The 144,179-nt window shown below is 38.0% G+C and overlaps 1 protein-coding gene across 4 annotated transcripts; it reads right to left on the reverse strand.

The window, feature by feature from the left end:
- Positions 1-31,400: 31,400 nt before the first annotated feature.
- On the reverse strand, positions 31,401-85,578 carry LOC131150170 (uncharacterized). Of its 4 annotated transcripts, XM_058100756.1 has the most exons (23): positions 85,307-85,572; positions 80,610-80,896; positions 75,248-75,343; positions 75,058-75,134; positions 74,900-74,977; positions 73,023-73,154; positions 72,609-72,659; positions 72,263-72,403; positions 72,042-72,161; positions 71,699-71,776; positions 70,534-70,626; positions 70,338-70,460; positions 63,232-63,315; positions 62,208-62,306; positions 61,859-62,065; positions 61,021-61,096; positions 60,216-60,319; positions 59,871-60,130; positions 59,686-59,772; positions 33,493-33,723; positions 32,512-32,590; positions 32,253-32,316; positions 31,401-31,884 (listed from the first exon to the last, which is right to left on the reverse strand). In XM_058100756.1, exons 3-23 carry the CDS (start codon positions 75,336-75,338, stop codon positions 31,766-31,768), a joined length of 2,394 nt encoding a protein of 797 aa, XP_057956739.1. In that variant the 5' UTR covers positions 75,339-75,343; positions 80,610-80,896; positions 85,307-85,572; the 3' UTR covers positions 31,401-31,765. The 4 variants fall into 4 exon arrangements, with proteins under 4 accessions (XP_057956739.1, XP_057956740.1, XP_057956737.1 ...); XM_058100757.1 differs by lacking the exon at positions 80,610-80,896; XM_058100754.1 differs by having other exon boundaries at positions 31,401-32,316.
- Between the last annotated feature and the right edge of the window lie 58,601 nt (positions 85,579-144,179).

The raw sequence follows: 144,179 nt of genomic DNA on the forward strand, positions 1-144,179 counted from the left end.
TGAATTGAATTATGTAACAAAAAATTTTGTGTTAAATTTATATATTAAAAAATTAGCATACAATGCTGCGCATAACATGGATTAATTTAATTATTAGTAGACAGACAGTTAAAGTAATTATGATAAATCATTTTAATTAATTAGTTTTGTAAATAGCAAATAATTTATATTAAAAAAATAGATGGAATAACAGGCAACTAGTGACAACTGTGCCGTCGGCGGTGTTAAGTTCGATTTACAGTTAAAGGGACGCCGCGTCCACTATGATCGCCGTCGAGCTTTCCTCGTAATCCAGCTTCGCAGAGAGAGAGAGAGAGAGAGAGAGAGAGACACCGATGCACTGCATATGGGGAAAGTCGAAGAACAGCATCTGCCGGAGCAGCAGATTCAGGGGATGCTACCGAGGTCGTCCTCGGGAGTCCTCTGCGAGAGATGTCCGACGGGTCTCAATAGAATTATAAAGGAATTCAATTTCAAATGCGTTGCTATTTGGTTCTTGGATTAGCAGTCTTCCTCTCTGCAGCCTTCTTTATCCTTCCTGGCCAGGCAAAACCTTCTGGGTTCGAGGCAAAAGACGATATCAAGCTCAGTGTTCTCTCCCTCCCTCCCTCTTTCTTCCCCTCTCTCTTTCTGTCATGTTTTAATGCGCATTGTGTTCCATAATAAGCATTTCCTGATGTTTTGGGCAAATGATACTTATTCTTTTAGCTTGTCGTTCTGTAATTTGATTTTGTAACTTGGAAACGAGCATGCCATTTTGAATTTGTTATATGTGATTTCTCTCTCTGTTTTTTTTTCTCTTTTTTATTTTTTTGCGAGGAGGTGGGGCGCTCTTTTGTTCTATTATTTATCTTTGACAATTTCAGTGGTGTGGCTGCGATCAACGCCCGGTAAGAACGGAGGTAGTATATGCAAAATTAGAATTACTGAGGGAATTAAATACAAGTTTTAAAAAAACTGAACAAGGATATTTTGGCATAGCCAAATTTATGATGCTCCTTGTTAGCATCGTGGATTTATGGTATGCGGTGTCAATAATGGGTTTTCTGGTTGATGGCCAGAGCTACTAATGTGCGGTTTGATTATAATTAATTGGGGTTGTGCAGCTGAAGGTTGTTTTGGGTATTTGCATTTTCTAAAATCTGGGTGTATGAGTCAGTAGGCAGATGTCGCTGGGCGTTCCAATGGTCTTTTAAATCAATACTTGTTTTCCTAATACTCAACTTCTCATTGCTAGAGGTTTCATTACTATCAATAACATCCTTGATTCTTTTAAATTGAACTAATGCAATAAGAATTCAATGATGGTAGTTGTGCATTTGTTAATTAAGCAAGGAAATTTATGGGTGTTTGGATGTGAATGGAAAACGTGGTAAATAACTGAGTTGTGCTGTTGTACCTATTTCTTGCGAAAATTTCTCTCTAAATATTTTGGCATTTTTTTTCCTTACTAAAATAGGTTGTAAATTTGATGGATTTTCAATGGCATGGAACATCGGTAGGGTAGAATGTGTGGTAGAGAGGTATGGTAAAGAGTGTTAAGGCTCAATTAAAATTTGAAATGGGGATATGTAACTGCATACAGCAGCAGGATCAAACTGATGCATTTCAATTAGCAAAAAAGCATCAAAGAAAAATAACTTCATTTCCCATAGTATGAGTACCATGATTGCATTCTCAGTCCAACTGCTTCTTTATTATGGAGCTATACTATGCATCAAATATCAAAGGGAAGCATTTCGTTCATGCACCTGCTGAAGCAGCCAAAGCTTCTTTGGTTTTTGTTTTAATGCCTGATGTTGCTTGATATTTATTGTCCTTTTTTGTTTCTTTTTTTTTTTTTTTCGTTTTTGTTTTTGTTTAGACTTGATACACAATGTTGGCCCAAATCCTAACAGCTTAAGCCTTTGGGTGAAGTGATTGCTTAACATGATATCATAGAATTGGTTGTGTGGGGATCTTGGGTTCAATTCTTGTTGCTGGAATCTATCATTTATTTGATAAAATTATCTTTTCCCCTGTAATGGGTGTTGTTCGTTGTTCATTTTCCTCCCCACGTGCAACTGGGCATGCATATGCAGGGGAATGTCAAGGCTTGATATGGATTCTTGGTCGACAACCTAACAGCCTAGCAGCTTAATCTTTTTCATAAAGTAGTTACTTAGTAGCGGTCCCAGCTTCTGTTCAGGCATATTTCAAGCTGCAAAAGCCAGCTTCACAGCTTGTTCCTCACATTGGAAGATTAGAGTATGATATATTTGAAGAAATAGGCTTCCTAGAAACAAAGGTTGCTGTTCTATCCATGCACCAAGTGACTCTAACCGTACTGATGTGGTATTTGGTGTTCTTTCTGATCCAATGAATGCCTCAATAAATCCAGTTTCGTTAAGTGTGCTGAGATCATCTTTAATAGATCTATTCTTTCAGCAGTTTAATCTGACGTTGACAACGTCAATTTTTGGGCAACCATCTTCATTTGAGATTTTGAAATTTCCAGGGGGAGTCACTGTAATCCCTGAGCCATATGCTTCCATTTGGCAGATACCACAGATCCTTTTTTACTTTACTCTCAACAATTCTTTAGTTGATATACAGAAAAGTTTCAGTGTGTTAAAGGAACAGCTGAAGCTAGGGTTGTGTTTGAACTCCTATGAGGTATTATTACTGTTTTTTCTTTTCGAATGAGTTTTCTTGCACAAATTTTTCATGGTTTCAATGGCTGCATTTGGACTAAGTGTTAAAATCCCAAGTATCTTTGTGAATAATGAATAAATTAGGAAGGTGGATAAACGTAGGAGATTTTATTTTATTGTATTTTTTTTTCTGTAGGGAGATTATTTCCTTATTTAGATTAGTTGATTGTATTATAAAAGATTGGGATGTACATATGTGAATTGTAGAATTATTCATATGGAATTCTGCTTACATGGTCTTAGAGCTAGGGTTTCTAAACCTTAGCTAACTATGGCAGACGACATCGTCAACAGCAGAGGGTCGAGTTCCTCTGAAACTCTCGATGGCAACTCTGACTTCATCTCAACCGTGAGTTTGCAAGGGCTAGACAACACGGCCTTTCCACTCTCGGTGGAGAAATTGAACGGAAAAAATCTCCGTGAATGGGCTCAGTCCATTAAACTAGTGATCGAAGGAAAAGGGAGGTTAGGATACCTTACTGGCGAACGGAAGAAGCCCGCCACAACTGACATCGCAGCTCTGCAAAAATGGAAAGCCGAGAATTCCATGGTGACGATGTGGCTCATAAATTCGATGAAGCCCTCAATTGGCAAGATATACTCGTTCCTTCCGATGGTGAAGGATGTCTGGGACGCAGTTCGCGAGACATACTCTGACGCCGAAAGTTACTCCCAAATCTTTGAGATTAAGACCCGACTGTGGCTGCTGCGGCAAGGAGAAAGGGACGTCACCGAGTACTTCATGGAGATGACCACCCTCTGGTAGGAGCTTGACCTCAGCGTCGATGAAGAGTGGGAGTGCTCCAAAGACAGCATACGGTACAAGAGATGACTTGAGAATGAGAGGGTGTTCGAGCTTTTGGCAGGTCTCAATCGCCACCTGGATGATGTACGAGGGAGGATCCTTGGCCGGCGTCCCCTACCTTCGACTTAGGAGGTCTTCGCAAAGGTGTGGCGTGAGGAAAGTCGTCGCAAGGTGATGTTGAAGACGCACAGCGCACCTGAAATTTCAGCCCTAACCTGAAAAGACATGGGGCTTGAAGTTTCGGCCCTAATGTCAAAACATCCTGCGGGCTCGGGCTCCGGTTCTGGACAAAGGCCACAAAAAGGAAAAATTTGGTGCGAACATTGTCGAAAGTCAGGACATTCAAAAGACACCTGCCGGGAGATTCATGGAAAACTTGCAGATTGGAAGCCGAGACAATATCAAAAAAATCGTGGGTATCGGGCTACTGCTGATTGTTCAACTGAAAAACCACAAGGTGAAAAAGCCAATAATATTTCAAGTAGTGCGTTCATCCCTAAGCAGTTGGATCAACTGTATAAAATGATTTCCTCAATTCAAACATCGGGTCAGTCTTCCACTAGTTCTCTGGCTCACCGAGGTAATTATTTGTCAGCCTTAAATACTATATCTTGCATCACCATGGATAATTGACTCGGGTGCATTGGATCATATGACTGGTTCTTATCAATTGTTTTCATCCTGTTCACCATATGCTGGAAATCTGAGAGTCAAAATTGCAGATGGTTCTCTCTCACCAGTCGTCGGTAAAGGAAGTATTCACATATTTGACTCTGTAACTTTAAAATCTTTCCTCCATGTTCCCAAGTTATCTTGCAATTTGTTATCTATCAGCCAGTTAACGAAGACTCCAATTGCTCTGCTAAATTTGTTACATCTCATTGTGTTTTTCAGGACTTGTCATTGGGGAAGACTATTGACACTGCTAAGGCGTATAAATGACTCTTCTTCAAGAAATGTGAAAACAAGAAAGTTGAGATCTACAGACGCAGATTGGGCAAGATCAGTGGAAGATAGAAGGTCCACCACAGGTTATTGCATATTCGTCTGGGGAAATCTGGTAACTTGGAGAAGCAAAAAACAGAATGCAGTGGGTAAACGTAGGAAATTCCCGGTGGAATTTCCTATCAAACTCTATTGTGACAACAAGGAAGCTATCAGTATCTCTCTCAATCCAGTTCAACATGACAGGACTAAACATGTGGAAGTGGACAAACACTTTATCAAAGAAAAAATTGAAGAAGGAACTATCTGTATGACTTATGTACCTACCAAGGAACAAACTACAAATATCTTCACTAAAGGGTTGGGACGACAGAACTTTGATGATCTTATTAGTAAGTTGGAGATGATTAATATCTATGATCCAACTTGAGGGGGAGTGTTAAAATTCCAAGTATCTTTGTGAATAATGAATAAATTAGGAAGGTGGATAAACGTAGGAGATTTTATTTTATTGTATTTTATTCTGTAGGGAGATTATTTCCTTATTTAGATTAGTTGATTGTATTATAAAAGATTGGGATATACATATGTGAATTGTAGAATTATTCATATAGAATTCTGCTTACTCTAAGACTCACAAAATTGAAATTTGGACCTCTCTTTTAGAAGTTTGGGGCTGATTTCCTAGTGAGGTTTAGGATTAGTAATGAAACTAATTCAATACTCTAGTAGAGAATCCTACAAGGATCCAAAGATAGAGTAGACCCTATTGAAATAGGAGAATAAGAAATATATTTGTGATTGAAACCATGGTAACAGCCTGTAAAGTAAATTTGAGGTGTGTGATCAGGTCTAAAGCACCCATTGATGCCTTACCATTTATATTAAATTTAATGACAGTCGCTTAACTTCCTATTTTCCATGTAGAATGTGTATGTGCAGGTAACAAACAAGGGTGGCTCAACAAGAAATCCCCCAGTTATAGTTTAGGCTTTGGTTACATCAGATCTAGGGAGCCTTCTGCCATAGAAATTGAAACAGTTGGCCCAAATAATAAGAGGATCCCCTCCTGCAAAGAATCTTGGCCTTGATAACTCAGTTTTTGGTAAAGTTAAGGAAATAAGTTTGTCTTCTTACCTAAATCTTACACTTCATTCAACTCCAGCTCCTTCTCTAGTAAACTCTCCTTTTTAGTCTCCAAGTCCCTCCCCTTGTTTTAATTGCAAAGCTGCATCCCCATCTGATAATAATTTCAAGGATGCACCAAGTCCTGAAAGAGGACCTGATAATTCTTTGCCTCTATTTTCAACTTCTCCTGAACCTTCAGTGGTAACCACCCATCCTCCTCAGCCTTGTCCTTGTGGTGGTTTTAGAATTCCTCCAAGGTCCTCACCGGGGTTTCATTCTGAATCACCTGTTCCTTCTGCTATTTCACCTTCTACCCCTAGTCCTTACTCACCTATATTGGGCCCTAGATCACAATTATCCCCAATCTATCACCTTCTCCTGTGGTATCCTATGGCTCTGGTCCAGGACACAAGAGGGGAAGAAGGAAGGGCTCAAGATTTCAACTTTCGCCATCGTGTAAGTTATTGTGGCCAATTTATGCTATTCTTTTTTCTTGTTTCCTTTGTCATATTATATTGTGCATGGCATGATGCATTGATATGTGTCCCTACTTTATTTCACTCTTTTCATTGCAAGTGAAGGCAAGAATGAGTAGCAAATTATTTGTTGAATGATAAGTAACCTAATCCATGTCAAGGTGGTGTACATTCCTATCAAATCCACAGAGTTGGAAAGCAACAGAATAAGTGTTTTCAATTCATAGACCCGACTTTTTAATTTTTGGAGTTGCCATGAATTATACTTACCCTTTATGTTTTTCATAAAAAAGTGTCAAGATTTTTCTAGTTTTGAGGTGAGTGAAGGAAGCACTCCCTTTCAACCACAAAGCCATAGCCAAAGCCATATTTGTTTGTTATTATTATTGTTGTTGTTGTTACTGCGTTGTTGTAGTTGATAATAAAAGAAACTCTATTAGCCTAAAATAGAAGAAGAAATCCTCAAGAAAAAGATGAAAACAACAAGAGAAAAACAAAGGAAACTAATTGAAAAATTAGATAAAAAAGACCCTTCTTAAAGAATTTCCATCATAATCCACTGAACAATGCAGATTTGGTAATTCTTGCTGACCTTTTTTTCATGTTGCCTTTATCCCCATCCCAAGGAACCTCATTGCCTCCAGGATCAGACAGCCACAGGCCCATCTTATCCAGAAAATATTGAGCTTCTAAGCTTTTCCCATTTATCCCTCCACAAGAGTAGGCAAAATCTGGACCTTAACTGGTGCTCTTTACCCTGTTTCCGTGCTCTGTTATAGGAATTATGAAACGGCTTCCCATCTCTTTTTGCATTGTGATTTTGCATGGAGGATATGGAACAAACTGTATGGTATTATGGAAGAGAGTTGGGTTTGCCCCTATTCAGTGGAAGACGTGTTAGTCATCTCATTCGCTGGCTTTGGAAGAAGAAGGGCTAGGGCAGCTCTGTGGAAGTGTGGTAAGTTTGCAGTGTCATGGGGTTTATGGCTGGAACACGATGCATGGATTTTTCTGGGAAGAAGTTATTTTGGTCACTGATGTGGGAAAAAGATTCAATATATGGTTTCTTTATGGTATTTCGGGTTTGGAATTTTTAGGGAAGTTAGTTTTTAGGATTTAAATAGTGATTGGAGGAACTGATTGGCTTGATTTTTGTTCTAGTTTTTTCTGGTTTGAACCCGATTTTCTTCCGGAGATATCGTCTTCTCCCTCCTTGTAAATTCTTTTCCTATTAATGAAAATTCTTTTGCTATTAAAAAAAAAATGCTGCTCTTTATCCATTCCATCATCCTCAAATATAGGAACACTCTCTAAACCTTCGATCAGAGATGGAGGTGCACACAACAAATCCCTGACCCCAAGTAAATCTGACGAGTCAGAAGCATGGCAATATTCTTCCTGAAACTCATCCAGAAGCAAGCCACCATCATGATCAAATTGACTAGTGTCATTACTGTTACTATCCAACACATTGCCTCATTTCTTTTCGTTCCCTTTGCTGACCCTTTTGTCTGTTTCCCCTCTCTGACCACTCAAATAATCCACAATATCCTAGTTTCCTTCAGCATTTCATCTTACAAGTTTTTTGTTCTCCCAACAGAATCACCTTGGTTGGATTCAAAAGCTTTTCCTGCATCCACACCTGCTTGCCTAGTCTGCCGGTGAGCATAAACCTCATTCCATCATTTTACGAGTCCTTCCCTTACAAGAAGCCTTATTCCCCCTACATCACCACCATCTTACTCTATAGCTTCCCCACAAGCAACCCACACACACCCTGAACTACCATTTGCTTACAGATATTTACAGATCTTGTCTCTACAACATCCCTGTCCCACTAAAGTTGCAGATGCATCAGCCAGCCTCCCACCCTCGCCTGAACAATTTGCTATACTAAGCTTGAAACTTCCCTGCAGTATGCACCATGTTCTTAACCCTAATCTGCAAAGAAGATGTACTCTGCTTCTTCTTCCCTAGCTGCGAAACAGACGTACTGGGGCTGGAATAACGTATGATTCTGAGGTGGATCCCTGACCTCTGCACAGGACCCCATTCTCTTTTCTGGACCTACTCTATAGCCCTACTTTCCTCTTGAGTAAGTTAGAATATTAGACCTGATTCTGACGCCCATTAGATTCTAAGCAGACCAGGCTCAGTTCTTTCCAAATTGCATGATGGGCCTCGGCAATATTGGCTTATATTACATCTCCTTTCCAGTAGGTCTTTGACAGTTCCCAACTGGGCTGACTCTTTGGCCTTCTGCAAATAAAAAATGATGCTAGAACTGGCATTAGCCGTCTTTTTCAATAAAAGACTAAAAGATCCTCATCTAATACTATTGTGAAGGTAGATCCATTTCAACTCTGACTTACCTCATGCAAAACTCCTCTGCGCTGCACTGATTGTCTTCTTTAGCTAACCCTTGTAAGTTCTCATGTCCTTTGCTGGTATATGCTTCATTGCTTCACCATACTTCGACCAAAAACGGGCATTTTCAGACATTAAGACTTCCTTCCACGGTCGATCTCCTTGATGCACTACAGAACCAGTGCCCTTCACCAAAAGAGAATCTTCCTTATCTGTTCCACCCTGGATCGAAGTTAATTTGCGAAGTTCCTCCATCCACCACTACATACCCTCCTAGAATAAAATAGACTTGCGGTTCCATCTAACCTATTTCCAAAAACTTACCCATCTTCATTAACCTAATGGCTGCCCAGTAATTGACCCTATAGTTTTATGAGTGAATCTCCCTAGTCAACCAAACAATTAGGACAAATCATTTGCAATCCATTTCACTACCCTAACCCAGCGATTACATACTAAGCTAAATTTGTTATTTGTGTTGCTTATTTAACAAATATTAAGTACTTCTCATATTGGGAAATGTATGCATGCATGCAAACATAATGTAGAATATTTAAGTGTGTTAACTCTCAGCAGTGACTCTAGCCCTAGGCAATTTTCAAATCCATTGTTTGCACTCTCTCTTATGCTTCTACTCTTGCTTTGTGAATTTGTTACGTTGGGTATGTTCTTGGCCATTGACTATTCTTTTGAAGCACCACTAGATTGTGTTTACCAATTGATAACAAGCTTTGTAAAAGAAATGTGACTCCAAGTGCACAAGGATCCCATGCCATATCAAGAGCTGGTGTCAAGTGCCAAGATTGTTTAGGTGCTTGCCTAAGACCACTTGTCTTGTGCTCATTAATGCTCATTAGTAGTAAGGTTTGTTCTATATTGTGTGGCGCCCTTGGAGAAAAGGGGAGTTTAACTCCTTGCGCATAATGATGTTTTGTTGTGCTAGAGTAGGATTGCATAGAAAGCTCTTTTGGGGAGGTGAATGTTCATCAATCATTGTAAAATTCACTAGCTACTATAGATGTGTTCATCCTATTTGTCTCCCTTCCTAAACACATATTGCTTATAGAGGTGTCAAATGAATGCATTGCTTTGTGGCCAACTATTTTCACACCTTTGTGAAAGGACTGTGCAACACGAGCTAAAGCACTCTTGTTTAACTAGCCAGCCTATCATTTACCACAATTCATCCACGAAACACTTTCATTAGCATTCAATCAGATAGCAGCGGAAGTAGTGCAATTATGAAAGCAGTGGCAAGCAAGCAGTAAACATTAAAGCAACGCAATTCATTAACAACATCTTTGTTGACATTATGTGTTTAGCAAAGGAGGCAAGTAGGCTAAACACGTTGACAATAGTTAGTGAGTTTTAAAAGACTAATGAACACTCACCCACCCCTAAAGAGCTTTACATGCAAAATTCATCTTGGCACTAGGAAACATCACAGTGACCGAGGAGTCATACTGCCTTATTTAGCATACAATGAAACAAATACTAGAAAATAACCCTACACTAGTACTTACATGATGGAAACCCATCTCAAGCACACGAGACAAGCGGTCACAGGCAAGCGCCCTAAACAAGCTTAGCCTGTGACACTCCCCCACTTATGCGGTTGACATCCTCGTAGTCTTTGGCGCTAGGTACACTTCAACTTTGTCCACGAACGGTTGCATATCTTCCGCAGAAATCCAGCTGATTTCTTTATCACCATGACCTTTCCACTTTACTAGGAACTCATGCCGCTTCTTCCTTGAGGATATGAATTCTATGTCTGCAAGGATATCTTCAACTTCACGTTTGTTAGGTTGCACTATCTTCAACTTTGCTCTGTTTGACTGACTTCTACTCAGATTGTTGGTGTCGGCGTAGAATGACTTGAGGCAGCTGACGTGAAACACATGATGCACTTTCATCCAGTTCAAGTGTTGTGGTCTCCCCCCCTAATCTGCCTACTTCTTTATCTGCTTAGAAGCTTTCTCTAGATAGGTTTGGGCAATCTCTGCATTCTATCTCCATTCTCTGGTGAAGATGTACGCCCCGGGACTCTTTCCTCTGTATGGTTCGCCCTGGGCTCTTATAGTTTGTTGAGCTCCTTTGGGCATTAAAACAAAACATGACCTCATCAAGTAGTTGCAAGTACTCTTTTAGTAGCTCTCTGAATCTCTCCGTCTATCCATCTGTTTGTCGATGATAACTCGAAGAGATGTCAAGATGTGAACCGAGGATTCTGAAAAGTTCTCTGAAGAAGTTTTCAGTGAATATTGAGTCTTGGTCACAAACAATGTTTTGGGGAACACCCCAATATCTCACTACATTCGTAAAGAATAATTGTGTCATCTCCTCTGCTGAACAGTACTTTGGTGCGGCTATGAACATACCATACTTTGAAAACCTATCTATAACCACAAGTATAGACCCTACATCTCCCACTCTGGGCAGGTTGGTGATGAAGTCCAGTGAGACACTTTCCCACAGTTTGGATGGTATTGGAAGGGGATTTCGCAGCCTTGCAATCTTCCTCTGCTTCACCTTGTCTTGTTGGCAAGTGAGACAAGTTCGGGTATATTTAACCACATCATCACGCTTGTACGGCCAATAATACCTCTACTCCAGTAGTTCTATCATTGGAGTCATTCTCCACAAATACCCTTCTATGAACTTCCTATAATAGTTGGTAAGGCCAAGAAAGGATCGCAACTCCTTCACTGTCGTGGGGATCTTCCATTCTTGAATCACCCTTACCTTCTCCATACCCCTTTGGATATGACCTTGCTCAACCACATGACAAAGGAATTTTTTGCTCCACTGAGTAAAAGAGGACTTCTCTTTCTTCACATACAGACTGTTTCCCCTCAAACTGTCGAACACCTTCCGTAGATGCTCTTCATGTTTCCTCTAAAACAACACCGATGCTCCTAACGGTGCTTTGGAAGGGCGAACATATCCCGCTTTCAACTCATCAAGTTGTTTCCTCTACTTTGCTAGCTCTGGAGGCGCCATCTGACATGACCTTGTAGTAGGTGGTTTCACTCCTGGCAACACCTCGATCCCCATGCTCCACAATCTGTTGTGGAGGCAAGTTATGAGGTAGCTTATCCGACATCACCACCTTGTACTCATCAAACACGGCTTGGATGGACGTAGGCACCAGCTCTTCGTCTACTTCTTCATTTACCACCACCGTGGCTAGATGTGTTTGCTCATCCTTTCTTAATTTTCCTTGAGTTTCATGGTTGAAAGGGACTTCCCATCATCTCCTTTCGTTGCAATGACTTGCACCATGCATGGGTGATCTCCTATCAGACATGGGGAACCAGTAGAAGGCCGCATTGCCTTCGTCCCCTTCAAGAATTCCATTCACAAAATGACTGGAAAGTCATCCAATGGCACCGCTGTGAAATTCACATGACCTTCCCACTGTCCAAGCTTCACATTCACTTGCTTGGCTACTCCCAGAGTAGGCTGGGCTACAAAATTTATCGCTTTCATGCTTCTTGTATCCTTCTCTAAGGATAAGTTGAGTCTCCATGCATCTGGTTGTGAAATAAAATTATGAGTAGCCCTGGTATCCACCATAGTGCAGGTACTCTTCCCATTGATCCTCAAGTCCACAAACATCAATCCTTATGCTTGTGTAACTTTTGGAGCTTTCGCCTGCTTTTCTAATGCGCTCACCTAGCGCATTGCATCCACCCTCGGGGTATCCTCTTCTTCCCCATTGCTTTTTGCCACTTGTCCTGAAGTGGAAGCTTGTAAGGCATTGAGGGATCCCTTGTGTGGGCACTCCATAACTCTATGAGGACCTCCACACAAGTAGTATGAAATTTTACTCTTCCCCTTTCCACTGGGTGTGTTGAACCTCCGAGACGATGAAGCTTCCTTTGAAGTTGATGCCTTATAGTTAGCTCCCCCACTCTTGGGTTTGCCTTTCTTGAAAGACTTTATACTGTTTCCCTCTCCACCAAACTCTTTGGACGAAGTGGTGTTATCACCAGTGTAGTCAATCAAGCATTTTGCGGCAGCTTGCGCGGTAGACAAGTCTTGAACTCTTTGCTTATGAAGTTCAGTTCTTGCCCACGGTTTCAATCCCTCAAGAAAATAGAATAGCTTATCCTTTTTTGATATGTCTCGGATATCCAACATCAAAGCAGAAAATTGTTTCACGTATTCCCTGATTGACCCACTATGCTTGAGGTCTCTCAGCTTTTTCCTAACATTATACTCAACGTTCTCAGGAAAGAATATGACCTTGAGCTCCCTCTTCAAGTCTGCCAAACTATCCACTGCACAACGTCCATTTTCAATCTTATTGTACTTGGTACACCACCACAGTTTGGCGTCACCACCCAAGTACATGGCCCCAGTATCCACTTTCACCTATTTTGTGGCCATCCTCATAGCGCAAAAGTACTGCTCCATATCAAACAAAAAGTTCTCCAACTCCTTGGCATCATGGGCACCCCCATACGTCCTGGGTTCTGGTACCTTGGTTTTGCTAACTCCCGGAGTGTTGGAGTTCCCCATAGCAAGAGCCATAAAATTCATCTTTGCATCCAGATCAGCTATTCGCGATTGCAAAGTTTCCACTGTATGGCAAAAGTCCTGTGACATTTCACCTGTCAAACTTGCTTGATGCTTTTGTGATCCCATCACTTCACCCAACAAGTTCCCTCAAGCGGCCACATTATTGGTTGTTGTCTCAGCCTGTGCTTCTAGCACGCTGATTCTCTCAGCATTAGTTGGTGCCATGGTCACTTACCAAAGCTTTCCCAATCCCACAACGAAGGTAACTAAATTCATATTTCAACTGAGCTCTGATACCAGGTGTCACGGGCTGGCTATTTTCACACCTTTGTGAAAGGACCATGCGGTGCTAACTAAAGCACTCTTGCTTAACTAGCCAGCCTATCGTTTACCACAATTCATCAACGAAACACTTTCACTAGCATCCAATCGGATAGCAGCGGAAGTAGTAAGCAATTATGAAAGCAGTGACAAACAAGTAGTAAACATTGAAGCAACACAATTCATTAACAACACCTCCGTTGACATTATGTGTTTAACGAGGGAGGCAAGTAGGCTAAACATGTTGACAATAGCTAGTGAGTTTTACAAGACTGATGAACACTCACCCTCCCCTAAAGAGTCTTACATGTAAAATTCATCTTAGCACTAGGAAACATCAAAGTGACCCAGGACTCAAACTGCCTTATTTGGCATACAATAAAACAAATACTAGAAAATAACACTACACTAGTAGTTACATGATGGAAACCCATCTCAATCACACGAGACAAGTGGTCACAGGCAAGCATAATGCCCTGAACAAGCTTAGCTCATGACACTTTGCTAGTTACAACGACCCTTGTGTTTACTACTTGCTTGCTCATTGCTTACCATGTACTTATTCCATACTTATGAAAGTGTTCACTGTTGACTCTTGGCCATCTGGTTAAGCTTTTGTGCTGAAACAAGTGTCGTGCAACCCTTCACACAGCGTGAAGTGTTCAACCTTGGCAAAAGTGAGAAGATTTTTCATAAATTGAAGACATTCAAATGTAACACTCTTATCATTGTTTTTTAGCAGCTTCTAAAATGTAACATCAAGTGCACAAGAAGGCTCCTACGCTATATTGGGTCTAGGGACAACATGATATGCATGACTTTACCTCCACATTGAGTGACTATTTCCATGACTAGAACCTATGACTTTCATGCTTGGGGTGTAAAACCATTGGGTTTAGGTTGAAAATTATAAATTGCATTGCCTTGGTTGCAAATGCTCTTAGTGCAAGTTAGTTGAAGCCAACCAGTTTGTGCCTTTTAGTTGGGTAAGCTGTATGCAATATAATTGAAGTTTGTGCCTTTTAGTTGGGTATGTTGTAAATGCAAATTGAAAATGTGATCATTATCACTTTGATTTTTCAATGCACTTCAAGTGGAGAACATCTAAGGGGCCGTTTGGTGTCATTGTCAAAAATTAGAGAAATGAAGACCAGAATCGAAAACCAAAAACCAAAAATAAAAATTAAAAATTAGAAACCAAAAACTTGTTTGGTTAACCTTTACAAAACTAATACAAATTAAAAACTAAATTAAAAAATGCTCATTCTCATCTTTAAATCAAATAATATTATAAAAATATGTTTAAAATAATAAAATTACAAATAATACATATTAAAAATTACTATGATAAAAAGAAAATTTATTATAATTATTTTACTTAATTGCTTTACTTTCAAAATTTATTGTACAATGAAAATTTTATTGGACAGTATAATTAAAAAAAGTAAAAGTATTTTGTAATTGGCTTTATTATTATTTTTTGAAATTTATGTATATTTTTATTTTAATTATATTTAAATTCATGTGATCATTTAATTTTGTCTTTAATTTAAAAGTGTATAAAATGAATAATTTAATCTAAAGAAACTCTTTTTAGATATTAAAATTTTTGGCAATAGGTTGCCAAAATAATTGAAAATCATAAAATCTAGTTTTTTGTTTTTTGTTAAATAGCAAAAACCGGGCAACAAAAACAAAAAGCTGATGAAATAAACAAAATGCGTTTTTATAACCTGTTTCTTCATTGTGTAAAAATAGAAACTGAAAACAGAAAACAGTAACGATACCAAACAGACCCTAAGCTAATCAAGGTGGTCAACATTGTCCCAAGTTTTGCCCATGCGAAACCAAAGAATATGGAATCTTTTTAGGAATTTCACATGATTACCCCAAGCAATTAGCGACAGGTGCCATCTGACACTAATGTGGTAATTTCTTTTTTTTTTTTTTTCCAAAAATTGAATCTATAATTGATTTGAATTGTAGAATTTGTTCTGATGTAACTCTTAGGTTCTTAAAAATGCATGTTGAGATTAAAAGCTTTGATATAATAATAAAGCCGCCATCCCATACTCCAAAATGAACATAGAAAGTAGTTTGTGGGGTGCAATTATGTTTGCTCTGAAACCAAATTGATGTAGGATGGAAGATAAGTAGAAAATAGAGGGAAAGAAAAAAAGAAAAAAAAAAGAGAATGGGAAGAAGAAAGGAAGAAGAATAATAAAGAGGAAGGAAGCATTGTGCATTAGGCAAAAGATTCAAATGCCTAGTCGCTCCACAACATAACAATAAGTGCCGAAGTACATATACATTTATATTTACATGGTTCAAGGCATCCTCAAGCAAGGGAGGATAGGATTTCCACATGAATCAAAGAGAGATCCAACCTTGTATTCTCAATTAGACCATTAGAAGGGTCACAAAGACAAACCAAAACACTCGTAATTCATTCATTGTGCGTAAGAGAGAGAGATATTGTATACTTAATTGGACTATTGGAGGCGTTGCAAGGGGATGCGATATTAATAAAATAAAGATAATTTTGATGTTAAAAAGAAATTAAGGACCATTTAGTCAACTTTATGATAATTTAAGGTTAATGGAATGAGTGTTGGGGGGGGGGGGGGGGGAGGGGGTATAATACTTCTCCATGCATAATCTAACAGACCAAAACACATAATTCATTAAAATTGGTAGCTAATTAGGTGATTTAACTATACTCTTGATGAGAAAAGTTTTTAGCCACTATTACAAAGAGAACTATTTTTTGGCTACTATGTAAAGGTCATGACTAGAGCGGGATGAAATATATCAACAAGTATTTGAGTAGATAAAATTTGAGTAGACAAAGTAATACCTTAACAATTCTTTAGTCTTGATATGCTTAGGGTCTTGCCATCCACTCATATTCTTCAACTTTCGATGGGTTATGTACCCACTTAATTTATTAGATGAGCAAGAAGTTTAATGACTATGGGTGCTTTATTTTTGCATTAGAAATGAGGTTGTGCTTTGGCTTGCAAAGCTTACAAAGTGTGGTAGTAAATGTTGTACTACACTATACCACACTACCTAGCTCATCTCGAGGTTGGACCCACTTAATTTATTAGATGAGCAAGAAGTTTAATGACTATGGGTGCTTTGTTTTTGCATTAGAAATGAGGTTGTGCTTTGGCTTGCAAAGCTTACAAAGTGTGGCAGTAAATGTTGTACCACACTACCTAGCTCGTCTTGAGGTTGGACCCATTAAATAAATCTTCAAGAATTCTTAACTACCATAGAGAGTATTGAAATGCCAAGTCTTTAGTTAGAATATAATGTGGTATACATGACCAAAGAAGCAATCAAAGGCCATGTGATTGATTTTAAGTACTCTAAGTATTGAGCTTGGACAAGACAAAGGGCATTCTTAAGGGCATTGAGCCCATATAGGACTTATGTTAGGTATAAGCCTAGAAGGCTAGAGAAAATTCCTGAGGGTATTGAATTGACATATGACGAAGGGCTTTAAGCCCAATATAATCCTTGAACTCATATGATAAATATTCACCTTTTAATTACTAAATTAAAGACTGTCATTTGTGCCATCATCATACAACCCCGAGATTAATGGCTAGTCAGGGGGTGGTTGTCTCTAATCTTTAGTAGATGATATATAAATATATATATATATATATATATATATATATGTATGTATATGTATATATATATATATATATATTAGGTTATCATAGAAAGTGTTTTTTGAATGTTCTCACAATTCTCCAACTTTTTGAGTAGGTTTTGGTTTAAAAATAAATTTGGGAAGGAGTGGATTTGCTACTATTAATTTTAGTTCTCTATATCTTTGGAATTAGCCTCCTTAGCTGGGTTTGATGTTTTAGAGTGGCCCATAACTTATTTAGGGTTTCTTGGGGGGTAATTCTAGGTCTGTTGGGTTTTGGGATCCCGTGGTGAAGCCATGGAGAGTGCGTCTATGCTTTTGGATAAGAGAAAGGGTGCTTTGTTTTTTCTAGGTGGCCATACCTGAATGCCTTTCTAGTATCCTTCTTTATTAATTTATTATTGCTGGTCAGGTTTGCTAGTAAAATTGAGAAACCAAAGAGAGATTTTCTTTGGTCAGGGCCAAGGGAGGAGTAGGGATCATTTGGTTAATTCAGAGATTGTGTGTAGGTCTAAGGTGGAGGGGGTTTGGGTTCATGAAAAATTGGTGTCTAAGAACACTGCCTTATTGGGCAAATGGTTGTCACAGTTTCCATTTGAGGAGAACTACATTTGGCATAAAGTTATAAAAAGTAAACTTACCTTTGAATCAAATCGTTTGGAAGGAAAAAGTTCCTTTTAAGATTCAGGCTTCCTGTTGAACCCTGACTCTTATCAAAATTAATACAAATTACTTGTTACAAGTAAGGAGGCCCTGTAAAGCCTTCAACCCAGATATTTATGTTGTGCCATGAGGTCAACGAGACTAATGTGCACCTTTTTCTTCATTGTTGGGTCTGAGACATCTTTGAATGCTTTTTTTTTTTTTTTTCATTTTTGGATGAAGTGTGGGCGGCTCTGCATGATGTTTATGGTTTCGAGCTATTGAGATTTTGGAGTTTTGGGAAAAAGTAGAAGAGGGAGGGTTTTTGGACCCGTGCAGAGTATGAGGCCTTTTGAAGGCATTCTTTCTAGATATTTTTATCTTATGTTTGGATAGCTTATAATCTGCATCTTATCCTATTCTTTTTCTTATACTTCTTGGCTATGTTGTTCTTTCTCTTGGAGGATTGGGAATAAGTTATTTTGTTTGTTTAGGGAAATTTGGTTTTGTCCAGCTCTGGTGGAGTATTTCCTTTTTAGGCTTTGGGAATAGTAAGATGGTTTTTGTTGACTTGTGGAATCATTGCAGTTTTATGGAGATTGGATGGAGAGGAACGCTCCATTTTTTTTGGGTTGCTATAGGGCGGATTCAATATGGGGCTTCTTTCTAGTCCTTTGCAACAAGCTGTTTTGAAGGGTTGTCCTTTTTGGATCTTCATTGAGATTGGAAGGCAATCTTACTTTGAACAAAGTTTCGTATTTTATGTTTTTTTCCCCTATGGGAAGAATTCTTTTTTTTTTTCTCTTTGTACATTCTTTCCTCTTTAATAAAATCTCTTCTTTTTCAATTAAAAAAAGGGTGCTGCACTCAAAGGTCATAGGTTGAACTCATGGAACAGGCTCTCCAATGTGAAGGGCATGCGCTCGATTCCCAATATGGCATTTACTTCGATTAAGGGGTAAACCGGTAAACCCAAAGATATGATGACAAGTTATGTTTTTCCTATGTGGGTTGAACCTATCTATTGGAAATTGACGATTATTGCACTATTCATGACTAATGCAGAATAATTTATTGCTCATTCCTTAATAAGAACTCATTTTGAGCTCCAATCACAAGTGGACTCTCTAAATTCAAATTTTTTTTGAATATTTTTGAGCCAAAGAGTGGCCTTCTTGGAGTTCTTTGAGCTTTAAGGCACATTCTCATAATAATGCTGGGGGATTGAGCATGTTTTTAAATTTTCATGAAATTGTGAAAATTTACATTATAAATCGCAGATTTGCAATAAATTCCACCTTACCAAATCTCTTTTGAAATTTCCACAAATCATTTCCTTGGTCAAAAGAGGCCATCTTCAATTTGAAGGCCTATCATTGGAGTCACATGATGAGCTATCATCCACACATCTTTAGTGTTGGAATATATTTATTGGTCCTTGAGTAATGTCTGAATTGCAGTCAATAAACAAAGTGATCAGAACCTAAATTCATTCCAGGGGTATCAACCAATGCTCATGGAAGTCTATGGTACACTTGCAGATCAGCTGAATATAATTTGGAGTGTAAGCTTGTGGATTATGCATGTTTGATGTTCCATGGAGAAGAAAATGGAAAATTCTTTGAGAACCTCGTTGGCTCATTACCATCAAAGAGACCCATTGAAGTCTAACAGTAATGAAAAGTAAATCATATTGCAATTACCCATTGATAATAGGTTGTAATCCTCGTCCTATATATTGGTGGTGGCAAGTGGCACTTATGTATCCAAAACATCCTCTAAGATCTTGCTGCAAAAAAGAGGATATCTCCAAAGTGCAAGCCATTATGATAGCTTGCGGTACGTTTGTGATTTCAAATTTGGCAAGTGGCCAAATACCGAAGAAGGGGTCATGTTTCAATGATCATCCAAGTGCAATAAGATCCAAAAAAATACCTAAGCCAAAGATAAGATTCTTGTGGAAAATAGCATGCAAATCTTAGATTTATTTTGAGGATGATCAAGAAAGGATACATAGGATGGATATGGAGAATTATGAGGGTCTTGACAGGATTGTGGGAACACTATGGTAGATAACATTACCTATTTTGGTGAGGAAATAGGGGAGACAATTGTCTTTGCTCTTGATGTGCTTGACGTCAAATTTCCATCAGGTTAACCAGGTTGACTATTTTAAGAATTGAGACTCGGAGAGCATCTTCTTTTTGAACTATACAATCTTTGGAAAATCAGATGTCCATCTCAATAATTTGCAATTTCTTTATCCCTCGTTTTTTTTTTCGGTGAAAATCTCTTTATATTTGGAGTGGTAATGAAATTCATTATCCTTGAAGGCCACACTTTTGTATGTTTCTTCCTAGAGTTATCTTCTTTACGTAACACTGCTTAGATTCCCTATATAGAGTAAGGAATTTTGAGAGAGTACGGAATTTTTGCTAGTTTCTTGAGAGCTCTAACTAATTTTGAGCACTGCTGGCTCCAAGGTGATTCATTTTTACTCATTTATACTAATGGAAGATTCTGCATTTTGTCAAGTCATTGATGAAATCTGCCATATAAATGACAATTCCAAGGAACTGTTGAACTTGCTTGACTGAAAGATTTCCATGTGAGAATTCATCAAGTTGTTTGGCAATGGAAGGTTGGTGATTGTACTTACCCCATGTGAAATATGTATCCCTAAGAAATAAATTTTTTGTTTCCAATAATCATCTCTTCTTAGAGCATAATTCCATATTTTGCATCAGGGGAGAAAATTTGGACACCAATGATGAATGTCTGTCAATATTTGGGTAAAACAGTGTGATGTCCTCAATCTTGAGCAAGACATTTAATAATATTGGCTCAAGTATCCTGATGATAGTACAGGGCTGTCTTTAACCCAGTTGACTTGACATTCCAGGAAAGTGCCGACTTGGAGTGCAGAGTCCTGTTCTCATTTTATTTTATTTTTATTTTTCTGCAACAACACCGGCCGAAATCTTACTTCTAGATCAAACTTTGAGAAAAATTGAGCCTGAGGCAGTTTCGTACTCCCATAACAGATTGAGCAGCCAATTAATGTTGCAAATTCCTCATACTCAAGTATTAATCCTTCTTTCTAAAATTGCTCTAGCTCTTGAAAAGCAGGCTGGTAGTGAGCTGGTTTCATCCCTTTATGGCTAGCTTTTGTGGGATTCTCATCCTCATTCCTCTTGAGGAGTAGGTTTTAGGATTCATGAATTATTCTGAGTTGGTCCGCAAATGTGATTACTTAGTGAGGACACAGGATTGGAGTCAGTGAAAGAACAAAGTCTAAGGAGAGTTGTTTTAGAATAGAATTGGTTAGGAAAGATAACATTGTTTTTGTGTCTTTGGGTTGGGAGGAGGGTCATGAAAGTGGCTGTTTGGGCATGGCTTCATTTTAAGAAATGGAAAGATAAGTGTATACTTCTATCTTTCTAGCAATGGGAATGGATTGGGAATGGGGAATGTGTAGGGGCAGCTTAGTATAGAATCTTCAATTCTTTGTTTTTATTTTTCATTTTTTATGAATAAAAGGCAAAAAAGGAGCACAGTTATCAACAGAGCACCAAGAAGTGCCATGCCATGCATAGAAGCTCTTTGACAAGACACAAAATATACAGGATCTACAGTTCTCAGCGCATTTAGTTATGCTTATTAACCCAAATAAGTTAAAAGTATGAGGCCCCTTATCTTTGAGCCCCACAAGTGGGATCTCTCCTCTCTGTTCAAAGGCTCTCCTAACTTCCCTCCACACAACCCAAAAAATGGTGAGGGGAATCATACTCTTCGTATACTAGCATATGCACCCTTAAGCCCACCACTCTTTCTATAAAGGTTTGCTGTCACCAGGATATGAGTCCTAAGCTGTATTTTCCTCTTTGCGTAAGTTATCAATGGTCAAAAACCTTTCAAGATTGCTTCTCAAGCCAAAAAAAGGAAGGCCACCTTGATTAGTGCTGAATTTTTTTCTGGCTAGGCTCTGCCATACATATTGGTTTGTAAGCAAATTATCTAGAACTGTTTGTTTTAGTATTGAGGAACTTATTAAAAATATCCAAAATGAGATAACATGGTGTATGTTGTTTGCAGGTAATATTGTTTTGATTGATGAAAGAGCGGAGTAGAATTTAAGTTAGAACTTTAGGGGAACAACTTAAGATTCTAGAGGATAAATAGAAATAAGACGGAATATATGAAATGTTGTTTCAGCCATGAAAGGAGGAATATTAAAGACAAGATTAAACTAGATAATCAATAAATCAACAACGCTAATAGATTTCGATATCCTAGATTTTTATGCAATTAGAGGGAGAAATTAAAGAGGATGATGTACAGAGAGTCAAAGCAGGATGTGTAAAATGGAGGAGTGCGTCAAGTTTATTGTCTAATCATAGAATACCATTAAAATAAAAAGGAAAGTTCTATACGAAAGCTATAAGATTAGTCATGCTTTATGGATTAGAATGCTGGACAATTAAGAAACAAAGTTCTATACGACAACTATAAGATTAGTCATGCTTTACGGATTAGAATGCTAGACAATTAAGAAACAACACATCAAAAAGTAAAAGTAGTGGAAATGTGCATGCTAAGGTGGATGAGGGGTATAACATTAAAAGGATAAATCAAGGAATGAACGTATTTGAAATAAGTTAGTCATAGCATTGGTAGAAGATTAGATAAGGGAGGGGAGATATAGATGGTTTGGGCATTTAAAATATAGTCCAATTAGTGCACTAGTGAGAAGGAGTGAGCTAGTTATTGTAAATGGCAGTGTTTAAAAAGGCATTCTCAAGCCTTAATACGTTTTCAAGCAAAAACGCCCCAAGGCGTATTTTAAAATGCGTAACTCCCCAAATGTGTACACCTTCTATAGTTAGACGTACGCCTTAGCCAAAAAATTGCTCATTTCATGCCTCAGAGTTCAAGGTGTATGCATATTGATCACCCCATCAACCTTCTGTTGGGCTTTTGTGGAGCCTAGCTGCGTTCGATCTTGATGATGACCCGACTTTTCTTTAATGAGAGATTTCTATCCTAAGGCTTAGTTCATGGAGCGAAGGATTGGGCCGTAAAGCCGTACTCGTGGGGGTTGCCCCCAGGAAAATTTTTTGGGCCCGTTTTGTAACCCATTTGGGACCCTGTGCGCAACATATAAAATGATTGTTTTTGGGTGATTAGGTCAAGCGATCACACTTTGTGAGAGAGTGAGAGGGAGAGTATTATATCGCCGCACTCTCTGTATTTTTCTTCCTAATAATAGTGAAATCCCTGCAACTTCATGGACGTAGACAAAATTGTCGAACCATGTAAATTCTGTCTTGTGCGTGTGATTGATTTTTCTTTGGCGTGTATTCTTTCTCTATTTTGTTTCTCACAGGTTTTGGGAATTTGTTGTTAATTCCCAACAACTGGTATCAGAGCCTAGGGTTAGGTTCGAGTGGGAGCAATGGTAGAGGAAGCAAGAAAGGCGTCTGGAATAGAAAAGTTCGATGACACAGACTTTCGATTCTGGAGGATGCAGATCGAGGATTATCTCTATGGGAAGAAGTTACATCTGCCGCTTTTAGGAGAAAAACCTGCTACTATGAAGGACGATGAATGGACTCTCCTTGAAAGACAGGTACTGGGAGTTATAAGATTAACTCTGTCTAGGTTTGTTGCACACAACGTTGTGAAGGAGAAGACTACAACAGATTTGATGAAAGTTTTGTTTGGTATGTATGAAAATCCATTTGCAAATAACAAGGTACATCTGATGAACAAATTGTTTAATTTGAAGATGGCAGAGAATGCATTAGTAGCATAACATCTGAATGAGTTTAATAATCTCACGAATCAATTATTGTTTGTAGAAATTGATTTTGATGATGAGATTTGTGCACTAATTGTTTTGGTTTTGTTGCCAAATAGTTGGGAGGCAATGAGGAGGGCAGTAAGCAACTCTACTGGAAAAGAAAAACTGAAGTACAATGATATACAAGATTTACTTCTGGCTGAGGAGATTTGCAGAAGAGATGCGGGTGAAACCTCAAGATCTTGTTCTGCCCTAAACCTTGAGACAAGAGGCAGAGGTAATGACCGAAATTCAGATCGGGGCAGATCAAAATCCAGAAATTATAATCGGAACAAAAGTAAATCTAGATCTAGCCAAAAAGGACAATGCTAGAACTGTGGGAAAACAGATCACTTTAGGAGACAATGCAAAAGTCTTAAGAAGAAGAATAAGGATGATTCTGCTAATGCTGTAACAAAAGAGGTACATGATGCATTACTTCTTGCAATAGACAGTCCACTTGATGATTGGGTTTTGGACTCAGGAGCTTCGTTTCATACCACTTACACACCATGAAATCATACAGAATTATGTAGTAGGAGATTTTGGTAAGATGTATTTGGCTGATGGTACAACCTTGAATGTTGTGGGTATGGGAAACGTTCGGATGTCGTTGCCCAATGGGTCTATTTGGTTACTGGAGAAGGTGCGACATATTCCTGACCTGAGAAGGAATTTGATTTCTGTTGGACAACTTGATGATGAAGGGCATGCAATGTTGTTTGCTGGTGGCACTTGGAAGGTTACAAAGGGATCCAGAGTATTGGCTCGTGGAAAGAAATCTGGTACTCTATACATAACCTCAAGTCCAAGAGACACAATTGCAGTTGCTGAAGCAAGTACTAATACAAGATTATGGCACCGCAGACTTTGTCACATGAGTGAGAAAGGGATGAAGATGCTGCTGTTAAATGGGAGACTACCAGAATTGAAGTCTGTTGATTTTGACTTGTGTGAAAGCTGAATCTTAGGAAAGCAGAAAAGGGTGAGTTTCTTGAAAACTGGCAGGACACCGAAGGCTGAAAAATTGGAGTTAGTGCACACGGATTTGTGGGGGCCTTCTCTCGTTGCATCTCTTGGAAGTTCAAGGTACTACGTTACTTTCATTGATGACTCAACCAGAAAGGTATGAGTTTATTTTCTGAAAAATAAATATGATGTATTTGAAACTTTTAAGAAATGGAAGACTATGGTTGAGACAGAGACAGGTTTGAAAGTAAAGTGTTTGAGGTCGGACAATGGAGGAGAGTACATAGATGGAGGGTTCAAAGAGTATTGTGCTGCACATGGAATCAGAATGGAAAAAACCATTCGTGGGACACCACAGCAAAATGGTGTGGCTGAGCACATGAACAGAACTCTCAATGAGCATGCTAGAAGTATGAGGTTGCATGCTGGACTACCAAAAACTTTCTGGGCTGATGCTGTTAGTACTATAGCTTACCTGATAAACCGAGGACCTTTAGTTCCCATGGAGTTCAGACTTCCTGAAGAGGTGTGGAGCGATAAAGAGGTAAAATTTTCTCACTTAAAAGTTTTTGGTTGTGTTTCTTATGTTCATATTGATTTTGATGCTTGTAATAAACTTGATGCAAAGTCCAAAATATGTTATTTCATTGGCTATGGTGATGAGAAATTTGGCTATCGGTTTTGGGATGAACAAAATAAGAAAATCATCAGAAGTAGAAATGTGATATTTAACGAACAGGTTATGTACAAGGATAGGTCAACTGTAGCGTCAGATATCACAAAGATAGATCAGAAGAAATTTGAGTTTGTTAACTTAGATGAGTTGACTGAAAGTACTGTCCAGGAAAGGGGTGAAGAGGATAAGGAGAATGTAGAATCACAGGTAAATCAGAGTACACTTGTAGCTGCGGTCCGTATATCTTCTAGGACCATTAGACCTCCACAACATTATTCACCTGCTCTAAATCTGATGGTGGTGAGCCAGAGTGTTATGATGAAGCCTTGCAAAATGAAAATTCAAGCAAGTGGGAGTTAGCCATGAAGGATGAGATGGATTCCTTGTTGGGGAATCAGACATGGGAACTGACTGAATTTCAAGTAGGGAAGAAGACTTTGCACAACAAGTGGGTATACAGAATAAAGAATGAACATGATGGTAGCAAGCGCTACAAAGTCAGATTAGTTGTCAAGGGGTTCCAGCAGAAGAAGGGCATTGACTTCACAGGAATATTTTCTCCAGTTGTGAAGATGTCAACAATTAGACTGGTACTGGGAATGGTGGCTGCAGAAAATCTACATTTTGAGCAGTTAGATGTGAAAATGGCATTCCTTCATTTTGACTTGGAGGAAGACATCTACATAATTCAGCCGGAAGGGTTCATTGTCTAGGGACAAGAGAATTTAGTCTGCAAACTAAGAAAGAGCTTGTATGGTCTAAAACAAGCTCCAAGACAGTGGTATAAGAAATTTGACAGTTTTATGCATAAAATTGGTTTCAAGAGATGTGAAGCTAATCACTATTGTTATGTTAAGTTCTTTGACAATTCTTACATCATCTTACTATTATATGTAGATGATATGCTCATTGTAGGGTCTAGCATTGAGGATATTAATAATTTGAAGACGTCATTGTCAAAACAGTTTGCAATGAAGGATTTGGGAGCTGCAAAGCAAATCCTTGGAATGTGAATCATTAGAGAAAAGGCTAATGGTACTTTGAAGCTTTCACAATCAGAGTATGTGAAGAAAATTCTCAGTAGGTTCAACATGAATGAAGCTAAACCAGTGAGCACACCCTTGGGTAGTCATTTCAAACTAAGCAAGGAACAATCACCGAAGACAGAAGAATAAAGGGACCATATGAGCAAGGTGCCCTATGCCTTAGCTATTGGCAGCTTGATGTATGCTATGGTGTATACAAGGCCAAACATTGCACATATAGTGGGAGTTGTGAGCAAATTCATGGGTAGGCCAGGAAAGCAGCATTGGGAGGCAGTCAAGTAAATTCTGAGATATCTAAGGGGTTCATCAGATACATGTCTTTGCTTCACAGGTGCAAGTTTGAAACTGCAGGGTTATGTAGACGCTAATTTTGCTGGTGATAATGATAGTAGAAAGAGTACTACTGGGTTTGTATTTATTCTGGGTGGTACAGCTATATCTTGGACTTCAAATCTATAAAAGATTGTTACTTTGTCTACTACAGAAGTTGAGTATGTTGCAGCAACTGAAGCTAGAAAAGAGATGATTTGGCTACACGGTTTCTTAGACGAATTGGGTAAGAAGCAGAAGATGTGCATTCTACATAGTGACAGTCAGAGTGCAATTTTTCTTGCTAAAAATTCGGCTTTTCATTCAAAGTCGAAGCATATACAGACAAAATACCACTTTATCCGTTACCTCGTTGAAGATAAGTTGGTAATACTTGAGAAGATCAATGGATCTAAGAACCCGACATACATGTTGACTAAGGGTGTCACTATTGAGAAGCTGAAGCTATGTGCAGCTTCAGTTGGTCTTCTAGCTTAAGGACAGGAGGATGAGTTGCAGGGATGAGGGATTGTTCATTTGGAGGATTGCGGTTGATATTGGTGATTGAACTAGTCTCCAAGTGGGAGATTTGTTGGGCTTTTGTGGAGCCTAATTACGTTCGATCTTGATGATGACCCGACTTTTCTTTAATGAGAGATTTCTATCATAAGGTTTAGTCCATGGAGCGAAGGATTGGGCTGTAAAGCCATACTCGTGGGGGTTGCCCCCGGGAAAATTTTTTGAGCCCATTTTGTAGCCTATTCATAACCCTGTGCGCAGCATATAAAATGATGTTTTTGGGTGATTAGGTCAAGCGGTCACATTTCGCGAGAGAGCGAGAGAGAGTATTGTTTCGCCGCACTCTCTGTATTTTTCTTCCTGATAATAGTAAAATCCCTGCAACTCCGTGGACGTAGGCAAAATTGCCGAACCACGTAAATACTATCTTGTGCGTGTGATTGATTTTTCTTTGGCGTATATTCTTTCTCTATTTTGTTTCTCAGAGGTTTTGGGAATTTGTTGTTAATTCCCAACACCTTCTTTCTAAAATATAAAAATGTTTTTAAAAAATAAAGGAAAGACAAATTAGCACACAAATGACCTTCGTTCGTGCAAGATCTAGTCCCTTTTGGTGCCCCTCGATGATGGAATCCCGTCAACAAAGCATCTCCCTCGACAAAGCAACACCCTCGACGAAGTTGTGTCAATCTTTCTCCCGCAAGATGACTCCAATGCTGTCATCTCTTTTTCCGACCACAATTCCCAATCTTCTCTCTCTTCAACGGGCTGATTGGTGTCTTTGAGTCTCTCTCTTCTCTCATGTATCAATAGTTTCTCTCTCTCACATAAAATTGAGTCTTTGTCTCTCGTCAAGTGGTCTCCCTCCTAGTTTGGTAGTCTACAGAGTAAAAATGACCTATTCCACATCCTTTTTTGTCCTTGTTTTATTTCTACTAGGTGTGAATGCCACATGGCTCTTTGATTATAGCCCATGCCATGGGCATGTGGCTAGTTAATGTATTTTAGACTTAGATTTTTTTTTTTCTCAGGCCATTTTTTAGTGTTAAAATTTAGACAGCAAAATTTATAACCTATTTTAATAAATGTCATATTAATTTTGATATATAAAATTTATTTTTATATATTTAAAATAAAAAAATAAATTCCCAAAAGGCTAACACCTCAATGCCTGAAGGCTTACGCCTCACCTCATTAGGGGTAAAACGCCTCGCCTTATGCCTTTGCCTCTTAAAACACTAGTAAATGGTACTAAAAAAGGAAGAAGCAGACTTAAAATAACCTGAAATAAGGTGGTGGGGAATGATAGCTCTTAAGTTAGTTGAAGAAAATGCCTTCGATTGCGTGAATTGGCGGAAAAGGATTCATATAGCTAACCCCACATAGTGGGACTTAAGGCTTCTTCTTGTTGTGAATCTACTTTTGAAAATATATGAATGTGATAAAGCAAACCCTGGGGAATGGGGGTTTGTGTAGGCAGTTCTGCACATACTATTGAAGGGAAACAGTTATAATGCTTTATGTGCAGAATTTTGGTCCTTTTTATATATGGGAGTGGGATGCATGGATGGCTGTTGTGAGTGTGCTTGTGCGCGTGCATTGTGCTCTGCTATTTTAGAATTTTCCATTCATCGTGGAGATAACATGTCCAGTCCCTTCATGTCAGTTGATAGGAATGAAAAGATTGCAACTAACCTTCTGTGGGGGTGTGTGCAACCTGTCAGGGCATGGCTGAGTAAGTTTGTGTGGTTCCTCCGATTATGAGCAGATCACATCCCCACCCACCCTGCTCCCTTCCTATCCTACTACATTGACTGGAAATAGATGCCTATTTCAGTGTGTGTTCTTGTGGATGGCTGATTCCGGCCTCCACAGGAGACCTTCAAGACCGACTAATCTAGAGCATGTAATGTGAAGCAAATCTTGTCTAAGCAAAGTGAAGAAAAAGAAAACAAAAAGTCGAAAGAGAGAAAAAGGAAAGAAAAGAAACGAAAATTTGGCTCCTCTGTAGGATGCAAACTCACTCTTATCTTATGCTGTGAAAACTGACATCAAGTACCTAGGGTAAGTTATTTAGACACAGATTTGTTGGAGATGTGGTTACTGGCTTCATCTGTATTTTGTTAGCTTCTTTACATAAATTGATGAGAGTTACTTAAGGAGAAAAATTATAGCAGATGGAGTGGATTTTTACTAGTTGAATTTATTTTTAGTGTTGTATTGGGTGACCTTATTTACATACTCTGTGCTTTTGCTCCTTTTCCAGCAGGTAGTTCCTACAACAAGACCAGGTTATTAGTTTTGTCGGCACTCGTAATATTCTTAACCCTTTGTTGGTGATGATGATATTTCATTTCCTCATCAAACACATACAGGTTTTGCTGGAAGCAAAACACTGCTGCCTGCTTATTCAGTTTCATTCTGGCTAGAGTTAAAGACTAAAGTGAAAATGTCAATGAGTCTTTTTTATTTTTGTATTTTTTTTTTCAGGCGGCTCATATGTGTACATGAGTGGAAGAGGAATTGCAGGTCAAAGCCATAAAGGTGGCAGGCCTATCATATGTGTTCTATGTGATGTTTCAAGAAATGAGGGATGTTCTTCCCGAAGGGAATTACTCCTTCGCAAAATGTTACTATTTCAAAATTGTGCACTGCCTTGTAGATTGCTAGAATATTGTCCTTTATAGGGATCCAAGTGTAAAAAATGTTGTATTCTTTTTGACCATCTGCAATGTAGGGTACATCAAACTAATCAAAGGCTGTAATGCAGAAATGAGCCTATGTCCATTTAAAATTTTTGGAGGACTACTCATTTTTTAATCAAAGCAGCATGCTTGTTTCAGAGCTGTTAGTTGTCTGATGACTGGTGAGACTTTCTACTTGGGAGTCTAATTTCATGCAACTGAGGACCTCATATGATGTGACCTGTCCAAAAGCATAGCAGTATGTTTTCCAAATAAAATTGGTAATTGTTAAAAATTGTATCAATGCTGAACAGTTATTTCTAAAAAAATTATTTTAAAAATTACCATATAAACTTTTTGGGACACTTGAGATACTATGAAAAGTGGGAAAAATGTTAAAAAAAAAAAAAAAAAATACTCTATGAGAGAAAAATCAGGTGGTACATGTTTAGCATGCACGAATTGGATTGAATGAAATCAAATTTAGTGTAGCCAAAAAGAAAAAAACCAAGTTAAATCTGTTTCCCCTCTGCGAGATGAAATGGAGTTGGATAGGACAAAATTGAATTGATCTTTTAATTTTACATGTTTTTTATTCAAATTTTTTGTTTTATTTCATTCTCACTCTTTCCCTTTACAAACCAAATTTAATTATATCTAATTGTCTTAGGTCATTCTTCTATTTCCAAAAATGGATTTGTAATTACATCAAAATGCAAGCAATGGGATTGAAAAGTATAATTTACCTTGGTAGGAGTTGAGCCATAACCACTCTGGAAAGGACGGAATCTTAAAAGCAGTCTTCCCAATCTCTAAAATGATGTCACTTAACCAACTTTATACAAGTTCATCTGACGCCATTTTAGTGGACAAGGTGGTTGCATGCATAAGAGTTTATTAAGTCACTATTCCCTCAATAGTAAATAAGAAAATTTACACATTCTCTTTACCAAAAAACAAGAGGCAAATAGACCTTGCAGTCTATCTTGATATACTTGGGACCAAAAATATTAACCTGGATTTGGTAAAAAGACAATAACCTCTCATAAGGTTAAAAAATTCCACAAACCTCTCTTCAGATTTCTCAAAAAGATACAAACTTCCCTTCATAGTTTACAAAAATATCTTCTAAATTGTGTAAATGTACAAAAAAAAAAATTAAATGTCAAGAAAGGTTTATGACATTTTTGAAATCTCGGAGAAAATATATAAAATTATTGAAACTTAAAGAGAGATCTATGTCTTTTTACCGGGAGATGATATCTTTTACCCAAACAATGTCAATAATAATCATTGAATGTAAGTGAACCTTTACATATTTTTTAAATCCATTGAAAACTTAAAAAATATTAAGAAAAAAAGAGAAAAATATGAGGGTACCTAATTTTTTAAAATGTTTAGTAATCAAGGAGAACAATTGAATTTAAATCAATGAGCAAAATTTTAAATTACATGTCACCAACTTGAATTATTTTCTTAATTTTTAATTATATTTAAACAAAATTTCATTTAGTAATATTTTAGATAGAGAAAATATATAATAGAAACAAAGTTGTGCTATATACGAGAGAGAGAGAGAGAGAGAGAGAGAGAGAGAGTGTGCACCCAGCATATTACTAATGAAACTGGTTAGATGATAAATGCCAACCCCCAGGTTTTCTTCCAAAGATAGAAATTTACTTCGGAGGCAATTTCACAATGTACCACTGATGCTGCGCAGGAGTTTCTGGGTTTCTCCCCTTGGTATTGAATGCAAGATACAAAAACCAACCCACCACACCAGGGAGTAAAAATGCAATATAATGGATAGTTCAAAATTAAGAAATATTCTTGCAAAAATGTTCTCTCCCCGCTAAACTGATGATACAAGTCATCAATTCAAAATTTCAGTTCACAAATACATAACATTTCATAAAAGGTGCAGGACACAGCATACCCTCTCGGGCTAAAATTCCGGAAGTTGTCAAGCGGATACTATACACCCATGTTGCTCAACTGCATGCGTCTTACAGTCTCACCAGTTACCCAAAAAAAAGAAAAAAAAAAAAAACTTATCAGAACCAGAGCTTCATTCCCATCGATTCAAAACAGAGATTCTCCTGTGTTTCCAGGACCAAACCAAGCAACTCAGCAGCAGCCCCCGCTTCATCAATCATGCATCAAAAATCGGATATATATGTTCTGGCCATTTGGGATATGTGCGCTTGTACAAGCTCATGCATACTGTGTCATGCTGCTGGAGTACCCCATTGAGGATACATTTCATTACCCCTGCACGAGAAACAGAGGAGGTTAGTCATTATTGACCATCCCCCAAATCCAAAATACATGTGAAAACCACCAAAATTTCAAGCACATTATCTAACCAATTCAAATTTTTCAATGAGCATTTTTCGAGAAGACAGTAAAGTATACAGGGGCCATTTTTATCCAAGCACAGAACACTGTGCACAAGAAGCTGAAAAAGCGCGCAAACTTGAATGCATGAATATCCAATAACACACTGCAAAGAAAGTGGTGGGTGACAAAAAACAGGAATTTTTGAAAAAAATATTCGTACTTATTCTTTTGCCCTTCATTTTGTTTTTTTATATGAAATAAGCAACCTATTTGCTTTTCAAAATTTATGAGCATCGTACCATGTGTGCCAACTGGTTCCTTGATGCGACCACGTCGACCACATTTTGTCCAGACTTCCACAGGCTGCAAACACACCCACATCTAGAATTCAGATTGTGATCAATGCAGCATGATTCTTTGAATAAATAAATTCAAAAATAAATGAATGAATGAATATATTTATATAGTTAAGCAGCATAAGTGCAGCACAATTTAATTCTAAATGCAGGCATGCATTCACGTGTGGCTATGGGGGCTGAAATATCAGCTCAATCTCACCTTGAACCATACCACATCCTCTGGGTTATGAAACATATATCTTACTGAGGCTTTCAATTTTGAAACACGTTGCGGGTATCTGCACCATAATATCATTTATGGTTAAAAAGCCTCTAGGCAGTTATGCAACATAAAATATAGAGATAAGTAAGTCTGTAACATTAAAAATCCTAAACAAATTAGAAATTTGACTTTGGAATGAGGAAAAATAGTTGAGAATTATTAATTGTACCTTTTTACCAAACTAATGCAAAAGAATCATACTTTATAGCAAGGGTGGAGGGAAACAAAGGCGACCCCATCCATATTCTAATACATTTTCCATGAATGTAACAGGAAATAAAGAAGAGAAGTATACCAGACAAATCTTAAAAGTCAAAAGAAATCTAATTAAATCAATAATTACCAAATATGTTAATAAAGCTTCAAGGAAGCTTTTCCAATAATTCATCGACAAATGACTATGAAGATCAAAACACAAACCCAACCCAATTCAAAACAGGTAGGGTACAGTTATGTTTTTAAAAACCTAAAGCCATGATTGAACTGATTAGCATTCACTATCTAATTATTTACTTGAATAATGTAAAAGGACTCATCTCAAATAACTAAATATGTACTCATTTCAATATTTTATTAATTAATAAAAACATTAATTTCAAAACCTAGTTGTAAAGAGGTTGAATATGAGGTATGTGCTCACAATCAAATCATAAAATGGTTAGATACATTTCAATTTCTCAGACCAACATATCAAATCCAAGTCTTGCATGGATCCACATTAAACAAGGATCGGCTGGTTGGCAGGAACATTACACACTAAACCCTCATCAAAAAACATATTTGATGTTTGGTTTAAAGTTTTTTTTTGCATGAATTTGTCAATTATGTTGCTTGTTAGGCCATTCCAACATTGGTAGTGCATTGGGTGATCATGTGTGCTTGAGAGAGGATGATAGGAATAACAGAACTTAATCATACCCAGTTAAAACAATCTTCTTCAGAATTATTCTGTCTGGATCAATACATCTCAACGAGCCAACAGCAGCAACAGCAGGTGTTGCAGCCCCCTCTACACTCTTCAAGACTATTAAAGGAAGAGGTGGAAAAGAAATTGGAGCGTAAATTGATGCTACTGAAAAACGACCTGCATGAAGAAATCTCTCCATCTTGTGCTTGTCTGAATTGATATTGTCGGAAGAAAATATTGGCCTGCAAAGAAATGAAATAGTAAGTAACCTCAGGACTTAAAAAATGATAAAAGAAAGTTCATTGACAGTGAAAGGAGATACAAATTGCAGGATACTAAAAGGAAAGAAATGACAAAGAAAATGATTCAAACAAAATATAAAAAGCATCAGCCCAACAAAGCCATCGAACCCTTTGGGAGTCCCTGAATAAGATTCCTTAACCAACCAGATAATATGCCAATAAAGAAGCAAGAATACTTGCTCGATCACCAAGCAACTGGCACAGAAAGAAACTGACAAGTAAAAATTTGAGCATTTTTCTCTGACAACACATGCACCAAATCACTGCAAAAACTAACTAGTACCTTAACCTTTTAGCATCCTTTCCCATTATAAAACCCCCAAAAGAAGTAAGCAGAAAAACTAACCAAAAGTCTGGACACAACATTCTCCAAAATGAGCAAACAACCTATTCCACAAAATGCAAACTGAATGGTTACAAGAACAAAATGCAACACGACCCAATGTCCATAACCTACTTCTCCTCTTGCAACAGGGGAAAAAGAGAAAACATATAACCAAAATAAGCTCCTCAGCATCTCCATAATTAAGATAGCTGCAAAAATGAAAATTCCAAGAGATCAAGACCAGGCCTGCCCTAAGTTTTGTTTTTTGGGAAGAGTTGTATGCAGTGTTTGGTTTTTGTTCTCCTAGGTGGTGGGGAGTGATTTTAATGTAAAAGGATTTCCAGGCGAAAATAAAAGAAAGGGGGGGGGGGGGGGGGGGGGGGGGGGCGTAGGTGTACCTCAAGCATGCAGAATTTTAATAGATTCATCAGGGATTGTGGGTTGTGAAATCCCTGCGGAAAATGCTGTTTTCTCTTGGTCAGTGGGTGGAAGTATATCGATGGCTAGGTATCTAGATTCTAGACAGATTCTTTTTTAGTAGCAAATGGGAGGATGATTCTCCTACTCTTTCCCAAACCTCTTTATCTAGACTAGTGTTGGACCACCACTTTTGTTAGCATCTAGCAAGAGGGGTCCTACCACCTTCAGGTTTGAGATATGCAGTTAGATCATAGTCTTCTCATTCTTTGATTAAAAATTCTTGGGAGAGGTCTTTGTTAGAGGTTGGGAGGGTTTTAAGACCGAAAAAACCATAGTTGTTAAATCAATTGATTCATCTATTATCAAGAAGAAGGGAAACGAGTTCAATTGTATGGAGAACCAAACAAATACCTAAATCAAAGAACTGATTCTCAAGCTAAATCGATGAATCTTCTCAAATTGCACGATTCATGTGATTCAACCCTATCGACACATGCCCAGCTTTGACTTCTCTAAAACCCAATTAAAACCCCTTTTAACTTTTTTTTTTTTCCATGATTTACTTGCTCGTGCCATTTACATGATTTTTGTCCCAAAAGAGAGGATAAAAAAAGTCCCTTGGCCTTACCTTCAGCACCTAGATGTATTTTGATGTTGAATGGATGGACTGACAAAATAAAGGCATCTCACAAAATTTCTTCCTAGTAGCATTGTTTTTCTTAAATCAATATATACCTCAAGCATGGTGAAGGATGCTTATAAGTTGTATTAATTACTTGACTGATTAGTGAAAGAGATTGGAGGAAAAATGTGGTTGAAGTGAGGACAAATAGTGCTTGAGCTTATGTAGGTGCTGGTGGTTGTTTATGGAGAAGAGAAAGCATATATTTTGGTCTCTATGTGCAACCCATTGCATTGACTTAATATTGCATGACATTGGAGATTTGCCCATCTTCAAATTCAAAAGGCTAAGGAGGTGTGTCTTCATTTACCAACACATATGGGTGTTTAACCTGTTCAATGAGTTCTCAAGAAAGAAAGAATTAAAGAGAGCCATGGTCACAAGGCTTGCTACACTTTTTTTAGTTTGAAGAGTTTTTTATGAAAACAAGCTTCCTCTTCAAGCCATGTTTGCACCAGAGGGATGGACCAAGTGTCACTATTGCTTTAGAGTTTGGAAGCTAGGACACGTTATTATGTGATGATAACTTTTGGAAAACAATAAAGTATTGTTTCAAGTGTGAGAGCTCACTTGTCGAAGTTTTGAGGCCTATTGATGGTGATGCCAAACCGGCAATGGAATATATATATATGAAGCCATGGATAGACCAAAGAAACAAATTGTCCAAAATTTTAAATATCAAAAGACCAAGTATGATCATATTTAGAACATCACTGATATGAGATGGGATTTGCAACCTCATAGGCCACTTCATGTGGCAGAATATATACTTAACCAGAGGTAAGTTGCATTGTCTAAAAACTAAATAAACTTGGCAACATATTATATGAGCCCATCAAGCGTTCATTTATCTTTATTATTTATTTTGTTTGTAGGTTTCAATTTAGTGATGGCTTTAATGCAGACATAGAAGTCAAAGTTGGTCTATACAACACAATTGAAAAAATGTATCCAGATGTTCAAACAAGGATCAAGATTGATTAACAATTGGAGAAGTTCAAAAATGCTGAAGAAATGTTTGGTTTAAGCATTGCTACTCTAACAAGAGACAAGAAACAACACAGTATCCAATTTTTGTTAATCTTATCAATTTTTAGTTTTCTTTTAGTTGATAAGCATACATATGATATGACATTTGTTCATTCTTTTTTATCATATATATAGCTTTATGGTGGGAGAGTTATGGAAAGGAGTGCAAGGAGCTTCAAAGGCTTGCAAGATGAGTCGTTGGTCTTATATGTAGTGCCATGGGATGTGAGAAGAATTGGAGCACATTTGACCATGTCCACTCCAAAAAAATCAGGAATTAGTTGAAACAGCAAAGATTGAAAACTCTTCTTTGTCAAGTACAACATGCAACTAGAGCTAAGGCAAGCAAGAAGGCAACAAAGTGGTGAGACGTGTGAATCATTTGTTTATCAGAAATGGAAGGCCCTTATCTACTAGAAGACATTTAATGCATTAATATCAATGAATGCTTTAAAGATAATGGAGAGTTGGGCATAGCAAGGAAGAGAGGTATGAGTCATATAACTAAGACTTTACATTTGCCACTCCCTAACTAATCAATTTACAAATAAAGTTTTAAAATAGTTGTCACATTTTAATAATTTTATAATGTCATATGATTATGTGGGATCAAGGAACTTGAGATTTGATCATAGAGGAAAATGCAAAAATGTTAAAGAAGATGAAGTTGAGATGACCGATGATGATGAGGAGATAAAGAAAAAGAGGAACGAGAATAGATGATTTTCGTAGATGACTAGAGGAATGGGAGGATGATGAATGATGATGCACATTAAACATAGTAGTCTATAAAGAGCTTAGGGTTCAGTTTATTCTATTTGTAAATATGAGAGGGCATATAGATATCTTTTTGTATCACACGACATGTGCCATAGTTATGTAAAAATCTAGTTTCACTTGATACTTGATAGAGGTGGAATAGAAGATCATGGTATATCATTTGTATATGGCTAGTTTTTCCTTTTATATGAATATATGTGTTGAAGATCTGCCGCATATGGAAAGCTACCATTCTCGGCAACTCTAAAAATAGAGTCTGCAGAGAATCACAATTAGTGTGTCCTAAATTAGACTTGCCTTATTAGATATAATTTCCTAGAATTAATTGTATAGAGTGTGAGTTGATTTCTTTCTATTTATAGGCATCTGACTTTATGAATAAACGCAGCAGTATGTAATGACATTCTATACAACAAAATACAAAAAGTCATTTGTTAGTTTTTTCTACTTGGTATCAGAGCCTAAGATTCTTAACACCCTAGCCTCACAGTCCCTAAGAAACCCTAGCTGCACATCCCATCCCCAGGAAAACCCTAGCCGCCATCAGCATCTGAAGCACACAGACTTGGGCCAAGAAAGAGGTTCAGCTGCCACCCTATCAGGTTGAGACAGAAGTCCAGCCACGAGTTTCAGCTGCCACCCTCTTAGGCTGAGAAAGAAGTTCAGCTGCCACCTGCCACTCCCTTCTCAAGCAAAATCCTAGCTGCCGCACGTCCCTACCCACCTGCAACTAGAAACCTCACAAATCACCATGTATGTTGACAGTAAACATCTCGTGTCAGCTATGCAATTCAACAGCCAGCATGATCAATCCAACCTCCCAATGGTGTTTGAGAAGCTGAATTCCACCAATTATCTCAATTGAGCACAATCAGTCAAGATGACCATCAGAGCGAAGAGCAAGTTGTGATATCTAGATGGCTCTAAGAAGCGGCCAGAAGAAGATGAAGTTGCAGCAGAGAGATGGGAAAATGAGAACTCAGTTGTTGGCTTGGCTGATCAACACTATGCAGCCAAACATTGGGCATAACTATCTATTCATGGAGAAGGCAAGTGATCTATGGGCAGCTGTGAAAGAGGAATTTTCAAGTGGAGGTAATGATGGTTCAATGTATGAGTTGAAGAATCAGATCCAAGACACTAAACAAGGTGATTCCGATGTTAACTCCTATTTCAGTAATCTAAAGGGATTATGGATTGAATTGGATTATTATCAAAATTTAGAACTTGAGAATACTCATGAGCCAATTAGAGTTACTCACCTTATGGAGAAGGGTAGGACGTATAAATTCTTGTCTGGTTTACGATCTGAATTTGACAATGAGTGCTCCATGGTGATTAGTAGAACTCCTTTTCGTTCCCTTAGTGAAGCTTTCTCGATGGTACGAAGTGAGAGAGCAGAAGAAAGGCCATGACTAAGGATTCCTGGATCGGAGTGGGGAATCTGTGGCTATGGTAGTCAATAGAGATCATAGACCTCCAAATAAGAGGAAGAAAGGGAACGACAAGGACAATCTTTGGTGTGACTGATGCCATAAATGGAGGCATAGTATTGACCAGTGTTTTAAAAGCATTCGTAAAGCACTCCTTGAGGCGTTTTGGGCTTAAAACACCCTAAGGCGTAATTGGAAAGGCGAAAAGCCTAAAATGCGTACGCCTTAGGTGAAAAAACTCGCATTTTATGCCTCAAGTTGGAAGGCGTACGTATTTCTAGATGGCCTGATTTAAAACATAATTAAAAAAAAAAAAAGAACCAAAATCTATCCTCTAAAGTCTAAAACCCCTCGACGAAGCTTCTTCCTCCCTCTCTCGACGAAGCTTTCAGAGACGATTCCTCCAGCTCCTTCTCCCTCTCCGGCTATTCCTCCAGCTCCTTCCTCTCCGACGACTCGACGTAGCTCTCTGACAATTCCTCCAGCTCCTTCTCCCTCTCTGACGACTCGACTTAGGTCTTCGACAATTCCTCCAGCTCCTTCTCCCTCTCCAACAACTCAACGTAGCTCTCCGACAATTCCTCCATCTCCTTCTCCCTTTCTGACGACTTGAAGAAGCTTCCATAGCTCTTATGATTCCTCCATCTCCTTCTCCCTCTCCGACGAATCCACAACTACTTTCGACGATTCCTCCAAGCTTCTCGTGACTCTTCGATGAATCGAGGATCCCTTCCAAGCTTTGATCTGCCTCCGATGACTCCTTTGAGCCTCTCGTTTCTCTGCAGCAACCCCCTATACAACCTCTTTCCTTCAAGATTTTCATCCGAGTCTGAGGTCTTTGTTTCATATTTCAATTTTCAGTTCCTACTGCAACTACTGATTGTTCCTGTTCAATAAACAAAAACATGTCCGAAGGTGATTCAGACATGATACTTGGGTGAAAATTTTGAATTTTCAGTCTCTCTCTCTAGTTATGGCTAAGCACAACATGCATTGTTTGAGTTTGTTAACAAAAATTGGCCTATATGACGCTTAAGAATTATGTCTTTTATTTTTTTCCCCATTATTCTAAAATTTTTCTCATTTTTATACTATCTATAAATTTATTTTATTTATTATTTATTTTAAAAAATTACAGTCCCAAGATGCTTACGCCTCAACACCTTGAGGCTTACGCCTCGCCTATCGGAGGGTAAAACGCCTCGCCTTTTAAAACACTGCTATTGACACTTGTTGGGAGATACATGGAAGGCCAGGAGCTCATAGAGATAAAGGTAAAAGGTGAGTAAAGCACATATGGCTGAAGATGCTCAACAACAGGAGAAGATTGAGTCAGCTTTTACCAACAAGCAGCTTGCAGAACTAATAAAGTTACTAGAAATTCATGTTGAGACTGCTAACTCCACGGGGGGTGGTAAAACTTCCTATGCTCTCTCTACTACTTCAAATAATTGTAACATGTGGATTGTTGATTCAAGTGCTTCAGACCATATGACATGAAATAGCTCTGTTTTTATCTCACATAAACCTAGCTCTAGTAACCATAAAGTTGAAATTGCTAATGGTTCAGCATCAGTAGTTGCAGGAAAAGGAACATCTTGGAGGGAAACCGACATTACCTAATGTTCTGCATGTGCCTCGACTATCAGCAAACCTAATCTCTGTTCAAAAGTTATGTAGGCAACTTAACTGTTTAGTGTGTTTTTCGGAATCTGGTAGTTTTCTTCAGGATCTGACCTCAATGCAGAAGAATGGTCTGGGTGAGGAAGAAAATGGGTTGTGCCTGGTGAAGATGCACAACGGGTACCAACGGCAGATACAATCCACAAGTTTTCATGGAATGCAACGTCCAGGTGATCCTCCTGAAGCTTGGTTGTTGCATATGAGACTTGGTCATCCATCTTTTCTTGTTCTTAGTAAAATGTTTCCTAGCCTAATAAAGCCCTCTGATGCATCTTTTTTCATTGTTCTACTTGTGAATTAGCTAAACATCATAGAGTGTCTTATCCTTCAAGTACTAATAAAGCATCTACTCCTTTTTCAGTTATTCATTAGATGTGTGGGGAACTTGTCACATATCTTCTGTCTTTGGTCATCATTGGTTTGTAACATTCATAGATGAGCACACTAGACATATGTGGGTGTATATAATGCATGACAAATCTGAGGTTTTTTCCCTGTTTGTTATTTTTTACAACATGATCCAAAATCTCTTTGACACAAAAATCAGAATAATTGAGTGACAAAGGTAGAGAATATGTCAATAATGATTTCAAAACATTCTTTACCGAAAAAGGCATTATTCACCATATGTCTTGTGCAAACACCTCTCCTTAGAATGATCTAGCAAAAAGAAAAAACCGGTACCTTCTAGATGTCACTCGCAACTTACTCTTTAATCATAATGTTCCTAAGCATTTTTGGGTGATGCGCTCTTAGTTGCTACCTTTCTTATTAACATGATACCTTCTAGAGTTTTAGACTTTGAATCTCCATCGGACAAACTCAAAGCTATTTACCCCACGGTTAAATTCTATTATGATCTCCTACTACGTGTTTTCAGGTGCATTGCCTTTGTTCAGAATGTGTCAAGCAATATTAGTTAGAACCTTGTGCAACAAAGTGTATTTTCCTTGGGTACTTGATGTTTCACAAAGGGTACAGGTGTTATTGTCCACAGACTCGCAAGCTGTTTATTAGTAGAGATGTCACCTTCCACGAGTTGGTCCCATTTTACCTCCCTACTACTAAGGCAGGGAGAGAATAGGGTCAATCCCGAGCAGTTTTGTAGTCCTAATCAAGGTCTAGATCAAGTCTCTATGCCAATTTCTATGCCTACTGACGTGCAAGAATATGAAACTATCACTGAACACCCTAACCTGGGGCCTGAACAGCTTGACCACCCTGTCCTGCAGCCTGATCTCCTGCAACCTGAACCCACAGATAGGCTGCAGAAGACGACTCTTCTATATTGCCAAAAACAGCAGAGGTTTTGACATACCAAAAAGACACTACCGATACCAGACAAAGAACCAGACACAGCTAAACCCATTCATTCCTCACAAGATCCCTTGGATGCAATAGAGAAAAGTATATCTATAGGTACAAACTTGGGTTTAGATTTCACATTGAACTTGATATGCCTATTGCTATTAGGAAGGGGGTTCGAACATGCAATAAAGATCCACTGCCAAATTATGTATCCTATCATAGACTTGGACCAGTGTTTAAAGTTTTCACTACCAGCCTAAAAAGTATTTCCATTCCAAAGAATGTCATAGAGGCACTTCAATAACACAATTGGCGGAAAGCAATATTTGAAGACTCAGGAGCATTTGAAAAGAATTAGACGTCGAAGTTGTGCACACCACCAAGAGGAAAAAGGGCAGTTGGTTGCAGATGGGTATTTGCGGTAAAGTATAAACCAGATGGAAGTGTTGAAAGGTTCAAAGCACGCCTAGTAGCTAAAGGATATACTCAAACTCCCAAGTGTTGATTACTATGAAACTTTTTCTCCAATGGCTAAAATTAATATAGCTAGAATCTTACTGTCTCTAGCAGAAAATATGGATTGGGAACTGAAACAGTATGATGTTAAGAATGCATTTCATGGAGAACTTGAGGAAGAGGTCTACATGGATTTCCACCAGGTCTTGTTAATGGATAGCAAAAGCTTTGTTGTCCACACTTCTTTCCTTATTTCAGCCACAATTATTTCCTTATTTCTCCATCCATTATTTTGTACAGTTAGCATATATTATTTGATAGACATGTATAGAGCTGGAATCATGCGGGAACTTATTTGCTTTCCATTGACAGATTATAGTTTACATGTATAGGGCTGGAATCATGCGGGAACTTATCTGCTTTCCATGTATAACATTCTTGTAAAGTCTATACATAATATATAGAACTCAAGGCCAGACAATTTCTGCCATTCACACAATACTTTGACATGGTATCAGAGCTGACTACTAACTTTTCTTTTCCTTCGAATTTTTTTGTCTTCTCGGTTTCAGAGGTGTCTCTCGTGCCTTTCACTGATGTTTGTGTTGACCAGTGCTGCACCCAACAATTTTTTTTCGGTATTTCTGTGGCTGTCGTAGGTCTGTTCTCTTTGGGGATTTTTTTTGGTTCTCTGATTTTTCGTATTTCTAAGTCTCGGTGGCTGTTGGCGCAGCCTTAATCTTGATTTCTTGGTGGCTGTCAGCGCAGCCTTAAATCTTTATTTCTCGGTAACTCTGTGACTGAGCGGCTGTCAGAACAGCCTTTTGTTGTTTTTTCCGGTCACTCTATGCCCTTGTGATTCTCGAAACAATAGTATGAGGGTATTGGAGGTGTTTTGCTACATCCCTCTATAGTTTTCTTGGTTTGTGATTTATTTTTTTAGTGCAAGCATGTCAATCTCAATTTTTATTTGCACGTGTTGATTTATTTTTGGGCTTCTTGATTTTCTGGTACTGTTTGTCTTTCAACACTGTTTTTTGGCTATTTTGATCCTGTCTCAATTTTTTTTTTCTTTATTTAGCATGGACTCCGCACCTGTGTGCCAAGTTTATGGCCAACAATTATTCTACAAGGGCTTTTCAATTTGAACTTTTCCTTAAGGGAAAAGATCTTTGGGGTCGTATTGATGGCACAGATTGTGCACCCAATCCTGATAAATAAAAAATTCACTGTCTTCTCCATCATGGGCTGTGCTTGATGCTCGGATTATGTCTTGACTTCTTGGCTCAGTTGAGCCACATATTGTCCCCAACTTGCAGCCTCATCACACTGCTCAATCCATGTGGATTTACTCAAAAAAAGTATATCATCAAGATAACGGTGCCTGTGGTTTTCAGTTAGAGCAAGCGATTGCCATGTTTCAACATGACAATCCTTCTATCCAAGACTATTATTAGGCGTTTCTAACTCTTTGGAACAACTATTCTGATCTGGTTATCACGGATGCTCATGTTGCCTCTCTTTCCATTATTCAATGTCTTCACTAGACTAGTCGTTGTGATCAGTTTCTTATGAAACTCCGCCCCAAGTATGAATATGTTCTCTCTTCTCTGCTGAATCGATCTCCTGTTCCTTCTCTTGATGTTTGTTTTGGTGAGTTACTTTGTGAAGAACAATGGCTTAGTACTCAAGTTACTCTAAAGCAATCTCATGGTAGTTCGGGGTCCGTCCCTATGGCTTACGCTGCTCAACGACGAGGATAGCCTGCGCATTCTAGCACCTTGCAGTCTTTTTGCTGCAAGGAATTTGGGCATATCGCTGCTAATTGTTCCAAGAAATATTACTCTTATTGCAAGAAGGGTCACATTATCAAAGACTGTCGTATCAGCCCTCAGAATCGTCAGGCCCAGGAATTTCAAACTTAGTTATTGTACCCCCCACAATGACTTCTGTGGCCCTTGGCTCTTCTTCAGGTGACTCCTTTGTTCTTGCACCTCCTGCAGCGAGTTACTGCACACCCAAAATGGTTCAACAGATGCTAAATTCGGCATTTTTAGCAAAGTAGTTCCAAGGTAACAATTCTACTAAAATCTGGTAAGTGGACTCGGGTGTCTCTACTCACATAACAAATAATCCCACTACTCTCTGTCATGTTCGGCCCTATGCTGGTCAATCTGCTATTCAGACTACCAATGGCAGTTCTTTGCCAATAGCTGCTGTCAGAGATGCCTCTTCTAAGTTCACTGATGTGTTTCTTGCTCCTCAGCTTTCCACGAATCTTAATTCTGTTGGTCATTTGATAACAATTGTGCTGTTAATTTTCAGGTGATGGTTGTGTTGTATAGGACCAGGTAACAGGGGAGCCGATTGCAAAAGGACCTAAAGTGGGGCGATTGTTTCCATTACTTTTGCCTGTTCCAGCACTTTCTTCTATTAAGTCTTTTGCTTGTAATAATGTTTTAGATCTTAGTATGATGTGGCATCGTCGTTTCGGCCATTCTAATACTCAGATCTTATCTCATGTATTGAACTTTGGTTTACTTGGTAATAAAGAACGTTTTTCTTAATCTCGAGTGTGCTTCTTGCAAACTTGGTAAAAGCAAAACTCTTTCCTTCCCTTTGCATGCTAGTAGAGCCTCTCAGTGCTTTGATCTTATCCATTGTGATGTTTGGGGACCTTCCCCGGTTAGTTCACATGAAAAATTTAAATACTATGTGACTTTCATTGATGATCATTGCAGATTTACTTAGGTCTACTTTCTTCGCTCTAAATCTGAGGTTTTTCTTACTTTCACTGAGTTTTTAGCATATGTTGACAATCAATTTTCTGCTTCATCAACGTTCATGTCCTACTACTCCCCAACAGAATGGAGTAGCTGAACGCAAAAATCGTCATCACCTAGATGTGGTACGTACTGTCAAGCTAGAATTCTCTGTTCCATCCATGTTCTGGGTTGAGGCTCTGAAAACTGCTACTTACTTGATTAATCGTTTACCTTCTCAAGTCCTACTCATGGAGTCTCCCTATTTCCGCTTATTTGCTAAGCAACTTAGTTACGATAACCTTCGTACCTTTGGTTGTGTATGTTTTATTAATTTGCTTCCTCATAAGCGACATAAATTATCTGCTCAATCTATTCGATGTGCATTCTTGGGATATAATGTATGTCAAAAGGGATTTGCTTGCTATGATCCTACATTTCATCGTACACGCATTTCTAGGAACGTTATTTTCTTTGAAAATCAACATTTCTTTCATGTGTCCTCTGTGCCCTCCTCTTCTACTGTGGTTCTCCCCTCCTTTGAGCAGCAGTTTTCGGATCTTCATCAAGTAAGTTTTCGTTTTAAACCAGGTATTGTGTATACGAGACGCTCCCACCCACAGTCTCTTCTGGTGGCTCACCCGATATCGGATCCTACCACGCTCCAGATTCAGTCAATTGTAGCACCTCTGGAGCCTTTGGTACGTCACTCTCCTCGAGTGTCTGTACCCCCGGATAGGTATGGGTCTCCCTCTTCCAGTTATGGAAATTCTATTTCAGCTTTTACTGCTCCATTGTCCAATTTTGATATTTCCACATCTGACTCACATGCTGCCAAGCATGATTGTTGGCGACAAGCTATGCAAGAAGAAATTGCCACTTTAGAGGTCAATCACACCTGGGACAGTGAGCCTTGTCCTCCCATCATTATTCCTCTAGATTGCAAATGGGTTTACTTAGTCAAGGTCCGAACTGATGGAAGTTTGGATTGTTACAAAACTTGCCTTGTTGCACTTGAAAAAAATCAGGAATATGGTGTCAATTATGAAGAGACCTTTGATCCTGTGGCTAAGATGACTACTATTCGTACGATTCTAGCTCTTGCTGCTTCCAATGATTGGCCACTACATCAGATGGATGCCAAGAATGCTTTTCTTCACAGGGATCTTAAAGAGTATTTATATGAAGCCACCCCGGGGTTTGTTTCCCTCTCCGACTTCACATGTGTAAGCTTCATCGCCAACAATCATCCTTGGCAGCGTGTGAGTAGGATGTGGGAATATCAAAATTGGACAATGCAGCAGTAAGAGCTGAAATAGAATTGCTAGAACTGGAAGAGGGAAACCATGTCAAAGTATTGTGTGAATGGCCGAAATTGTCTAGCCCTGAGTTATGTATATTGTATATATAGACTTTACAAGAATGTTATACATGGAAAGCAAATAAGTTCCCGCATGATTCTAGCCCTATTCATGTAAACTATAATTTGTCAATGGAAAGCAAATAAGTTCCCGCATGATTCTAGCCTTATACATGTAAACTATAATCTGTCAAATAATATATGCTAACTACACAGAATAATGAATGGAGAAATAAGGAAAAAATTGTGTGCTGAAATAAAGAAAGAAGTATGGACAGCAAAGCTTTTTCTATCCGTTGCAGCCCCCCGCCACCCCCCCCCCCCTTTTAAAATTGATGCGGGTTGATCAACAAGCATCAATTTGCTACTTAGGAAGCAATGTCGATGATGAGTGAGAGCCGTGGTGAAGGTATCAGCAGTTTGTAATTCAGTGGAAATATGTGGAAGAGTGATAACAAGAGCTTCAAATGCTTCACGGATAGAGTGACAATCAACTTCAATATGCTTTGTGCTCTCATGATAGACAGGATTGACCGTGATTTTGAATATTACTCGTATTATCGTGTAGGATCGGTCTCAGAAAAATCTAGCTCAGCAAGCAAAGCTCGAAGCCAAATAATTTCATAACAAGTAAAAGATATCGCTCGGTATTTTGATTCCGTAGATGACTTAGAAAATCTGTCTTACTTCTTACTCTTCCAAGATATCAATGCATCACCTAAGAACACACACCAACTAGAGATGGGGCGACGTGTATCCGCACAACCAGCCCAATCAGCATCGCTATAAGCAACAAGGCGAGTAGAATTGCCTGCAGGGAAGAATAAACCACTGGAAAAAGTGCCCTCCTATGGACAACAGCCAAATGAAGATGACAAGGAGTGTGAAGAAACTGGCTGACTTGCTGTACAACAAAAGAAATGTATGGTCTAGTAATGGTGAGATAAACAAGGCTACCCACCATCTTCTGGTATAAACTGGGATCAACAAGCAAGTCACCTTCCTCTTTGCGAAGCTTGGCATTTAATTCCATGGGAGTATCAACAAAAGTAGCCTCCTGAAGGCCGACTGTAGCCACCAAGTCACTAGCATACTTATGTTGATTGAGTGAAATATCAGAGGACTACGATGCACCTCAAGACCAAGAAAATAAGTGAGAGACCCAAGATCTTTCATATGAAAGGAAGAGATGAGTCTTGAGCTGACCAAGTAAAGCAGAATCAGAACCAGTGATCACAATATCATCAACATAAACCAAAAGAATAACAATATCTATGTCTGATTTCCAAAGAAACAATGAAGTATCATACTTGCTCTGCTTGAATGAAAATTGTAATAAAGTGGTGCGAAATTTATCAAACCAAGCCCTTGGAGCTTGTTGGAGACCATAAAGAGAGTGACAAAGCTTACACATTTGTGAAGTTAGAGAGGGAAACAAACCCGAGGGTGGCTTCATATAAATACACTCTTTAAGATCCCCGTGAAGAAGAGCATTCTTGATATCCATCTGATGTAGTGACCAATAACTGGAAGTAGCAAGAGCTAGAATCGTATGAATAGTAGTCATCTTAGCCACAGGGGCAACGGTCTCTTCATAATTGACACCATATTCTTGATTATTCCCAAGTGCAAAAAGGCAAGCTTTGTAACGATCCAAACTTCCATCAAATCAGACCTTGACCGAGTAAACCCATTTGCAACCCAAAGGAACAATGGTGGGAGGACAAGGCTCAATGTCCCAGGTGTGAAAGCCTTTAGGCGGCAATTTCTTCCTGCATAGCTTGTCGCCAACAATCATCCTTGGCAGAGTGAGTAGGATGTGAGAATATCAAAATTGGACAATTCAGCAGTAGGAGCTAAAATAGAATTGCCAGAATTAGAAGAGGGAAACCTATACTTATTTGGAGGTACAGACACTTGAGGAAAGCTACGTACCAAAGGCTCTGGAGGTGCTACAACTGACTGAATCTAGAGCGTGGTAGGATCCGATATCAGGTGAGCCACCGGAAGAGACTGTGGGCGAAAGCCTCTCGTATACGCAATATCTAATTTAAAGCGAGAACTGACTTAATCAAGATCCGAGAACTGCTGCTCAAAGGAGGAGAGAGCCACAGTAGAAGAGCAGGGCACAGAGGACACAGGAAAGAAATGTTGATTTTCAAAGAAAATAACATTCCTATAAATACGTGTATGATGTAATGTAGGATCATAGCAAACAAATCCCTGTTGACACACATTATATCCCAAGAATGCACATCGAACAAATTGAACAAATAATTTATGTCGCTTATGAGGAGGTAAATGAACAAAACATACACAACCAAAGGTACAAAGGTTATCGTAACTAGGTTGCTTAGCAAATAAGCGAAAATAGGGAGACTCCATGAGTAGGACTTGAAAAAGTAAATGATAAGTAGCAGTTTTTAAATCCTAAACCCAAAACATGGATGGAACAGAGGATTCTAGCAAGAGAGTACGTACCACATCTAGGAGATGACGATTTTTGCGTTCAGCTACTCCATTTTATTGGGGAGTAGCGGTACATGAACGTTGATGAATAATACCTTAAGAAGCCAAAAATGGCCTGAAACTCAATATACAAATATTCACCATCGGAATCTGTGCGTAATGTCTTAATAGAAGCAGAAAATTGATTGTCAGCATATGCTAAAAACTCAGTGAAAGTACGAAAAATCTCAGATTTAGAGTGAAGAAAGTAGACCCAAGTAAATCTACTATGATCATCAATAAAAGTCACATAATATTTAAATTTTTCATGTGAACTAACTGGGGAAGGTCCCCAAACATCACTATGAATAAGATCAAAGCACTGAGAGGCTCTACTAGCATGTAAAGGGAAGGGAAGAGTTTTGCTTTTACCAAATTTGCAAGAAGCACACTCAAGAGATAAAGAAGAATGTTCTTTATTACCAAGTAAACCAGAGTTCAATACATGAGATAAGATCTGAGTATTTGGCCTACACGATGATGCCACACCATACTAAGATTTGATGCATTATTACAAGCAAAAGACTAATTAGAAGAAACTGAAGAAAGTGCTGGAACAGGGCAAAAGTAATGGAAACAAGTGCCCCACTTTAGGTACTTTGGCAATCGGCTCCCCCGTTACCTGGTCCTGCACAAGACAACCATCACTAGAAAAATTAACAGCACAATTGTTATCAACTAATTGACCAACAGAAATAAGATTTGTGGAAAGCCGAGGAGCAAGAAACACATCAGTGAACTTAGAAAAGGTATCTCCGACAGCAGCTATTGGCAAAGAACTACCATTGGCAGTGTGAATAGCAGATTGACCAGCATAGGGCCGAACATGGCACACGGTAGTAGGATTATTCTTCATGTGATTAGAGGCACTCGAGTCCATGTACCAGAGTTCAGTAGAATTGTTACCTTGGAACCCCATTATTGATAATGCCGAAATTAGCATCTGTTGCACCATTTCGGGTGTACAGTAACTCGCTGCAGGAGGTGCAAGAACAGAGGAGTCACCTGAAGAAGAGCCAGGGGCCACAGAAGTCACTGTGGGGGAAACAATAAAAGAAGTCTGAAATGCCTGGGCTTGACGATTCTGAGGGTAGATACGACAATTTTTGATAATGTGACCCTTCTTGCAATAAGAGCAATATTTCTTGGAACAATTAGCAGCAATATGCCCAAATTCCTTATAGCAAAAACACTGCAAGGTGCTAGAATGTGCAGGTGGTCCTCGTCATTGAGCAACATAAGCCACAAGGACAGACTTTGAACTACCATGAAATTGCTCCATAGTAACTTAAGTACTAATTCGTCGTTCTTCACGAAATAACTCACCAAAACAAACATCAAGAGAAGGAACAAGAGAGCGATTCAGCAAAGAAGAGCAGACGGATTCATACTCAAGGCAGAGGAACATCCGCAGTAACCAAATCAGAATATTCGTTCCAAAGAGTCAGAATATTCGTTCCAACAGGCTGTCCGGGCGATGTCTCTTGCTTGTTTTGAAATTATTTGCCTTCAAGGTTTGCTTGCTAAGCTAGATTTTTTATGAGACCAATCCTACACCTCTACATGCTGATAATACGATTGCTATTCAGATCATGGCCAATCTTGTCTATCATGAGCGCACAAAGCATATTGAAGTTGATTGCCACTCTATCCGTGAAGCATTTGGAGCTCGTGTTATCACTCTTCCACATGTTTCCACTGAATTACAAATTGTTGATATCTTCACCAAGGCTCTCACTCGTCATCGACATTGCTTCCTAAGTAGCAAATTGATGCTTGTTGATCAACCCGAATCAATTTGAGGGGGGCCGTCAACGGACAGCAAAAGCTTTGCTGTCCACGCTTGTTTCCTTATTTCAGCCAACAATTATTTCCTTATTTCTCCATTCATTATTTTGTACAGTTAGCATATATTATTTGACAGATTATAGTTTACAAGTATAGGGCTAGAATCATGCAGGAAATTGTTTGCTTTCCATTGACAGATTATAGTTTACATATATAGGGCTAGAATCATGTGGGACCTTATTTGCTTTCCATGTATAGCATTCTTGTAAAGTCTATATAATATACAGAACTCAAGGACAGACAATTTCGGCCTTTCACACAATACTTTGACAAGGCTAACAAGAGAAGGCGAAAAGGGGAAAGTGTGTCACCTTCAGAAATCCTTATATGGACTAAAGTAGTCACCTAGAACATGGTTTGGGAGATTTACAAGGTTCATAAGAGGAATGGGTTATAGGCAGAGTCAAGGTGATCATACTTTATTCCTGATTGTATATGTAGATGATATTATTGTTACAGGGAATGATAAAGAAGAAATTGAGAATTTGAAACTGAGGATGGCCCGAGAATTTGAAATCAAAGACCTCGGAAATCTAAAGTATTCTCTGAGAATAGAAGTTGCCAAATCTAAACGGGGTATTTTGATCGCTCAAAGGAAATATGTTCTTGATCTATTAAAAGAGGTTGAGATGGATGGAAGTAGATTAGCAGGAACTCCAATTGAAGCAAATGCCAAGCTAAGAGTGAATGAAGGGGATGAAGCAGTTGATTAGAGAAGATATCAGCGGTTAGTTGGTAGATTAATTTACCTATCACACACTAGACCTGATATTGCTTTTGCTGCAAGTTATGTGAGCAAGTTCATGCAGTGTCCTGGTAAAGAACATATGGAAGCTATGAATCGAATCCTAAGGTATTTGAAGTCATGCCCAGGGGGCATCTTATACAAAAAACATGATACACTGAATGTAGAAGTCTATACCGACTCAGATTGGGTAGGATGTATGGATGATAAAAGATCCACTACAGGATATAGTGTGTATATGGCAGGAAACTTAGTTACATGGAAGACTAAGAAGCAAAATGTTGTTGCTAGATCCAGTACAAAAGCAGAATTCCGAACCCTAGCTAAAGAATTAGATGAGATAATGTGGATTAAACTAATCTTGAAGGACCTGTGAATGAACATCAATGGCCATGAAGCTCTACTGTGACAACAAGTCAACAATCTCATTAGCTCACAATCCGGTACTACATGAAAAAGCTAAACATATTGAGATTGATAGACACTTCATTAGAGAGCAAATTGAGTCTGGAGAAGTGTATATGCCATATATCCCTACAGCTCAACAAGTGGCAGATCTATTTACTAAAGGGCTAGACAGTAAGACTTATGAAGCTTTGGTCGACAAGCTTGGAATGATTTGACATCTATTCGCCAGCTTGAGGGGGAGTGTTGAAGTTCTGCCACATATGGAAAGCTACTATTCTCGGCAACTCTAAATATAGAGTGTGCTGAGAATCACAATTAGTTTCCTAAATTAGACTTGCCTTAATAGCTATAATTTCCTAGAACTAATTGTATAGAGTGTGAGTTGATTTCTTTCTATTTATAGGCACCTGACTTTATGTATAAAAGTAGCAGTATGTAATGACATTATACACAACATAATACAAAAAGTCATTCGTTAGTTTTTTCTACTATATGTTTGAATTAAATAAATCATGGTAGAATTCGGACCTACAAAACTTGCTTTACAGGCAAGTGTCATTCCAATTAGAAACATGATCAGTCCATATTTGTTGAAATTTCAATGTGTTTTACTATTTTATTTTGTTGTGCATATGAGCATGTCATTTGGAATCGATTTTTCAAAATTTGCATTGAATCTTACAATTTGATTAGATTTGATTCTCGATTCATGAAATTGGGATTTTGATTCACAATTTGAATCTCGATTTGAAAATTATGGGAAAAACTCAAACATTGAAAATGAGTTTTGAAGAAGTGGAATCTGGACGTTTTTGGAGATAACAAGTTTAGGAAATCTAACATCTTAGCTGAGAGATTGATTTGCAAAAATAGGATGATAGAATTTTAAGGCAAAATACTAAATTTAAATGGTCCAGAGAGGGTAATTGCAACACTAAGTTTTTCCATTGACAACTAATGATACGATAAGGAAAAATTTAGAGAGGGAATTAGAGTTGAGACATTGAAGTCTCTTCTAATCCTAGATTGATCGCAAACGAGATCATTGTATTTCTTCCAATTTAATTATTAAGGAAGTTAAAGGGTAGACCTATGGTTGAAGGGTAGGAGTGGAACCCTATTTACTCCTACCCTATTTCCTAGTACTGAACACTTGCTAGATAATTTTTTAGGCTTATAAACTTTAAATTTGTGAAAAATGACATGTAGATGCATTTTATATCTATTTTCTATCGGTTGTAGAATCTGATGATCCTCAAGCTCATCCTACAATCGATCCTGCCAACTGTTCCAGTGATCCCATGAAGGATCCCAATTTTAACAACCTTGCTTACCTCAAACATTTTCTTCATGCCATTAATGTTAAAAAATTTTAAGGAAAAATGTACTACCAGCTACTGCTAGCCAAAAATGGTACAATAGGGGGAGAACAAGATGTCGTCCAAAGATCAAAAGAAAACAAAGGTGAACAATTATAAATTTATTTTTAGATAATAAAAGAAGGTAAAAAATTGTTTCAAGCGCCGAGAAAACCGAAAGTGCCCCTTGTTTCAAAGAGAGGACTAGATCAAGAAGAAGAAGTTACAAACTAAGGGAGCAAGAAGTCCACCTAAAAAAATAAAAAAGCAAAAAATCAAAAAATAAAAGAAAGAAAAAAAAAAAGCAAAAAGCAAAAAGACAATAATCAGAAAGAACAATTAAACAAGGAAACCCCTTTCAAACCCTTCCATCGTAATTGACCAAGCACTTCAGATTTGCAAGCTCCTTTTGACCCTTCTATGCTTTCAATGTGTCTTTATCTCATTTTCTTTTTTAGTTCCATTATTTCCTATATCCTTCATCTTAGCAAGTCCATCTTCTACGATACTTAAATCGCCTGCAGAATCTATTTGTAAAATATTTGACATTTTCTCACCGGAATACTCTCTCTTTGCATCATATACTTTCCTCATTTCTGCACCCATAAGAGCAGCCTTCTGCGAGCATACACCTTTGGGCCCTTATATTTTTTAGATTTAAAACCTGAAGTATAAGATTTTGTATCCAAACCAGCTTCTTTTTTTCCATTACTGCTGGATATACCAGCCTCTAACCCTTCTGCAAAGCCCAAATCAACAACCGATCTGACACACATAAATATCATCATTTTCTTCCCAAATGGTTTTCGAAACCAAAGTCTTCCTGATAAAACACTGAATGCATATCGACTCTAAATTTTTCTTGTATACTTGGAGAGAGGCCTTTGAATTCGTTAATTATCTGACTGCTCCAAACTCCCTTTTCTGACTTCTGTGAATTTTGGCCAGGGGAATGGACCTGATCACTAATGGGATTGGACCTGAGATGAACCTGGTCATTCATACCCTCACAATGGGTCTTTTTAGAAGCAAGACCGGCCTAAGAAAACCCTTGATAAGAAGAACTCTCTTTGGGACCCATAGAAAGGCCCAAATAATGATTAGTTAAATCTTCACGATCATCAAACTGTCTCTGTAGGTAGAGTTATGGCAGCTGATAAGGAAGACAGGTGCTGTAGGTGTGGCAGTGGGGCTCAGATGAACAAGGTTGAGCTTCCGAAGCCAGCAACAGTCACCGTTAATCAGCTTGCAGCTGTTTGATCGGAGAATAATGTCCACACAGTCAGGTATCTAGGGTTTCAGAAGGAGTGTGGAAGCTACTAAAGGCGGCTAGGGTTGTGCTTAGAGAGGATGAGACAGAATATTGGGCTGGGGAGTTTTATTTTCGTCTTGGACCTAGGCCAGGTAACTAAGAAAGGAGCAGTTTCTTTCTTAACTAAGTTGGGCCAACTAATTGAACAAGCCCATAGTCTTGGTAAAAACAATTTGGGCCATCCTTTGGAAACAAAGGAGGTTTCTTCTGAGTTCGGCCATTCTCAGATAGACCATTCATTTAAACAGACCCATTGTATGAATAATGTGGCCAGGCCCAAGAGCCTGGTGTAAATGTTCAAGGAACTGTTCAGGTCTCAATTAGTGCCCAAGAGGGTCCTTCCGATGAAATTTCCAAAGACCACCAAGAATGTTTGGCTGTGAGTGATAGATCAAAAAGAGAGCACTTGCATGAAGCTGCTACAGAGGGATCCTCTCAGCTAGAGCATCAATTACCAGACAGTGGAGGTCAGGTAGAGGAAGATCAGAAGTTTTCTGCATTTCAAACCCAGAATTCTCCCATTAATCGGTGTAGGCAGACAAGGGGCATAACAGGTATGCTGTCTTCCAAGAAGATTCCAGGTAAAAATCATACCTTGCAATGTTCAGTTTCAAAGCAGATTCTAGATGACCAAGAGGGTTTGACATATTCAGAAAGAAGCAACAGTGCTGAAAGGGTTCAAGAGAAAGAGGTAATGAAGGAAACTCCTGTGTTTCAAACAATTCTGGAGTTTGGTTGATGATCATGTTCTGGAGCAAGAGGATGCTGCAGCAAACGTTTACAATGAAGATGGTGTTTTGGGTGGGATATCAGATGCCTCAGACCTCAAGGCAAAGGGATCTAAGGGTCCCAAGGATTATACTTGCTGGAAGATTGCGCAGATGGGTGCAGATATGAAAAAATTGTTCAAAGAAAAAAGAGAGCACTCTGGTTAGGTAGTGCCAAAGATTTTTAAAGAGAAAGAAGGAGAGATAGTTATTGTGGAAGACATTAATGCTAAGAAAGAGATGGGCAATTCTTGTGATGGGGTTAGCAAAGGAAAGGAGGTATTGAAATGGGGGCATTTATAAAATAATGAAAGCAATTATCTGAGTGATCTTGATTGTGGTGGACTATTGGATGAAATTACGGTACAATATGGATATGTTTCTGACTCCAACGACAGTTTAGGGGACTTATTATATGTACACCACATCCACTTTGGAAGGATTGGAGGGGATCTCATATTTGAAAATGACAATTTGGTTAATGAACTGCAGCAGCAAGGATGGTATTTAACCAACACTAGTGGAGGAGATTTTAGGGGAGAATTTTGAAGTTCAAGATCTCATGGATAAATTGGATTTAAAGTTTTGTGTTCCTGGGGGAAATGAAGTGTCTTGATGACTGTAAAAACAGAGCTAAAAAGGGTCAACAGGAGTTAGCTAACTTGAAGAGTTCAGTGAACTATGAAAGAAAAGGATTGACGAGGGGGTTTCTTGTTTAATAGTTAATTTTTCTTTTTCTTTTTATTTTTATTTTAGTTATTTTATTTTATTTTTGTGGGATGGACCTCTTGTCCTCTTTCATTGTAATTTCTCGTCTATCTAATATACCTTTTTTATTATCAAAAAATAAAAAAAGGAACTTCCTTTCTCATATACCTGGCCCAAGTCCAGGATGAGACCAGCAGATCCAGCCCAGCCCTTGTGCCCTCATCTTCCCCAACAGCAATCCTAGCCGCCTCTGCTACGCTCACAGCAACCATAAGAGCCCTATGCATTTGCACCTTTTGGATGTTCTCCTCAAGGCATGAAGTAAAATTATCAGGAACCATCTCTCCGGAATCCTTAAATCGCATGTCTCCCCAACACCGAAAACATAAATGATCTGATTTCAAACATACTTTGCCTTCACCTGATTTACCTTCCAATACCACCTTACTCCACAGCCTGGGATGTGAAGAGCTTGCTGCACCAGCTTCTTCAAAGACGATACACCTTCATGAACTCACAGAACTCACCTGCAAATATTAACCAGCCATTACCTTTTGCACCTCCAGGAATAAAAACAAAACATTTCTTCCTTTTCTCCCTCAGCTCTAGCTCCAAAAACTTCCACACCCTCATCCACCTAATCGCCAACCAACATAGATGACTTCCCTTATGAGCATTTCTGTGCCATAAAACTCCTTCCTTCCTTTGCCCAAGCCCCAATATCTCACCACCAAGAAATCGCCCACCGCTTGGGAAGACATCTTAAATTCACTTAAAAAAGGGCACTCCAGAGATGGGATGCCACCTTGCAATGAAAGATAAGGTAATCCAAATCTTGAAAGGAACCTCAGCCTTCCAAATGATGCGGCCCCAAAGGAAAAATTTGGGGGAAGAGGATTTGAGGAGGTGGAGGAAAAAAGATAGTGGAAAATATGCAAGAGGAATCACCCTCCAAACCCTCTCATTTCCCTATTAATTGGGAAAAAAAAAAAAATGATCCAGAGTGTTAGGTAAAATGGAAGGTTCATTGATCGTGAGATCCCTCAGAAAATGGAAATCTCAAGAAAGAAAGTGCCCCTCAAAAGAGAAAAAAGTGGTGATAGGTGCATTGTGAAGGCTTAAAAGTCTAAACAAGTGAGGCACCGCCAGCTCCAAAGAACCCTCACCCATCCAAGCATCCAAAGCCAAACCCTAATATGTTCCCAACTTTCAAACGGGTGAGGGGGAAGAAAAGACAAGCAACTTGGATCATGAACTTCCATGGGTCACAATTAAACTAAAGTGAGTCCAATTTATACATTGCCTAAACCAACAATCATAGAATTGAGCTTAAAACTCAACTCATCCAAATATGTTACTGCTCCTTCCTCCCTCCCCAAAGCTTTGGCACAACTCCCTCCCCCCATCCATCAATCTATTATGCACACCAATCTGACGCCCCTGCATAGCACCAGAGTCAAGGGTGTGTCAGATTGAGATCCACTTGTCTTCTCAGTTACTTCTGCCCAGAACCATGAAGACCAACGCAGGAACCTAGATTATATTCAAATTGTCAGATGCCTCAGCTCTGCACACAAAACCAGAGCAGCCCTTCATCCAACAAAAGGTTGTCACTAGTTGCCAGAGCCATTCCTGCAGAACTCCCAGCTCTTTGTAATGCTACTACGCCTTATCAAACTGTTCTGAAGGCCTCTGGCCTCACGCCTCGTCAAGATGCTGAGACTTAAATTTGGCCACTTCATCTGGATTTAAACCCAATCTAGGTCACCCATTCAACTTAGACCCAAGACCCTTTTTCTATGGGAATAACAAAAGGCTTGTGAACCAAAGCCCATCTACTGTTACGGCTGATTCTCCTTGAAACTCTACTGGACAAAATCATGATCTTTCTGCCGTTGAACCTCAACAATTAAGTCATAAAGTTGAAAAAAATCATCTTTCCAGCAGATTAAATTACACATTAGTTGGAGTTTTCCAAAGAAGTTATAGCCCATAGTTGTCAAATTGAGATTCGAATCATGAATCAAAATTCCAATTTTGGGAATCGGGAATCAAGAATCAAATTGAATCGTAAGATTCAGTACAAATTTCCAAAATAAATAGCATGCATATATTGATATATAAACAAGCAAAATGGCACTAAGTCATTTACATTTTGACAACAAAAAGAATCACATTTCACCTATATGCTTTCCCTGAACAAATAAAAAGTAAGGGAATGAGTCAAGAAATATTAATTGAAAAAATGAACATATTGCTGTTTAAGGGAAGAAATTGAGAAAAAATAATTAAAAAACTGAACTTTTAGTGTTTATCAACAATCAAAAAAAAAAAAAAAACATTTCATGCATATTCTTTCTTGATAAAAAAGAAAAAAAAATAATTAACTTTAAAAATGATAATGAATGAACAAAACACTAAAAAAATGATTTTTGAATCTTAACAACATAACAAAGCATGGGTAAAACCTTAACCAATATGTGTTTTCTGTCCCTTCTAAATGGCATAGCACTACACACCGAAAGTGAAGAATGGTTTTGTCAAAGCAGCATAACACCTACTAAAAACTGCCATAGATGAAGAATGCAAGCTAACCATTCCGAAAGTGAAGAATGGTTTTGTCAAAGCAACATAAGACCTGGAGTACTAAAAACTGCTGTAGATGAAGAATGGAAGCTAATCGTGTTAAAAAAAAAAAACAATTAAAAAATGGGGTTTTAAACCAGTCAGGCTTGTCAGGATATGATAAGTCTAAAATCGTGTGAATCGATATATTCATATCAATTCACTAGATTCACAAGTTGAATTGATAGATTTGACAGAAATTCAGTTGATTTTAGATTTTCTAGTAAAATTTGAATCGATTTGGTATGGAATTGATACAAACCATATGAATCGAATAGTGAATCATAAGATTCTAACAACTATGGTTACGGCCAATTGATTTTGAGTGCAGTCTTCTAGTTTTAAGTTTCCTACAAGTCTCTTTGTATCCCTATGTAATAAATCATGGTCTTTGAGTTGATAATCAGCAACTATATTATTGCCAGGCTCACTGCTCTTAAAATCAGCATTAAATTTTTTTATTCCTAACAAGCTGAAAAGGTAGTCCCAGATCCTGGCTCTTCCCAAACTGATCTCCAGGCCACTCATATCCCCTGCAGTAGATCTCTCTCCTCACCACAAACACTACCACTGACAACCTGCAGCACATCCATTACTTGTAAAGCATTAACTTGATGCTGACATGGAGATAAATCAAAAACTGCAATTCAGGATATATGATTAGGCAATATTCCTAGCATTCCAGCCACTGGAACTATTTTGATCCATTACCTTTTGACCCCATTCTGATCAATATTTGAAGAGCCACGATCCCCATATTTCTATACACACCTTTTCTTGGACCCTCTTAACTGGCTGACTCAACGACTTCCTCAAAACTATACTCAAAAAGTCATCAGTAAATGCCACCTTCCTAAATCCTATCATACATCCAGAATGATAATTTGTTATTGTAGGCACTGCTGTCTGAGGAAAGTACGTCCCCTCAAGTTTGACAATAGTCACACAAAAAGAGGACGCCCTGAACACCCTCAACTGAGGACTTTCACCATAGTAGAAAGCACAAGCCATTCAAACTCTCTTGTATTCTCAACTAACAAGTGGGAGGAAGAACAACCACCTCTGCACTAGACACGGTGAAAAGAAAGATATTCCCCACATTTTCAAATTGTAAAAAACTTCCCTATCAATGATTTCCACACAATGATAAGTCATTTCCTCAGTAAAACTGCTTTCATTCAATGATTATAGCAGTTTTTATGGTCTAAAGCTGAGATAGGAAATTTATCATGATTGATCTTCTTGTGTAATGGTATTGCAGTTTCAACCCAATGATAGAATCACGTACCAAAGAGATCCTGATGATTTCAAAATTATTTTTAAGAAAATAGAAAAAGATTATTCAAATAAATTCAACTAGTGTCAGCAACATTAGAAAACATTACCTTGAAACAAATTGGCGGAAACCAACATGAAATAATAGTTCTTCTTTGGCTTTGATAGGGGAACTGTATGTGTCATGTTTCTTCACGCTGAAAATTGCAAAACAGATCTCAAATCGCATAATGCATTACAATAGAATCATCCACTATATGACAAAAAAATGATAATATACTAAAATTAAAATTACCTAAAGTGAAGTACAGACATTTTGGACTCATGCTGCAAGAGGCCACAGGTTATGACAGGCACTGTCTTTGCAAGTATGCATAATTTGGAAGCAACACCAACAGAGATGTCTGTTATATGAAGCCTTGCATATGTGCTAGGCGGTATACAATCATCCCTGCTCCCTTGCTCCTTATCAAGATCTTTTGCAAGAACATATTTTTGTGTCCTTGCAAAATTATCAAAAGCGAAAATTCTAGCATAGTCTGATGGCAGAGATTCCTGATAATCATTCGCAAAAACATTACTATTTACTTATGCTCCTCACATTCAGTATACAGTGCCAAGACAGAATCATAAAAATTACTTTGGGGTCCCAAGATGAGGTCCGAAATGACTTGAGGCCTCTGTACTTCGCAAAACGCTTTCTAGCAGGAACATCCAATGGAGTGTCAACTTCATCTGGGAATTCTGAAATGCAGCAAAAGAGCCATTAAACAAACATATGCAGTATATCAGCACCTATGTGAAAGCAGGGAAAAAGTGCTCAAATTATATTAAAATTCACCACAAAAAACAAATTTATGTTTTTGTATTTTTTTTATTACCATCATCATCATCATAAATTTGCTAAAATTTGACCAACAAAGTTGATAGCTCAATGAAATTTGACAACATTTTGTCTCCAGAAAGTCAACTTTATAATTTAGAACAAAAAACAGCTTTATTTTATACTTCAGTTTATTTCACATCAAATCTATAAAGGTGACTCAATATACTTGGTATTAAAATCAAATGCTATACATTATAATATTATTTCCTCAGGTTAATTTAGAACTTAAGATCCAACTGATTATTAAATAGCTTTGAATTAATTTAATATAACAAAATTTTGATGAATTTATAGCCTTGAGTTAATTTAATAACAAAATGTTTCCATAAATTTATGCTGGGGAAAAAATAAAAATTTTGGTCAGGCAGTTAACACAAGTTTCAATCAACTTCTAAAATTTCAAGGAAAACAGGTGGGTGGGGTTGCTCCTTTTAAAATCAGAATCAGTTGAAAAGTTATATCTCAGAAATTGTACATTTCAGTTGTTCATAAAGTGATCACTAACAGCAACCAATGACTAAAAATACAATGGAGTGTCATTGTGAAAAAATAAATGTACCTTCATCTTCAGCATGCGCATCTTTAATTTTTTTTATCTCATCCTCTATCTGTTGCCTTGTTAGGTTTTCATCTTCCTGCATGAAAAGAGAGCATTTCACAATCCGGATTTCAGAGCATCCATAAAGACACTTTGCAAAGTCAAGCATAAATTAATGTTTTCAGAGCTCTGAATTTGTGTCTCAAACAAATCCCACGTATCGATTGCAATTCTGCATACTTTTTCTTGAAGTGCCTATCGAAATTTAGGCTTACAATTGCACTGGAATTTTAGGGTCCTAACATGCTAAGACAACTTTTCCAACCTAAATGCCAGCAGCATTAATAGTGATAATAATCATGGAACATGATACCAAGCATACAAGGCTTCCATGCCATATCAGGGTCTAGGAAGGGCATGATGCAGACAACCCTATCTTCAAGTGAGTTCAACACCCTATCGTAGGGTCTAGGCTTGACCTCAGTGATAATAATAATGATGATCCTGAATAACAATCACGAAAAAACCGATATCATTCTAGACTAAAGGGTTCCAAAATTGGGATTTCACCACAATGCCACAAGGGGTATGACATTGTTAATACAGGCTGAAGGTTGCTTCTTACAGAGGCGACAATAACTTAATTCATCTATCACGTCTTAAAATTCACCTCCATCGCCCAATCAATTTCAGTTCCTTCACCAGAATTCCCCAAGTTCAACAAAACAGAAGCAAACGAAAACTAAGCTAAATTTGAGGCTTCAATTTATGGGGCATAACATTGTCAATACTGGCAACTAAACTCTGTGTGTGAGTGTGTGTGTGTGTGTGTGTGTGTGTGTGTCATCTTGAAACCCACCACCATCATTGAATCAACTTCAGTTTCTTCATCTGAATCCCTCAAGTTCAGTGAAAGAGAAGCTTGGTCATCATCGACGTCCAAATTACCAGTGCTCTCTTGACCAGGAAAACCACTTTGTCCTTCATCCAATACCATACCATCTAAATCACTGTCATGGTCTCTTTCCGAATCCTCTCCATCTGTACCATCCAAAATCCAAGCAGCCTGCAAGATTTAAAATCCATAAATCTATTACCATCAAGTTATGGCGCTATCCATCAGCGAAGATAATCAACATTTAAATAAGAATTTAGTAATAAGCATAAATATTTAAATAAGAATCAATCTCACAAGATTGAAAGCTGACCTGGTATTCTGAAGTGCCTTGAGGAAGGGTCCTCTTTCTCTGCCTTTTCAGTCTCTGGTTTTTTTCTGCCTCAGCCATTTCTCCCTCTGTTGGGTAGGTCTGAACAGAGAACAACATCATGGTAAATAAACAATTGTTCTGCCAGAACATTAGTAACTCTCAACAGAAAATCTCAAAATTAGGAAGTATGAGTTATTTTATGATTAGAAGGACCTCTACTTAAGCACCAACAGAAGGAAAAGAAAACTGGCATCCTAAATGGTAAAAATTGATCATCCTGTCAAAGATAATTATCTAGAATAGCCTGAAAAAAAAAATTGCACAAAATTGCCAATACAAAAATTCTGTTGTCATAGTGTAGTTCCTCTCCAGTTAAACCACACCAAATCTATATAAATCTGGTTGTTTCCAGTTATCCTACTATCTATTTTTGTCGGTTTCAGCAAAAGTATAATTCCTTTGATAGAAAAATAGGATCAGCTAGAACCACATGAAAAGAAAAGAATTTAACTTTCAAAGAACAAATTAATGTATAAACTATTGATTTTCTTACATAAAAAAATTAAAACTTCTGTCAATCCATGTCTTAATTGGAGTGACATTTTGAATATAACATGATGAATCTTGCAATATAAATAATCAAGCGAGCATGATATAATTCTTTTGATAGAAAAATAGGATCAGCTAGAACCACATGAAAAGAAAAGAATTTAACTTTTAAGGAACAAATTAATGTAATAAACTATTGATTTTCTTACATAAAAAAATTAAAACTTCTGTCAATCCATGTCTTAATTAGAGTGACATTTTGAATATAACATGATGAATCTTGCAATATAAATAATCAAGCAAGAAAAACCTTCGCTGTCACTCAAACAGCATTTTATGGCAATGTACTAAAGAAATGATCAAATATTAAGCCAAAAGCTATCATGTAAGATGCATCAAATTTCAGGTTAAGAAGCAATGCACCAATCTATGATAAGAACCCACAGATAAAGGATTTGATGCTTGTTCAATATACCTGCTCTCCCGCAAGAGGATCTGGAACATTTTCAACAAGCAGAGGTTCTTGCTTCAAAGGATCAGGTACCAAGGAGCAAATGACCTAGAGTATTTAAGAAGAAACACTCAAATAATTAGTAAAACTTTTGAAAAATTTACTGAAATTTTTGACAAAGTTGAGCCAATTTAAAAAGTATCTTGTCAAAAAACACAAGCAAAAATGTATAGAATGTGGCATTGATGTAATATATGATAAAATGACACTTTAGAGGAAGCACTATTTGGACGTTAAAGTGTAAATGAACAAAGATGTTTGATCCTGTTATTCATTTCCTTCAGGAGAAAAATGAGAATGCCTTTTTCTTCTAAACAATCATCTTATTTTTCTGAAATTGCATTTGGTATTGTTTTGTTTTTAGTTTTTTATTTTCTTTATAAAAATAATGGCAGCATAAAAAATGTTTCCAACAGCTGTATTGTTTATATGTTTTCAAACATGTGCATTTGAGATAACCGAAAACCAAGGCAAAAGAAAACTGCTTCCAAGTGTTTTTATGATGTGGTAAAAAGGGGGCCACCACCATCAGCCACAACAATTGAGAACCACTGCATGCTGCAGCCACTAGAAATCACCATCAGTCAGAGCCATTAATAACTGTTGCAGAATTACTCTGCATTAAGGGGTATTACCGACCTTTTATGCATATGGGATATATTATAATGTAGTGGGAGATGTAACCTTTTGTAGGTTCTCTAGTTACTAGAAACGCCCATTTTCTCTTCTCTATTTTCTTTTCTTTCTAACACGTTATCAGAGCACTGATCTAAAGACCTAAAACTCTAAAGGGAGCCGAGCAACCATACCCATATGATTTCTTATCACTATCAAGTCCTTGCTGAAAAACCATTCTCACCACCACCAGTCTGATCTGATATTTTCTAGTCAATTTTATGAAAAATCAACACCAAAATCTAAAAGGCTAGATAGAGCTCGCTGATTAGGTGGACCGCAGAAGCTCATCACCACCCATGGCCCTTGCACCAGTGTGGGAGGCTCCATTTTAAGCTCCATTTTCACTTCAGTTGGCCTAGTCCATCCATAAGCCATGTGATGTAGGATGAGAAGCAAGTATTTGGATGGATCACTGTGGACCCAATTTGGAGGCCTATGTCAAAGAATACGGTCAATGTGCTTTGTTAATTAGTTGTTTATTATATGTGTTTGGTTTGCTTGTAGTAGGATTATGTGTTTTGGCGCCTTGTTTGTAATATTTGTGTATTTTAGGGGTATATTGATAATTTCATATAGTTTTAGGGGTACATGTGCAATTTCCTGTGTTGTTGGTTTTCTTATAAATGGTGCGTGAAAGCCATGTGGGAGGTGGTTATTTGTCAAATTTGAATTGAGATTACCATGTGTTTTCCCCCAAGTGTGTCTTCTCCTTCCCCCTCTCTTCTTCTTCTTTGCCCTCTTCCTTCCTTTCTTCAATTGCTTCCAATTTCTCCGCTTGACAGCATAACCTTCATGCTGTTCTGCATCATTTGGTACTTGAACAGAGCCCAAACACAATCACACTATTCTTCCATTTTCAATTCCCCATTTTTCCCTCACTCCTCTTCCTGTTTCTTCTTCCTCTCTCTTCTCCTTTTATCTCTCCCAAATTATGTGTTGGCTATAATTCCAAGATGCTGACCTGCATCACCATGTCATCAACTCACTTATCATGTTATCATGTCTTTTTTTGCTCGCTCAAGTTTGAGTTTGGTGAATCCAGGGGTGGGCATGGGCGATAAGCCTCTACCCCTTGTTTTTATCTGTTGGCTGTTCTAGGTTGTTGGTGCATTAGTGTATTCTGTGTTGCTTTCCAGTCGTTGAAATTTAATTTTCCATGATGGAGTCCACAAATCCCAAGAACTTAGTTGCTTCCACTTTACAACAATTTACAACATCTCCCTCACTTGGGTCCCACTGTCCTAGTGTTCAGGAGGATGCATTAATTGTCTTATTGCTATAGAATTCCACAGAATGTTACATTGCTAGAATGTGAATGCATGTTGATGCACCTAAGAAGATATGGGATTATGCCAAACTGTTATTATAGTAATCTGACTCACACGTATGATCCTTACTTTGTGTTTTTGAATCTTTTACAGAGACTAAGTGCATCTATGTAGAGTATGAGAGATGCAACCCAATACTGCTGATGTCTGTGAGATGCAAAAACCGGAGCTCAATAAAAAACAGTTCAAGTTCTGGCTCACTAGAAGCCTGAATTTTTGAACCAGTTCAATTATAGATTCTTGGAAGTGCAAAACTATCGTCCTTTGCTAAAGTTATCTCGTGTACCCCATGTCCCTTCCTGAAATATTTTTTCACACTCTTAGCTCTGGTGCAGAGCTTTCTGCTTCCATCACACAAAGTGGAACAGTTACAGGCTAGTGATAGCATAGGTCTCCAGGATTGTCAAAGAAACAATGGTGGTATAGAAGGACATGATAAAGGTACATCACGAAACAGCAATCATTGTAGACATTTAGGCCTTTATGATAAACCCCTTGAACAGCTAATGCTGCAACTTCTAACAGTTGGCGAACAAAGAGTTTTGCCTGAGAGAGAATATTCTAAGATTTCTATAGCATAAGATTTCTCAGCATGCAACTCTTCCGATATCTCTTGCTCAGTTAGGTAAACCTGCAGCTTTTCTCATATGGTACCTGGGGTTATACATTGAACTACCACTAACCATAAGATCAGTACACCTATTCTTGTCCCCTAATGCAAGAATTCTAATGCATTGCCTGGTGTACACTTGCAAATGGATCAAGTAAATCATTCGTAGCTCAGGAACATCCAAACATGTTTTTTCTACCTTTTTTTTTTCTGTAACTTTCCTTTCAACTTTATGCCTCTTAGCAAACTTACAAAATCATTTACTTGTTTGACTACCTTCTCTTTGATCATGTTGTTAGGATTTAGAAACAGGACATTTGGGAAAAGAACATAAAGCTGGACATTTTTACTACTTTGATTCATTGTCACCTTCAACTGTCAATATTTCCATAGTTACACCTCTTCAGATTCATTGTCAAGTTGGTCATCCCTCGAAAAAGTTGAATCAAGTTCCTATTTTGAACCATGTGCCTAGTCTAGAGTGTGAGCCATGTCAATTGGACAAGAATCATCATGTTCCTTTTGTCCCCTGAGTCAATAAATGGGCTGTAAGTCCTCTTGACCCCATGTGCTCAGCATTTTGTATATTATGATTATTTGTACCCTTCATACTATTATTTTGTAACCACATTATTAACCACTTCTATTCCAAGGTTGGTATGTGATGCTTCCAAGTCACACTGGGAGGAGAGCTACACTTGAAGAAGAAATCATACACCATGAATGATATTTGGGAACTCACAAGGCACCTTGACAATAAGCCTGTTGACGATTGTCGCTGAGTATGCATACTATGAAAGTAAACCCATATTGTTCTATTAACAGGTTAAAGGCTAGATTAGTGACTAAAGGCTACACTTAGGTATATAGTTTTGGTTATTTGTGAGGGTGGGCCTCGGATCAGCAGTAAGGTTGCTCTTTTGTGACGGGTTGGTCTCTGGTTCAAGTCCAAGGAAACAACCTCATAAAAGCAGGGGTAAGGCTGCGTACACTGTGACGACCCTCCTCCTACCCTCACAAAGCAGAGAGCCCTGTGGCCAGGGACGCCCTTTTATTATTTAAACACACACCAATGAACAAAATGGCATTTGTGCATCAGTTAAATGTTAAGAGTTCCTTCTTCAAGGTATATTATATATACAGTAAGGCATTTGTGCATCAGTTAAATGTTAAGAGTTTGTTAACTTAGATGAGTTGATTGAAAGTATTTGTTGGGCTTTTGTGGAGCCTAATTACGTTAAATCTGGACGATGACCCGACCTTTCTTTAATGAGAGATTTCTATCCTAAGGCTTAGTCCATGAGCGCTGCGGCTTGGGCTATAAGGCTTAGTCCATGGAGCGCCGCAGCGCTCATGAACTAAGCGGCACAAGCCGTACTTGTGGGGGTCCCCTGGAAAAATTTTTGGGCCCGTTTTGTAGCCCGTTCGGAACCCTGTCTGCAGCATATAAAATCATTACTTTCGGGTGATTAAGGTTAAGCGGTCGCACTTGCGAGAGAGCGAGAGGGAGAGCATTGTATCACCGCACTCTTTGTGTTTTCTTCCTGATAATAGTGAAATCCCTACAACTCCGTGGACGTAAGCAAAATTTCCGAACCACGTAAATACTGTCTTGTGCGTGTGATTGGTTTTTCTTTGGCGTGTATTCTTTCTCTATTTTGTTTCTCACAGGTTTCGGGAATTTGTTCTTAATTCCCAACAATGCGTGTGTATGTATGTGTGTGTGTGTGTGTGTGTATATATATATATATATATATACACTGCCATTTTTGTTGGCCTTTGCACCAGTTAAATGTTGAGAATGCCTTTTTCAGCTTCTAAAAAGCTAGGTTTTAGTTTTTTGAGGAACCTCTAAAACTAACAGTTTTGGAGATTTTTAAAGCTAAAATCTAGTGCTATTTTTTTCTAAGAGAATATTCTACTCTATGGTTGTCCTTAGTTTTTTTTTTTTTTTTTTTTTCAAATATTACAAAATTATCTGTGCATTAATTAGCTGATTTGTTTATTTAGGTTGCGTTTTGGGTGAACTCCTTCTAAAAAGTAAAAAGTTCAGTATAACGCATTTGATACTGCTTTTTCAGTTTTTAAAAAGCTAGGTTTTAGCTTTTCAAAACATACATACTTGGAGCTTTTAAAACTAAAAGTTAACTCCTTTTCTAACAGAATATTCAATCCATTGGTGTCCTAATTTTCAAATATTACACAGTTATCTACGCATTAATTACATTTCTTATAATGACATATCCATTTTGGTGATTTTAAACATTTTCAGGTACTTAACAGATTTTTCACCAAACACTAAAGATTAGTTTGTTCTTTCTAACAGCTCCTTTTTCACAAGGGGGCCAAGCAATTTTACAATAACCTAAATTAGGTCCTTTTCATCAGTTCCTTCTTAAAATTTCCTTTCCATCGGCCACAGGGGAACCAAATTAAGCCTAATTCCTCAGGGTTCTTGTGGATTAAGTTCATTTTTAACAAGCTCGGAGCATTCAATATATATGCTCAAGCTTGAGAGGAAGCTTTACTGTGTTACTGTGCCTGTGTATTATAAACTCTTCGGGGCTTTTCGTTCGCCGCATCTTTCAAGATTCTTGGCAATGTGATGCCCATAGCATCTCATTCCCACGCTTGTTCAAACATGTGTAACTAACATAGCGGGAATATTTTACATTTCTAGGAATGAAAGGATTCCCATGAAACATGTGCATCCTATTCCCACCTCTCCCCAAGGGTAAGTTTCATGGGGAATCTCATTCCCATGGGAATCCTACTTTTTAGACCAAATTGCCTTCACTATTTTGGATTTTGAGAAAAAATGCCCCTATAAGATGATATAATTACACTCTATTATTATATTTAAAATAATAGAATAAAAGAAAAAAATTATAAGTTAATATGAAAATTAATCATTTTTAATTAGAAAAAATATATATATAATGCTTAGTTAAATATATAATTTTTTTTATATGACTAATAAAAGTGTAAATATTTATGGTAATTAACATTTTAATTGAAATTTGTAATTTATTAAATAAAAAAGTAATATTATTATTGTCTTATAAAAATTTAATATAATAGTCAATATTTAGATACTATATTGCCTTGAATTATTTTGATTAATCAATTATCAAGTGTTAAACGTGTTAAAATTATAATCGTTAAAAAATTTAGTATAGAGATTTAATTAAGTATTTTTATTAGGTTTTTTAATTGAAAAATATAATTGTTCTTCATATATTAGTCAGACACATGTTAAGGGTATAATGGTCATTTTCCAAAAATACCTACTAAGATTCCCATGTTGAACCAAACATTGGTATGGGAATCCTGTGTACATTCCTGGGAATCTTACAATTGCGAACCAAACAAAAATATTCCCAGAAGCTAGGCATCCTATACTCAGGAATGAGCTTCCCAGGGATGTCATTCCAAGGGAATATTTATGATGCTGCAAACCAAACGACGCCTTTATGTATACGAGGTATATTCTAAATACAGTGGGAGGCAAAATCATTTGTAAATTCTCCAGCCCCTTCAAATTTCTTTCTCTATTCTATTATTTTCCTCTAGCAACAACCACTGCCTGCAATCGTCTACAGCCACAATGAGCAACCTTTTATTCTTTCTTCTTTGTTTACAAAACTAAAGGTAGCAATAGTGCTTATCATACATGTTCAAGTAAAAAACAAGAACGATAAAAAATAAAAAAAAACAAAAATGTAAAACAGAAAATCCTAAGGATTTGTCCAGTTGTGGATATAGTTCTCATTTTTCTTCAGTTTTCCCAATGATAAAAAAATTGCCACCTTGCTTCTGAGTTTTCCAAAATTTGTATAGAAAACTCAGAAACAACTTTTTATTATTTTCAAAACACAAGATGGCATTTTTGGAAGTCTTTATAAAATTGAAAATGGAAAATATAGCATGCTTTCTACAACTGAACAGGAATTGTGTTGTTCTAAATGCGCCTTAATAAAGTGAACAACAAATAAGGATTAGATTAATACAATCTGAGAAACCTAAAGACCATAAGAAATTTTTTTAATGTAAGGTAGGTCACTCAATCCAACAATGTGCACATGTGTGTGGACGTGTGTGGCAGATGTGGCTAGCTGGTGGGGGGCAAGAGGGTTTTGTACATTTGTCATTCCAACCTATCAAGCAGTATTCCAATCAGAAACATGCATGCAATCAACAAAAAATACAGAAACCAAGAAAAAAAAATACCAAATGCAACCCAGGAATGCTCAACAGCAGCGTGATGCTTTTTAGATTTAGAACCAAATTACTAGCTTACAAAACAAAGTAACCTTTTTTCCTCTAATTAGCTTCAATTTTAATGAAGTTATAATACTAAGAAAAAACTCAAGAATTAGCCTCAGCAATAAAGAAGTCAAGATCATTTCTGACTCTAACCTCCACTGCTTTATTATAAAGGAAACAGCCAATACCTCTCCATCATGTACTTCATCCGAATCCATCACATCTGGTTCTTTTCTCGCGTTCAAAGGGAATGGATCCTTCAAAACTTCAATTTTGCCCAATTGAAAATCCCCCACACCAGCAACATGAACCTGATTTAGTGAAGAATAAATCATCACCATTGTATTGGACCAGCAAAAGCATGCCAAAGGATGGATCAATTACCAGCTGATTCACTGAGAGACTGCGAGCACGCAAATAACCGGTGAGAAGGAGCGTACATTTTGCAGTGTTGCAATCATCAGGTACTATTTCAACCTGCAATGTATCAAAGACAAAACATTAAAGAATCAATGAACCTAGGGGAGAGTAGACAACATACACATTACAATTTAATAAACCAGGAGTTAGATTCCTAAATAAGCAAAGGAGAAAATATTAAGAAGTGACTCCCTGACCTCAAGAAAAAGGGAAAAAAAATAAGAATGAACTGTTCACAAATCAACAAATCAGGGATTCAAAAGAAATTATAAATTACCATTTAATAAACTAAAAATTAGCTTCCAAAGCTATCAACGTAAATATCTGAAATAAAAGGAGCACAGGGAATGTGTTTAGACTCTGCTACACCACACCCCAGCAAAAGGCAAAAAACCAAACCACTTGGAACATATATGCGTTCTGTCACTAATACCAGCTTTTTTTCATTGCACTTGACTGAACCATCTTAAACAACGTTCTTTCACCTTGTTCAACTATTGTTACACATAGGTTGTCACGTTGACTATTTACTTATTTCATACTTTTCATAGTGCAAGTAGTCCATCTCATCATCCTCATACTGTCAACCACCATTTAATGGACATTGGCTTTCCGATTGTACAGCATTTTCCTCAATTCGTGCTTAGAAAAATAACTTCCAAGATTTATTAGACAGATACTCATCCATATTTTGAGTCTCTGTTTCACATTTGACGATGAAAGCAATCAGAAGGTGTTAAAACAGGGACGCAAGCTCCCACAGGCAAGAATTTATACTCAAATGACAAAATAACCTGTTTCCTTCTTTCATGGACAGGCAGCAAAGCTTGCTTGAAGGGAAAGATAAAGCCACTCAATTGATTATTCAGAAAACTCATTATCTAATGTTTATTGACAGTGACATCATCAAGAGAGAGGACCACCAATCATTCAGCCTAATATCCAAGTTTTGAGGCTTATTTAAATTGTATCATAAATTCTTTGAAGGATATAATTAACCTAATGTACTTTATTCTTCTTTAGATTTTAATATTTACAGTACCAAAAGATTCCATGCATTTTCTCATGGATGCATGACATAAACTAAATATTAATGTCACTTTAAACTTCGCAGAAATGAAAGAAACACCTTCTCAGCCATGAGGTAAGGTCGTTGGTTTCGCCAATGAGGAGCAACGATTCTTTGCTCCTTGAAAAGCCACATGAACTGCAACAAAAAAGAGAAATACGAGAAATGAAAATAAAACAAGGTCAAACATGTAAGACAGGAGATAAGGTATCATCAAATCCAAAAAGCTTGAAACTGCTGCCCAGACTAAAAAAATGGTCCATAGAAATATATGATAGGAGATGGACATTTTCCAAATTAAAGCACAGAGGACCCAAACTCATCTCAGGGTATCATCACCTCCCAAAAGTTGAAAACTGCAATCCAGACTACAAGAACAATATCAAGAAAACATCAAAATAACCTTGTGCAACTCATCATTTGTATCCGCTGGATAAAACTTGCAATCCTCAGGAAACTCAGAAGCAAGGCTAGAAGTGCACATCTTCAGCTCATGTCTTTTTTTTGTATCATTTGGTAGATCCTGCAGAATCAAAATTAACGTTTTAGCATCCAAGCAAGAAAGCTAAATTTTTATTCCCCAAAGATTTGCTCATAGGCAAAGCATATGGTTGAAGAACTTACACGAATCAACACAACAGTGTTCGGCAAGCCAAGAGACCTAAAAACAGAAAGGCATTGAGTCCCAAATGAATCAATATAGTTGGACATGCTTTCTTCACAGGACAAGCCAGCTGATGCTACAAAAGCAATCAGATCAGCAACCTACAAAAATCTCAAGGTGTTAAAAACAAGACAATATAGCATAAGCCACAGACATTGGGCACCAGCCAATTTTTTTCTTGCTATGCAAAAAAGGTAGGATGGGGGGCCACCAGTTCCTGGCAACCCTTCCAGTGATGCTGGAAGTCGGCAGAGATGTATAATGAAAATACACACACTCACACACACACACCAGACATTTAATTACCTTAGCCATTTCCATGCATGACAACAAATCCCCATAAGGTGCTTTCAATACCTAGAGCAAATATCACCAGTTAGTAACAAAAAATTATCACATCATGGATTACAAGCTCTCCATCAAATTGATATTCATATTATGCAGAAAATTTGTCAAATCAAAAGAAGAAAATGATTAGCTAACATTAAAAATAAATTAACAAACTATCAACCTTGAGTTCCTTCCAAATTTCATCCAATTATTCCAAAACTTATAATATCCATTTATGTAAAAAATCTCTTCTTATTTGCAAATCCTCACCCATTGAAGAAATATTCTCAAACCATTCTTAATGTCATCTCCAATTGCAAAAGCTTTCCAAAAAGAAATTTAGGGGGAGACTCATTTCATAACTCATAGCTTACGAATCAAGAAACCCACCGTTGTTCTCAGCTTGTACTCAGAAGAAGCAGCTGTTGGAAACAATCCTCCAGAACCATCAGAAGATAATAACGTCAAAATATCTTCCACAAGAGAATTCAAGTTGACAGAAGCAGTGAGGGCAAAAAGAACCTGTTATTCAGAGAAGTTAGAATAATAGAACCCTTTGAGTAAAGCAACTTATCTCTTTTACCCTTTTTTTTTTTTTTTTTTGAAGGGAAGACAGGTGGGCCATGGGCTAGACAACAGGGTATGGCCCAGTAACATACTAAACAGCCTTCACGGTATACAGGATAAAATGCAATCCATAGGTTTAGCATTTTTTTGTCCAACACATCTAGCCGATCTTATCCAACTTGGGTTAAGTCGGTTCAAACTTTTAGCGACCAAAGGCCTTCTTTGGAACAATAGTTTTACTGGGATCAGATTAGAGTCCAGAGTATAGCTCTGAACAACATAGGTTGTCCTAATTTGAAACCAGATCCAACTCTGAAATGATGAATTGGAGGTTTGCCGGGCTTAAGCATAAAATTAGTGTAAGCATCATAGTTGCTAATGGGAAATATCAAATTTAGTATTATTTCATAATATTAGAATTATATATATTCTCATACAATATTATATAATAAGGGCAACCCGGATCAGATTTTGGGTAACAAAACAGGTAGGTCCCCTGCACATGTTTTACCCAAACTTGGTCCTGGATGGCCTTGAGTCAGAGACGATATTATGCCTAATTAAACTTGGACCCATAAATGACCCTAACCTAGTCTTTTGCCACCCGTTAACCTAAACCGTGTCACCAAAAAAATGATTAAAAGTTGTCCTTGCACTACCACCATATTATTTTTGTCCCAATACGTTATTTATGTGATCCTAAGGATACTACTGCTGCTACAAGAATTGTACCTTTGAATCAATTATATTCATTCGACAGGTTTTTTGGAACAATAATTTTATTGGAGTCGAAATAGAGTTCAGAGCATAGCTTTGATCAACATAGTTTGTCCTAATTTGAAACCACATACAACTCTGAATTGATCAATTTGGACAAGCCTGTCTTGAGTGGCTTATGCAAAAATTTTGTGTAAACATCACAGTTACTAATGGGAAAATTTTTAATAAGTATTATTTCATAATATTAGTATTGTATAGATTCTCATACAATATTATATAAAAACGACAATTGGGTCTGATTTTGGCTAGCAAAACTTAAACCAGGTAGGTCCCTTGCACTTGTTCTTTTTTTTTTTTTTAGTAAGGAAATTTTATTGAAAAGGCATCAAGGGGATGCCAGACCGTAGTACAGCAAATTGAGTCAGAGATACTATTATGCCTAATTAATATTGGACCATAATCCCTAACCTAGACTTTTGCCATCCATTAATCTAAACTATGTCCCCCAAATAAAAAATAAAAAATAAAATAAAAGAGAAAATGTTAGCCTCACAACACCATCACATTATTTCAATTCCAATACTGCATTTTATTTTTGTGTTTCTAAGGAATACCACTGCTGGTAAAATTGCAGAAACATACCTTTGTATCTATTATGCCCATTTGACAAGGACGTATATGCTAAGACAAAAAATAGCATTTATAGTTTTATCTCTAGACTTCTAATCACTTTCTTTGGAATCTTGAATGTGTATTCCAAAGACATTTTATTCATAATCATACTTCTAACTTTATGCAATTTTACAAGGAAAAAGCCTCTCTACATTAAAGTAGGGGTATGGCTGCATACACTGCGACAACCCTCCCCTTGTCCTCACGAAGCAGGAAGCCTCATGGCCCGGGGGAGCCTTTTCTTTTAATCAATTTGAATAAATGTTAAAAATTCAAGCAAAATTTAACAGCATACGAAGAATACTCACAATAACACGAGGAGGGCTCGTTGTTCCACATGAGGCTCTCTTCTCTTTCAAAAGTGCAGCTCGTTTCTGCTCCCGAACCTTCATAACAACAGAAGTAAACAATTTAAAAGGATATCATGGGATAGAGAAACAGAGAGAGAAAGTGAGAGATCAAACACCATCTTGTTACGTTGAATTCGAGCAGCTCGAGCTCCCTTGGCAACATTCCGCTCTGACTTCACAATCTTGCCCTTATCTAATAACCAAAAATTAAAAAAAAAAAAAAATTAGAGAAGATAATGAATGAGAGGAGAACTACAATGCTGCCAGTGAAAGAAAGGAAAAGATTAAAGAAAAAATAAATAGTACCTTTGAGAGAAGTTTTATGAAGATGGCGAGAAGATTTTGATGAGAAGCGGCTTTTATGGGGTTTATTAACTTGAGCTCGAGATCCCGCCATTGGAACTATAAGAATGGAACAAAAACCCTAAAAATGCATCAGATTATCAAATTTATTTCCAAGCATTTGTACACAATCTCACAAAACCCAAATGTGTCATTTGGCCACCAATGTGATCTAAGTGTGCTCCAGCTACTGCTGATGCCACTCTTATTGTCTCAGGGGCTCAGGGTCTAAGGCAGAGGGTGTAGGGATTTTTCCGCATTAAAGATACAAAAAATAAGTATTATAATAGTTATTTTAAAATATTAAATAATAAGTTTTCTAAAAAATAAATGAGCTATCAATTTTGAAATAATATTTTTCAGCAAAATATAGTTTTCAAAATGGAAAATATATATAATTTATATTTTTATGGCCACTTGATATGAAGGTTACATGCTAACTTTTCTACAATGTAGGAGAGAGCCAGGAGGGGTCAGCTTGAAGACTGGCTTGCGTTAAACATTGAAAAGTAGCGTATCTCCCATTTCATACCCCTTTATAATCCCATTCCTTACAAAATTCAAATTTAAGTTGTGTAACATAACACAACAACAACTACTACTACTACAAACCAAGCCTTGAGTCCCACTAGGTGGGGTTGGCTACATAAATCCTTTTCCACCAATTTATGCAATCATGGACAACTTCCTTTCATAAATTTAGGTCTATTAAATCCTTACTATCTTATTCCAAGTTATTTTGGGTCTACCCTTACCCCTTCTACAGCTCCTCACAGTAACTAACTCACTCTTCCTCACTAGCGCACTACGTGACCTACATTGCAAGTGCCCAAACCATCTAAGTTGTCCCTCCCTTATTTTATCTTCAACAAGCATTGTGCCTAACTTACCACGAATATGTTCATTCCTCTTTTAATGTTATACCACTCATCCATCTTAACATTCTCATTTCAACAACTTTCACTTTTTGGATGTTTTTTTTTAGTCACCCAACATTCTGATCCATACAGCATAGTTGGTCTTACAGTCATCCTATACACTGCCCTTTTGATTTTAAGGGCATTCTACGATCACACAGCACACACAAAGCACTTCTCCATTTTACCCAGCCTGCTTTAACTCTATGCATTACATTTTCTTCAATTTCTCCTTCAGCTTGCATAATAGATCCAACGTATTGAAATATATTAATTTTATTAATTTCTTCATCATAAAGTTTAACTTTGTCTCGAGTATTCCTCCTACTATAACTAAATTAAATTTCATATATTCTATCATATTTCTACTTATCCTTACGCCTCTAGATTCTAAAACTTCTCTCTATAATTCTAACTTAGATTCTAATCCATCCTTAATTTCATCAATCAAGACAACATCATTTACAAATAATATACACAATGGAGCCTCATTTTGGATATACTCCTAGTGTTCATCCATCACAAAAGCAAAAAGATAAGGGCTCAAAGCAAATCGTTGATGTACACCTACTATGATTGTAAATTCCCTAGTCTCTCCACCTATAGTTCTAAATCTAGTCATTACTCCATCAAACATATCCTTAGTGACATCACCAACTACATACACCTTTTTTCCTAAAACCCACCATAGAACTTCCTTAAGTACCCTATCATACACTTTCTCTAAGTCAATAAATATAATATGCAAGTCCCTTTTTTTTCCCTAAACTTTTCCATTAATCTTCTTAAAAGATATATACCTTCTATAGTAGATCTCTCAAACATAAAACCAAATTGATTTTCTGAGACCTTCATTTTTAATATTAATCTTTGTTCAACTACCCTTTTCCCACAGTTTCATCGTATGATTCATAAGTTTAATTCCACGATAGTAATTACAATTTTGAATATCTCCTTTATTTTTGTTTGTAGGCATTAAAGTGCTTTCCTCCATTCGTCTAGCATTTTCTTAGTTTTTATAATAGTGTTAAATAAATTAGTTAACTATATAGTTCTATTATCACCTAGGCATTTCCAAACTTCAATTAGGATGTTATCCAGTCCTATAATTTTTTTCATTTTCATCTTTTTTAGTGCAAACATGGTGAAGTCTAAGATCATCTCCCCATACTCATTTTTGTCTCTATATCCATATCCTCCATGTATCCTCTCACAACCTTTATTGTCCCTTCTAACATGTTCATTCAAATTTGCTCCTATGAATATTTTCTCAATCCTTGAGATCCCTAGTATGATACTATCCATATCTTCCCAAAATTGTCTCTTAAGTTTTTTTGCCAAGCCTACTTGAGGAGCATAAGCACTAATGACATTTATATTCTATTGGCCTAAGACCATCTTAATTTTTATAATTCTATCCTCTACTCTTTTGACATCTACAACTCTATCTTTAAAGTTTTTGTTTACAACAATTCCTACCCCATTCTTATGTTTTTATATTCCAATGTACCAAAGTTTGAATCAAAATTTTTCAATTTCTCTACCTTTCTCCCCCACTTACTTATTTGCTTGAAGGCAAATTAGATTAATTTTTCTTCTAAGAATTGTCTCCACAATTTCCATGCTTTTATTTGTAAGTTTCTCTATATTCCTAGTTGTTAATCTAATCCTAGCCTCTTGAACTAACTTCTTTGCCCACCCATGTACAAAATGATGCAAGAACCCTCGCATAATTGACACCATACCCAGGCGCAGACACGGCGCGTCGCTTTGGGGCGATGACCTAGCTCACCTTCACCCACTTTTAGCCACATTTTGGTGGTATAAGTGCAATGCTTCGCTTGTTGGGGATGCCCCAGTGAATAATATATAAGGATTCATATCATAGGGATTTGACAAGTTTTAAGCTGGCTGTTAACTACCTACGTGACCCTTCTCCTTTACCCGGGCTTGGGACCGACCATGTGTGAAAAGATTAGGACATTAAGCATCCAAATGTCTTCAATCCTACAAAACACAAATTCTACAATCGTTCTAATTTAAGGGTGCAACTAATGATAAATTCTTTACCCCCTCCACTTGAACTAAGTTGTCAGAGTTATAATGAAAATTTTAATGATGTGTATGCATAAATATTACATTTCACTCTTCTTTTTTACATTGTCATTTTAAAATGAACTTTCACGTCTATTTCAAAAGGGAAAAAATGGTTAATCAAAATCATTGGGGATGTAGAAAAATGATTCTTATTTCTTACATCAATTTATCAAAGATAGTATTTATAATGGAAGTTTCTCCTGCTAAATAATGGAAATCACTCCTGCCGTAGACAGGGAGCAAAAGATATGATTGATCAACAAAGTTAATAAATTAAAGATTTTTTTAATTCTCATGAAAGTAATTTCCTGTAATTTAATATGATATATATATAGTTGTCAAAATATGTGATCAATTTTACATGATTTTATACGCTAGCTACAACTTTTATAAAAATGATGTAAAGTGTAAACTATAATAAACTGAAAATTTTCAAAAGATACAAAACCTTCACTCCAAGAATTAAAAATAATAATAAATTGATATATCATTCATATATGATTTTTTTGTATTTTGTTTTTATTTTTTTCATGGTAAAGGAGTTACATCCAAACTTAAAAGTCATAGGTTTAAATCGCAAAAACAGTATCAACTGGCCCCTCAAACAGCCAATAGCCTCAGAGCCTTGTGCACCAGTTTTGAAAGAATTTTTAATTTTGCTCCTCTATGCAGTAGGTGTATATAGAAGTAGAATAAAATGTCTTTAAAGTAAGTGCTTCTAATCCTACCATACTCGTTATGAACTTTGTTACAGATAATAGAATAAATTATTACTATTCTTTCTTGAACAAACTATTTTTAAGAGGGGGGGGGGGGAGATAAAGCAGCATGCATTGTGCTAACCATATCATACCAAGCCCACCAAATTTCTATGTTTGATTTTTTTTGCTATTAGATCAACCAATTCCTGCAAATTTTTTTATTTTTGTAATTTTATGCTGCAAAATTTTGCGAAAGCGTTGTGAGGTGGGAAATTAGGTATGGGCCTTTTATTTTATGGGTGCATCTGAGCTTTCAAAATAAAACATTTCCAAGAGTATCTTGAGAAGACACAAGATGTGGGTAGAGCCTACATCCGGGTGCAGGTGTGTCTTCTCAGAATATTTTTGGTTGCTGATGAACTAACCTGACTTTTGATGTTGCAGTCAGATTTCTCAGGCTTTTTAGGTGGGAAAAGTAGAAAAACTAATGTTAGTATTCCCATCCATTGGGAATACTAAAAGGTTGAGGCAAAACTCAAAAAGAGCATACAAAAGGATCCAACTTCTCTAGGTGGCTTGGCTAGGTTAGGCTAGGGTAAGCACCCTTAGCCTACCTTTGATGCAACAAAGGTGTGGGATACGACTGGTCAAGAGGGAGGGCATCTTTCCCGATGGGCTAGGAGGGGCTAAGCAATAAAAAGACTAGATTGCTGTTTTTTTAATATAAAAAGAGGAAGAAGAAGATATATTAAGCAAGAAAGACACAGCTAATAGAGGACAAGAAATCCTCAGAGAAATAAAAAAAAAAATTGGAAAAATGAAACAAACAGTACTCCCAACATTTGAAAAAGACCTAACAAATGCCACCTAAGAGATCCCCTTTTAAATCCCTTCCCATCACAGTTAATAGAGCATTGCAACTAAGCTAATTCTCCTTGTCAATTTTTTAGCGTTATCTCTACCACCATCCAAATGGGTTTACTTCCCTTCTGGCTCAGCAAACTGCAACCCTTTTTACCCAGCAACTGTTGAAAGAGAGACTCAAGGGCGGGCAAAACATTAGCCCCAGTTTGCTCAAACTTGTCACGTTCCTCACATGTACCATCATTCTCTGAAGTAGAATGATAACCGAATGATCCCTAAAACCTTGTACCCCTTACTAGAGAAAATCTCTCATAATTCTCTCAATCTTATTAGCGACTCCTACTGGAATTTTGAAAAGAGAAAGAAAATAAGAAACTCTGTTTTTGATTTTTAGTTTTCATTCTGATTTTTGTTTTCATAATTTTTGACAATGATATCAAACGGCCCCTAAAAAAATTATGGCCTTAAATTTAAACTAATCTGATTCAATAGCATTTGTTGTCATGCATCAGATATAAAATCAAATAGGACACTGGGGTGAGTCCATGTGGAATCAAAGATACCAAATTACCAATATGCCTATCATGGAGCATGGAACACAATAATTAACTCTGTTTAAGCAATAAAATGGAGATTGGATACTAGAAAGAATGCAGAGATCCAAGAGAGTCCAAGGGCCAATAGCCAATTAAACCAATGGTCAAGCTAAACCTGGATAAAGTCGCAGAATAATTAAAATCTTAATACCTCTTTGGCTCTTCCTCTCTACCGCATGTAATCTTCAAAACTTTAATGGACAGTGCACTAGTTGGGTCACAGGTGTTCGCTAGTCATGTCGTGGGCCGGTGGTGAAGGCGGGACTGCTGTCAATACGATGCAAACAGGGCAGTGGAGACTGGAGTGGAGTGCTCAATTGTGCCTTGCCAAATTGGACTGGTGCTAGTGTGGTCTGCGCTGGTGAGTCGATACCGATGTGCTCTACGGTGGCGATTGGTACTCGTGTGTTTTGTGAGTCTACAGTTGCTACCCAGTACCTAGCAATGAAGAAGATTAGACTAGAAGTTTGAAGGTGAAGGCCTGAACATTTGGTCTTAGGGTTTCTTTTTAAATTTTGATTTTTTTTAATATTTTAAGTTTTTGCCAGCTTTAGTGCAATCAGATGTATTAGTTTTTAGTTTTGGGCCCCTTCGTGTTTGAGACCTCCAATAAAGCCACTAGGTCAGTCAGACCAATGGGTCGAGCCAGTAACATCAACACAATGTCGTATATAAGATATAAGTATGTACTAAATTATATACATACATATATGTTTTTTTTATCAAATATATATATATATATTAGCAAGGCATCAAGGGGATGCCAACCCATGGTACAAAACATCAACCACTCTAAAGAGTGTCACAAACATCAAGGATTACAAAATGATCATTAACAATTTTCTCACTAAGCCAGCTGGGGACAGCAGCAATCCACTGGTCTTTGCAGGTCTGAAGTGAAATAGATGAATCTTTGAAGGCTCTCTTATTTCTTTCTCTCAAGCACACCAAAAAATGGCGAAAGGGATGACGTTCAAAGCCTTTCGCTTCTCCTTTGTGGCTCTGATGCCTTTCCAAGCCTAAATCTCCCCTCCAACTGAATTTGCCATAACCCACAGCTCCCCAGCCAAGGAAAGAGCCAAATTCCACAAGTTCCTTGTCCAGGGGCAGTGGAGAAGAATATGGTTGACAGATTCTGCATCAGTCATACAGAAAGAACACCGATTCGTGACTGTAAGCCCTCCTTTCTGCATATTGTCGAGGGTTAAAATATTTCCATGTGCGAACTCCCAAGCAAAAAAAGGCAACCTTTGAAGGGGCTGCTGTCCTCCAAATGTGAATCCAAGGGGAGTTATTGCAGTTTGTTCTCAAAGGTGAGAGCTTCTTACAAAGATTTAACAATGAAAAAGCCATTTTTGTCCAAAGCCCATTTTGGCTCGTTGGGGATGTTTTGGTGAACGAATTTGTAGAGAAATCTGTAGAAGCCAAAGAGTGTGTGAAGTTCCCAATATGCCACATTGCTTGTAAAAGGAGTGTCCTAGAAAATTCCCTAATCAGTGATTTGGAGATGATGCTTGATAAGGGCATTTTTGTCACAAGCCAAGCTGTAGATGGAAGGAATGCAGCTCTAAGATTACAATTCTCATGCCACACATCATGCCAATGTTTATTTCAAGTGGGGAAAATGGGGCCAAAGGTGGTCTTTCTCTTTCATGAACCTCCATAACCACTTTTCGAGGAGGACTTTATTGAAAGTGAGGAGAAATTTCAACCCCAAACCTCCCAAACAAATGGTTTGTTTGACCACTCCCCATCTAACAAGGTGATAATTAAACTCCTCCCCTAAACTTCATCAAAGATATCTTCTCTGAATTCCCTCCAATCTCCTAGCTACAAAGGCCGGTAAGGGAAGGAGAGACATGAAGTAAATTGGAATATTCGTCAAAGTGCTCCTAATAAGAGTGAGTTTGCCTCATTTTGATTTAAAATTTCTTTTCCATCCTGCCAACCTTCTCTCAAAATTTTCAATAATAGGGCCCTAGACTCCTTTATCATTGAATTTGGCTCCAAGGGGGAGACCGAGGTAATTAATGGGAAAGGTTCCCATCTTGCAACCCAAAAGACTAGCAAGGAAAGTCCCCCCCCCCCCCAATGTTCTCCCCAATTGGAATAACCTCACTTTCACCAAAGTTCGCTTTTACACATAAGATTCTAAACCCTAACAAAATGCAATGGAGATTAAGGGTATGAAAGGGGTCATCTTCACAAAAAATAATAGTATCATCTGCAAAAGGAAGATGAGAAAGTTTTATAAGCCTTCCATTTTTGCCCATCTTAAGACCTCTAAAGATCCCTCCTTCAACGGCTTTCATCAGCATGAGGCTAAGCATCTTCATGACCAAAATAAATAGAAAAGGGGACAAGGAATCTTCTTGTCCCAAGCCTCTTGATAAGCAAAATAAATCAAGAGGACAGCCATTTATGAGCACTGAGAAGCTTGGGATTTTGATGCATTAAGCAATCCAACTACACCACAACTCCCCAAAGCCCATTTTCTTGAGGATATAAAGAAGGAAGTTCAAGTTGACATTATCAAATGCTTTCTCCATATCCAGTTTGCACGCTATTCCCCTTTTCCCTCTTTCAGATAGGCATCCATCACTTCATTAACAATAAGAACAGCATCCATAATTTGCCTTCCAGCCACAAAAGCATGTTGATGTTGACCAATGACTTTTGGTATTGCTTTTTTTGAACCTCTTAGCTAGTACTTTGGCAATGATTTTATAAATGCTTCCCGCCAAGTTGATGGGGGCAAAAATCCTTGATGTTAGCAGTCCTAACCTTTTTTTGAACAAGAGTAACAAAGGTGGTATTTATGCAACTGACGAATTTTCCTAATCTATGAAACTCCTCGAACATGTTTAACAAGTCATGTTTGAGGAGGCTCCAATTAGCCAAAAAGAAAGCCAAGGAGAAACCATCCGATCCAAGCGCTTTATCCCCATTGCAATTGTTAATAACTTGGAAGACTACTACTTCTTCAAAAGGTCTTTCAAGCCACCCTGGAGTGGAAGAACTAAGAAATTTGAAATTGATGTCATCCGCTGTAGGTCTCCAAGCCTCGGGTTCAGTGTAGAGAACTTTATAAAAATCACAAATACTTTTCATAAAATCCTCTTCCCTGGTTAAGGTGATTTCCCCAATTTCATTGTTGGATAAAGGTGTTACTTCTATATTGAGCATTTGTTGTCCGATGAAAGAATTTTGTATTACAATCCCCCTCTTTGAGCCATAAAGCTCTAGATTTCTACCTCCAAGATATCTCTTCTAAATTAATAACCTCGTTCAATTCCTTCTTAAACATAGCTCTTTTGACTCTTTGTTCATCATCAAGACATTGGATTAATTCTTGCTCATCAATCTATTTGATGCCATTAAGGATAACAATCTTCTTTGCTTGGACATTCCTAAAGGTGTTTCTGTTTCATATCTTTCTTTTCTTTTTATTCCTTTCAACTTTGATACAAGCACAAAACTAGCCATCCCCATTACTAGAATAGAAGACCGCCAAGTTTTCACTAACGCCCCAAAACCATCATGTTTTAACCACATATTCTCGAAGCGAAAGGGGCTTGGCCCCCACTTAACTCCCCCCATGTCAAGGGAGATGAGGAAATGATCTAAGATGGACCTAGGAAGTAGACTTTGAATCACATGAGGAAAATGAAGTTCCAATTCAATCGAAATTAGGAACCTATCAATCCTTGAAAAGGAAGCCAGTTCCTTGGAGATAGACCAAGTGAAGTTGCCACCAATGAGAGGGAGATCAACAAGGGCATTCATATTGATAAAGTCAAGGAATTCTCTCATGCTACTGTCTCAAGCCTACCCCCACTTCTTCCATGCTGATACAAAATCATATTGAAATAGCCTCCAATAATCCAAGGAGCACCCATCTACTCCTAATCTCGAAGAGCTCATTCCAAAAAAGAGACCTAGGGGGTCCTTCAACTGGGCCATACACTCCTTTGAAAATGCACCAAAAGTTATCATTCACGTTTTTAGCCAAGACCGAGAAGGAGTTCATGGAGCGGTTGAACAATTCCAAAACACTAGGCTTCCACACAACTAGTATACCCCTTGAGCTACCTACTGCTCCAAGGGTATCCAATCACAGTATCTCAGCCCCAAAAGTCATTAATCAAGTGCTGCTCCATCGTCTCCACCTTAGCTTCTTGCAGGCACACCACATCACCCCTCCAATCCTTGAGAAAGGACTTGATTACACTCTTGAATTTATCATTGAGACCCCTCATATTTCAAGAAATGATTTTTCTTAACATGATTGAACACAAAGGCTCCAGCTGCTGTATGCCTCATTTATATGTTATATTTATAGAAGTGCAAAACCAATTCCATACGCATACATTCGTAATTAAAACAATAAAAAAATCGAAGATATCTAAGAATTTTGAGGCATATGCTTAGAGACTAAGTTATTTAGCTATCATTTAAGTTACAAAGCCAAAGCGCTCAAAATTCAAACAAAATTACAAATCAATGTAGCATAAAGCCATATACATTGAAATTATAGAATTAGGGAGAAAACCCATTGCAAGACTGCCAAAATTTAGTCTTATACATTGAAATTCCAACAACCCTTTTCCTTTTTAAATTGTTCATGAGCATTAGTACAAATTCCCTATTGAAATTTTTATTAGCATTAGTACACATTCAATGAATCAATGATTCAACAATGTTTGATGCTGACATCGTTATGAACTTTGAGCATAAGAGCATTAGAAAGTAGTACATGAGAGAGAGAGAGAGAGAGAGAGAGAGAGAGAGAGAGAAGAGGAGAGGAGAGAAGAGAAGAGAGGGAGACACAGAAAGAGAGAGTGTTACTCGGGTTGGCCACGGAAGGCTGCTGCTGGCCGCGGGAGGAAGCCTGCCCACTGCAAGAGGTGCGTGGAAGAGGCGCAGGCCGCACAGCAGGCTGCGGGATGAAGCCCAACCACGCAAGGCGAGGATGCACGGCTGCGCTGGAGCCTGGCGAGGATGCGAAGGCAACGCGGTTGTGCGAGAATGGGGGTGTGCTGCTGTACTGAAGCTTGAAGCAGGCTAGCTACCGAAAACAGATCATAGCCATCGGGCATTTAGGCTCATTAGGGTTTTTGGTTTTTTTTTTTTTTTTTTTACATCTTTAACCTTCACCTTTTATGTATTTAACCTTTTAATATTAATGTTTTAAAAATATATTTTCTAAAATTAAAATAAATAAGACACCGGGTCGTGAACTTTGGTCTAGCCAGTTCAAGCTAGTTTGGACCGGGTTAACTAATTGTATCTCACATCACCCCGTTTTTAGTTTCCAACTTTGCTCAAACTAAACATGTGGCTAATTGCAGACAATTTGAATCGAACTAGCCACTTAGGTCTCGTTTTTAAAATCATGGTTAAGCCTTCAATTGAGTCTTGTACAATTTGGTTATCTCAACTTTGGCCTTTGGACAACCATGCATTTTTTTTCCTAAACAGGTTAGGAAATATTGCCAAATAAACCTAACGAGACATATTTTGGAGACTCCAATAGATTAAAAAGCCAAACGAAGCATAAGACTTCATAATGTCCTTTTCATTTAGTTTGGAGATATCAAAGAAAAAGATGCACTATTGACACTTCAAAAAATAATACGAGCAATTCATCTTTATAATGTATTAATAATAATCATTGATTTTTACTTTTCAAATGAAAAGGACCCAAACAAAAAAAGATAGGAGAAATTTTTCAATTCATCATATAAGAAAAAATTATAGTGTTAGTGTTTTTTGAAGTTCCAATAGCATTTTTCTTAAGAAAATTACAAGTATTTTTAAATGATGTTATTATTGAATTAGTCATTAGATACTTGAATCTTGTACAAATATTTAAAACAATAGTATTTTTGGATCATTGAAGCATAATTTTGTATATTAAGTTCTTTAAGATTTCAAAATTGTAATATTTTTAGGTATTATTTTCCCAAGCTTCTTTTTGTGTATTTCGTGGTCAATGGGTCCAATACTTAGGCGGTGTTGGTAATGACTCTAGAAAGTTATGATTGCTTATTTATAAGAGTTAAATGCAACTAAATGGAGTAGCCATAGGGGCATTGTTTGTGCAATCTTTGTGCACCTCCCTAAAGCAGTGATAATCTCCTAACTAAGCCAATTGCTCGAGAAATTACAAGGAGATCACCCAAGCAAGGCATATGATGAACACTGCGAGGGCATAAGTCAATCTCGCCCAAGCAAACATTGCTCGAACATAAGACAAATCATTTGAGGTGAAACAAATTACTCATCGTTCAATCATTCGCGAATTACCAAGGAGGTCATTGAAAGAGAAGCACTCACCTAAAGAGTTAAGATAAGATGACCCATAATAAATAAACTTTGGGATGTGATCGCTCAAAATAAATAAACTTGAGACCCTACTCCAAATAGGGCGAGGAAAGGCAAAATCAGCCTAACAACTGGTTGACTACCTAATTTGCTAGATGAGTGCACAAAAAGACATGTTAGCCAAAAGAAGACATACGCCAAGTCAAATATTTTTATTTAGTCTACTCAACGTTACCAAAAAAAAAAAAGAAGCTAGTGCTTGGGACTTAGCCACAAAATTTTATATATCTTAGGTTTAAAAGAAAACATATGTTGTAACGACTCAGAAAATATTCATATTCAAATATTAAAGAGAGAGGAAAATAGATACAGAAACAGAAGGAGGCCGTAGAGTGTTCGTCGACGACATTGCATTTTGGAGATAATATTAAATAAGAATAATTTCAGAAAAAAATTGCCAAACTTCGTCGACGAACACAGGGTCTCGTCGACGAGAAAATACCGAGAGGGTTCTGAGGCAGCCTGAATTTCGTCGACGAATACAGGGTCTCGTTGACGAAATCCTCTGTTTATATATACGAGAATCCGGGAATAAATTCATTTTTAAGAAATCTCTCTCTCTCCTCTCTCTCTCCCTAGGACTTTCTCTCCCTTCTTTCTTCATTTCCGGCCCCACCATTCGCCAGATCGACGATCCGAAGCTACAACGACGCTCCTGGTGGAATTCTCTACAAGTTTGCCAGAGCGGATCATTGAGGAAACGAAGTTGGATTTCATCCCAAATTCTGGGTAAGGTCTTTTATTAAGTTTTTGACTTTCTGGCAGTTATAGGAAATGATGTAGACTATGAAATACTGAAATTTTGTTCTAGGACATTGTGTTTTCAAGATGTTGAGTTAGAAATCCTGCGGGTATAGAGCTAGATTTTTATAGGGGCTTTTCAAAGTTGAGGTAAGGGAAATATGTTATGTTAGGAATTTTTATAAAGTATTCAGAGATTTTATAGACATAGATTCATATCAGTTTATTATTTAGTTTATACAGAATATGAATTAAATGTTTGTGTGGCCTGAGTAGATTTTCATGAGATAAAGAATTTATAAAGTTTTGTGATGTATCATACTATACTAAGTACATAGTTAATAACAGTATATACAGTTTATATAGTTTTTCCAGTATATGGGCTTACACAGAATATACAGATATAGATTTATATTCACAGAGAAATATACATACATAAACATGTATACAGTATTATTCAGAACAGTATTTATATCACAACTTATATAGAACAGTAAATACAAAGTTTAATATGTCATGTTTCCTATTACCATAACATACAGAGTATACAGACAGAATATATAGACAGAGATACAGACAGATATATATAGGTAGCATCAAGATTCTACGGATACAGTATACAGAATTTACAGAATATATAGAACAGAAAGATAGAGTTATGGTAATTTTGGAAACATAAAGGAAAACAGTAAAAGAGTATATATATGTATATATGTATATAGTATCAGATCCCTGAGGAAAGTTACACAGACAGATACAAATTATAGAGCACGGTACCGTTGTTAGATACAGATAGAGTGCAACCACATATCTCAGATAGTATGTGGGTACCGTCAACCGTGCTCGGAGAGTATGCAGCTCCCTAGTACACTGGGTTGAGGGGGCCAGTTTGACGAGGTAGTAACCAGTCCTGACCTTAGGAGAGGATGCAGTTTGGCCGGGCTGAGGTAGTGTAGAGTATGATGACTTATCTAGAGGGCTGACCAGATAAAGTCCCACCTACGGGCCGCACAACCCTATCATGAGGGGTCAAATCATGACATACAGAGTCCTAGGGATAAAAGCACAAATATATATATATATATATATATATATATATATATATATGTTTACAGTTTTACAGTATATGATGAGTATAGTATGATATATTACCACTATGAAAAGTAGAAAAACAGACGATACAATATGTTTTAAATTGTGAAAGAAAGATATGTTTTACAGATGATTTATTTCATTGCAATTCAGTTATTATTTTTAAAAGTATCCTCAACTTAGTTGCCACACACTAGTGATAGCATATTTCCACTTACTGAGCGTCGACTCACCCCATTACTCTAACATTTTTCAGGTGAACCAGTGAGGCGAGCAGATCAGGCTCACGAGTAGAGTGTAGCTCAAAACACCCTGGTTATAGGGTGAGTTTTTGTCAGAGTTGTATATCTTTTTGAGTAAATGATACTGGAGGGGCATTTTGTATGGTCTGTATATTCTGGAATCTGGTATTGTACAGTTTATGTATAAATGGTTTTATGATTTGTAATTCCACTGCGTAGGAATGTTTATTGTATTTATATATTGTACAAAAAAAATAATAATGAAAAAAAAAATGATAAGAATTTTGAGGTCGTTAGATATGTAGTGCGCCCAACAATTGGACAAGGTTAAATGAGTCTTGTAGCAAGCGAAAGGAGTCCTTATGGTCAACCATTTTCATCTTCGCCTTGAAAACATCAGGACGTGTAGCTTGGAGGTGACCCTTGATCTTTAAATGTCTCGCCTTCTTCTCATGTGTAGCACCAAAGCACTGAGTTATAAGTAAGGATGTGAAGTTCATTTCGTCGCGAGTGGCCTTAAGCTTAGTTTCCAACCTCGCTAGTTCTTGGAACTCTTTACACTGTTGATCATATAGCTAGAAGCATTAGCTTCAAAGAAACTTTAGGCTAGGCATAAGAGATGCACCTTTGGTAGAAATGTTCACCTCACTAACGAGGAACTCGATATAGGTGTCATGCTACCCTAGAAGTCGAAACAAAAGAATGCCAAGAGTTTCCATTTACTAACCATTGGGAAGATGATGGAGATCGCCTTAATCATGTCAACCCTGGAGATGAGAGATTTCACTTTTCCCTTAATAGCCAAAAGTGAAACCCTATCAGAAAGCATTGAGGATAATCCACAGAGTACCCTTGCTAACATCGCCTGTGGAGGAGTAGATGATGAGGAAAGGATGGCTTCTCCTTTTGAATCCTAAAGTAAAGAATCAAAGAACACCTCCCAGAGCCCCCAAACTACATTTAGGAACAATAATTGGTCCCAAGGAAAGGAAACTTTTACTTAGAAAGGAAAAATCATCTGCTTGTAAAGGGAAATGAAGCCAGTGCTTGACAAAAGCATAAAAAACTAGAAGAGGCATAAGTTATGAAAAAAAAGAACAAAAGGAGGTTAAAATTAAGCATTATGAAGCAAAAATCTTAACTTTTTAAACCCTTTAGTTGCAAAGAATATATTATGTGACCACATAGAACAGCAAGTGACTGTACAAGATGAAAAGAGGACTGGGGGATTGTACATCTCTCTACATACCCACTACTTTTCTAGAGATTCATTCACCAAGACTATAACAACCTGAAATTTTCATCCTTTTTTTTTTTTTAATTTTTCTATATTAATATAAGAATTCTGATACTTTACGTGAGCATAACTATCATCATCACGACCTGAAGTGGGACCGTGGTATCCTGTGCATTTCATATAACACCTAAGCAGCAAAAGTACATACATATTTAACATATACAAAAATACAATAACAGAGTACTATATGCCTAGCTGTATCCATACACATATACATATAACATTTCCCAAAAGCCCCAAAATATTGTGGGCTCCACCAACCAACCCAAAACTCACCCCAAAAACTATATTGACTCTACACCAACTCTACCTCTAAGCCGGCCCTGCATGCTTCTCCAAATTACCTGAAATGTTTAATCATTTTGGGGTGAGACACCTCTCAGTAAGGAAAAACATGTATTTTCCAGTGTGTGGTATATGAGTTAGTTGGCAAAATATCATTTAATTAGTAGTGTATACGATATACATTAAGAAAAACATTTGTATAATAACACGTGCTTATATCATATAGAATATGAAAATTTCTGAGTTATCTATTCAAAAGTACTGTTATCTATAATACTTAATCTCTGCTTTCTGTGTGTACTATATACATAACTATATATATGTAAACTTCCCCCTGGATGGCTATATGTCATGACTTACCCCTTCATGATTGGGTTGTGTGGCCTGAATGCGGGGCTAAACACTGGTTAGCCCTCCCGTGCTAGCCTAACTGTATGCATATATGGATGTCTATAGCACAAAAGGCCCACTCTACATGGTCCGAACGTCAGGGAGCTCACAACTCTACTTGAGGGCACAATCGGCTATACCATACTCTATTGGAGACGTATGGTTGCACTGTCTATACTGTAACGCAACAGTATCGTGCTCTGTAAACCGCTCTATTCCATCAAGGTCTGATACTGTATAATAATATTTCTATATAAATCTAGTTATTTTACCATGATTTTGTATTTTTGTATAACCATGATTCTGTATAAACTGTATAGTCATGACGTTGTAATAACTGTACAGTTGTATATCTATATATTTTGTAATGTTGTAACTGTAATTATGTATTATGTATGTCATGACTCTATATTCTGCATAATCTGTATGTCTGTATATCATGGTTCTATATTCTGTATATCATGATTCTATAAAATTCTATATAATCATGGTTAGGTATAATCATGGTAATAAAAACATTGTATAATCACTCTGTAAAATATTGTACAATCATACTCTAAAATATACTATGAAATCAAAATTCTGTAAAATACTATATAAGTATGATTCTGTAAAATACTGTATATCATATAAGCTGTATTTCTGTATAATTCTGTATAGCCTTAGCTCTGTATCTATAAAACTGTATAAGTTGTGTTCCATAATTCTGTAGGTTATATAATCATACTTTTCTAAAACTATATAACATATTCTATAATTTTCCAATATTTCTCATACCACACAATTCAATAAAACTCTATACATATATTCTGTAAAACTATATAATTTTCATGCTCTAATCAAATACTATAATATACTAATAAAATGTCTAATAATACTGGCATAACATGTATTCCCCTTACCTAACTATCTGGGCTCTAAATACTATTTATACTTTCATGCATGCGACATTTATAATTTTCAACTCCCTGAAACAACATCCATATAATTCCCAGTCACATAACTGAATTTACCTAAATAATATCACATTCATATTTTCTTCAATTCCACATATTCAACATTTCTAAACTATAATTTACCTGAGTTCCTGGAAATATACTCGCTGAGGTCCTCAACCCATACTTGCAGGGTCACAAAACACCATACTCCTGAAAGCATAATACCACAGTTTTACTCCGCAAAACACTAGTATATTCTCATACAACACAGAATCTAAACTCAAATAAGCTTGGTAATACTGAAAATACCCAAATATTCAACTTACCCTGATTTTGGGATGGTACCCAAGTTGGCCTAACCAACAATCTACTCCAGCAAACTTGAAGAGAATCTTCCCAGGAGTAGCGTGGCAGCTTCCGATCGTCAAATCGGCGAAGAACGAAGCCAGAATTGTAAAGAGAAGGGGAGAGGGACGAGTTTTAGAGAGAGAAAGTATTTTTCACATAAGTTTCTCACTGAAAACCGAGTTTAGCCTATTTATAAAATGCGAATTCGTCGACGAGACGCGTCACCTCGTCGACGAGTCTATGAAGGGAGTTTGTCGACGAACTCAAATCCCTTGTCGATGAACTTCAGGCTCTACTAAACCCCTCTCGGTAAGTTCTCGTCGATGAGACACATGTCCACGTTGACGAGCCCAAGAAGTATGCTCGTCGATGAGCGCCCTGCGTTTGTCGATGAGACCCTATGAGTCCCTTTTGAAATTTTCCTTTTCCCTCTCTTTTCTTTTATTATTTAATTACTATAATTCTTCGGGTCTCTACAAAGACCACATTAGCATCCAAAATATTCCTAAACTCATAAACCAAATAAAGATGACCACAAGAACAACAAGGAATAAAGGTGAACTATAAAACTCAACTTCAAATCTCTCGTGCTATCTTTCAAAAAAAGAGGTTTTTTAACCCATTCAACAGCCACATCATGAACGGTTTATTAAAAAGTTAAATTTTCTAAAAGACATGTTTGGTTTATTTTAAAGGAAAATCATAAAATCATTTGAAAAGTGTGAGTTTTTGAAGGGAGAACTACGAACCCGACTTGACGTTGTTTGAAAAAGACTACAAAACATTCAAAGGCCGCTTTATGGATGTATAACTTCAAATAACTTAATATTTTGTACAAAACCATGAAAATTTTATGGAAACTCATACAAATCCATTTGTTTTGATGAAAAAAATTGATTTTTTTTTATGGAGAAACCATGAAAACTTAAATAAAAGACAAATCAATCTTAAGCAAAAGTGGTATGCCATATGTAGAAACACCAAAAAACTTGTAATCCCAATGAAAATCAAGAGAAAGTGAAAAATGGGCTCTCTCAAGATTTGACGGTTGACCACTTGCAAGGGTTGGTCTACTGTCTTAACCAATGGCTATATTTTCAAATGAGGAAGGGACCGTTGAACGCCTGAAAGAGAACTTTAATATAAACACGTAAATTTGGCATTATAGTATGCTTTTTCTTATACAATTTGTAGTAACTCGACCCAATAAAAAATAAATAAAAATAATAAATAATAAATAAATAAAAAATAAAAAAATAAAAAATAAAAAAATAAATAAAGAGATATTTTGGAGGAGATATTTCGGAGAAGATATTTTGAAAGGAGATATTTTGAGATATTTATATATAAATATCTTGGAGGAGATATTTATTTTGATTACTTAAAGGCTAAGTAAGACTTTATTTTATAAACTCTCATTCTCTCTCTCTCTCTCTCTCTCTCTCGCTCTCTCTCTCTCTCTCTCTCTCTCTATCTCTCTCTCTCTCTCTCTCACACACACACACACATTTTCTCTCTCTCTCTCTAGAACTCGAACCAACCCTCTCTCTCTCTAGGATTTCACGTTGTTCATTATTGGAATCCACAATCCGTCATTACCATGTGGATAAGGAGGAGAATCTCTACTTTTATTGTGGAACAGATCTTCATTTGTGGAATTTCGAGATTTTCCCTAAAATTGAGTTAAGGGTCTGAATTCGGTTTTGGTTCGGTTGATCGGTAGTATAGGAAATTATATTAAAGTATTGTTCTTTGGTTTTTAGGTTTTGGGGACCCCGAGTCGTTGTTTTGGATTGATTAATTTGTGTTTTGGTTTTAGGTTTAAGGTAAAGGGATTTGTTTACATTAGTTTATTTTGAAAAGTAAACTGGTAAAACTGTAGTATATACTATTATGTATGTTATGACTGTTCGTTTGCAAATTTCTACTAGGTAAAAGAATCGGTTTAATTATTTTTACGATTTTGGTAAATTTAGGGATTTTGCATATGATCTCCAAACATTTTAAAAAATTACCTAGTTGCTTTAAACTACTAGTAGTAGATGCTTGAACCCTCATTTTTCATTTAAATGACTTTTTGAACTGATTACTCCTCAAAGCGGTTTTTGACGAAACGAATGTGATATGTGTTGTTTAATGGACTTATAATGCATTGGTATATACAATTATGAACTATAGGAACTAAGTTTCAATTATACTATCTGAAACTATGGAAAATAGATGTCGGTTAAATACCGAGTTTTATATGTGAAAAGGGGTAAACTAAGAGTACGTGTGCCAGTTGATACCTTAATTTGAAAGAAAGAAAGAATGCTTGTTTAGTTCATTAATGAGATTGTGAAAATACTGGAAATGCATAGATTATTATGTTTTCATTGTAAATTGTATATATGATAAATGGAACCACAACTTGTTACTAAAGGAGTTGAAAGATACTTCATATTAAAGGAGTTGAAAGATACTCCAGTTTCTAAAGGTGTGGTTCCGTTGCTAGTAAAGTACAATAGCCACACATGTGAATCAGTGTGGGTACAAAGATAGTCGGCTTGCAGGAGTATTGGGACCACTGGTGAAATAATGGACCAGGTGAGGCAGTTGGACTATATAATAGATGCTTGATAGTGCCTGCACGAACAGGGCATGTCAAAGTTATTAGTGCACAACCTATGCCACGGGGCAAATAGGCATATTATGACATTTCAAAGCTGGTCGTTGTTCTAAATATTCATATACATGATTTAAAAAATTAAAATGGGCAAGGTCACAAGGTTGAGTATCGTGTGGAGGGATCGTACAGTGTATGAGCCTATACCCTACCATAACCTTGGGAACTCTCGCTTGAAACGATGCTTAATTATATTTGTATATCTCCTATGTGCAGTAACATGAATGTGGAATTGTGCAACTATTTTAACTGGAATAAACTCATGTAATCACGTGCTGTTGTAATATCTTCCACCTTACTGGGAAGTGTCTCACCCTAATCTTACAACCTTTGTTTTAGGTCCTTCAGGGCATTGATCCTTGTCTCCTAGTGAGACTTTGGAGCTTAGAATCTGATTGATAGGAGTAAGTTTTTGTACTAGTACTGGGTTGTTAGCCTAGTTGGGTTCTTTTGGGGATGTAATTCAGTTTATGTTTTAAGTATGGATCCTATGTATTAAAATAGGTATATTTCTAATAGAATCCCTTTGGATGTTTATGTTTTTTCGCAACATTTGAATTACAGTTATGTATGAGATACACTTGTATGTCCTTATTTAGGGCGGATTGTTTATGTATGTTTTATCAGGTACAGGTATTCTGTATGTGTGGTAGCAATCTGAGTCCATATAAAGGGCTAGGTCGTTACACAATCACACAATAGAAAGCATGTTGTACTAATCCTAACTTACATTTTTGAGAAAGGAAAGTAGATAATTATTACCGTTGTCAATTTATAAAAATACAAAAAAAAAAAAAAAAACATATGCTATATAAAAAGTACAAAAGGAAATTTTAAAAAAAAAAACATATGCTATATACTCTTATGCCTTGTGCATGTATCTGACATAATAAGTGAATGGTGCTTAAAAGTCATGATAATTCATCTTTAAATATTATTAGAGAATTCATCCTCAAAATCTAAGTGTCAAGGAGAGAGAGTTAAGATGATCTTATACTGGCTTTGGAACTACTCATAGAGATGATGTGGGACTAGATGCACACTAATAAATATTGTTATTATTTGTTTATATGAATCAAAAAAGAGAGATTGAAGGAGGGAAAAGAAAGGATAAACCAAGCGTCATACATTTTTTTTAACTATGAGTTTGGTGCTTCTCGTCAATAAATTAAAGCTGTAAAAAGTATAAGTAAAAAATGATAAAGACAAAATACTAGAAATAATTCACATGCTTTCATAATTTATACATTTTAAAGTTTTTGAAAGTACTTTAATATAAATTTTAAATTAAAATAAAGTGCAAGTTAGGTTAAAATTTTGTTTTATTGGGTGAATTTTTTCAATAATATTTTTTTTTCTAAAATGAATAGATTAAATTATATAGAAATTTTAAAATACATAAATTATTCATTTCAACTCTTTTTAATGCTTTGCAATATTTAGCAATCTTCATATTAAAAATTTTAAATCTAGAAAGATTGTTATATTCATGTATACTGAGGGTTTTTAAATGAACTTTATTATTGAACACTGAAAAATCTTTTCTTTATTCCTAGACTAGAAACTTTGAATTATAAATTATTTAAAAAAGACTTAATTACTAGTGACCAATTAAAATCGTGATTAATATTGAAAACCATAACCAATAAAAGCTGGATTTAAAATGATGAAAATTTTGTCTCTTATATAATCCTCAATAATAACTATTAGTGATAGCCTCTAAACAGTCACTAATAACAACTAAAGAGATCACTCAAAACTCACTAATAATGACTTGAAAGATATTTTTCTATCTATTACTTACTAGGTATACTAATTTTAAACATAGAAGGACAAGTATGTCATTTTAAAGAACCTAGTGGTAGCTGAGTTTTTTTTTTTTTTTGTATAGTAATCAACTAATAATAAGAGAGGTCCGACCACAAAAACATCAAACCTCAAAGTAGCTAAGTGCCAATTAATTAACAAAATTTTTGCAATTTGCTCTATATTCTATATTTTAATTTTTGAACTTAAAATATTGTTTTACACTCCAAAGAGTCCTTGCATTTTCATATTTTAGTGGGATTGGTCGGCTTGTCTTTTGATTTAGTCTAATTCTGATGTGAGCAATAGTATTCCTAGAATTTCTTTGCACATATATCTATGTGAGCGATAAACAATGACGTGTATAAAATCCCCTTTCACATCAGCACATATACCTATCGACTTAAATAAAAGTAAGTAGGGCATCTAGACTATTTCCATTATATATAGGTTGCATTGCTAACTAAGAGAATATACCAAGTCTTAAAACAATATTTTCTTGTAGGATGACTTCTCCCACTTGCTATGACCTCCTTAGATTTCTTCTTTTATGTTGTTTTCTTTTGCAATATATTAGATGCTTACAAAAAAATTATGCTCATGAAGGATGTGAGACTTGTGAAAAGCGTTCTCAAGCTTATTTGGTTGAAGATAACTCTTTGTTAATGCTTGAAACTAGGGCTGGCAATCGGGTCACCAGTGACCCACCCATTTAAAATGGGTTCGAGTTTAGGGAAGCCAACCGATTTAATAAACGGGCAAGTCACGAGTTAATTTGTTTATAAAGGGGTTCAACCAAGTTCTGGTCGGGTCACCCATTGGGTTACCTGTTTATTTGGATCCTTTATATACATCATGACCCACCCACACAAAAAAACCCTAATCCTAATTCCTTTCATACGGACCGTGACTCTTCTCTCACTTTCTCAGTCCTCTGGTTTCCTCCCTCCTACTGGTGCACTACTTCCTGCTGCAAACAATCCACTCATCGAGCTTGACTCCTTGTCTCCTCCATAAGTGTTAGCCCCCCAGCTCCATAGACCACTCGACTCCACACCTCTAGCCTCCAACTGTTTCACGGTCAGATCAAGCTCCCTCAAGAATCAAGCTGCCTTATGATCTAGAGATGTAGATCTACCATTCTACCACAGAGGACCAAAGGTGGAGATGAGTTATGATTTTTTGGGTTCTCTATTACGTTTCTAGCTTGTTGGGTTTGACGGATCCGTTGATGAATCATGAATCCACTATGTGTTCTTCCAAGCTGAATAGTTTCACTATTTTAGGCTTTCAGTAAGGAGGAGATCAGCTTTGCTCGAGTGCTCGAACTCGAATCGCACGGGTTCTATTCTCTCTAAACTCTCTAAGCTGCTTATTACTTATTAGTTATTCTCACACTGGTTATTTATTAATTTTAGCTATTTTGTAGTTATCCTCACCCTCATTATTTATTAATTTTAGTTGTTTTCTCTGTTAATTTTTAATTTGAGTCATCTGACATTGTTGATTTGCTAATTAAATTGTCTGTAGTGATTATAATTAATTAACTAATTATTATTAATTTAATAATATGATATAAAATAATCATATATTAATATAATATAATATAGTATAATAATATAATATTATCTATATATAAGTTATTATAACCTAAAGGAAAACCTTCATGATTAAGTAATCTGAGAAGCAGACCCCCCTTTCATCTCTTTACGTGCGCACCCCCCACCGTCTCTCTCTTTCCTCCGTCCAACCCTCTCTTTCTCTCCTCAATTTTTCGGTGACACGTGCGCCTATTGAAGAACAGAAAATATCCTTGGGTTCCATTTCCAATCACCAACGTTTTAATTGGAGTGATTTCATCGTTAGGGCGTCGTGGGCACCACTCCTGGGATAAGGTAAGGGGAAGAGATTATGTCAGTTTATTTTGAAAATAGTCCTGATTAAATTGTAGTAATTGGTTTCAAGAATAATATACATGATTCTCTGAGTATTTAGGCTTATGGGAATGGTAATTTTGAATTATTATACGTATATTTTGGGGAATAAATTTTAATTAAATTAAACTGCATGGGTATGATCAGATCGGGATTTTTGGGAATATATTCTAATTAAGTTAAATTCCATGGATTTGATTAAATCAGATTTTTTTAGGAATATTTTGGAGTTAACCTAGACCATACAGAGAAAGTCATCAGGCACCTCGAGGCGGACAATAGAGGAATATTGCCCCAACTTGAGTCTATGCGCTGACACCAAGGGATGCAGAGGCAACAGGAGATGTTGTGACAGGTACAGTTTCAATTCTATCATTTACAGCTACTGCTTTATTTGATTCAAGGGCGACTCATTCTTTTATCGCCCGAGAGTTTGTTAAATTTTGTAGGTTAGAAACCTACAACTTGGGTGTTAGTTTGTCAGTGGCTACGTCGACAATGGCTGTGGGGATATGTGATAAAGTACTTGGTAATTGTCCAGTATGTGTTTAGGGGAGGATTTTATTAGCTGATTTGGTGATCGTGGATATGCATGGATTTGAGGTGATTCTGGGTATGGACTGGCTAGCAGCTCACTATGCCAATATAGATTGTCATTAGAGAGAGATAAGGTTCAGACCTCCAAGGGGACATGAGTATAGGTTTGTGGGGTCTTGTGTGCGTACCCCTCCACAGTTATTATCCGCCATTCAGGCGAGGCGATTGTTGTTTGAGGGTTGTCAAGGTTATGTGGCTTGTGTAAAGGCTGTATCAGAAGGAGAGTTGAGGATAGAGGATATCCCAGTAGTGAGGGATTTTCCTGATATTTTTCCCGATGATTTGCCAAGACTACGTTCTGATTGTGAGGTAGAGTTTTCTATTAATCTTGTACCACGAACAACGCCGATCTCGAAAGTGCCATACAGAATGACACTGGCATAATTAAAGGAATTAAAGGACCAATTGCAGGAATTGTTAGATAAGGGATTTATTTGGCCCAGTGTGTCGCCCTGGGGAGTGCTGATATTATTTTTGAAAAAGAAATATGGGTCAATGAGAATGTGCATGATTACAGAGAGATTAACAAAGTGACTATCAAGAATTAATACCCGCTTCCCCGCATTGATGATTTGGTTTATCAGCTATAGGGGACATAGGTTTTCTCAAAGATAGATTTACGGTCTGGGTATCATCAAGTAAAGGTCAGAGCAAAGGATGTTTCAAAGATGGCATTTAGGACTCGGTATGGCCATTACGAATTCTTGGTTATGCCATTTGGATTGACAAATGCTCCTACAGTATTTATGGATTTGATTAATGGGGTATTCCACCAGTATTTATATCAGTTTGTGGTGGTATTCATTGATGATATACTGGTGTATTCAAAGACCCCAGAGGAGCACGAGGAACATTTGAGAATAGTACTTCAGGTATTGAGGGAAAGGAAACTGTTTGTGAAATTCAAAAAGTGCAAGTTTTGGCTAGAGCAGGTTACCTTCCTTGGATATGTGATATCTAGGGGTGGTATATCAATGGATCCGAGTAAGATTGAGGTGGTAGTAGATTGGGTGCGACCGAAGAATGTGTAGGAAATTAGAAGTTTCAAGGATTAGCTGGATACTAACGCAGGGTTGTTGATGGTTTTTCCAAGTTGTTGGGTTTGTTGACTAGATTGACCAGGAAAGGGGTGAAATTTGAGTGGTTTGATGAATGTGAGCAGAGCTTCCAGGAGCTGAAGTAGCGGCTCATCACTGCACCGGTGTTAACGATTCTTTCAGGTGAAAAGGGTTTCGTGATTTATAGTGATGCGTCCCGTAAAGGGCTCGGATGCATGTTGATGTAGTAAGAGAGAGTGATAGCTTATGCCTTACGACAATTGAAGGAATATGAGAAGAATTACCCAACCCATGATCTGAAGCTAGCAGCAGTGGTATACGTGATTACGCGCTTAAATTGCGTAATTAGGTGCTAGGTGCTTTAATTGATGCATTACGAATTATATTTTTAATTAAATGCATAATTACTCTCAATATTTTAACATTGTGTCATATTTATAATATTTGGGTTTTATTGAGTTATTTATGAATTTTTGGTATTTTTTTATTGTAGGACGACTATTGGAAGCTAAAAACCGATGGTACTTCATAATATATACGTAACACCCTCATTCGACCTCCAATTTAGATGATTTAGGATGCCATAGAAAGATAAGAAAACGCTCTACAATTTTCATGTTTTGTGTTTTGAGAAATACTGGCTACATCAAGGTCAAAATTGGACGTGAAGTTACCATACGTTGTTTTAGTATAGATAAAGGGCTAGACTTTCTTTTAGGGAGGAGGTTTGGTAGCTAGGTTTTGTTTTATGTTGGGCAACAAGGAGAGCTCCCTTCTCATGGCTAAGCTCTCTCTCTCTCTCTCTCTCTCTCTCTCTCTCTCTCTCTCTCTCTCTCTCTCTCTCTCTCTCTCTCTCTCTCTCTCTTTATTTGAATTTTCAACAATTATTGGATCTATTTTTATTATAAAAAATTAGTTTGATTTTCTTGTTATTAAAATATGGTTTATTAGTTTTAAAATTGAATCTTTCTCTCTCTTCTACTCTCTTTTTTTAGTTTATTTGTTTAATAAGAAGTTGTGGTTGGAATTTTGGTTTAGTTTAAATTATTCAATTTAGATTTTTTTTTAGTCTTGCGTTGAATTTTTAATATTTGTTTGGGTCATTATTCAGTTTATTTTTCTTATTTGGAGTCTTTGTTAGCATTTAAATATTTTCTTTGGGTATATTTACTATTAAAGTTAGAGTTTTTATTTAGTTAGAGTTTATTTTTGTTTGGATTTATGTTTAAAGTTAGTATTTTTATTTAATAAAATGATTGCAGAATTTGTTTCTTTCATTATTCTAGCATTGAATCTGACATTTGTTTACTTAATTTTATGTATGATAAATTTCCAGTTAGGATTTACGTTATTTTAAGTTTCATTACAAAAATCTCAAAAATCCTAGGAACTGAATCTAAACTGTGTTCAGTAATTTGTCTTTTCTTAATTTCTTTTGGAATTATACAAATTTTGGAACTAAACTACATTCCCTGAGGAGACGATCTGGGCCTTGGGCTAATTATTACACGACAAAACTCTTATACTTGGGATAGCTTCCGAACTGCTTATTTTTAGTGCGAGTCAAGTTTTTGGCATCATTGCTGGAGAATGTCAGTTTTAATTTCAAACTAGTTTTTTTTTTGTTATTTTAATTTTAATTATGAAAAAGAAAAAAAAATAAAAATAAAAAAAATTAAGTTTTGAAGAAAATATGGTTGCACTTGCACCACGCATACTTATGGATTTTTTGCAGCCCACACGAACCACACAACTATCTTGCATCATATTGCCTCAGAATGCACAAACTTTAACATTAAGCCTGAAATGATATGTGCGATACCTCAATTTTATGGGATGGAGTGTGAAAATCCATATCAGCATTTAACTGATTTTGAGCTTGCATGTGTTACATTCATAGATGAGACTACTACTAATTAGGCAATTAGATTGCATCTATTTCCTTTTTCATTGAAAGACAAGACTAAGATGTGGTTTAATTCTCTTAGGCCTAATTCTATCTCTAGTTGGACTGATATGCAAAATGAATTTCCGCATATTTTTTCCCTTACAGAGAACTCATCATGTAAGGAGTTGATGAGATATTTCATGAAAGTTGGGAGAGATTTAGAGGTTTGGTTAATATGTGTCCTCACCATGAATTTGAATCATGACGTCTGGTCAACTATTTCTATACTACATTGACTCCTGAATCAAAGCAGTTCGTTCATACTATGTATTCAGGATATTTCTTTGACAAGGAGCCTGATGAGGCATTGGATTTTCTGAATCATTTAACTGACTATGCTCAGCAGTGGAACACTAGGATTGATAGAAGACCAATTGCAGCTCAACCATTGAGAGCAATACATGGTGGAGAGTGGAATGAACTGAAAAATGATTTTTTTGTTGAAGCACGTATGGCTGAACTCACCAAAAGAGTGGAGGCTATGGAGATGGAAAAGGAAAATTGTACAGAGCAACTTTGGAATCAACCTTCCCAGTCGTATGCACCCCTTTTCAGTTGTCATATCGTCAGGCTGCCTTTCAGCAACAGTATCAGTCACAACAGATCTCTCAAAGTTATGCACCTTTAGGATTTCAATCTAATGCAACACCTGCTCCACCAGAGAAGTCTGTTGAAGATGCCTTTCAGTAGTTCATGTAAATTCAAGTCACAACTAACAATCAGTACACTCAGGCCATAAATGAATTGTGGGACACCATTAATGAGATGAGCACGCAGTTGAATATCTTAGAAAAAAGGGAATTGTCGGTAGAACCTCAGCTTAATCCTCAAGAATACCGGTACCAGCAACAACAAATACATAATGTTTCTCTTGAGACAGCGGAGGCCGTTATTACTTCGAGAAGTGGAAAAGAAGTTCCCCAACCTAAGATACTCATTGACAGACCAACAGTTGTCCTGACACCTGAAGTTACAACTGAGATAGATGTGGTTAGAGAAAAATTTGAGGAAGCAAGCCCAAAATTGAAGAAGTCAGTTAATGTGGAGAACGAGACTAGTAAGAAGTACCAACCTGTGGTACCTTACCCTCAAAGATTGATGGTCGAGGAATCATCATTCCCTACTAGACTAAATGTCAAGGAGCGTAATGCTGAAGCAAATCCCTGCAGTGGTAAGGTGATGGGTACACCCGATAAAGAGGGTGAGCAAACTGGTGAGAGTTTAATTTTCAAAGAACTAGGTAAAATTTTTAATGTCGATGCTTTTGAAGAACCAAAGGTAACTACTATGACAACTTTGCCTCAAAGACCGGTTCTTAAAGAAGTGACTTTCCTGGAAAATATACTAAATAAAGATCCTTTCTTGTTAAAACAAAGAAGGCAGTCTGCACATGTTTTGTCTGGTACCTTAGAACATATTGATTTATTTGAGGCTAACTTTTGTGTAGGTAACAAGACTGAATCATTATGGCGACTCAAATTTGGAGACTCGCCGGTTCAATTTATAGACCTGCACCCACTAGATGAAATTCCTTCAGAGCCTTCACCAGATAGACTGTGATGTTTTTCTTTCCTTTATTTTCATTTTGTTTTACCTTGTTTGATTTTTAGTTAATTTTTAGGTACATTTTCCCTTAGTTTTAGTTTTTCTTTCCCCTTACTTCTCCACCCAGGTACGCTCCACTTCCCCCATGCATATCTTTTCTATTTCTCCTATGCTTTCACATTGAGGATAATATTCCACTTTAGTTTGGGGGGGGGGGGTGATAAATTACATTGAAAAAAATGTGAATATGAATGATTAGACCATGATTAACACTGACTGATACCCTTTACATACTTGCATATAACCTAGGAGTTACACACTTAAGTTGTATAGTGGGTTATTTATGTGTAGTTTCTCTTTATATGACTAATTTAGGAATTGTAACTCTATGTAGGTTGACTAGTACTTCATTCGTGTTAATATGGCTGTATGAACTCTTGTATTTACATGGTATATCATGAGGCTGAAAATACATGTTCACGTGACTTGTAGCACTTAGGGTTCCTTATGGGCATTGAGAGAGCGCCCGTGACGACTATGACACCTTGTGAGGTATTGTTGAGCCATTTATCGTTCTTTTGAGTTTTTGACGTTAACTCAGATTTTATGAAACTCAACTTTCCTTTTCTTTTTTTGGGTATTGTTTGTATACTAGTCTATGTTTTTGACTTGCTAGGCTAAATGTGACATCTAGTAGGGAAATAGAAACCTAGGTCTTGTAGCCTACTCAAGATGTGAAGACTGAGTCACCCCTAGAAATAGACTTAGTTCATGGACTACTGTTCAAACTTAATTCACATGGGTGGTATGAAGATAGAAAAAGAAGTGTAATGATTGTCCTAATTGACCATGAAAAGAAAGAAATTGAAGAATGAGCAGAGGAAAGAAAAAGAGAAACAGAATTGCACCAAAATGAGAAAAAAAAAATTTAATACTTGCTCCACACAACTACTGTAAGAACCTGACCCGAGGTATGTAGATTGAATAAATGAAAAAGGGTAAAAAGATAAATTTTGTAGGCGTCGTCGACAAAGCCATTGTTCTCGTCCACGAAGGCCTATATAATCTTCATTACTAAAACTCACAGCCTCGTCAATGAAGAGATACCGAACGTGTTGTAAAATATCGAAATAGGGTTCATCGCCGAAGGATCCGGTTCGTCGACGAAATGTATGGTTTATACGTTGACGAAGGCGCCATCTCATCGACAAGGTTGGCCGGGTCAAAGGAGCTATAAATATCCTATTTCATTACTTCATGGCTAAGTAAGCTAAAACTCTCTCTCTCTCTCTCTCTCTCTCTCTCTCTCTCTTCGATTCTTCTTTATTCATTGGCTAATTCGACGATCCGACATTACCACGTAGATCAGAAGGAGAAGCTCTATGTTTTTAGCGAATCAGAAAGTCATTTTGGGCATTTTAGGGTTTTGACTCAAAACTAAGGTAAGGGTCGATTTCAGTTTCGTTTTGGAATATATATAGTAGTACGAATTGTAGTGAAGTATAGTTCTTGGATTGTCTCGAATCGTAGTTTTGGAGTCGTAGAGTTCGTATTTTGGTATTCAAGAAAAGGTAAGGGGATTCTATTTATATCAGTTTATTTTTGAAATGGAGATTGGTAAACCTATAGTTTACGATCGTATGTGTGTTTTGATTACTTATTTGGGAAAATTCATTAGGTGAAAATGCAGGATTTTTGGGTTACAGTTTCTGGGAAAATTTGGGGGTTTCGGGTATCATCTCTATTTTATTGGAGAAACCGTATGTTGTATTAAAACTGTAGTATTGAGATGACCATACCTATATTTGTATTAAACTATATTCTTGAATTGAAAACGATAGGATTTGCTGTATACCAAATAAGTGTGGAATGAACTATTGTATGTAAAATGTTCTAGGTTTTGTAAAAACAGTTAGGGGCTACTAATTACTGTACACTGATGAGTATAGGGACATGAGTTCCAAAATTGTTCTAGGTTTTGTAAATCATCTAGGGGCGGCTAATTACCGTATGCTGACGTCATATCTCGGCTAATTACCATGGGCAAGAGTGTCTAGCTCTATATCCGAGGGTGTGAAATATCGCCTGTTCTTTTTGACCGGTCACCGATGGGTGTGAGCTACATCATAGTGGCAACGATATCGCTGTGAGACTTCGGTTATCGCAGGCTATCGGGTGCTCGTATTGGCAACGTTATCGTTGTGAGGCTTCGGTTATCGCAGGGTTATTGGGTCCTTAGTGTGACGACACTGACCATATGTTTGATATCGTATGTATTGGAACGAATTTGTGAAAAATACTGGAACTGTATTACACTGTATTGTGTTGTGTTATGTTTTACGCCAAAATAACACTTGTATGCCACACACTGATATAACCTGCTTTCTTCCTTACTGATAGGTGTCTCATCTTGAATATACAAATATTTTTTAGGTTCTTTGGGTAGCCGAAACTAGCATCCAAGCGTCCCAAAGTGGGGGTGTCGGTTAGCTTCGTTTAGTACCTGTGTAAATATGAGTTTTGTAACTGAGTTGTCATTGTTGGATTTTATAGACACCTGGAGTATGTACTGTAATTTTGGGAACATATATTCTAGTTTTGTATAGACTCTGGTATGGTATGATGTTTGTATAGAAAGAACATTTTCCGCTGCGTATTTAATGAGTATGGATATGTATGCGAATGTGTATAGGGTTTACGTGTAGCCCACGGGGTTGGACCCTCATTCAGTATTGTATCATGTATGTTTAATTGATACAGAGATAGGTTAGGTTACTATATTCACACCTGGGACCCATCTGCGGATTTGGGGTGTGATAGGTTGGTATCAGAGCAAAATCAGGTTGTTAGGTCTTGTAGACTTGGTTAGGCGTAGCTATGTGTACATACTAGAGTATATGATGTAGGAAATGGGTAGAGTAGGTCGAGGGTTGTTTTGTTGCTAGACGGGGACTCATTGGCAGTGTTTTGCGTTTTTCCTAGAATGGTGATTTCAGTAAAATCACAGCAAACCATTGATAATTTTGTGTCGGTGTGATAGGATAGACCTGGACCCATGAGAGTAGTAGTTAACATGATTAGTTTCAATGATTGTGTTAACTGTGTACGATATAGGAATTCTAACCGATTCCTATCCTATTTTCAGAATGGAGCCCAAGGATAACAACTTAGATAGTGGGTCCAAGGGGACTATGCGTGATGACTCTTTTTTTGTGCCGCGGGGTTTGATGAGGCAGGTTATGTGGGAGATCGGGCGCAGTGTTAAGAGACGTGAGCGCTCTCCTACTGCCACGGGTTATACCATAGAGAAGTTCATCCACATGCACCCTTCGACATTTACAGGAGGACCTAATCCGATAATAGCAGAGAACTGGGTGCAGAAAACCGAGAAGATAATTGAAGTTTGGAAGTTCTTCACTGTACTGACCAACAAAAGGTTCTCTATTCTACCTTTCAGCTGGAAGGAGATGTGGAAAGATGGTGGACGATGGTGAGTCTGCTTGAGAAGCAGAGGGCTGGTCCATCTAGTATGACTTGGAGCTGTTTCAAGGAGGTATTTTTCGAGAGATACTTCCCGGCTTCCACTCGTGCTGTAAAGGCTAAAAAGTTCTCGAGCATGGGGTAGGGAACCTTGACGGTGCAGAGATATGCCACTAGATATATCAAGTTATCTCGTTTCGTGCTGTACTTGGTCCCGAATGAGTATGAGAAGTCTCGGAGGTTTGAGAAAGGTATGAGGAAGGACATCCGTAGGCTTGTGGGGATGCTGCAGATCCGAGAGTTTTCTGTTTTGGTGGATAAAGCCACCATAGTTTAGATTGACCTCCAAGGGGATGAGATGGTACAGGAGCAGAGGAAGAGGCTAATATCTTCTAGTTCTCAGATTGGTCCTCGATAGGGATAGTGGAAGAAGAAGAAAAACTATAGTTTAGGGTATCGCTAGAATACCGAACATCAGAGTTCTCAAGGGGATCCATCGTCCACACCATGCGCCAAGTGCTATAAATGGCACGATCGTGAACGCCAGCCGTTATGGGGTAATTGCTACAATTGTGGCAAATTGGGCCATATATCTGGAAACTATCAAGCACTGAGGAGCGATATGCCTGCACAGAGCCAGAACCATGGAAATAATCAGATGCCTCGGGAAAATTATTAAGCAAACACGGCTCCGGTGAGGGTGTACTCCCTTACTCTAGCGAATGCGGAACACGCTGAGAACTTGGTGACAGGTACCCTGTTATTGCTTTAGAATAGAGCTATTGTTTTATTTGATTCGGGAGCAACTCATTCATTTATATCTACTAGTTTTGTGAAACTGTGTGGAGGTTGAAACCCAAGGGATGGATGAGTGGTTGTCTGTGGCTAGACCGACTGGGAGTATAACGATTTGTAGTAAAATGATTGGAAGCTGCTCAGTGGTTATTTGGGGAAGACTGCTACTGGGGAACCTAGTTGTAATGACCCGAAGAATAATGGTATTTAAATAATAAGAGCAAGGGAAATGGGAAACAGAGATAGAAGGAGGCAGCAGGCTTCGTCGACGAGGGTGCATTTCATTGACAAGAAGATACCGAGAGGATATTTTTGGCAACTTTGAATTTCATTGACGAAGGGGAGAGTTCGTTGACGAATTTCCTCTTGATCTCGTCGATGAGGTGACATGGCTCGTTGACGAAGCCCATAGTATAAATAGTGCAAAACCCAGTTTTTACGTAGAAAAATTAGAAAATGCTCACTCGCTCTCATCCCTACGGTTTCTCTCTCCTCTCTCTTCGATTTCGGCTCTGATGTTCATCGGATCGATGATCTGAGGCCACCACGACACTTCTGGGGAAGTTCTCTCCAAATCTACCAGAGCGAATCGTTGGTGGGGCAGAGTTAGAATTCATCCCTAGTTTAAGGTAAGACTTTTTATGCAAAATTTGGTCTTACCATAGTTATAGGAAATGATATTCATGAAAAAATGCTAAAGTTTAGTTTCGAGAGTTGTCATTTTCAGGGTGTTGAATGGGGAACCCTGTGGGTGCAGGACCAGTGCATTTAGGGGGTTTATTTTCAGTTTCAGGTAAGGGAATAAACTAAAGCAATTATTTTCCATGCAAATTATTATTATTTATTAGCAAATTAATTTTCAAGAAAGCATATATTATATTTGAATATTACTGAGAAATGCATATTTGAGAAAATACTGCTATTATACAAGAAATATGATTTTAGAATGAAATGTATGAATTTACTCAGCATTGTGTGGCATGAATATTATTTTACATAATAAGTATTATGTTATAGCAATTTTATGAATGAAGTATGATTTTCAGAAGTTACGAAATATTGCAGTGCATTATAGTTTCAAAATACATGATAAATGAATTATTTCTTCATAATGATACGTATGAAATATTCGATGCGAGGCCGTGATTGATAGTCAGCGCAAGGCCGTGTATGATGTATGATTTCGGTGCAAGGACGTATATATATGTATGATTTTGGTGCAAGGCCACAAATGTGAAAGTAATCGGCTAAATTGTATATTATCATGTATTATATATTATTAGAACCTGAATGCTAGTTTAGTTTCGTTACGGGAGCACGATACTGTTGCCATACAGATCAGATATCTATGTTCAGATTTGTGCTAACCACCCTACAAGGGGGTGGGAGATGGATAGTCAATGTGGCTTTCAGTGTAGAGTTGTAGACATCCACCTGGCAGTCCGAACCAGGGTGTGGTGGGCCCATCATACTTATATACATTTTTGACTCTACAATGGTCAGCCAGCCATTGTCGGGTCCCGCCTTTGGGCTGCACAAACCGTCATGGGGGGTAATATATGACATACGCTAGCTATACATCCAGGGTAAATTTTCAGTATTATCAATTATATCAGACATTTTATAAACCATATGATTTATTAGAAAATAAAAAAGTATATGATTATTCAGTATGCTATAATGAATGTTTTCAGGTATATGAAATGTACTGTATATGTATAATTGCATCAAATATTCATGTTGCCATACAACTGTATTTAGTTTAATTTCCCTTACTGAGAAGTGTCTCACCCCTGAACATTAAATAATTTTCAAAAAACCCATAAGGACCCGTGGATTGAGGCCTCCGTTTAGTCTGTTGTGCTACCCCGTTAGGAGGGTAAGTTTGAACTAGGATCAGGAGATTTTGATGTGGGATCCTAGAGAGATTTTTGTATTTTTGGGAGATTGTATATAAACACAGTGTTTTGGATTATGACTATGATATTATGTATTTTGTGGTTATGAGAATGTGATTTATATTTATTGCTGCTTAGGTTTTCACTGTAAATGTCAGATGTGTCCTCATTACCCATGGGTTCGGGTTGACCTAATTATTAAATATGTTTTATTATATGTTTAGATAAGTAGGTTGTTACACTAGTAGTGTACGGCATGTGTGGATTCGACGTCATATTGGGGATGGATTGACTATTCTCCAGTTATGTAGTGATTGATCGTAGGAAGGTATGTCACGCCCCAAACCCCAAAATAGGACCCAAGGGTGAAAATGTAATCTAACTTGTACCTGTATCTGATAAAACACCCAAAGATACAGTACAATGGATGAGGATCTGACCCTGTGGGGTTCCGTGATACCCTAAACACATCCAAACACAATCATATACGTAGCAGAAAAAGGTCATTCTACACAAACATATACAATACCATACCAGAGTCTATACAAGAGCAGAAACAGGCTCTATCAAAACGTACAAATGGGTGCCCAATTACATCTCAAAATGGCAACCCACCAAAATACAGTCTTAACACTTACCCAAGCGCTAACCGCAGTACATCGGCCACTACGCTCCCTACACCAGGACACTAGTTCCGGTTACTTGAAGGACCTGTAAAAATGTATGTACAGTAGGGGTGAGACACCTCTCAGTAAGGAAGAACACAGGTTATAGTGGTGTGTGGCATTTGAGTGTTATCATGATGCAACATACACGCAGTTAAATGCAGTCCAGTACAAGTTTACACAGTGCATACATGCACACATACACATGATCAGCAATCTCGATGTTGTCACACCCTTCGGCCCGAAGCCGGCCTGCGACATACGGTGTTGGCTCGTAGCTAACCTGCGAACACGGCGTCACCGGCACATGGCTAGTCCCCGACTCCCATGGCATTGTACCGGCACTAATTGGTGGATCCACACCTTTCGGCTTGATCTGCCGGAATAGGCTCACGCCCTCAGATATAGAGCCAGAAACTCTTGTCTACATGGCAGGCGATAAACACACGCCCTCGGATATAGAGTCAGACAATCTCAGTACGTGGAACAATTCGGAACCCTGTTCCTACCAACATTTCAACAGTCACACACATATGCATGCTCATATAACCAAACAAATCACACCCATTTGGTAATCTAAATCATGGTTTTCCAAACAAATATAGTTTAAACACAAGTCAAGGCCCGACCATCCCAATAACACAATATAAATCACCATATACGCTCGGTTTTCAAAAAAACCAGGGATGCAGCTCGTCGCCCCCCTTTTTCCCAAAACTGTAATAATAAAAAACCGATAGTTTTCCCCGTTAGATCCCCCCAAATGAGTAGCCAAAACACACACAGGACGGTGAACCACAGTTCCACCGAGTCCGATTTCAAAAATAACCGATATAAACACAATTCCCTTTACCTTTTCCCCGAATAGCAAATCCCGAACTCCAAGGCCCCTAAACAGCGAACTGAGTTCCAAAACCTACAAATCAGAGTATAGAATATACTCACAAGACTGTTTCCTATAAAACTACAAGATCAGAATTGAAAACCGAGCCTTACCTCGACTTTACGCCGAAACCCAAAAATCTTTGAAATGGGATTCCGATCCGTAGAACTTGTAGAGAATCCTTCCACGATCCTCGTGGTAACTTCAGATTCCCTATTCCAGCAACGATCGGTGAAGAAATCTAGAGAGAGGAAGTGTAGGGAGAGTTCTAGAGAGAGAGAGAGAGAGATAGAATTTGAGTTTCTTAATAAGGAAGTAAAGAATATTCTATTTATAGGCCCTTTGACCCAGGCGAACTCATTGACGAAATGGTGCCCTCGTCGACGAGGCCCTATAGTCTTCTCATCGATGAGACGAGGAATTCATCGAAAAATCTTGATATTCCCGGTTTCCTGAAACTCCTCGGCTTCCCCTCGTCGATGAGTCTCTGTATTTCGTTGATGAGAAGGACAAAGACTTTGTCGACGAAATCTGGCTTCGTCGACGAGGCCTGCTCTTTACCAAAATGTCCCTCTCTTTAAATAAACCATTATCACGATTCGGGTTCTTACAATCTCCCCTCCTTACAAAAATTTCGTCCTCGAAATTTGCCATCTCTCACTCACAGACTCATACATACAATCTAACACATATATACCACTCTAGAGAAAAAATGGCAACCACTACAGCGTAGCCCCATCATACACATACACATACATACCCTCACCTATGGCGGAGGAATACCGTGGTTACATATACTACTGTCTCAAGAGTTCACAATACACACGCACTCCCGATGACTAACCACCTATCCCAACCCACAGTAGAATCATGTGCAAGTGCTCAAAACAACTGTGGATACTTCCGGCGTATTTCCGTTTCCAGTTCCCAAGAAGCTTCCTCAATCTCGTGGTTTCGCCACAATACCTTCACTAATGGTATCTTTTTAGTACAAAACTTCTGACCTTTACGGTCCAGAACCTGAACAGGTATCTCCTCATATGCTAAAGTATCCCCAATTTCCAACTCATCATAACTAATAACGTGTGAAGGATCCAACACGTACCTCCTCAACATGGATACATGAACCACATCATGGACTCTCAAAAGTGCTGGAGGTAATGTAATCCTGTAGGCTACCGGACCCACTCGCTCAAATACCTTGAATGGTCCAATAAACCTTGGGTTTAACTTGCCCTTCCTCCCAAATCTCATCACCCTTTTCATTGGAGTAATACACAGAAATACCTTACCTCCCACTTCGAACTCTAACTCACGGCGGTGAACATCTGTGTAACTCTTCTGTCGACTCTGAGCTGATTTAATCCTCTTTCGTATCAAACCCACCTTCTCAGACGCCTGCTGCACGAGTTCAGGTCTTAACACCTGACGTTCACCAACCTTATCCCAACACAAAGGAGATCGACACCTTCGACATACAAAGCCTCGAACGGTGCCATCCCGATACTAGATTGGAAGCTGTTATTATAAGTAAACTCTACAAGTGGCATAAATTGTATCCAGCTACCACCGCAGTCTAACACAAAAGCTCACAACATATCTTCCAACATCTGTATCGTCCTCTCCGACTGTCCATCAGTCTGGGGGTGGAACGCTGTATTGAAAGTAAGCTTCATCCCCAATGCCTCCTGCAAGCTCATCCAGAATCGAGAAGTAAACTTCGTATCCCGATCTGATACTATGGACACCGGTACTCCATGCATTCTCACAATCTCATGCACATACAAATCTACTAGCCTACTCAAAGGATAGCCAACTTTCATCAGTATGAAATGAGCAGATTTCGTCAATCTATCCACGATCACCCAAATAGCATTCTGCCCGTGAAGCGCTGGTGGCAAACCGGTCACAAAATCCATGGAAATATGCTCCAATTTCCACACCGGAATAGGCAAAGGCTGCAACGGCCCTGCCGGCCTCTGATGTTCAGCTTTCACCCGCTGACACGTCAGACACTGCTCCACGAACTGAGCAATCTGCCTCTTCATACCAGACCACCAGAAGGTCTCGCACAAGTCCCGATACATCTTTGTACTACCAGGATGTACTGTATACATAGAACAATGCGCCTCTTCTAGAATCGCCTTTCTGATCTCATCATCGTTCGAAAAACACAGTCTAGTCCCAAACCTCAACACACCCCCTTTAGAGATGTTAAATTCTGTAGCTAGTCCCTGCTGTACCTTTTCTATAACCTCTGACAACTCTGCATCACTAGCCTGCGTGACTTTTATACGCTCAACCAAGGTTAGTTGGATCACCAACCCAGCAAGATAAGCCTGATGATCACCAACCACCAACTCTATACCCGAACTCTCCAAATCCTGTCTAATGTGACACTGAGTTACAATCGCAGATACAGCCGTAGGCCCTGACTTCCGACTCAACGCATCAGCTACCACATTAGCCTTCCCCGGGTGATAGCTGATCGTGCAATCGTAGTCCTTAATCAACTCTAGCCACCACCTCTGCCTCATGTTTAACTCCTTCTATGTGAAGAAATACCTGAGGCTCTTATGGTCAGTGAAGATCTCACACTACACCCCGTATAGATAATGTTGCCAGATCTTCAATGCATATACCACAGCAGGCAATTCCAAATCATGCGTAGGGTAATTCTTCTCATACTCTTTCAATTGCTGAGAGGCATACGCTACTACCTTACCCTGTTGCATGAGCACACATCCTAGGCTTTTTAGAGACGCGTCGCTATAAATCACAAATCCACCATCCCCCAAAGGAATGGTCAATACTGGAGCAGTAACCAGCCGGTGCTTCAACTCCTGAAAGCACTGCTCGCAATCACTAGTCCACTCAAACAACACTCCTTTCCTGGTCAATCATTTTAGAGGTCCAGACAATTTAGAGAAACCCTCTACGAACCGACGATAGTAACCCGCCAGTCCTAGAAAACTCCGAACCTCCTGCACATTCTTCAGCCTTACCCAGTCGACCATAACTTCAATCTTGTTAGGATCAACTGATATACCATCCCCAGTAACCACATGGCCTAAAAACGTAATCTGACTCAACCAAAATTCACATTTCTTCAGCTTAGCGTACAACTTCTTCTCCTGTAGAATCTATAACACTAATCTCAAATGTTCCACGTGCTCTTCTGTACTCCTCGAGTATACCAGAATGTCATCAATGAACACCACCACGAACCAATCCAGGTACTTATGGAAAACCCTGTTCATCGGATCCATGAACACCGCCGGAGCATTCGTTAACCCAAAAGGCATGACTAAGAACTCGTAGTGGCCATATCTGGTTCAGAAAGCTGTCTTCGCTACATCCTCCGCTCTAACCCTCACCTGATGATATCCTAACCGCAAGTCGATCTTCGAAAAGACCCGCATGCCCTGTAACTAATCAAAGAGATCATTTATACGCGGTAAAGGATAGCAATTTTTCACAGTCACCTTGTTAATCTCACTGTAATCAATGCACATCCGCATCGACCTGTCCTTCTTCTTTACAAACAATACTAGAGCTCCCTAGGGCAAAACACTAGGTCGAATGAATCCCCTGTCTAGTAATTCTTGTAACTGCTCCTTCAACTCCCGAAGTTCTGTCGGAGCCATCTGGTACGGGGCTTTAGAGATCGGTGCCTTACCGGGTAGCAACTCTATCACAAACTTCACCTCACGATCTGGAGGTAAACCAGGTAAATCATATGGAAACACATCCAGGAATTTGCTGACTACTCGAATGTCCTCGAGTCTCAATTCGTCCCGTGGCGGTTTCTTTATACACGCTAGGTACCCCTGACATCCGTCCAAGAGTAGCCTCCTCACTTGTAGTGCCGACAGAATCTGTGGCACTGAACGTACACACGATCCCACGAATTCGTACTCCTACTCCCTAGGAGGTTTGAAAACTATCACCTTCCTACGACAGTCGATCACAGCATAACTGAAGAACAACCAATTCATCCCCAGAATGACATCAAACCCCGACATGTCATATACAATAAGATTTACCGGTAGGCGATAAACACATGCCCTCAGATATAGAGTTGGACACTCTCAATACCTAGAACAATTCGGAACCCCGTTCCTACCAGCTTTTCAACAGTCACACACACATACATGCTTATATAACCAAACAAACCACACCCATTTGGTAATCTAAATCATGGTTTTCCAAACAAATACAGTTTAAACATAATTCAAGGCACGACCATCCCAATAACACAATATAAATCACCATATATGCTCAGTTTTCAAAAAAACCAGGGATGCAGCCCATCGCCCTCCTTTTTCCCAAAACTGTAATAATGAAAAACCCATAGTTTTCCCCGTTATATCCCCCCAAATGAGTAGCCAAAACACACACAGGACCGTGAACCACAGTTCCATCGAGTCTGATTTCAAAAATAACCGATATAAATATAGTTCCCCTTACCTTTTCCCCGAATTGCAAATTCCAAACTCCAAGGCCCCTAAACAGCGAAACGAGTTCCAAAACCTACAAATCACAGTATAGAATATACTCACAAGACTGTTTCCTACAAAACTACCGGATCAGAATTGAAAATCGAGCCTTACCTCGATTTTACACTGAAACCCAAAAATCTCCGAAACGGGATTCCGATCCATAGAACTTGTAAAGAATCCTTCCATAATCCTCATGGTAAGTTCAAATTCTTGATTCTAGCAACGATCGACGAAGAAATCTAGAGAGAGGAAGTGTAGGGAGAGTTTTAGAGTTTTAGAGAGAGAGAGAGAGAGAGAGAGAGAGAGAGAGAGAGATAGAATTTGAGTTTCTTAATGAGGAAGTAAAGAATATTCTATTTATAAGCCCTTTGACCTGGGGGAACTCGTCAAAGAAATGGTGCCCTCGTCGACGAGGCCCTATAGTCTTCTCATTGACGAGACGAATCCTGATATTCCCGGTTTCCTATAACTCCTCGGCTTCCCCTCGTCGACGAGTCTCTGAATTTTGTTGACGAGAAGGACAAAGACTTCATCGATGAAATCTGGCTTCGTTGACGAGGCCTGCTATTTACCAAAGTGCCCCTCTCTTTAAATAAACCATTATCACGATTCGGGTTCTTACAAGGTAGTAGTGTTCAGACCTCCTAGGGAGCAAGAGTATGAGTTCACAAGATTGTGTGTGCGTTTGATGCCACAAATTCTATCAACTATATAGGTGAGAAGGTTAGTCTTGGAGGGTTGTCAAGGGTTCCTAGCTTGCATGAAAGAACCACCTCGGGATGATGTGAAACTTGGAAATATCCAAGTGGTTAAATAATTTTTGGAAGTATTCCTAGAAGACTTACCCGGTTTACCTCCTGATCAAGAGGTGGAGTTCGCTATCAATTTGCTAGTATGTAAGGCACCGATTTCCAAAGCTCCATATCAGATGGATCCAGCTGAACTTTAGGAGTTGAAGGAGTAGTTACAGGAACTACTGGACAAGGGCTTTATCAAACCTAGTGTTTTGTCCTTGGGAGTTCCAGTGTTGTTCGTAAGAAAGAAGGAGGGGTCGATGCGAATGTGCATTGACTACCATAAGATCAATAAGGTAACAATGAAGAACCGATACCCGTTGCCTCGTATAGATGATCTGTTTAACCAGCTGTAGGGAACGTAGGTGATTTCAAAGATTGATCTATGGTCAGGGTATCATCAGGTGAAAGTTAGGACAGAGGATATTGCAAAGACTGCTTTCCGAACCAGATATGGTCACTACGAGTTTCTAGTCATGCCATTTGGGTTAACTAACGTTCTGGCAGTATTTATGGACCTAATGAATAGGGTTTTCCATAAATACCTGGATCAATTTGTTGTCGTTTTCATTGACAACATTCTGGTATACTCTAGGAGTTTGGAAGAGCATGAAAACCATCTAAGGTTGGTATTTTAGGTATTACGGGAGAAGAAGCTGTATGATAAGTTGAAGAAATACGAGTTCTAGCTGAATCAGGTTGCGTTTCAAGGCCATGTCATATTGAAGGGTGGTATCTCAATTGATCCAGGTAAGATAGAAGCAGTGATCAATTGGGTGAAATCGAAGAGTATGCAGGATATTCGGAGTTTCCTAGGACTGGCTGGGTACTACAGGCGGTTTGTGGAGGGATTCTCTAAGTTATCTAGACCTCTGACACGATTGACGAGGAAGGGCATGAGATTTGATTGGATAGACGAGTGCGAGTAGAGTTTCCAGGAGTTGAAACACCAACTGGTCACTACTCCAGTTTTAACCATCCCATCTAGGGATGGTGGTTTTTTGATTTACAATGACGCATCGCTGAAGCGGTTGGGATGTGTGTTGATGCAACAGGGGAAAGTAATTACTTATACTTATTGGCAACTCAAGGAGTACGAAAAGAATTACCCCATGCACAATCTGGAGTTGGCGACGGTAGTATATGCGTTGAAGATCTAGAGACACTACTTGTACGATGTACAGTGTGGGATCTTCACGGACCACAAGAGCCTCAGATATTTTTTCACACAGAAAGAGTTGAACATGATGCAAAGGAGGTGGCTGGAACTGATCAAGGACTACGTTTACACGATTAGATATCACCTAGGAAAAGCTAACGTGGTAGCTGATGCATTGAGTCGGAAGTCAAAGCATGCGTTAGTATCTGCAATAGTAGGTTAGCATCATATCATACGGGATCTGGAAAGTCTTGGCATGGAGTTGGTGGATGGTAATCAACAACCTTTCATTGCTAGCTTGGTGATCCAATTGACATTATTTGAGAGAATTAAAGTCGCACAAGCTAACGATGCGGAGTTAGTCGAGGTTGTAGAGAAAGTGCAGCAAGGGTTGGCTACAGACTTTAACATATCTGAGGGAGGTGTGCTGAGGTTTGGGACCAGGTTGTGTGTTCCAAACGACGAGGGGATGAAAAGGACTTTCTTGGACGAGGCGCATCGTTCTTTGTATATGGTACATTCGGGTAGTACAAAGATGTATCGAGATTTGTGTGTGTCCTTCATATGGAGTGGTATGAAGCAGAAGATTGCTCGATTTGTGGAGCAATATCTAATGTGTCAGCACGTCAAGAGTCAACATTAGAGGCTGGCAAGGCCTTTGCAGCCATTGAGTATCCCAAAGTGGAAATGGGAGCACATTTCCATGAATTTTGTCACCGGGTTACCACCAGCACTACACGGATAGAATGCCATTTGGGTAATCATGGACAGATTGACTAAATTTGCTCACTTAATACTGATGAAGGTTAGCTACTCTTTGAGTAGGCTAACAGATTTGTTCGTGTAGGAGATAGTCAGAATATATGGGGTAACAGTGTCCATTATTTCAGATCAAGACTTGAGATTTACTTCTCAATTCTGGAAGAGCTTAAAGGAAGCACTAGGAATGAAGCTTACTATCAGTATGAAGTTCCACCCCCAAACTACTGGATAGTCAGATAGGATGATACAGATCTTGGAGGATATGTTACAGGCTTGTGTATTAGAATTCGATGGTAGTTGGATTCAGTTTCTACCATTGGTGGAGTTTGCCTATAACAACGTCTTCTAGGCTAGTATTGGGATGGCACCGTTCAAGGCATTGTATGGTCGGAGGTGTTGGTCTCCTTTGTATTGGGATGAGGTCGGTGAACGACAAATATTGGGTCCTGAACTTGTACATCAGGCTTCTGAGAAGGTTGGTTTGATCAGGGATAGGATTAAATTAGCTCAGAGTTAGCAGAAGAGTTATGCGGATGTTCACCGTCGTGAGTTGGAATTTGAGGTTGGGGGTAAGATATTTTTGAGAATCGCTTTGATGAAAGGGGTGATGAGATTCAGGAAGACAAGCTGAGCCCGAGGTATATCAAACCATTTGAGGTACTAGAGCGAGTGAGTCCAGTAGCCTACAGGATTGCACTACCCCCTGCGCTCTCGAGGATCCATGATGTATTTCACGTATCCATGTTAAGGAGGTACGTGTCGGATTCGTTGCATGTGATTAGTTACGAGTCCTTAGAGATTGGGGATACTTTGGCGTATGAGGAGACGCCCGTTTAGATTTTGGACCGTAAAGTTCAAAAGCTGTGTACCAAAGAGATACCGTTAGTGAAGGAATTGTGGCAGAATCACGCGGTTGAGGAAGCTTCTTAGGAGTTAGAGACAGAAATACGCCAGAAATATTCGCAATTGTTCTGAGTAGTAGTTTTGATAATAGGGTCGGTGTGGGTATGTATGTATATATGTAATACTCTGTTATCGTAGTAGTATTGTGTGGTTAGTCTCTGGGAGAGTTTTGTAATATTGTGAGCTCCTGAGACAGCGTATGTATGTAACCACAATATTCCTCCGCCATAAGTGAGGATATGTATGTATTTGGGACGAGGTTGCTATGTTGGTGGCCGCTGACTCTTCCTAAGAGTCAGGTATGCATGTGGGTATGTAAATGACTAGGTAAATGAGAGATTGCAAATTTCGAGGATGAAATTTTTGTAAGGAGGGGAGGTTGTAAGAACCCGACTCGAGGTATGTAGATTGAATAAATGAAAAAGGGTAAAAAGATAAATTTTGCAAGCTTCGTCGATGAAGCCATTATTCTTGTCAACAAAGGCCTTCATAATCTTCGTTGCCGAAACTCAGAGTCTCGTCGGCGAAGAGATACCAAACGTATTATAAATTATCGGAATAGGGTTCGTCGCCGAAGAAGCCGGTTTGTCAACAAAATGTATGGATGATTCATCGATGAAGGCACCATCTCGTCGATGAAGTTGGCCGAGTCAAAGGGGCTATAAATATCCTATTTCATTGCTTCATGGCTAAGTAAGCTAAAACTTTCTCTCTCTGTCTCTCTCTCTAGAACTAGCGGGCTCTCTCTCTCTCTCTTAGATTCTTTGCTGTTCGTCGCTTGATTCGACGATCCGGCATTACCATGTAGATCAGAAGGAGAAGCTATACATTTTTAGCAGATCAGAAAGTCGTTTTGGGGATTTTCAGGTTTTTGACCTAAAATCGAGGTAAGGGTTCGATTTCAGCTTCATTTTGGAATATATGTAGTAGTACGAATTGTAGTGAAGTATAGCTCTTAGATGTTCAGGTTTTGGTGTCTCAGTTCGTAGTTTTGGAGCCGTAGAGTTTGTATTTTGGTATTCGAGAAAAGGTAAGGGGATTTTGTTTATATCAGTTTATTTTTTAAATCGGGATGGGTAAACCTGTAGTTTATGATCGTACGTATGTTTTGATTACTTTTTTAGGAAAATCTATCTGGTGAAAATGCGAGATTTTTGGGTTACAATTTTTGAGAAAATTTGGAGGTTCCGGGTATCATCTCTACTTTGTTGGAGAAATCGTATGTTGTATTAAAACTATAGTATTGAGATGACCGTACCCATATTTGTATTAAACTATATTCTTGAACTAAAAATGATAGGATTTTTTGTACACCAAATATGCGTGGAATGAACTGTTGTATGTAAAATGTTCTAGGTTTTGTAAAAATAGCTAAGGGCGGCTAATTACCGTACGCTGATGAGTATAGGGGCATGAGTTCTAAAATTGTTCTAAGTTTTGTAAATTAGCTAGGGGCGGCTAATTACCGTAGGCTGACACCATGTCTCAACTAATTATCGTAGGTGAGAGTATCTGGCTCTATATCCGAGGGTGTGAAATATTGTCTGTTCTTTCCGGCTGGTCACTAATGAGTTTGAGCTACACCATAGTGGCAACGATATCGCTGTGAAGCTTTGGTTATCACAAGCTATCGGGTGCTTGTATTGGCAACGTTATTACTGTGAGGCTTCGGATATCGCAAGGTAATTGGTTGCTTAGTGTGATGACACTGACCGTATGTTTGGTATCGTATGTATTGGATCGAATTTGTGAAAAATACCAAAACTGTATTAAGTTGTATTGTACTGTATTGTATTATGTTATGTTTTACGCCAAAATAACACTTGTATGCTACACACTGATATAACCTGCTTTCTTCCTTACTGAGAGGTGTCTCACCCTGAATATACAAATGTTTTTCAGGTCCTTCGGGTAGCCAAAACTAGCATCCTAGCATCTAGAAGCGGGGGTGTCGATTAGCTGCATTTAGTACCTGTGTAAGTACGAGTTTTGTAACGGGGTTTTCATTGTTGGATTTTGTAGACACCAGGAGTATGTACTGTAATTTTGGGAACGTATATTCTAGTTTTGTATAAACTCTAGTTTGGTATGATGTATGTATAGAAAGAACATTTTCCGTTGCGTATTTGATGAGTATGGATATGTATGTGTATGTGTATAGGGTTTACATGTACCCCACGGGGTCGGACCCTCATTCAGTATTGTATCATGTATGTTTAATTGATACAGAGACAGGTTAGGTTACTATATTCACACCTGGGACCCATCTGTAGGTTTGGGCATGATAACTACCACAAAATGTCAGGGACACAACACATGTTCTGCACATATGAAGACTCTTCAATCGCTTAATGCTTCAGATGTATTCACGCTTGGTTTGTGAATAAGTTGATCTAGGGTGGTCTTGGTTGGATATGGTGAGTAGGTGAGAAGATGCTAAGGTGAAGGACACAACACCTCACAAATAGGCTAGATCATTTTCAAACTAGTCTACTCCATACATTTAGCATTTGTTCCTTACAATATGTGGGATGCTTGATCGTGACACTCCTCCTCACATATGACGAGTGAACCCATTCTTTTTGAGTGTTTTTGAGGGTATACCAATTAGGTCGAGTCAAAACGACCGTTCTGTAGGTGTCCACTGGTATCTGGGGTGTAACGAGTCGTACACATTACACATACCTCGAGATTTCGCCTCTTCATACTCAAATTTATATGACTACATTAACTCTAAATTATAATTACTAGTTAACTTTATGGGAGTATACTGTTCTTAACGACTATATAATGATGAAACTTGCATGAATGACTTGGTTCGTAATTGCGTGGATTGTGTGTAATCTGGTGATATTTGTATGTGAAATGGTATATTCGTGTTAAATGTACATTCATTTAATATTCATTGGAATTGGTGTTTGTGGGTGTCGCCTTGGAAACTCTCACGAGACTATAACTCGTCCACTAGGATCGACCTAGGGGTTTAAAGCCTTATTGCATTCGGTAAATACAACCGTGTTTCCCGTGAAAGAGGAGGTAGATAGGATTTGGTAGCTTTCTCAGTTTTTTATTTTTTATTTTTCTGGAGACTAGCAAAATTTTAGTTTTGGGGGGGGGGGGGGGTGTGATTACGCGCTTAAATTACATAATTAGGTGCTTTAATTCATGTATTACGAATTATATTTGTAATTTATTCTCAATATTTTAATATTGTGTCCTATTTATAATATTTGGGTTTCATTGAGTAATTTATGAATTTTTGGTATTTTTTTTTTATTGTAGAGCGACTAATGGAAGCTAAAAACCAATGGTACTTCGTAATCTATGTGTAACTCTCTCATCTGACCTCCGATTTAGATGATTCAAGATACAGTAAAAAGATAAGAAAACGCTTTACAATTTTCATGTTTTGCGTTTTGAAAAATACTGGCTGCATCAAGGTCAGAATTGGACGTGAAGTTACCATATGCTGTTTTATGGACTATTTCAACATTACTTCATAATATGGACATAACTTTCTCATCCAAGTTTCGATTGAGATGATTCAAAATTCTAGAGAAATCTGAGAAAGAGCTCTAAAACTTCCATGTTTCAAGCTTTAAATGATACGAGCGTTTACTAGGTCAAAAGTGGCCTTGAAGTGTAGAACCCACCATATGTTGACAAAAGAAAAAAAAAAAAGAATGAAGGCCTACTTTGATGTGACCACGTGAATGGGCTTGAAGCCCATGCAAAAGTCATGGGCTAGAGCTCCTTGGGACAGCCAAATATACAAATAAAAAATATATATATAAAAGTCAAATTAGAGAGTCAAAAAGGTGGGGCTAGGCTTTAGGTCTTAGTATAAATAAAGGGCTAGACTTTCTTTTAAGGAGTAGGTTTGGTAGCTAGGTTTTGTTTTATGTTGGGCAGTAAGGAGAGCTCCCTCCTCGCGGCTAAGCTCTCTCTCTCTCTCTCTCTCTCTCTCTCTCTCTCTCTCTCTCTCTCTCTCTCTCTCTCTCTCTCTTTATTTTTATTTGAATTTTAAAGAATTGTTGGATCTATTTTTATTATAAAAAAATTAGTTTGATTTTCTTGTTATTTAAATATTATTAATTAGTTTTAAAATTGAATCTTTCTCTCTCTTCTACTCCATTTTTTTAGTTTATTTGTTTAATAAAAAGTTGTGGTTGGAATTTTATTTTAGTTTAAATTATTCAGTTTAGATTTTTTTTTAGTCTTGCGTTGAATCTTTAATATTTGTTTGGGTCATTATCCAGTTTATTTTTCTTATTTGGAGCCTTTGTTAGCATTTAAATATTTTCTTTGGATATTTTTACTATTAAAATTAGAGTTTTTATTTAGTTAGAGTTTATTTTTGTTTGGGTTTATGTTTAAAGTTAGTATTTTTATTTAATAGAATGATTGTAGGATTTGTTTCTTTCATTATTCTTTCATTGAATCTGACATTTATTTACTTATTTTTATGTATGATAAATTTTCAGTTAGAATTTACGTTATTTTAAGTTTCATTGCAAAAATCCCAAAAATCCTCGGAACTGAATTTGAACTGTGTTCAGTAATTTGTCTTTTCTCAATTTCTTTTGGAATTATACAAATTTTTGAACTAAACTGCATTCCCTGAGGAGACGATTTGACCCTTGAGTTAATTATTACACGACAGAACTCTTATATTTGGGATATCTTCCGAGCTGCTTATTTTTAGAGTGAGTCAATACGCATTAAAGATTTGGAAACATTATCTCTATGGGGGTAGGTGTGAAATTTTTACTGATAAAAAAAGTATGAAATACTTTTTCACGCAGAAAGAATTGAACATGAAGCAGAGAAGGTGGTTAGAGCTGATAAAAGATTACGATTGCACCATCAGTTACCACCTGGGAAAGGCTAATGTTGTGGCTAATGCTTTGAACCGGAAATCAGTGGGTGCATTGGTATCTTCAGTGGAGATCCAGAATCCCATTCAGATGGATCTAGAGAGACTGGGGATAGAACTCGTAGAGGGTGATCATCAGACATTTATTGCTAATCTGGTGTTGCAATTAACTCTACAGGAAAGAATTGAAGCAACACAGAGGAGTGATGCAGAGTTGATAGAACTTATAGAGAAAGTACAAGATGATCTGGAGGAGGATTTTAGTATCTCAGATGATGGGGTCTTGAGGTTCCGTACCAGGCTATGTGTACCTGTTGATCCTGAGATTAAGAAAGTGATTATGAAGGAAGCGCATCGATCCTTGTATACAGTACATCCGGGTAGCACAAAAATATATAGGGATCTTCGAGAATATTTTTTGTGGAGCGGAATGAAAAGTGAGAGTGCTGAATTTGTAGCACAGTGTTTGACATGCCAACAGGTGAAAGCTAAGCAATAGAGACCGACGGGGTCTTTGCATCCGTTGTATATTCCTGAGTGGAAGTGGGAGCATATAGCGATGGATTTTGTCACTGGGTTACCGCCGACACTACATGGACAAGACTCCATTTGGGTAGTAGTGGATCGACTTATGAAGACTATCTATTTTTTGCCTATTAGAGTTAGCTACTCCTTAAATAGATTGACAGAGTTATACATTTAGGAGATAGTGAGAATGCATGGTGTGCCGGTGTCCATAGTTTCAGATTGAGACCCACGGTTCACATCCCGTTTCTTGAGGAGTTTGCAAGAAGCTATGGGTTCTTAGTTTCCGCTTAGCATATCATTTCATCCTCAGACAGATGGACAGACAGAGAGGATGATACATATATTGGAGGATATGCTACATTCATGCGTGGTGGACTTTGGAGGCAGTTGGTTACAGTTTATACCACTGGTCGAGTTTGCGTATAATAATAGTTATCAAGCTAACATTAGGATGACACCATTTGAGGCATTGTATGGTAGAAGATGTCGATCCCCATTGTACTGGGATGAGATTAGGGAGAGACCGACATTAGGGCCAGAGCTGATACAGCAGACTCAGGATAAAGTCAGACTTATTAGGGATAGGATCAGAATAGCACAGAGTCGGCAGAAGAGTTATGTAGATACTCGCCGATGAGAGTTAGAGTTTGACGTGGAGGATCATGTATTTTTTAGGGTGGCACCGTTTAAAGGAGTTATGAGATTTGGGAGGAAGGGTAAGCTGAGTCCTAGGTATATTAGACCATTCCAGATTGTTGAAAAAGTAGGTACAGTTGTCTACAGGTTAGCTTTACCACCAGCTTTATCAAGAATTCACGATGTATTTCACATTTTTATGTTGAGAAAATATGTCCCAGATCCCTCTTATGTGATTAGATACGAGGCACTGGAGCTTAGTGATGCCTTATCTAATGAAGAAGTGCCAGTGCAGATTCTAGATTGGAAAGAATAGAAGCTACATACCAAAAGCATACCACTGGTAAAAATTCTGTGGCATAACCATGCAGTAGAGGAAGCTTCTTGAGAGTTAGAGGAGCAGATGCGCCAAAGATACCCACATCTGTTCGGTGAGAACCAGGGTTAGGGTATGTGTTTTGATTTGTATAGTGTAGGATAGTTAAAGTTTTGGTTTTGATAAGAATGGTTTTGGGGAGAATTTTCTTTCAATGGTTGTAATCTCCTAGAACCCTTTGTAACCACGGTATTCCTACGCCATAAGTGAGGATAATTAATAAAATAGTGGTGTTATTCTTTTAGAATGGAAATGTGAGAAATAACAAATTTCGAGGATGAAATTTTATAAGGAAGGGAGAATCTAGAGACCTGAAAAAGTTAATCATGGATAATAATAATAATAATAATAATAATAATAATAATAATAATAATAATAATAATAATAATAATAATAATAATAATAATAATAATAAAGTAAAGAGTAAGGGAAGGAAATTTTTTCAAAAGAAAAAGAGAAAATAGGGCTTCGTCAATGAATTCAGGGTCTTTGTCAACGAATGTCTCACAGATTTCGCCGACGTGTTACACGTGTCTCGTCGACGAGAGTTTATCGAGAGAGTTAGGGAATTTCAGGTTTGTCGACAAAATAGCCTCTTCGTCAATAAAGTTCCTTTATGGGTTCGTCGACGAACCACTTGAATTCGTTGATGAATGCTGGGGGTATAAATGTGCAAATCCGCCATTTTCAATGAACATTTTCTCTTTCTCTCTATCTCTCTCTCTCTCTCTCTCTCTCTCTCTCTCACACACACACACACACACACACACACTCTCTCTCTCTCTAGACCCACGAAACCCTTTTCTTCTCTCTTCGTTTTCGGCTTCGTTAAAGCGTGAATTGACGATTGGGAACCGCCACGAGGTTCCTGGGAAGATTCTCTGCAACATAGGCGGAGTAAATTTTCAATTTGGAATTCAAGGGAATCATCCCAACATCAGGGTAAGTAAGAGATTTTAGGGTTTAATGGGTTGTTTGAAGTATTTGAAATCTAGGAAGTATTATACAGAAATTGTTGTGGGAAGTGAGTTAACTGATTTGGTAAAAATGTGATTTTTAGGCTTTTGAGCTGTGAACGCCAATGAGCGTCAGATTTAGGGTGTTAGTGGACCTTTCAGTAAGTCATGTAAGGGGAATAAATTATAGCAGTCTATTTTTGAAAATAATGGGTTGAAAAATAAGAGAAATGGAATTATGATATTTTACCTGAAATTTATTTATGATATAAATATTAGATGAAATTTGTGTGACATATGATTTATATTGGGAAGTGCTTAAACTGGGCTAAATGATTTACCATGAGAAATATGAGATATGATAATATGTTTTGAGAAATATGGAATAATGTGAAATGAGTTATATATATATATGGTGATATGAGATGAAATGAGTTGTGAATACTGAATTGCGAAAATTGAGTCGAGAATACTGATTATGTGAATATTTCAATGTTAATACTTCAATGTAGATTTTGAAATGTGAAAAAGAGAAATGAAAATATTGCAACGTAAATACTGTAATGTGAATGTGATATGAGAATATGTGAAATGTGAATATTGCAATATTAATTCTGCAATATGAAAATGAGAAATGTGAATATGAGAAATATGATTTTCAGAAATGTGAATATGTGAAATGTAAATATTGCAATGTTAATTCTGTAATATGAAAATGCGACATGTGAATATGAGAAATATGATTATGAGAAATGTGAATATGTGACATGTAAATATTGCAATGTTAATTTTGTAATATGAAAATGAGAAATGTGAATATGTGAAATGTAAATATTGCAATGTTAATTCTGCAATATGAATACTAAATTGTGAGAATTAAAATGTGAAATTCTGAAATATGAATACAAATATGTGATTGATGAAATGTCAATACCGCATAATGATTGCGAGTATATGGTAATGATAACCCTGATGGATGGATATGAAAACCCTAATGATGGGTTGTGATATTGAGCACAGTACCGTTGCTAGTGGAGTTAGTGCAACCACACGGGCTCGTGGAGCATGTGGCGTGACAGTAGACTAAGCTGTATAAGAGATTTGTTGTACCCCCTGAGTCTGGATCAGGGCTTTTGGCCAACCAGTCGTACTACAGACATGGGATATATGATGATTCTTGACCTAACCGGGTCGGCCAACCGCGGTTAGGTCCAGCCTTTGGGCCGCACAACCCTATTCATGGGGGGAAGCATGACGTGGATAGATATCCTCAGGGTAGCCATGAGTACAGACACGGATGTATCAGTAACTGGGGACACTCATGAGCTAGATATGGAAATGGAAATGAAAAGGAAATGAAAATGGAAATGAAATGAAAATGGAAATGAGAAAGAAAATGAGAAATGAAATAGCGTGAGTAAATAAAATCATTTAAGCAAAGTAAAACACACCGCCTGAGGGCTTACTGAGTAAGGAGAGTGCTCTGATAAGTATCAGTTGTTGTCGAACCTGAGTTATTCAGGCTAGGATACAAAAGATATCAGGGCAGAGGAAAGCTAGTTGTATGGGCGGGTAAGCTTCCCTATTCTCAAGAACTTCGGTGGTAATTATGTGTTGTTTGTGTGCGATTTTGAAAATGAAAGTAAAAGCTCATATTGCCACACACTGTAGATAATTTATTCATTCTTATTGAGATGTGTATCACCCAATCATTTAGATATTTCAGGAAACGGAGATAGACCCGGTGATAGAGCTCTTAGATAGAGGGGAGCAGATACCTTGAGTAGTCAGGGTGAGTATTTTGAGTTAGGGAGGTTTGATTCCGCTATAGGTTTATGTATCAGACTTGTTTATATGGATGGAAGTACTTTCGTATATGTATTTGCTGTGGTATGTATACGTATATATGAAATGACTTCCGTTGTTAGGATTGTGTATATGAGTATGATTGTATACCCTACCCACTTTCGGGTCGGGTTATGTATTATGGTATTAGTGGTTGACGTGGCCGATATATGGCTATATATGTTGTTTATATGGAAAAAAATGGTATGAAAAATCGGGGCGTCACATAAGGACGACTCAGATGAAGATGCAAAGCTGGTAGAGATTGTGAATGGCATACAGAGTGGATTGAAATCAAATTTTAATGTCTCATACGACGGGGTGTTGAGGTTCCTTACCAAAATATGTGTACCGAATGACGCTGAAATTAAATGAGTCATTCTAGAAGAGGCACATCACTCTCTCTATACAGTGCATCCCAAGAGCACAAAGATGTACAAAGATCTGTGAGAATCTTTCTGGTGGAATAGCATGAAGAGAGAGATAGCTCGTTTTGTAGAGTAGTGCCTGACATGTCAGCAGGTGAAGGCCGAGCATTAGAGGCCAGCAGGACTGTTGCAATCACTTCTCATTCTTGAGTGGAAGTGGGAGCACATTTCCATGGACTTTGTCGCAGGTCTTCCATCGACACTTCATGGGCATGATGCTATCTGGGCAGTGGTTGACCGACTGATGAAGACTGCTCATCTCGTTCCAATTAGAGTCAGTTACTTAATGAATAGGCCGTCAGAGCTCTATGTTCAGGAATTAGTTAGAATGCACGGGGTGCCGGAAGCATTGGGATCACAACGCACTTTCAGTACTACATTTCACCCACAGACTAATGGACAATTCGAGAGTACCATTCAGATTCTAGAAGATATGCTACGGGCGTGTGTATTGGATTTCAGGCATAGTTGGATTCAATATCTGCTGTTAGTTGAGTTCGCATACAATAATAGTAACCAGACCAGTATCGAAATGGTGCCATATGAGGCATTGTATGGTCGAAGGTGCTGATCTCTGTTCTACCGGGATGAAGTTGGAGAGCGCCAGATTTTAGGGCCAGAACTTGTTTAGTAGACATCTGAGAAGGTCAAGCTCATTAGGGAAAGGATTAAAGTAGCAAAGAGCTAGCAAAAGAGCTATGTAGATACACGCCAGTGAGAATTGGAGTTCAAGATAGGTGATGTAATTTTTCTAAGGATTGCTCTGATGAAAGGAGTGATGAGATTTGGAAAGAGGGGTAAGCTAAGCCTTAGATACATCGAACCTTTCAAGATTCTGGAGAGAGTTGGTTTGGTGTTGTACATGACAGCATTACCCCCAACACTGTCTAGGATCCACAACGTGTTCCACGTGTCCATGCCGAGGATGTACATCCCAAATCCTTTGCATATGATTAGCTATGAATCTTTGGAGATTGAGGACACTTTGGCATATGATGAAATACCAGTTCAGATTCTAGACCATAAGGAACAGGAGTTACGCACTAAGAGAATTCCGCTCGTGAAGGTACTTTGGCATAATCATACAGTGGAAAAAGCTTTATGGGAATTAGAGATGAAAATGCATCAAAAGTATCCACAGCTATTCAGAGAAGCTTAGCACTAAACAGGTAGGTATGATAGTAGGTAAGTGTTTGGTATTGTATATATAGGGTGTTTAGAGTAGGTTTAGTTAGTTATCTATCATTTTTAGTTTCAGTATATAGATGGTATGTGAGAGAGTTTTGTATGGCCATTGTAATCTCCCGAGACATTATATGTAACCATAGTATTCCTCCATCGTAAGCGAGGGTAATTAATAAACTTGGGGTGGGGCTGCTATGTGGGTGGCCACCGGCTCTTCCTAGAGTCGAATCAGCAGATTAGTGATAATGTGGATGTGATGAAAGTTAGTTAATAAATTTCGAGGATGAAATTTTTATAAGGGGGGAGAATGTAGTAACCTGAACCAATAAAATATAATAAATAAATAAAAGGAAAGAGAAAGGGAAAGAAAATAGAGAAGTTTGTTTGGAACAAGACCAAACCATCAACGGTTTCAGAAAGCCCAGAAAAATCGTCTACAATTTTTTTGCAAGGCAAACTACCAAGAGCATTACACGGGCATTCAAGCTTGGTAAGTGGCAAACCATCAACAGTTTCACGAAAACCGTCTCGATGGTTTTCCTGCAGGCTGAGTTACTTAAGGGCTAAGTAACCTAATTTTTTTTCATAACTCTCTTTTACTTTGACGACCTACTTAATTTCCATTTTTTTTATATAATAAAATCAATATCGTAAATCTTAACCCTTAACTCAGCAGATCATAATCCACCTAGACCCGTGGGTACCAGGGATACATTAGAACATATAACGGAAGCCTAAGCAGCAGGAAACATACAATCACAATATTATAAATACGAAAACATTCATCACATTACCATAAATACCAGAGTCACTATATCCACTGTATTTCAGTATATTCATCCCAAAAACAAAATCTAGGGACATTTCCCACAAAATCCAACTATCCCTACTAAAACTACCCTTCAAAGAGGGCAGACAAACATCACTAGATTAGCGGGTCTTTTCCCGCTCTCCTATCTGGGGCTCTTGAAAAGTTTATAAAATTTTGGGGTGAGACACCTCTCAGTAAGGGAAATAAACTAATACTAGTGTGTGACAACATGAGTATTCCGTGTTATACATATATCGTATAAAAACATATTTAACAACTGTTATGTCATATCTAGGAAAACATATATATCATCATAACATGGCAGAACATACGCCATTTTCATAATCCTATTTCATCTCATAAAATATAATACAAAAACATTCCTCGTAGGTTAGCTGGCTGTTGTCATGTATTACCCCCACATGACTGGGTTGTGTGACTCGAAGGCGGGACCTGACAATGGTTGGCCGACCATTGCCAAGTCAAAAGTACAGTCTGTAAGTCTGATGGGTCTGCCTGACCTGGTTCGTACACCAGGGGCACTCACACACTTCTTAAAACCATATCGACCATCCAATCTCACACCACTCCGTACAGCGGCGTTAACGCAAATATCATGATCATGATGACCATGGACACATGGCAACGGTATTGTGCAAGTGCTAGCCTAAACCAAGCCAACCAAGTTCTGATAGCATATAATATATATTGAAACCGTGATACATGGATATTTCATATCATTAATTTTCAAATCAATCATATCATTTTGCATATATACATATATCATGAAAATCATTGGCCCGTATGCCGGAATTTCATATTTTACCATAGCTCGGCCCGTACGTCGGCAAATCATAGCATAACACACCCCGTACGTTGGCAAATCACATCCATAGGTTGGCCTGTATGTCGGCAAATCATATACATAGCTTAGTACGTACACTGGCAAATCACATCCATAGCACGGCCTGTATGCCGGCAAAATATATCCATAGCTCTGCCCATACGTTGGCAAATCATACACATAGCGCGGCCCGTACGCTGGGAAAACATATAAAAGTCTCGACCTGTACGCTGGTTTTCCATTATAAAAATTCATATCATAATCACATTCCCAGAAAACAGTATTTCATAACAATTTTTACATCATGCCACACTGAACAGGTTTTTCATACATTCAACATACCATTATTTTCAACTGTGTTTTCTCAAATATAAATCATATATATATGAATATATTTACTCTCCTGAAATCAAATGCTATATATATACATACATTTTCTTAAAAAGAACTAACTTAGTTTATCCCCTTGCCTGATTCCTGAAAAGCCCCAAGAAAATTTGTTCCGCACCCGCAGGGTTTGCCGTTCAACACCTTGAAAATGGAATTTCCCAAAACTAAATTTCAGTATTCTTACGCGTACTATGCTTTCTTCAACTGTCAAAAATCCAAATATTGAGTAAAAAGCCTAACCCTGGATTTGGGATGGTTTCCATCTCAGTCCCACCGACGATTCGCTCTGGCAGATTTGCGGAGAACTTTCCCAGGAGCGTCGTGGTGGCTTCAGATCCTCGAACTGGTGGAAATCTAGCCCGAAATCGAAGAGAGAAGGAAGAGAAATTGTGTGAGGAGAGAGAGAGAGATTCAGTGCAGGAAAATGAAGTGAAAATCACGTTTAACCCTATTTATATTGTGGGATTCGTCGACGAGCCACGTCACCTCGTCGATGAATGCTGTAGAAAGTTCATCGACAAACTTCAACCCTCGTCGACGAATTTTAGGCTTCAAAAAATCCTATATCGATATCTTCTCGTCGATGAATCCTAGCCTCGTCGACGAGCTCCTGTTATACCCTCATCGACGAGTCCCCTGTATTCGTCGACGAGGAGCTGAAAAATTTCTCGAGATTATCCTTTCCAAAATGCAACGTCGTTGACGAAGTCGACTGCCTCCTTCTGTTTTCAGTTTCTATTTCCTTTTCTTTTTATTATTTAAGTACCATTATTCTTTGGGTCGTTACATTCTCCCCTTCTTATAAAATTTCGTCCTCGAAATTTACTATTCACCCAACTTGTCATCCCTTAACAAGAAAATGGTCTACTTATCTTATTACTTACCCTCACTTATGGCGGATAAATACCGTGGTTACATTCCGAGTCCTGGGAGATTACATATACAAAAGGAAAATTCTCCCAAAACTAAAATGCTACACTAATTAAACCATTACATGTACTTGCAAAAGAACTACTACCTAACTACTTACATTTTAGCTAATCAAACTTCTTGGAATAAATGCGGATACCTCTGCCTCATCTGCTCCTCGGATTCCCAGGAAGCCTCTTCAATTGCCTGATTCCTCCACAAAACTTTTACCTGAGGAATCTTCTTGTTACGTAGCTTATGTACTTTCCTATCCAGAATCTGTATTGGTACCTCCTTATACACCAGTGAATCACTGAGCTCTAATTCATCATAATTGATGATATGAGAAGGATCTGGGACGTATTTCCTCAGCATAACAATATGGAATATGTTGTGGATCCTGGACAACGCAGGTGGTAAAGCTAGCCTGTAGGCTATCAGCCCCACTTTCTCTCGAATCTCAAATGGACCAATAAACCTAGGACTAAGTTTACCCTTCTTTCCGAATCACATAACCCCTTTCATCAGAGCTATCTTAAAAAACACATGATTACCCACATCAAATTCTAGATCCCTGCGTGATTATCAGCATAACTTTTCTATCAGCTCTAAGCTGCACTGATCCTGTCTTTGATAGGCCGAACCTTATCACGTGCTTGTTGCACAAGCTCTAGCCCCATTACTCGCCGCTCACCCACTTCATCCCAAAATAAAGGAGAACGACATCTCCTACCGTATAAAGCCTCAAAAAGTGCCATGCCAATACTGGTTTGATAACTATTATTATACGCAAACTCTACTAGTGGCATGAACTGAGTCCAACTACTCCCAAAATCCAATACGCACGCACAGAGCATATGCTCTAATGTCTGTATCATCCTCTCAGTTTGCCTATCTGACTGAGAATGGAATGACGTGCTAAATGACAATTGAGACCCTAGTGCTTCCTGCAGACTTTTCCAAAAACGTGACGTAAAACGCGGGTCTCGATCTGACACAATCAATACTGGCACCCCATGAGAAGGAACTATATCCTGATTGTAGATCTCCACTAAATGGATAAGGGAGTAGCTGATCTTGATAGGTATAAAGTGGGCAGTCTTAGTCAAACGGTCAATAATCACCCACATGGCATTCTAGCCATGTAATGTTGTCGACAGTCCTGACACGAAGTCCATAGATATATGATCTCACTTCCACTCTAGGATAAATAACGGCTACAACTGGCCTGCCAGCCTCTGGTGCTCAGCCTTTACCTATTGGCACGTCAAACACTAGGCTACATACTCAGCGATCTCTTTTTTTATACCACTCCACTAGTACGACTCTCGCAGATCTCTGTACATCTTCGTACTATCGGGATGAACTGTATACAAAGATGTGTGAGCCTCCTCTAAAATAGTCTTTTTGATCTCTGTGTCTGCGGGAACGCATAATCTGGAACGAAATTGCAAAGCTCCGTCATCTATAATACTGAATTCCTCCCCTTGACCATTTTGCACTTTATCCATCACCTCTGCTAATTCTGGGTCTTCCTTTTGAGCGGCTTTAATTCTTTCTTGCAGAGTAGGCTGCACTACCAAACTGTAAATGTGAGCTTGAGAACCACTCTTAACTAATTCAATGCCGAAACTCTCTAGATCCCTCATGATCGGGTACTGGATCTCCATAGCCGCCAACACTAGTTCCCTGGATTTCCTGCTTAATGCATCAGTTACCACATTTGCTTTTCCCGGGTGATAACTGATGGTACAATCAAAATCCTTAATTAACTCTAACCACCTTCTCTGCCTCATATTCAATTCCTTCTGCGTGAAGAAATACTTTAAGTTCTTGTGGTTAGAGAAAATCTTACACTGCTCGCCATACAGGTAATGCCTCCAAATTTTCAATGCGTGTACCATTGCAGCCAATTCAAGATCATGTGTAGGGTAGTACTTTTCATATTCTTTCAACTGCCTGGATGCATACGCCACTACTCTGCTATGCTGCATCAATACACAACCAAGTCCGTTCAAGGACGCATCACTGTATATGACATACCCCTCACCCCCTAATGGGATAACCAATACTGGTGCTGTGACTAATCTTTGCTTTAGTTCTTGAAAACTCTGCTCACAGCTGTCATCCCACTCAAATATGACATTCTTCCTCGTCAGTCGTGTCAAAGGTCCTGACAAAGCTAAGAATCCCTTAACGAAACGACAGTAATAGCCAGCTAGCCCCAAGAAACTCCTGATCTCCTGGACATTTCTCAGTTTAGTCCAATTCACCACTGCCTCAATCTTGCTAGGATCCACAGAAATACCGTCTCCAAATACAACATGTCCTAAGAACACGACCTTCTCAAGCTAGAATTCACATTTAATAAACTTGGAGTACAACTTCTTTTCCCGAAGTATCTACAAAACCTGCTCAAGTGCATCTCATGCTCCTCATAGCTCCTTAAATAGACCAGTACATCATCAATAAAAATAACAACAAACTGGTCTAGGTATTGGTGGAAGACTCTTTTCATCAAGTCCATAAATACCGCAAGAGCATTCGTCAAACCAAACGGCATAACAAGAAACTCGTAATGCCCGTACCTGGTCTTGAAGGCCGTCTTCGAGACGTCTTCTTCTTTCACTTTTACTTGATGATAGCCGGATCTGAGGTCAATCTTCGAATACACCCGTGTACCCTGGAGCTGGTCAAACACATCGTTAATACGGGGTAGAGGATACTTGTTCTTGATTGTCACTTTATTAATCTCCCTATAGTCTATACACATCCTCATAGTCCTGTCCTTCTTCTTCACAAATAAAACTGGAGCTTCTCATGGAGATACACTGGGTCATATGAAGCCCTTATCAAGTAGATCTTGCAACTGATTCTTCAATTCTGACAATTTTTCTAGCGTTATCTGATAAGGTACTTTAGAAATTGGTGTTGTACCAAAAGGTAGATCAATAGGGAAATCTACCTCACGATCGGGTGGCAAGCCCGGTAACTCGTTTGGGAAAATATCTGTAAACTCCTTTACTACAGGCGTGCTAGCAAGTTTCAATTCATTCTCTAACGTCTTCTTCACAACTGCCACAAACCCCTGACAACCACTCAGTAGTAGTCTTCTGGCCTGAATAGCTAAAACTAGCTGAGGTGGGGATTGCACTCGCAACCCTACGAACTTGAATTCTACTTCCCCCGGAGATCTGAATATCACTTCTCGTGCTCGGCAATCTATGCTGGAAAAATTAGCTGCTAGCCAATCCATGCCAAATATAACATCAAACTCATGCATGTCTAACATTATCAGATCAGCAGACAAAGTCTTTCCTTGAATATCAATTGGACAACCTCGGAGCACCCTACTACACCTCACTGCTGACCCAGTTGGTGTAGATACCAATAATTCAATATCTAATGATTGTGTTTCAGCCCCACATAATTTAACACACCTTGAAGTCATGAACGAGTGCGTAGCTCCTGAATCAAACAATGCAATAACTTTAAAATAAAGCATAATAACCATGCCTGTCACCACGTCACCTGTTTTCTCAGCCTCACCCGGCGTTAGAGTAAACAACTTGGCTGGAGCAGTATTCCTTTGCTGGCCCCCATGTGGTGCCTGATAACCTCCCCGGTGTGGTCTGGGAGCTGGAACTGCATCTGGTGGGGTAGGGTAGTCTCACACCATGTGCCCCGATATACCGCTGCGATAACACACCACACCACACCACCAGCTCGACACTCTCCCCAGTGCCTCCTACCACAAGTCTGACAAACTGGAGGACCCTGACCTGTCTGCACCTCGCATCCTACCGTCTCTTGCCTCCACCATCTGCCATGATTTCCTCTCCTCCTCTGACCCGGTCTATGACCCTACTGGTAGCCCATAGATGCAGATCTCTTCCTCTGTCCTTGCTCCTTTGCATCGAGACGCTCACCAATCTCTACCAAGGCTGCCCTGTTGACTAACTCAGTAAAGTCCTGGATCCGCAGCGCCACCACCTGCTTGAATATGCTCCACCTCAAGCCTCTCTCGAACTGCCTTGCCTTCTTCACCTCATTAGGAATAATGTACGGGGCAAAACGAGGGAGCTCAATGAAATGCGCCACATACTGTTGGATGGATAGCTGTCCCTGCTTCAGACTCAGGAACTCTTTTACCTTAGCTTCCCTGATAGTAGCTGGAAAATACCTATCAAAGAACAATTCTTTAAACCGGTCCCATGTCATGGCTATCGGAGTCCTCCTCTGCTGCTCTAATAGTCTCACCGCAGTCCACCACCTCTCGACCTATCTTGTCAGTCTATAGGGGGCAAAGAGGACCCTCTGTTCCTTAGTACACTGCAACACAGCCAAGACTTTCTCGATCTCCTGCATCTAGTTCTCAGAGGCTGTAGGATCAACTCCACCTGAGAACGCCGGAGGATTCATCTTCGTAAACTTTTCTATAGTGCACCTATGGCCTGCAGATGGACCACTCTGCTCCTTCGAGCTCCTAGCGATCTCAGCCATAACCTACTGAGCCACGCTACGTAATACCACATCAGAGTCAGTCCCAGGACTTGAAGGCCATGCTCTATCACTGCCACTTGCATGGGCATGATTACGTGCTAAAACTGCGTAATTAGGCCTTCTAATCCGAGCTTTACAACTTATATTTCTAATTAAATGTCCAATTACATCCAATATTTTAATAAAGTGCCATATTTATCATTCTTGAGTTTTATTGCATAATTTATGAATTTTTGGTAATTTTTTGTTGTAGGAAAAGTCCTGGGAACCAAAACCGGCACCTGTTCGTAAATTGCACATAATTTTTCAGTTTGAGCTCCAATCAAGACGATTCAAATTTATAAAGAAAGAAGAGAGGATTATCTACAACTTCCGTGTTTTAAGTTTTGAGAGAAATGGGCTTTAGAAAGGTCAAAACGGACTGTGTTCACGAAGAACAAAACTGAAAATATATATATATATATAAATTTGTTTTGATGTGACTCGGCCATGCATTGCTGGGTCGGGTTGGGTTAGCCGGGTCTAGGTCTTCCTATTTCCCTTTAAAATCTCCTCTTCTCCTCTCTTTCCAGCGTGCCTCCGGCACCACTCTTTCCCCCTCTCCTACTCTTCCCCTGTTCCAGCCACGGTCGTGAGCCACAGCAGCAACTTGTTGCCACGAACCACCACCATGTTCTTCTCCAGTCTTAGCCGCCGACCACAGCAATCCAGCCAAGGAGCCATGACTTTCCAGCACCAGCCAAGCCACCTTGCTGCCAGCTCTGCTCCAGAACTTCAGTGAGAACCTGCTACTGCTTAAGCCTTCCAACCAGCCTTCTGCAAGCGCCAGCGGCCAGCACTGCCGAGCCCCTCCACAGCACCATCAGAAGCCCACAGCCATGGCCAAACAGCACAGCTGCTGTGATTGCCTGCTGCCACCATGTAGCTTCATCCTCTCTCTCTCTCTCTCTCTCTCTCTCTCTCTCTATTTCTTTTTTTTTCTTTAGTTGATTTTTTGTCATACTTTAAAATGAGTTGCAAGTTTATTATTTTGTTTTGGTTGAAATTTCATTAAAGTTTTGATTTTAAATCTTGATTGGATATGATAATTAAGGTATATTTATTATTTTTTTCTCTTTCTCCTCTTATTCCTTGTTAGTATTAGATTAAATTTTTTTTTTCTTGAGTAATTTTTATTTATTGATTAAAATCCGATTTGGCTTCTTGAAGAAAAACAAAAGAAAAAAAAGGTTAATTTAATTTCTTATCTTTTGGTTGGTTATCTTCAATGCATCAAGATTGAGTTAATTAGTTGTTTTAATTTGTTGTCTTTCGTTTTATTGATGCAATGAGCCACTGTGGGATTAATTTGACTCGAGAATTGTGGATTGCGAGCGATTAAGTTCGGTAACTCGAGTTGTGGGTCAATGTCGTTTGCGTTCCATGGTTTGTTAGTATTCCTATAATATTATTGATAAACTTTTATTTGGCTAAAACCGAAAATTGAAGACATCGTTGATAAATCTCTGGCTCTTATTTCTTGTTTTGTTGTTGATGTTAGGCACATCAAAATCTTAATTTAATCTAGGATTTTCATCAACTAATTTTTACATGACATTCGGTTGATGCTTAATGAGAGTTTTTATTTTCTTCCGTTTGGATGTGGCAAATTTACTCGAGCTTTTGTAATAAAATTTCATCTTATTAATGCCTTGATTGGGTTAACAAGAAGAGGAGTAAGCCTAGGGAATGAGTAAACGGTGGAAGAAAATAGATATTGAACCCATAACTCGAGTGTTTGGTAAATTGTTTTAGTTAATCTTTTTAGTTTGGTTGTGTTAGTAGGTTTATATCTTTGGAAATTCGATAAAAGTTCAGTCACATTTTAGCATTTTTCTCAAGCATCTCCAATTTTGTTTATTGTTTTCAAAATCGTAAAATACCAAAAAGATTTCCAAACCCCATTTTTTAGCAACAGGATTTCACTAAACTTTCATAAATACTTTGATACTCAATGGTCCCTATGGAATACGATCCTGAACTCACCCTTGATACAACTTGACACTTCTGCACTTGAAAGCACAACTCAGAACGAGTCAAGTTTTTGGCACCGTTGTCGGGGAACAATTGGTGTCATCAAAGTGATTCTTAGATTTCAGAGAGGGTACTTATAGAGCTGTGAACATCTTCACAACCTGGGTGATATCTACTTCCTCTCCTTTGACCTGTTTGCTTTTATTGTGTTTATACTGAATTTGTATGACTGGTTGGGCTAGAGATAACACATTTAGACTAGTCAAGACAAACTCATCCACCTCGTCATTGAGTGAATCTGTTTCACTTGAATCACCATCTGTCACGCATAGCATCATGGCTGAGAATGAACCTCATGATATGGAGAACCTTAATAGGACACTCAGAGAATATTTGCAACCTGTTAGGACCAGCACCCCATCCTGCATTATTCTACCTTTGAATGCAAATGCTTTTAATTTTAAACCTGGGATGATTCCATTGTTACCTCATTTTCATGGCATTGAATCTGAAAACCCATATTTGCATATTAAAAAATTTGAAGAAGTATGTTCCACATTCATGGATAGAACATGCACTGAGGAGGTAATAAAACTGAAATTGTTTCCATTTTCTTTAAAAGACAAGGCAAAAACCTGGTTCAATTCCTTAAGACCAAGATCCATTGGGACTTGGCAAGAAATGCAAACTAAGTTTTTAAATAAACTTTTTCCCATGCTAAGAACTAATGTTTTGAAAAGGCAAATCATGAATTTTTGCCAGAAGAATGTGGAAACATTTTATCAGTGTTGGGAACATTTTAAAGACCTCTTAAATGCATGTCCTCACCATGGGTATGAGAATTGGAGGGTCATCAGTTTTTTCTATGAGGGTTGCAACCAAAGATGATGCAATTTGTAGAAACAATATGCAATGGTGAGTTTTTCAATAAAGGGTCCGAAGAAGCTTTTGACTATTTTGATTATTTGGCTGAAAACGCCCAATCTTAGGATGTCTCTAATGTGTATAATAGATCTGAAAAGCAAAAATGTATTAGTGGGGGTGGTAAGTATCAATTGAAAGAGTTTGATGATTTGAGTGCTAGGCTTGCATTGATGTCCAAAAGATTAGATTCCATCGAGCTTGAGAAAGTAAATGAAATGCATGTTTTACCATCATCTTCTGACAAATGCAGCATATGTGAGGATCCAAGGCATGTGACTGATGCATGTCAAACTATTCCTGCTCTTAAGGAAGTTTTGCTTGATCAATCTAACCTGGTGTATATGGTTTCTGAGATTTCTTTTGGACCTTATTCTGATACTTACAATGCAGGTTGTAGAAGTCATCCAAATTTCAGTTGGAAAAATGCCCAAGTGGGGCCATCTCCATAGGGACAAAGTCAATACATTCCTTATGCAGCAGCTGGCCAGGGCTCGGGACTCTCTTACTTTGCAAATCAGGCTCCCCCAATGCAGAGAATGGAAATGGAAGATCCCATACAACAACTAATTGTTAGCTTGCAACAGTTCATGGCAAGCCAAAATGTGATCAACTCTTAAACTTCTCAAGCCATCAATGAGATAAGCACCGATTTGACTAGGCTGAACACATTATTGAATGCTTTGGAGATAGATGAATCCAAATTTCAAGTCCAGCTAGATACTCAAGTGCAGATTGCAATCATGGAACCATCATTCTCTATTGAAGCAAATTCCAATGATTGCAATGTCTAAGCAAATCTCAGCAGTGGTAAGGTGACTGGTGCATCAGATGAAGAAATTGAGCAGAATGGTGAGCGTTTAACCTTCAAGGAACCAGGAAAAAATTTTAATGTTGATGCTTATGAAGAACCAAAGGTAACTGTTTCGAAAACTTTTCCTCAAAAATCGGTTCTTAAAGAAGTATATTTCCTGGAAACTATACTGGATAAGGATCCTTTCTTGTTAAAACAAGAAAGATAATTTGAAAATGTGTTATCTGATATTGTGGAGAGCATTGATTTATTCAGAGATCACTTCTGTGCAGATAAGAAAACTAACCCATTGTGGCGGCTCAAATTTGGAGACCTGCCAGTTCAATTTATAAATTTGCACCCACTAGACGAAATTCCTCCTGAGCCTCCTCCAGACACACTATGATGTTTTGCTTTCCTTTGTTTTCATTTTGTTTCATTCTGTCTTATTTTCAGTTTATTGATAGGTACTTTTTCCTTTAGTTCAGTTTTTAGTTTTCCATTGTTTCTCCACCCAGGTACGCCCTACTTTTCCCATGCATAGTTTTTCTATTTCTCCTATACTTTCACATTGAGGACAATGTTCCATTTTAGTTAGGGAGGTGAGCATTAGAATGTGACACTGTGAACATATACGTACTGGGTTTTTATATAAAAAAAAAAACAAAAACAAAAACACAAAAGAAAAAAAAAATCATCAAAAATCAAAAAGAAGGAAAAAAAGAAATGATGAATAGTGAGGAATTACATTGAATTATGTCATGCTTAACACTGACTCGTACCCTTCACATACCTCCATATAACGTAAGAACTACACACTTGAGTCATTTATGCGTAGTTTCTCTTTATATGACTTCGTAACTCCATGAAGAATTGATGGGTAGTACACTTGTGTTAATCTAGCTATGTAATTTCTTGTATTTACACGGTATCTCATGAGGATGAATAGACACATTCATGTGATTCACTGCACTTAGGGTTTCCTGTGAGCTCTAAGAGAACACCCATGGTGACTATGACACCTTGTGAGATATCCTTGAGCTATTTATCGTCCTTCTGAGTGTTAACATCAAATCAGAGTTCATGGAACTCAATTCTCTTCTTTCTGGATGATTCTTTGTATACTAGTCTCTGTTTTTGATTTGCTAGCCTAGAGGTGACATCTAGGGGGGAGATAGAAACCTAGGTCTTGTAACCTTCTCAAGATGTGAAGGCTGAGCCACCCCTAGAGACAGACTTAGTTCATGGACCACTATTCGAACTCAATTCTCGTTGATGGTATGAAGATAACAAACGAAGTGTAATGATTGTCTTAATTGATCAAGAAAAGACAAAAAATGAAGAATAAGCAGAAGAAAGAATAAGAAATAAAAATGCACGTGAAATGAAATGCTAATACCTGCTCCACAGAAATATCACAAAAAGTCAAGGGCACGACACATGTTCTTCACTTATGAAGATTCTTTAACCAGTTAATGCCTCAGATGTATTCACGACAAGTTTGTGAATAAGTTGATCTAGGGTGGTCTCGGTTGGATATGGTGAGTAGGTGAGAAGATGCTAGGGTGAAGGACCTGACACCTCATAGATAGGCTAGATCCCTTTCAAACTAGTCCACTCCATATACTTAGCGTTTGTTCCTTTCAGTATGTGGGATGTTTGATCGTGACACTCCTTCTCACATATGATGAGTGAACCCATTTTCTTTGAGTTTTCTTGAGGGTATACTAGTTAGGCCGAGTCAAAGCGACCGTTCTATAGGTGTCCACCGGTATCCTAGGTGTACTGAGTCACACATCACACACACCTTGAGAGTTTACTTGTTTATACTCGAACTTATGTGACCGTATTAACTCTGAATTGTGCCGCTTGTTAACTTCATGTGAGTATGCTGTTCTTGAATGACATTTAAACAATGAAACTTGCATGAATGACGTGCATCGAAGTTGTGTGCATTGAATATGAACGAGCTAGTGTGAAATTCAGTTATGTTCTTGTATGTGAAACGGTATGGTTGTGTCGCATGTGCATTAATTTCATGTTCACTGGAGTTCCTAGTTGTAGGCACTACCCTGAAATTCATTCACGTTATTTGTTAGAGACTAACAAAATGTTAGTTGGGGGGGTGTGATTACGCGCTAAAACTGCGTAATAAGGCGTTCTAATATGAGCTTTACGGCTTATATTTCTAATTAAATGTTCAATTACGTCCAATATTTTAATAAAGTGCCAAATTTATCATTCTTGATTTTTATTGCATAATTTATGAATTTTGGTAATTTTTTGTCGCAGGAAAAGTCCCGGGAACCAAAAGCGGCACTTGTTTATAAATCGCGCATAACTTTTCATTTCGAGCTCTTATCGAGACGATTCGAATTTTTGAAGAAAGACAAGAAGATTATCTACAACTTCCGTGTTTTGAGTTTAGAGAGAAACGGGCTCCAGGAAGGTCAAAATGGACCGTGTTCGCGAAGAACAAAGCTGAAAATATATATATATATATAAATTTGTTTTGATGTGACCGGGCCATGCATGGCCGAGTCGGGTTGGGTTAGCCGGGTCTAGGTCTTCCTATTTCCCTTTAAAATCTCTT

This window comes from Malania oleifera, chromosome 3 (genome assembly GCF_029873635.1).
Source record: "Malania oleifera isolate guangnan ecotype guangnan chromosome 3, ASM2987363v1, whole genome shotgun sequence".
In the NCBI taxonomy this organism is placed as follows: domain Eukaryota; kingdom Viridiplantae; phylum Streptophyta; class Magnoliopsida; order Santalales; family Ximeniaceae; genus Malania; species Malania oleifera.

Bases quoted from the DNA above. Each gene is read 5' to 3' on its own strand.
- LOC131150170 (XM_058100755.1), bottom strand. From the start codon at position 75,338: ATGGCGGGATCTCGAGCTCAAGTTAATAAACCCCATAAAAGCCGCTTC. The intron at 71,777-72,041 runs GTTATTTTGATG...TTTTTGTTGCAG, and splicing joins CAAATGATGAGTTGCACAAG to TTCATGTGGCTTTTCAAGGA. The intron at 70,627-71,698 runs GTGTTTCTTTCA...GATACATTGCAG, and splicing joins CTTACCTCATGGCTGAGAAG to GTTGAAATAGTACCTGATGA.